General features: G+C 43.7%; 7 protein-coding genes and 1 long non-coding RNA gene across 16 annotated transcripts in view; 1 reads left to right on the forward strand and 7 right to left on the reverse strand.

Annotated features, from left to right (window-relative positions):
* ppp1r35 (protein phosphatase 1, regulatory subunit 35) overlaps window positions 1–108 on the reverse strand; it is a 10295-nt gene extending 10187 nt beyond the window's left edge. Inside the window, exon 1 of the mRNA XM_085269866.1 lies at window positions 17–108. The gene's annotated coding sequence lies outside the window, so the exon portion shown is untranslated. The remainder of the gene's footprint in view (window positions 1–16) is intronic.
* A 4528-nt stretch (window positions 109–4636) lies between these two features.
* Window positions 4637–8546, forward strand: LOC146575242 (uncharacterized). The gene is made up of 8 exons (XM_085269868.1): window positions 4637–4724; window positions 5014–5092; window positions 5834–6009; window positions 6108–6629; window positions 7110–7235; window positions 7480–7587; window positions 7693–7808; window positions 7951–8546. Exons 1-3 carry the CDS (start codon window positions 4637–4639, stop codon window positions 5967–5969), a joined length of 303 nt encoding a protein of 100 aa, XP_085125994.1. The 3' UTR covers window positions 5970–6009; window positions 6108–6629; window positions 7110–7235; window positions 7480–7587; window positions 7693–7808; window positions 7951–8546.
* Window positions 8547–20524: 11978 nt separating this feature from the next.
* LOC146575243 (uncharacterized) lies at window positions 20525–25900 on the reverse strand. 6 transcript variants are annotated; one of them, XR_014892099.1, is made up of 7 exons: window positions 25783–25900; window positions 25469–25678; window positions 25097–25175; window positions 23931–24022; window positions 22402–22883; window positions 21926–21983; window positions 20525–20993 (listed from the first exon to the last, which is right to left on the reverse strand). It is a non-coding gene; the product is annotated as an uncharacterized LOC146575243 (long non-coding RNA). The 6 variants fall into 6 exon arrangements; XR_014892097.1 differs by lacking the exons at window positions 25469–25678; window positions 25783–25900 and having other exon boundaries at window positions 22402–22559; window positions 22784–22883; window positions 25097–25457; XR_014892098.1 differs by lacking the exons at window positions 25469–25678; window positions 25783–25900 and having other exon boundaries at window positions 22402–22559; window positions 23938–24022; window positions 25097–25457.
* Window positions 25901–28480: 2580 nt separating this feature from the next.
* On the reverse strand, window positions 28481–52305 carry lin7b (lin-7 homolog B (C. elegans)). Of its 2 annotated transcripts, none has more exons than XM_085269872.1 (6): window positions 51999–52305; window positions 44951–45069; window positions 44147–44218; window positions 39690–39899; window positions 37566–37752; window positions 28481–29039 (listed from the first exon to the last, which is right to left on the reverse strand). In XM_085269872.1, exons 1-6 carry the CDS (start codon window positions 52072–52074, stop codon window positions 29032–29034), a joined length of 672 nt encoding a protein of 223 aa, XP_085125998.1. In that variant the 5' UTR covers window positions 52075–52305; the 3' UTR covers window positions 28481–29031. The 2 variants fall into 2 exon arrangements, with proteins under 2 accessions (XP_085125998.1, XP_085125999.1); XM_085269873.1 differs by having other exon boundaries at window positions 37589–37752; window positions 51999–52298.
* A 218-nt stretch (window positions 52306–52523) lies between these two features.
* snrnp70 (small nuclear ribonucleoprotein 70 (U1)) lies at window positions 52524–61784 on the reverse strand. The gene is made up of 10 exons (XM_085269871.1): window positions 61569–61784; window positions 61089–61242; window positions 60938–61000; window positions 58970–59024; window positions 58817–58881; window positions 58652–58714; window positions 56819–56900; window positions 54041–54142; window positions 53780–53879; window positions 52524–53698 (listed from the first exon to the last, which is right to left on the reverse strand). The coding sequence occupies exons 2-10, from the start codon at window positions 61233–61235 to the stop codon at window positions 52975–52977; spliced, it is 1401 nt and encodes a 466-aa protein (XP_085125997.1). The 5' UTR covers window positions 61236–61242; window positions 61569–61784; the 3' UTR covers window positions 52524–52974.
* A 1969-nt stretch (window positions 61785–63753) lies between these two features.
* On the reverse strand, window positions 63754–71572 carry scaf1 (SR-related CTD-associated factor 1). Its single transcript, XM_085269870.1, has 6 exons — window positions 71417–71572; window positions 66965–70470; window positions 66180–66262; window positions 65685–65999; window positions 65375–65503; window positions 63754–64556 (listed from the first exon to the last, which is right to left on the reverse strand). Exons 2-6 carry the CDS (start codon window positions 70371–70373, stop codon window positions 64398–64400), a joined length of 4095 nt encoding a protein of 1364 aa, XP_085125996.1. The 5' UTR covers window positions 70374–70470; window positions 71417–71572; the 3' UTR covers window positions 63754–64397.
* Window positions 71573–72476: 904 nt separating this feature from the next.
* Window positions 72477–103451, reverse strand: abcc1 (ATP binding cassette subfamily C member 1 (ABCC1 blood group)). Of its 3 annotated transcripts, none has more exons than XM_085269875.1 (31): window positions 103300–103451; window positions 100537–100713; window positions 99563–99688; window positions 99259–99396; window positions 99005–99130; window positions 98345–98406; window positions 97958–98089; window positions 97645–97872; window positions 96131–96308; window positions 95828–95989; window positions 95421–95513; window positions 94177–94380; window positions 93882–94028; window positions 91729–91816; window positions 91551–91620; window positions 90341–90467; window positions 88568–88744; window positions 87784–87951; window positions 86084–86258; window positions 85872–85932; window positions 85675–85795; window positions 85366–85573; window positions 83740–84050; window positions 82760–82959; window positions 78328–78454; window positions 77067–77168; window positions 76784–76930; window positions 76539–76697; window positions 75575–75741; window positions 75135–75329; window positions 72477–73516 (listed from the first exon to the last, which is right to left on the reverse strand). In XM_085269875.1, exons 1-31 carry the CDS (start codon window positions 103345–103347, stop codon window positions 73408–73410), a joined length of 4533 nt encoding a protein of 1510 aa, XP_085126001.1. In that variant the 5' UTR covers window positions 103348–103451; the 3' UTR covers window positions 72477–73407. The 3 variants fall into 3 exon arrangements, 2 of the variants coding, with proteins under 2 accessions (XP_085126001.1, XP_085126000.1); XM_085269874.1 differs by having other exon boundaries at window positions 85675–85798; XR_014892100.1 differs by lacking the exon at window positions 75575–75741 and having other exon boundaries at window positions 85675–85798.
* Window positions 103452–114764: 11313 nt separating this feature from the next.
* Window positions 114765–127500, reverse strand: part of LOC146575248 (uncharacterized) — a 16804-nt gene continuing 4068 nt past the window's right edge. The window contains exons 2-6 of the mRNA XM_085269876.1: window positions 121994–122061; window positions 121710–121778; window positions 119793–119844; window positions 115117–115153; window positions 114765–115033 (exon numbers count right to left, since the gene is read on the reverse strand). Of these exons, the coding sequence (XP_085126002.1) occupies window positions 114988–115033; window positions 115117–115153; window positions 119793–119844; window positions 121710–121778; window positions 121994–122061 (272 nt within the window). The 3' untranslated portion in view covers window positions 114765–114987. The remainder of the gene's footprint in view (window positions 115034–115116; window positions 115154–119792; window positions 119845–121709; window positions 121779–121993; window positions 122062–127500) is intronic.

A 127500-nucleotide genomic window follows, 5' to 3' on the forward strand; every position in this document is an offset into this window, starting at 1 on the left:
AACGGACAGAACTCACCTTCTCTTTTGAATTCCGCTCCCTGGCTTCCGCTCTTCTTCTTCTTCTTCGACGGTTGACAAAACATCTGACAAAAGACAAGCGTCTCTATCGCCCCCTTATGTCCGGCTGCAGTATAGGACATAAGCCCCGCCCTCTCCATGAGACTGGAATCAAACCAGCACACAAACATTTTCATATCAGGCTAATTTGTGTTCAAGGATCTCCTTTGTCATAAGTGTGATTTAAATTACTGTGTTGATGCTGTAAGAACGATGTCATCACCAATGTTCGCTCTAATTTTTCACGTGTGTGAGCGAACACACTAACTCCCTGAGCGTCCCTTGGACCACTGTGACCGACAGCAGACATGTGCACTGTGGTCACCTGTGTAGTATGTTAACACTATTAGAAGTAAAAATAACCTGAACTCCCATTTTGAAAACACAACTTTATGTATATAAAGTATATATATATATATATATATATATATATATATATATTAGGGGTGCAACGATACAGGTTCGGTTCGATACTTTGGTGTCACCGTTCGATATTTTTTCGATACAAAAAAAATGTTCATGCCTTTTTAATTTGTCATTTATTAAATTTTCACGGCACATTCTGCACCACATCTCTGTGCGTTCATCATTTGTTTGAAGCCAGCTCACCTCCTGCAACCACTTTTCCGAGTATACGCGCTTCTTTTGTGGTTCGGACTCCTGACATTTCTTTGGAGGTGGAGGAACATCACAGTAATTGCTTAAAGGAGCTTCTTCGACATCTTTAAGAGTTCTAAACAAATGTCTGTCCTCTTCCTGAAAATCTTATGTACGCAAACACGCGTTGCAACTTCTTATCTTGTGCACGTTTTTTATTTTGACAGCGAATGCGCACCTGCGGACCACTTATGTGCAGCCCTGGTTATTTAGCTCGTCATATTGCAGCCACAGAAATTCTTTTGTCCATGAAACCATAAAGCTGCACTTTCTTTTTGCCTTATAGTCTGATTTGTCATAACTTCTCCGTTTTGTGGTAAGCTTTTCTTTGGCTGTCACTTCTTCACCCTGACCTGTCTTATTTGGCTCAGCAGAACTGAAATATATATCCTGCTGCTTTTACACACGGACTCACATAAGCTCAGCGATTCTCTGCGATCAACCTCTCACATGTTTAAGCTGCGGGAGATTTCACTTGTCATGTTTGCATAGTAAGCTAACGATTGATAAGACAATGTCAGAGGAATTGGTGCACAAATTATCATCACTCACCAATCAGTGCTGTCGCTCTCTATACACAGTTCGCGCGATTGCAAAGTGAAAGCAAAAAACAAGCGCAAATTCAAACGCGACTTCAATATGTCACATATTGACAGTGGCTCACCGATGCCAATGACATAATTACCCAGCTACATTTCCGAAAGAATGCAAAAGCATTGACATATATTTTTCCTTCCTACGATAGGCCGACAGGCAGGGAAGAGATAGATTTTGGTAGCCCGACTGGAAAAATCGCTAGCCCTGGGACGTCGAGGAACTGACCTGAAAGATAGGATCATGGCCAAGCTTGAAACCTGGACCCCCCGTAGCCGGTTACCAAGATTACGTGAAGTACCCTCAGAAGGTCTGCTAGATGATGTTAATGCAGCACTACGGACGATACCTACAACCACGATTACCGACACTAACAAGCTGATCTACAATATGGCAGCAGTGATCATTGAGATGCTTGGCTACAAGTTGAACAGCCACAAGGGGCAGTACCCTCCATGGAGAAGGAGGCTAGAGGCTAAGATCAAGGTAGCACGAAGCCAACTATCGGAGTTGCAGAAAGGCGCGATGAGGAAGGTGCCTAAGAAGTACAGGAAGCTGTCCAAGCAACGACTCACAGCCTTGGCCAGCCGCTTGAAGAGGTACACCAGAGAGATAGAAGGCAAGAACCAGCCAAGGTGTACTCTCAGTGGCAGGGGAACAATATGAGAACACCAAGGCTGCGGGCAGAACAATACTGGAAGAGCATATGGGAGAAGGACGCAACCCATAAAGGCAATGCTCAGTGGCTAGTGGATCTGAGGGCAGACCACAGCGACCTCCCCGAACAGGGTCCAGTAACCATCACAGTGGCAGATATCTCCAGTATGAAGAGTTGGACAGCACCAGGCCCTGACATGGTTCACGCCTACTGGCTGAAGAAGCTGACTGCACTCCACGAGCACCTGGCAGCACAAATGAACCAGCTGCTAGTTGACAAACAAAACCCTTGCTGCACTGAAGCTGGCACGTTCCCTGAGTTTTTGCACAATCTTGCTGGAAACATTATGGGTACCAGGTCCGAGCATTCCTAGATGAACAGTTTCCCTGAAAGTGGATTGGTCGTCGTGGGCCAGTTGAATGGCCCCCAAGGTCTCCCGCTCTGACCCCCTTAGACTTTTATCTTTGGGGTCATCTGAAGGCAATTGTCTATGGTGTGAAGATACAAGATGTGCAGCACCTGAAACTACGGATACTGGATGCCTGTGCTGGCATTTCTCCTGCGGTGTTGCTATCAGTGTGTGAAGAGTGGGAGAAGAGGGTTGCATTGACAATCCAACACAATGGGCAGCACATTGCACACATTTTATAAGTGGTCAGAAACTTGTAAATAACTCATGAAAGAATAAAGTTACGTTGAAACCAAGCACACCATTGTTGTTCTTGTGACATTACCAATAAGTTTGATGTGTCACATGGCCCTCTTCCTATTGAAAAAACAAAAGTTGTATCCAAGATGGCCGACTTCTAAATGGCCACCATGGTCGCCACCCATCTTGAGGAGTTTGCCCCTTCACATATACTAATGTGCCACAAACAGGACTTTAATATCACCAACCATTCCCATGTTATTACGGTGTATCCATATAAATGGTCCACCCTGTAGAAGGAAAGTGGAAGACAATAGATGGATGAAGTACTGAGAGCACTCTTCTCACCCACAGACTGTTTGTTATAGCAGTCACAGTCTATAAATGATATTCAGGTTTTTGATAACACAGCTGATGTACACAAAAAGAAAATAGCAAAGTCAAATATTTATGTGTTGAAACCAAAACGATGGTATTTAATGTGCTCATTTCAAATGTGTTTAATGTTTCCACTGTAGACATTTTCAGCAGTGACTATCTATTTCTGAGTTTGGTTTAGATATTCAGGTTGAAAAGCAATCTGAATGATTCTTAATGAAGTGTTGTTCACATGTGTGCAGTACTCTGAGCGTCTTACACCTTTTGAGAATAATATGAAGAATGGTCAAAGGAGCTTGCAAAGAAAAGCGTCTGGACTTCTTTAAGTTACTTGAAGACGTTTCACCTCTCATCCGAGAAGCTTCTTCAGTTCTAAGGTCAAATGGTGGAGAGTCCCAGATATAAACCTAGTGGGAGTGACCCCCCACAGAGGGACAAAAGGACCCCCTGATGATCCTCTAATCGCCTGAGCCAAGGTGTGAAACTGGGTGTGGGTCCCAATCAGCCAGAGTTTCGGGTGTGTTCATTGTGAAACCTGGCCCCACCTTATCATGCGAATTCCTGAGGTCAGATGGCCCAGGATGTGAGTGGGCGTTAAGGCGTCTGGGAAGGGATCTCAAAACTGGATTATAGATGGCAGAGAGTTGGTGTCGTAAACCCCGCCTCTGTTCAAAGATGGTCGCTCACAGTGGACATAGATGCTTCTTTCACTCCTCTTTCAAACCATCTGTCCTCTCTGTCCAAAATGTGAACATTGGCATCCTCAAAGAGTGACCTTTATCCTTAAGATGCAGATGGACTGCTGAGTCTTGTCCTGTGGAGGTGGCTCTTCTGTGTTGTGCCATGCGCTTGTGAAGTGGCTGTTTGGTCTCTCCAATGTAGAGGTCTGGGCATTCCTCGCTGCACTGTACAGCATACACCACATTGTTAAGTTTGTGTTTTGGAGTTTTGTCTTTCGGGTGAACCAGTTTGTGTCTGAGCGTGTTGCTGGGTCTGAAATGCACTGGGATGTCATGCTTGGAGAAAACTCTCCTGAGTTTCTCTGATACACCGGCTACATAGGGGATGACAATGTTGTTGCGTCTGTCCTTCTTATCCTCCCTCGCTGGTGTCTGGTCTTCTTTTCTGTGCCTCTTTGCTGACTTTAAGAACGCCCATTTAGGATAGCCGCACGTTTTGAGTGCTTCCTTTACATGTGTGTGTTCCTTCTTTTTCCTTCAGGCTTAGAGGGAACATGTTCTGCCCGGTGGTGTAGGGTCCTGATTACTCCAAGTTTGTGTTCCAGAGGGTGATGGGAGTCAAAGAGGAGGTACTGGTCCGTGTGTGTGGGCTTCCGGTAAACTTCGATGTTGAGGTTGCCGTTCTCTTCAATGTGCACAATGCAGTCCAGGAAAGGCAAACAGTCGTCCTTTGTGTCTTCCCTGGTGAACTTGATGTTTTTATCCACAGAGTTAATGTTGGACAGAGAGGACAGATGGTTTGAAAGAGGAGTGAAAGAAGCATCTATGTCCACTGTGAGCGACCATCTTTGAACAGAGGCGGTGGTTTATGACACCAACTGTCTGCCATCTATAATCCCAACACGTTCTCATTCCCAACTCGTCAAACGTGTGACGCATGGTCAGGCTCCCTCTGCTGCACTTATGGACGCGCAGGGTACCCCCCTCGCGTCGGGAATTGACATGAAGGGTCCTCCGATTGAAGAGATTGCTGCGGAAGTGCCTGTTGTCGGTATATTTAGACATTTTCCAAATCACATTGTAGTGACGTATACAGAACACAATAAATTATATAATGTAAACAACTACCTGAAAAACAGGTAGAACGATGCTTTTGTATCGTTTATTGCATTTACGGAGGGAGTGATGTATGCTGGGTAATGGCACAGCTAGCTACTGGGTTTATTCACCCGCTTCGGCTGTTATCAGTCCAAACAATGGGCGTTATTAGCACAAATCAGTCCCATAGATATGGGCCATCTCCTGCTAGATTGTTCAGAAGGTTGTTCTCATCCATCCAGATGGAGGATCACTAACAGGAGCGTGGAAGACTCCAGAATCCACTCTGGCTGGAATCCAGTGGATATGCAGTGTGTACAGGTAAGACCATTTAAACGGACAGCATTTATAGAATGACTATTAAAAGTCAGCGAGTGTCAGTAATGTTAATGTGGTTATGTTAGTAATACACCGAGTGCTAATATAACAGCTTTAAGATGCATTTGTAGATATTATTACGTGTTTTACCATTGATCCATTAGGTTTCATAGCGAGACACGTGAAGTGTGGTAGGATCAGTTTGTAACTTCCTCCCTCTTCCTTGGAATGCATAAAGGAGGAGGAGCACCACTTCTGTGGCAGCGCTGACATGACTGAACTGTGATGTTTGATGTGTGTTGGCGCAGTAATAAATAGCTTGATCACAGCTCTTTCTGTGTTGCAGACTTTATTTTAAAGATTCCATGACACCCCCCCCCCTCCCACTGTGAACGTGAATTGAATATTCAGAAGACATTTGTTTAAATAGTTCTACAAATCTGAGCTGTTGGTGTGTCCTTGGATTGTGTGGTAATAATATTAGAGCCTGCAATCTTTCTTACTGAATCTCTACTATGAGTCATGTTACCTGAGATTAATTCTATGTTTACCTGTCAGCCTGGACGAATGTGCTGTGTGAAGGAAATTAAATGAAAACAGATCTGAACTGCGTACATTTAAGGAACCTGTTCATATTTAATATGAACCAGTGATTTTTTTTGATTGCTGATTCCAAGAGAGTCTTTGTGGAAATCCTGTTTGGTTTTTTGTTATTTTAATTCTCTTCTCTGTTTTCCAGAACAGTTCTCCACAGTCGCTGTCCACATGGGTCAGTGGGACCAAGAAGCACTCTGCTAATGTGTGGACTCTGACCAGCAACATCCAGCAAGACCCAGACAGCGTTTTCTATCTCCCAGCTGGAGTTTTTGTTTGTCAGTGACTGGAGAGGCAGATTTTTGTTGAGCTTCACACTTGCAGAGGTAAGTCAGTTTGCAGAGATCCCTCCCACCCTGGCTTTTATGTGCTAGATTTCTTATCTGAAAGAGTAATATTTCAGTGACTGCTGCTTATACCACAGGTTAATACACTCTACTGATCCCTGATGGGAGAATCATCAATTTTGGCAACAAAGAAGCCTGGTGGATGTTTGTTTACAGTCTGATGATGGGACATCATGCTCTGCATCTTCAAAGTTTGTCTCTTGATTATTATTCATACCCAGTAATGTGAAGTATGCTTATATCTACTATAACTGAACCAACCTGGTGCTCCTTCATTTATGGAGGCTGTTGAGTCTGAATGTTGGATGTTGTGTATCTCGTGTTCTCTGGGCTTTGTTGTCCTCAGTCTTTTTGCAGGATCAGAAAACAAAACCAGGAGGCGCGTAAATGTTTCTTCTCCATGATGTTTCTTCAAATGTTTCTTCTGCATGATGTTTCTTCAAATGTTTCTTCTGGATGATGATAAGAGTGTGACACGGGATGCCACCTTTGGTCTTGTAATGAAGCAAAGCTCAGGAAGAAGTGGGATTAAATGGTACCCACATGTGTGCTGCTGAGAAGGATGTACAGGGGCACCTGCAGCCAAATCCAAGCCTCAGGTTAGTTGTAGTTGCAGAACGCTACAGGACTGAGACAGCTGAGGCATCACATGTTTGATTAAACGGATGAAAAAGAGAAGTTTCTTCCCTATAATTATCACTTCTTAAAATCTGTAGCAACTTCAAGTCTGTCAGCGTGCTGAGCATGCTCAGAATGTGACAATATATTTTTGTTCAATATTGAATTTCTTTCAGTTGCAATTGTTCAATGAAAAAAAATATATATATATTCTTATAATTTAGCAAACTAATTTATCAAAAAACATATACATATATCTGTATTAGTTTTAATAAATTAATTTGACAGCTGTATTGAAAATACCATATTGTATTCATACAGAATCAGTTTGGTATCATTGTTTGTCTGATTGCTGAAACTAAGAGCTACTTTGATCTGTTTAGATCTAAAGTATCCAAAGTTCAGCTCTGATGTTTCTTCACCCCTGTGTGTGTGATATGTGATGTCCTACATGCTGGCAGAGCAGCAGTTTGTGCTCACAGATGGTGACGGTGTGGAGAGACGGTGGTGTTTCCTCAGAAGAACCAGCAGAGTCACTTGCTGACTGATGTTCGTCTGCACTGCACAGAGGAAATCAACTGACCGAGGTTTGTCCAGTGACGTGTTATGAATGTATATTTGTTTTATGCTTACAGATGTTTTTCTTGACAGGGGCTCTGCAGAGGTTAGACAAAGAAAATATGTGCTTTACATTTTACTGTGATTTATTGAGATATTTGTTGCCTGATGTTCAGCAGGAATGGAGAAATAGAATCAAAGGGAGATGTTTTTGATGTTTTTGTAATGATGTAAGTAAATCTTCAATATTATTTATTTGCTTGGTTATATTAGGAGTGTTTCTGAGTGAGGGGGGAGGAGTCATCATCCAGGTAAAGTGATGTGGATCCGTGGACACACTTGTCTCCCCTTTAAAGGAGACGATCCAAGTCATCCTTAAATGTTAGTGCTTTCAAATACACAAACATTTTTAAAGGACAAAAATGAACATCCAACTTTGACTGTAACACAAAATAAATCTTTGCATGTGTGTTTTCAAACTCTCAGATGGGCAGCATATCAGTCTTGGACTGTCTAACCTGCAGCACTGAATGACCACCACACATGAGCATGTTCCTGCAACATTCAGCATCTGATCCTTCATCTGTGTGCTTCTGCTTTTGGTAAGTAGAGTTACCCAACTCCAGTAACTCTAAACACATGCCATACATTTCTAACGGCCTGGTTACTTCCTGTCAGTTACTTTAGAAACCATGTGGTCACCTGACCTAACACTGTTTCTTTTTCTTCCCCTTAATGTTCAAGTGTCACATGTCAAACAGCTGGAGAGGAAACTACACCAGCGTACTGGGATGTTTCAGCAACACGTGCCAGATGCTGTTCCTTCATGGTGACATCACCAGAGACAGCCCCGCCCACCTCAGGACCTCGCCATTGATCATGATGATTATAATGATGACAGCGAGCGGAACTAAGACTGTAAAAATCCACGACCAGAATGTTTCTTTCTAATTATGAACGAATAGTGAGAGCCTCGTTCTGTGTTTTGTCTGTTTTGGGGTTGTTGTTTTTTTACCTCATTTGTTTCTAACAAAGTTCACAAACTCACACAGTTTACATTCTGTATGTTTCCATCTTTACCAGCCACACTCTAACTGCATTTAAGAAAATAATCCTTAGAAATCGTCGTTTTTCTCTTTTGTAATTGATGATAATTCAGTGAATATACTGCGCTGCTTCCTTTTATTGCGTCTCACATTGCTTTAAGTTTTTCAGTTCCAGTTATTTTTTACTGCTGTTTGAATTCTCTGTATGTTTGACCCTGTAGACTGTTTGATGGACTGCTTGTCTTCCTGTTTGTAACCGCCGCCTGTTTTTTAATAAAGATTTGGATTTCTGACTTCAACACAGCCTCTGCGTGTCCTCCCTTTGTGTCGTCTTCCTCTGTGAATGTGTTGCATGTGTCACAGATTCATTAACAGCTCTCCCACAGTGAGTTGCATCAGCATTCATTCACAGCACATTTCAGAAGGATTCAGATTAATACAGTGATCTTACAGTCAGAATGATCCTGACAGAGTGCCACTGTAAATGATCTTTCATCAGGTACATTTTAAAGTTCAGTATTTCAAAGCAGGAGTTATGAAGAATCATGCTGGCATTAGGACTAATAATATGTACTTACAAAGTCAACGTTTTTTAATTATGCTAGAATATTGGAAGACAATCAACTTTTAGTGTTTTCCACATATTAATTATTCTGAAATAGAGACGGTGACCCTAACTGTACAGAAGCACTAAACAACTGACAATCTAACAGACATCATTGGCCTGAGCTGTCATGCACAGTGAGTCTGATCCTTTGCTGTGAGAGTCTGACAAGCATGTTTCTGGTCAGTTTGGAACAAATAATATCACAATGTTGATCTTTCTTTCCAATATTCCTTCTCTTTTACAACATAAGCTGTGATCAAAGCTACTTATGTTCACAGCATGTAATAATACTGACAGTCCAGGGCATTGTGGTCTGTTGAGCTAGGGTTAGGGTTAGCAATTCAGACATATGTAATCAATATTAAACGTCTCTGACGTGGGCCACTGTCCGCAGTGTTGGGAAATCCATACCAGGCTGGAACGAGTCAAGGTAGGTGAGCATCCACGAGAAGACACAGCAGATGCATCCTACTAATACTGACAGGACCAGGAGACTCCAGAAACCGAGCATCTTCTCTTCAGTGCCATCCTCTCCTGTCACCCTCTCTGCCCGCAGCTCTTTGAGTATGGGGTAGATAAGGGCGCAGAGAAACCCTTATTACTAATTTGTATTATAATTCAATTTTCATGAAATATTCATATTCAGTATCGGTCCTTTTATATTAATAACCACGTATCCACCCAGGCTCATGGTGGGGCAGGGCTCTGTCCTGGGATCCTTGAGTACAAGGTAACGTACACCCTGACCAGGTATCCAGTCTGTCAGAATTGTTTTCAATATTTGGTTCAAAAACATGAGTGACAACAAAAATCCAACTAGGATTCTTGCATATGATGAATGAAGTCTGTCTTTGACTGTATTGTCCAGCTGATCCATCAAACCCCCAGCAGGTGAACCTTATTCATGACATAACACAGCAACAATGTAAAAAAAGAAACAGCAACAGTCTAAATGTAAAGTGCATTCTAAACTCCTCTTCAATAAATTATATGCAAAGACTGACATGACTGAACTGTGATGTTTGATGTGTGTTGGCGCAGTAATAAATAGCTTGATCACAGCTCTTTCTGTGTTGCAGACTTTATTTTAAAGATTCCATGACACCCCCCCCCCCCCCCTCCCACTGTGAACATGAATTGAATATTCAGAAGACATTTGTTTAAATAGTTCTACAAATCTGAGCTGTTGGTGTGTCCTTGGATTGTGTGGTAATAATATTAGAGCCTGCAATCTTTCTTACTGAATCTCTACTATGAGTCATGTTACCTGAGATTAATTCTATGTTTACCTGTCAGCCTGGACGAATGTGCTGTGTGAAGGAAATTAAATTAAAACAGATCTGAACTGTGTACATTTAAGGAACCTGTTCATATTTAATATGAACCAGTGATTTTTTTTGATTGCTGATTCCAAGAGAGTCTTTGTGGAAATCCTGTTTGGTTTTTTGTTATTTTAATTCTCTTCTCTGTTTTCCAGAACAGTTCTCCACAGTCGCTGTCCACATGGGTCAGTGGGACCAAGAAGCACTCTGCTAATGTGTGGACTCTGACCAGCAACATCCAGCAAGACCCAGACAGCGTTTTCTATCTCCCAGCTGGAGTTTTTGTTTGTCAGTGACTGGAGAGGCAGATTTTTGTTGAGCTTCACACTTGCAGAGGTAAGTCAGTTTGCAGAGATCCCTCCCACCCTGGCTTTTATGTGCTAGATTTCTTATCTGAAAGAGTAATATTTCAGTGACTGCTGCTTATACCACAGGTTAATACACTCTACTGATCCCTGATGGGAGAATCATCAATTTTGGCAACAAAGAAGCCTGGTGGATGTTTGTTTACAGTCTGATGATGGGACATCATGCTCTGCATCTTCAAAGTTTGTCTCTTGATTATTATTCATACCCAGTAATGTGAAGTATGCTTATATCTACTATAACTGAACCAAAGAGTCATTCAGGACTGTAAAACGTGAACTACAGAACCCAGAGTCTTCATCATTAAATCTCTGGTTGCTTCATTTTTCTATCCTATATCAGACACTTTAAGGTTAGGTTAGGTAAAGTTGCATTCTCATGGTGAGGCAAAGTGCTTTATGTGTGTGTGTGCGTGTCATGAACGGCTATAAAAGGCCTATAATTAAAGAACAAAGCGGGGTTTGAGTTCGAGTTGCGGCAGACGGTCACTACTTGTAAATGGAACGCAGCCTTCCTGCGGCGGACAGCTAATAACAGGAATCGGACGCGGTCCACCCGAGTCCACAGCAACCACCATAGCAACCGCCTAGCATGACCTTAGAAACATATTCTGTCTTCATAACTATCAAACACGTGAAATGATTTGCAAAGTGTGAAAGTGTTACAGCTGCAGAGAGCTATGGCGGTATCTTTGGAAGCTGTTTACATAGCTAATAATATATTGAGAGCATCCTGAGCAGCTATATCACTGTCTGGTTCGGGAACAGCACCATGCCGGACAGACAAGCACTACAGAGGGTTGTGCAATCAGCTGAGCGCACCATCCGCTCCGAGCACCCTGACCTGCACTCAATCTACAGCAGGCGGTGCTGGACCAAGACCAGGAAGATCGTGAAAGACCTCAGCCATCCCAACAACAGACTGTTCTCTCTGTTGCTGTGTACGTGACAAAGAAACATCTGGATTTGGAAAACGAGGCACTCGCAAAGCCACCAGCATTGTGCCTGATTGGACACACCCCTCTCACACACTCTTTACATTCTTGCCATATGGAAAAAGACAGTTTCAGCTGACAGAGCTGTGACGAGACGCCCATCAAGCCCAGATGAAAACTGAGGCCGAGCAAAACCATGCTGACCTTAACCACTCTGCATTAAAACTGTGCAGGACAGTGACGGACCAACAATGACCATCGGGCAGCAAAAAGGGCGTGCCAGGGACAGGAGGAGTAACTGAGGTCACCTCAGAATGGACAAAACACCAGGAGAAAATAAGCTGAAGGCACAGGTGTCGGGGCTCGGCCAGGAGCTGACCTCTGAGAAGAGCCGAACAGCAGAGCCGCAAAAGGCCGTGGAGCAAAGCAAGGAAAACATCAATGGACTTAAATCTGATTTCTACGGAAAAGACTCTGAGGTTTCTGCCCTCAATAAGACCTCGAGGCATCAGAGCAGAAACTGAGCATGGCACAGGAGGAGCTAGCTGAAAATCGAACCCATCAGGCTTGGAGTCCAAGACACCGGACTTGAAATCAGGCCGGAGCATCCTGGAGCTAGATGAGCAGTGTGATTTGTCCGGTCTGCTATGGAGCGAACGTTAGGGGGATGGCTTCCTGTCGCCTCTGCCGTCCTCCGATCGCTCAGCGTCCTGGGCTGCCCAGCTCTGGACTGAACGCTCGGGCCGAGACACCCAAACAACCATGGACTCCATTCCCCTGGAATGGGACCACGACTACGACCTCAGCCGTGGGCTTGAGAGTGCAAGAAGGGATCCCAGAGAGCCTTGAGGCCTGTGTAAAACTAACAGAACAAAGATTGAGGTCTTCCACTGGGGAGGTGGAAGCTGCAGACTCTCCTATACACCTTCTGGATGTCAGCCGTTCCACCTGCAAACAAACGGACAGCAGTCGCACTTCTGCAAGCAACAAACGAACATCCAGACAATTGAGCTGCGTATCAAAACCCTGAAGGAAGACCGAAGCAAAAGGGTCAAGTTAAGGAGGAGCGAAATAAGGAGAAGATGCTGGACACTGGAGAAAAGGACTGCCTCAATTGGGGCCAGAACCAGTATGGACAGAACTCTGAGCAGCAGCACCAATGGATGCAAACAGACTGAAAAGGAGGAGGGCAGGACCCAGGGCACGCTTCAGGCCGTGGTTTACCCAGAACACTACAACAGGAAAGTGATGAACACAAACACCCACACAAACACACACATCTACATGCACCGACTCAGAGTGAAAAGAAACATACATATGAACATATGCACTCGTTGATTGAGGGAGAAATGACACACACACACACACACACAAATTAAAATGTTGATTCAATGAACTGAGAAGTGATCCACACACACACGCTGATGCAATGAAGAATGCTTTACTAACAAATGCTGCACACAAACATCCAAATACGGAGTTGGTTACAACAGCAAGAACTGATTGATTATTTATTGCTTAAATGTATTTCATGCCACGCAGAGGGCATTTGTGTAGATTTAGAGGACATGGTCTGAAGCACTTTGATAATGAAAACAATGTCTGTGCGTGATGTCTGTTTATGGCTCAAAGCCTCCACTGAATTGTTTACTGTGCTTCACACAGTCTAACAAGGAGCAGTGGTACAGAGCGAAAATGATGAATGAATGGTGTGAGTTTTATTTCGAAGAGATTATGAAAAGGTTGTGTTGATTCAACTTAGTTGTTTACGTTTTTGCCAAGGTAAAGAGTTGGTGTGTAACTAGTGTCCACTATTGAGTCAAGTAAATCCAACATGTTTTGTTGGTGCAAAAAGGAGTTTTGGTTGATCTTTGGGTTTTGTTTGACACTAGGTTGATTCTATCAGTGAGGTTTGGATTGTTCTCTTTCTCTAAAAGAGAGAAAGATGGTTTGAACTTTGGGCATGTTTGCAATGGGCCCCAGTATCTGTTATTATATGAGTGTTTTATTGTTTACGTTTGTTTTTGCTTTTGTTACAGTGCACTGAGATAAGAACATCTGAGAGGTGTGATCCACCGGTGGTGATATTTTGGTATTTTGTGAGTTCCTGATTTAACAAATCAGCTCTTTAATCCAGGCCTGAGAGATTGAACTTTAAAGCGCTATAAAATATTCTTATTGAAAACAGTCGCAAAGTATTTTTTCTCCATGATTATAATGGGCTTGGGAGAAAATTGACTTATATGGGACACTGATCCTGAAGCCTAAAAGGATTGCAGCGAGTCAATCCAGTCCAAAGAAGGAAAAACAAACAAGGAGCTGTTTCCTTTAAAATGATGACGTCATCTTGCTGGTGATGGAGCCTCGAATAGGCTGCGCGTGAGACTCCATTATCAGCAACTTTTGGTATGAATGTGTGTGGATGTATGCATATGACTGACGACTAAAAGTCATGGACTGACGACTAAAAGTTTAACTGACTTGATACTGAGACAAAAACGGTGCTGACTTTAGGATTAGTGAATGTCCACAACAATTCACCCAGCCTGTAGAAGAAGGGTGGATGTTTTGTTTTGCTTTGTTTTATCTGCAAGGACAGAAGAATGACAGAGACTAAAAAGCTGTAGCTTCACAGCAGTGTGAACTGCAGACTGAACCCTTTGGTTGCTAATTTTGAGCTACTGATGTTTGCATTAAGGAAATTGTGTTTTAGTAGCTGTGTTTTAATTAAGGTATTACATTATATTGTTGGGAATATTAAATGCTAAAGTGAAGAAAAGGTTTGATCCCACTCATGACTGAGCATGTTATTATTAACCATAGTGGGTCACTATAGAGAGTCAATTAATTAAAAAAAAAAACAAACAAACAAAAAAAAAACCTCCACCGAGGTTTATGAATAAGAGGGGAATGATAGACAGCCACACTCAAAATGGAGATATGTAATGATAAACACTGGTCCCCGTCTTTTGGGCGCTCTCTTGAAGTAGTCAACGATTTAAAAGTAAGATAAAATAACAGGGGCATGTGCTGAGGGGTGGTGCTGCACAAGAACAAGAGTAAAATAAAGAAAATATTGTTTTTAGAAGTGCAAATTAAAATGTACCATTACACTCAGAGGATCAATATGAAGCTTGATATTTGTTAATTTTGAATGAAGTACATGACTGGTGACTGTTCTGTCCTGAGCTTTTGTTTTTACAGCACCCGCTTGATCACACCAACAGTTTCTCGCCACCGAAGAGGGGTACTTGCAAAAATAAAGAACGGGGAGGAATATCATCAAAACTGGAAACAGGTAATCCCCAAAGGGGGTGATAACGCCATAATTTTCACTATGGTCAAATTCTCGAAATTTGACCCTCAAAAATTCTTCAAACATTTAGACACAAAGTGGAGATTTAGATAAATATAATGTTGTAAACCACATAAGGATGAAGTATTTGATTCAATAAGATGGTGAAATAACAAGCAGCAAAAGGTTGATCATGTTAATGGTGTTTATTCAAGGGTGCAGAGGAGATTATTATTATTAAAGACAACAAATGAAATAACGAAAAGTAGAAGTGGAAAAATTTGCGTTAACGGTAATAAAAAAAAAAAAAAAAAAAAAGAAATACTAACTAAAACTGTACTGAATGTTCACAAAACTAACTAAAATTAACTGGATTTATAGCAAAATGTGTTTGGTTGCATTGATGTGTGCGTGCCCTGCTATAGTGAAATTAAGGTAGTACGTTAGTCGAGTCGTCTGTGTTGCTGCTCCGTTCACGCGCAGAATCAGGTCAGGAAAAGTCGGGAGACAGCGCCAGAATAGAATTGAGGATGATTTTAATATGACTGTTTTGTAGACATAACAAGAGTCTTGTAGTGGAGAGGGACGTAATGTCCTCCTGAGACCCAGAGAATAAGAAAAAACAGGGAGAAAATATTTTCGTTTTTTTTCTTTTTTCTTTTTTCTTTTAAATGAATCAAGTGTTATTAAAATAACAATCTCATAAGATGAAGATCAGGGACCAACCCAGAAGTCACTGACACTTCACTAGCTGTAAACTATTGGTTTAGGAACAAGTGATGGCACTGAACTGTCTATTTCACAAAAGTCAATTTATTTAGGATATCTGAGGAAGTACTGATTTTATTTGAAGACACAAAGGAACATTTGGCACTTCCCTCATCGCACATCTGTTTCATTGTTGTACCCAATCATTCTACAACTGAAATGCCTTGGACTGCTAACCATTTCAGGCAAGTGGAGTGAACCATATTTTGCTAGACTCTCATCAGATTGGGGCTTCCTTTTATTGATCTTTGGAGAGAAGTCTTCATTACTGGTATTATTCAGGTCTTGTTCACATGTTTGTCCCAGGTTTCTCAGCCAAGAGGAGCTTAAACCCCAGATACTGTGAGTTCTTTTCACACATTGAGATCACTGATAACTCTCAGCAACGACGTGATCTCGTAGAAACAATTAGGTGTTATGGATTCAACTATAATTGCGACTCTTATTTTTTACTTTACTGGAAAAGATTTCTGCATTTTACCCATATTTTATTTTTAACTCAAAATCAAAATTCCAGATTCTACTACATGTTGGTTTTGCACCAGATAGGACGACAGATTTCAGGTGGCCCTGTGTCTTTCTCTATTACATCTGCCACTGCATCTCGATAATCTTCTCTGTGGCTTTTAGTGGGTCCTGACCCTCTCATATTTTGAAAAATCTATGTTTGAATCTCCCTTAATAATTGTGTTAAGAATTCTCTCCGCCTTTGTCAAAAGTTGGGTATTAGGAAAAAGTGAAATAAACATAAGTATAAAGTCCTAATGTGTAGAGCACACATTAATAAATTAGTCATGTTCCCTGTGAAAGTAAATGAGCCTAATTCTTAAAGACCCCTGAAATTATTTACCAGAGGTTTATTTTTTGAATAAAATAAAAATCTGAGTTTAACAAAACATTTTAAATGTAAATATCAAGCTTACCTTTCTCTCTTCCATAAAATGTGCTTGTGGGTACGCCAGCCATTTTGAAAAGGTGGGAAAAACAATTGGCAAGGCCACACCCCCACACATGTGACATAATTTTAAAGGTACTGTTGTCCTCTCTAAGAAACATCAGGACTTAGAGGAGTGGCAAGTAGAGTATGAGAGCTACAAGCAAAAAACTAAATGTGTACTACAGTGCGCAAAAATGAATTACTGGGTCATCAGGGGGTCTTGAGGGACATTTATAAAACAAAAAAATCCCACAAACCTTAAAAGTGCACTTGAAAAGCTCACACAAGAAGGTTAACCTAGCTTACCTAGAAGACCTCATCAGGGGGAGCACGCTCCCCCTTGTTGAAGAGCTCACTCACTTAACTCGCATCCCAAGAAAACAGCTAACCCCAGATAAGGCAGCGTGATGTATCCCGAGATAACAGGACTGGGACATCTAAATAAAGGTGTGAAACAATCGCATGGAAAAGGTTATCAATTCACTTCAACCAAAATTAGGAACACTCGGTGCGGCAAGAGTTAATAGTTATTAGTCTCAACACCCAAGGATAATTAGAAGAGCATGACTGATATGATGGAACTGAGAGTTTGTTACACTTAACTTTTGCAAAACACAAATAAAACTAAATTGAAACTAAGGATTTTCAGAAAATAAAAACTAGACTAAACTAGCAAAGAAGTGGTAAAAACTAATTACAACTGGCAAAAAATTGAAAATCTGGAGTCGAAACTAAATAAAAGATAAAACCTAATGAAAATGGCGAAACGTTTAAAACTCTGGTGCAGAGATTGGCAAATCTGACCAGGAAACGTTATAAAATGGATTGTCAGAACAGTCAGCGTTAAAGCCACTTTTGACAGTCCATACTAGGATGGCATTGGACATCTTGGGGGTGGAAAGGGGTTGGTGTGACCAAGGTGTGGTTTGGCTTGTCGTATGTATATTTGAGATCATATGGCTCTGGATGGACCAGTTACCAGGGCATGGAAGGAGGACAGACTCATTAAAGGAGGAGAAGGCATTTCCTGGGATTGGAGATCCTCTGGGTGAGTGGTTGATTAAAAGCATGCATAAAATAGAAGTTATCTGTTGTTATTGATTGGTAATAGATTGATAATTGGCCACATTTACAGCTGTATTGACTTGCTGTGGACGTAGTCGACTTCAGGTTTAAACACTCTCATTAACAGGTTGAAAATAGTGACATTAAAGGAAGAGTATGCAGCGCCACCCTGTCAGACGCCAGTGATGGTGGAGCTCACTGATGAATCAGGTGAGCTGGATTCATGGCTGATTCAAAACTAAGATCCCCCTGCTGTGGTCAGTAAGGGGAGAAAAGGGGGAAATAAAATCAAGAATTAAAGAGGCATTTATAAACGTTTAGGTGTCAAGTGAAACGGGACAAAAGGGGGTGTTATACTGTTATTTTAATGTCAGCATTATTATTGTATGAGAATCATGCAACAAGCATTGCATCGATGATCATTTATTGAAGCTTTTGACCTTATACTAACGTCTGTGTTCCTGTGATTGTTATAACCTCTGATGAATCTTCCATTTACAGGTGTTAGGATAATGATATAATTTTTCATTGCAAGTGTAACCATGATCATTTTTATACATATTGCAACTTGTTGCTCATTGTAGAGTTGTGCTCAAGTTAATAAGGGTTAAAAGCTACAGTCAGCGCGAATGTCTGACTGATCTATTGAGGGGAAAGGCTTCGAGCATAGAAGGCCGCACGCGCTTACAAAACACTGATATCATGTTATTCTTTGTGATCTTTTCTTAAATTATGTCTTTAAGGTTAGTTTAAATAGTGGCAGTTAATTAAACGAGATTTATTAAAATATTAAATACCTGAGTCAGAACGTTACACGCGGATCACCTTAAGAGTCTGGGAAACTTTGTAGCTGCCTAACTTTTTTTTTTTGAATGTTCTAGCTCCGTTGATTTGACACATTGGAATGTGTCAAAAAAGGGGGGAAGGTTGAGCTTTAACATCAAACCAGGATTATTTGAACATTTTATAACTTCATTTGTGTCTTTAATAATTTAGGAATGGTAAAGCTTAAGCTAATAGCGGTCCGAGAAGACGGACCTTTTAGAGAATCAGTGAAAAAGCATAAACTATCACTTTCATGTTTAATCATTACTCATTGAAATGAACTGAATAGCGTTTAGAAGATTTGTTAATTTTTTGTCTTTTGTTAAAAAGAGGGGTTTCAATAATCTTCAGACACACCTTGCAAATGTGCTTATAACGAGTTGGCACTCGGCCTTTTGAAGGTCAGAAGCTTCGTTCGGCGTGACTGTCCGGACTGATAAAGTGTAAGAAATGCCTTGAGTGCGGAGGGCTAAATGCAAACATGCTTACACACACATAAGATATGATTAGAATAAGTCCCTGGGACATTCTGAATGTTTAGACCAATTCTGAATCACTAGAAGGTCAGTAGATAACAACATTAGATTATTAGGGTTAGGAAGAGAGGTGTTTTGGTTTTCTGTCTCTTACAGAGAAAGGAACAGACACCAGACGAGGTCACAGAGATGCGAGGACCCTCCGTAGCAGAGTCAGACACAGTGACTGCCGAGACACCAACTGGGTCCAAGGGTCATGGCGTTTGGGCTCCAGCTAGTCACCACAAAAGGATGGATCCCATAAACACAGCAATAACCATGAAGGGGTTGGCGGAAATCCGGGAACACCAGACCAACGGAGTTCGAGAGGCTTTTGGGCAAAAAGGGGACACCTTCCTATTCCTTTTTCTGGAGAATACACAGATCGTTGTTTGAAATCGGAGCAGAATAATCCCCTGATCTGTGTTACGACTGAAGGGTTGTCTAACCCCTAAGGTTGGAGAATTAAGAGCAGAGGATCACCCAACTGGACGACACTGGTAGCTGCAGCAATAAAATAAAGGTTAAGAGCTCTTCGGACAGAGGTTCTAGTCTACGTCTGAATGGTATAAGGGAACACCAAATAAAGCTGTGGGAGAACAGGGGAGTGTCATCTGGACCTGCTATCCTTGTAGTAATAGTTTGTCTTGCACCTGACTTGCGCAAACACAGAGGTCATCTTACATATGGTTTGCCCCTCAGGGGGACAAAGGACCTCAGGAGTGAGAAGAGATGAACCCGGCCACACTGGGCTACAGGGTGTTTGTGAGGTCATTATTCTAATGACCTCATCAGGGGGAATTGTAAAATTATGATATTATTTTATGCCATGTTATACCCCTAATTAAAGATTGTGAATTATTATGTAGTTTTAGTTTGCATTATTCTCCTGAGTTAGAAGAAGCTGATAACTATTGCATTAGTTAAACTGATTTGCATTACCTTAAATTGCTGACTTGTTGTGAATGAATGATATTGTTTTATGATGCATTATATTGCTGAGTTATAAGAAATACTGTTCGCAGAAGGTTATTGTCTAATTTGTCTGAGTAGAAGAGAATAGAGTGTGCTGGAGTTTTCTGCCCCATTTCAGCAGGAGCAGATAAACAGGGAGCCAAGGTCGTAGCTTAGGCGCTGTGTGAGAGAGAGCATGTGAATGTTTAGGCTTTTTATGATAAGGTGGAGGCACCAGAGGTTATAAAAGTTTGAGCAATGCTCCACCATTTTGAGATTTTGAGGCTGTCTGCATCAGTGTCCATCTCCCACGTGTGTGATCATTAAATCATCGTTTGACTCAACCCGGCCGGACCAGTGTTGTTATTGTGGTTTTTTCTCTTGTCTCCATCCCCAATATTTTGAACCTTAACAGCTGTAACCATGGAGACAGTCAGTCACGTGAGCTAGCGGTGCACGTTTACTACAGTGAATAAGGTGATTGCGTGCACAGCGTCCACACGCTGCAGAGGGTAAAGACATTACTTCAATATTGTTTTATATTGATATATATTTGCCTTCTGTTGACCATCACCTCAGGTTCACCATCACAGTTTCAGCAGACAGATGCACACTGTCTAAATATCAACACATTCAAAAACTCATGTCTCAGAAATAAGCACAGCTGTTCATGTTTGTCATCAGAGTTTTATTTGTAAGAAAATTATGAACTTCACATTGTGCATCAAATAAAAGAACATTTTACAACTCTGAGTCAACAGAAACAGGTAACAGAAATGTCTCTAATGTAGACATGTACAGTGTAGTGTAAGCATTAAAAGATCATAAAGGAAACACTAACATTCATGTGAAATAATTGTAATAAAAAATGAGCAGGTGCTTTATAGATGTAAAAGAAAGAATCTGAAAACAACACTTTTTTGGTCTAAGTGATCAAAGTAGAAAACAGAAGTGATGTTCAAGAACAAACCGTAGCTGCACTAATATTACACATCTCCATTGTTGTACTGAACAGACATGTTGCTTTTAAAACCACATGCAGTGTGTGACCGTGACTGTTCACTGAGACCATGAACGCCACTTCGCTGAAGCCTTCGCCTTCTTCTTCTTCTTCTAAATTGGAAGCAGAAGGAGCACGAGCTGCTTTGATCTACTGAAAGGAAAAAGCAGAACATCTGAGCTGAAATCATTAAGACAGGAACAAATTCAATGCAGTGTCTCAGGTGGCTAAGCCTGTTACAACTGTTGATACAAGCTAAATACGGTTAACACACAGTGTCAGGGAGCTCCAGTGTGGGAACTAGTGGCTTTAGGTTTGTAGTCATTTAACTTTCATCCATTCATTCATTTAATTCAGGAGGAAGAAATGTCAGGTTGGTGCAGGCTGGTTACATGCATTTGGTCCCATGCTGTCTTTAACTAAATGACTTGGTTCACTTTATGGCTGGGCTGTATGTGGGGTTATATCATGTTATTTGGGCAGGAGTACCTGTCCCCTGTTAGACTTATAAAGTTTCTCCATAAGTAGAGTTTCTAACTCTTCTAGCACATCTGTGGCTGACAGCTTTTTGGTGGCTCTTTTTACCCCACACTGGTTGTGAGTGTGTAAATAGCCCCACTAGTTCTTTTGGGTTGCAGTTAACTTGGGAGGAAGAGGTGGGTCTGCCATGACTAGATGAATAACAATTATCTGGGATACATAAATTTCATAATGCATGCATATATCTCTATAAACCTGCCTGAGGGCTGCCATTTTTTACATTCAGTTATTTCTCTGTTGAATCTAAATAATGAATGTGTTACAGTTAAACTGACACTGGTCAGTGTAAATGGCTCATTGGGAAACAGAAACCTTTAAATTAAACACTATCACCTGATATCGAGTGTCAAACAATATCAGAGCTGTAAACGCTGTTTACAGTCAGAATTTATAAAACTAGGATTGTAAATAAATTCAAACAAGTGAGCTTTTCTCTTTGTGCTGAATATCAACACTGTGGTTTCTTAGACTGTAAGCTTTACTTTAGCACAACCAGTTGCAGAAGCTGCCACTCCAAATGTCTTTTGATAACAAGAAAAAAATACCTTTTCAGTCCACGGCCTGAAGTTCTTCTCTGACATCTTCTGCCATCAGCTTTGTCTGCTGGTTTGAAGACAATAAACCACAAAAAGATGATTTAGTCACTTTGTCTGCATCATGCAGCTCGAATGTGTCGTGTAACGATGTTGAATAGCCGTCGTTATCCCTCTGCTGTGTCAGTAGGATTGTACTGTACAGCATCTCATTGATATGTGAGGAATGCTAATGTAAACAGACTTACATCATTAAAACATAAAGGGCAGGAGATATTTAGATATTTTTATATTTATATTACATTTTATAGCTGACGGATATTACTAAATAGATAGAATTTACTAAATAGCTGGATGAACATGAAAAATATGTCTATAATAACAAATGACCATGAGAGCCAGTAGAATTAATTCAACTGGACACTCGAAAGACGTCCTTAAATGCTCTTTAAGTGGCAGAACAGATGAACAAACAGTTAATTGCTTACTTGAGATGAAATCTGCTCAGCTACTTTGAAAACAGCTTCTAACTGGTTCCTTCTTTAACAGGATGACGGCTCAGGGGTAAGGCCATCATGCAGTCCAGCAACCTTTATGGTTCTGCTTTGATTCACCAGGAACTATTAGGGAAACCTTCCAGCGCCTCCTGTGAAAGACACAGGCATAAACACACAAACATTTATTAACATGTTCCACTGTCTTCCACTTTGATTTTCTCATCCTGTGGACAACAACGTACATGGATGCAGGTTTATTGTTAACTTTTGTAAGGTTTATTTAGTGAACATATCCAGCTGCAGCTCCACTGTGATCCTGAGCTGGATAAGCACTTAAGAAAATGTGTCAATAAATGGACAAACATCAACTTACTATATTTATCCAAACAGACGGGACCAATAATGCTTCACTGAGTTAGAGACTTCAACAGACTCTTCTATGTAAGAATGTCTCGTGCTGATAGACCTGCAAACTTGACAACAAAGGTTTTTCAGACTACATGTAGCTGTCCTCTATGTCAGCTAACACATTTACATTCATGTCACACTTATTTCTGCTTTTTGATTGATTGAATCTTTATTTTGAACATGTTGAAAAAGTATAAAAAAAAAAAAAATAGAATTAAAAGAGACAAATGAACAAAGCAAACAAAAGGAAAACGAGCAACCACAACTCCAAATAACGTCCATGTTCAAAAAGGAGCAGGAAGAAGCATAAGCTTATTTAATCCCACCCCTTTTCCACTATCTAGTATCAATAGACTACAGAAATACCTCCTTGTAATTACATTATATGTTATGTGTAATTTTTTATTTTTTATTTTTTTTTAATATATACACATATATGTTTCTATCTATCCATACCTACGTATATACACACATACGCACATATACACATTTTCAATAACCCTATTAACACCTGAAGGATACACAACCTACAATTTTATATATATATATATATATATATATATATATATATATATATATACATACATACATACATACATACATACATATACACATACATATATACCCATACCAACAAACCCGTGCATGCGCACACACATGAAAATATTAGACAAGAACACCCTATCAAATCTCTACCTTTTCCCTGTACCCTGTAAAAACCATATCCTTAAACCGCTTTTTAAACTGCGCCATGCTTGGACATTGCTTCATATCTTTACTTAGTCTGTTCCACAGCTTCACTCCACACACAGAGATGCAAAAACTTTTTAATGTTGTACTTACATTTTGATTAGATACCTTGAGTTTGTAAATGATCAGATTACATAATTGGAATACAATGTATCCAATTCAGGGTTGCGGGAGGATGAAGCCTATCCCAGCTGATACAGGACAAAGACAGGCTGCCAGTTTATCGCAGGGCTAACACTTAAATGTTTGATATTTCTTATAATAATCATAATTATGACTATTATTTAAAGGTTTCTTTATAAATACATTTTGATTTTTTTATAACCTCTAAAATATAAACCTGAGCTGTTTCAGATTCTGACCTCTGACCTCACTGCAGCTCCCTCTTGGAAGTACGTCTGCTTCTTGTCTACCCCCAGTGTTGACCGCCTGCCCTTGATATCACGTACTGTACCTGAGGAACAAAAAAGGACAAACACTTGCCTTCATTTAAGAAGTACATTCATACAGAGATAATCTATGGAAACACACTAGTTCACCCTTTGGGAGAAATCAGTTCCTGTGAAACATTTCTGTAAATGAACATCATGTGGAGAATGAATGAAACGAGTTCTTCAGGTGACTCAGCAGTCCCACACTGACAAATGAAATCTAGTTAAACTATTAAGCATATTTGCTCTTCTGAAATCTGTGTTAAACAACAACAAACATAAGTTAGTAACAAAAATACAGCTGAGTAGAGGCTTTACAAACCACCAGCAGCCATAATGCTAAATTTTAATCTTCAAATGTTTCTGAGCCATCTTCAATCTGCTTTTAACACATTAAAGTCCCACAGTCAATGCAGCCTGACTCAATCCTAGATGTTCAGCACACAGAGACACAGAGGTGCCGTTTAAAGTTTAGTGATAACCTGAGTCACTGATCATTTGCAGTATTACAGAGTCTGGCAGTCTTTGCATGATGTCCACGTCACTGTAAGTTTCTAGCTGACTCTCAGGTGTGACAGGTGTGCCAGCAGGAAAGAGTAATAATAACCAGCATCCTGAGGTTTGTCATGCAGGATTAAAGGAGCCAGGCTTTGTTCACACAGCTAGGATTGTATTTTACACTGACCCTGGGTCAGTATAAGTATCATACAGTTTAAACGAAGCACTGAAACTTGCACATATTTATTACAGATGCACTGAAGCTAATCGAGATATTTGCTGTCAGTCTGTGGCTGCGATTAAACACTTTACTGAAAACTTTATTAACTAGTAACTTCATCAGTCATGACAGAAGCTAATATTTCTGTGCTAACATCGTTTAACCAGTAACAGCTTTACTCCAATATAGGCTAACGTTTACACCGTAACTTTAAGCTAGCACCATAAAGACGGTAAAACACGTAATAACATCTACAAATGCATCTTAAAGCTGTTATATTAGCACTCGGTGTATTACTAACATAACCACATTAACATTACTGACACTCGCTGACTTTTAATAGTCATTCTATAAATGCTGTCCGTTTAAATGGTCTTACCTGTAAACACTGCATATCCACCGGATTCCAGCCAGAGTGGATTCTGGAGTCTTCCACGCTCCTGTTAGTGATCCTCCATCTGGATGGATGAGAACAACCTTCTGAACAATCTAGCAGGAGATGGCCCATATCTATGGGACTGATTTGTGCTAATAACGCCCATTGTATGGACTGATAACAGCCGAAGCGGGTGAATAAAGTCACCCAGTAGCTAGCTGTGCCATTACCCAGCATACACCACTCCCTCCGTAAATGCAATAAACGATACAAAAGCATCGTTCTACCTGTTTTTCAGGTAGTTGTTTACATTATATAATTTATTGTGTTCTGTATACGTCACTACAATGTGATTTGGAAAATGTCTAAATATACCGACAACAGGCACTTCCGCAGCAATCTCTTCAATCGGAGGACCCTTCACGTCAATTCCCGACGCGAGGGGGGTACCCTGCGCGTCCATAAGTGCAGCAGAGGGAGCCTGACCATGCGTCACACGTTTGACGAGTTGGGAATGAGAACGTGTTGATAATCCAGTTTTGAGATCTTTGATCTTTGAGATCTTCGTGCTTCGGCCACCAGATGCTGTAAAAGAGGACTGTGTTGAAAAGCTTCGAGTAATGAATCCTGTTTCAAATTATACGCGCCGATGCTTCAGAGAGCTTCATTTGGCCATTGCTTATATTTACCGTCATTTTTCGAGCCGCCAGTCGCAGTGAAACCATCAGCAGAGAAATGAGCAAGCCAGGTAATAGAAAGCGTGAGTTATAAGCAGCGACCCCAATCACTACTGCAAAGACACTGGCTCAAAAATGGCCCCGTGAGTGTGAATATGTGAGGTCAACACACACACACACCCATGAGCCGCTGGATGTTTATCTCACATACACATGGGTATCTGCTGAGCTCTAAAAGAGCGAGAGCATGAAATTTGAACTTGCTGTCATTCACACATACAATCTTCTCCACTGGAACACGGACTGCACCTGCATCACGTGCATTAATATATGTAACATTAAAGTACTAGATTAATGGACAGGTTACATAAATGAACTATTTCTCCCACTTCAGTTCACACCTCTATTGTTACATACTATTTACAAATTAATTTCTCACTTCCATTTCCCGGGATGTAGGGTGGCCACGGATCAGGTATCAGAGCAATTCATCTACCAATCAGATGGTCAGTGGAACAATCTCCAGCTCCTTCTGTGGAAGTATCAACTATCCTTAGACAAGATACTCAAAGCACTGTTGCTCTCAGTGCATCCATCAGAGATAAAAGTACTTAGGTATAGATTTAAAAAACTGTGTGAATGTGTGCGATTGGGTGAATAAGCCTCACAGCAGAATGTGCTTCGAGTGCTCAAACTGAGTAGAAAACACTTCTTAAATACCAGTCCAGTTACCCGCCTATACTGTTTCATTCTGAATAAATGTCCCATGTCCTGTCCAAAATATAAACTGGCTTCAGCATGGCTTTCCCATCCTTGAGTTGAATTACTGTACCATCCCACCCCTGGCGCCGTTGCCCACCTCTCAATGTTAAATACACGTAGACATTGAGGGCTAGCAGGAGGGACCATGCGCTTACCTGCTGCTCTCTGGCAGGTAGCTCCATGCCCTCCTGGGTTTTAAATGCACCTTAGAACACACATGCATCAACGCTACAATGAGCGGGTGGAGGGAGGTTTGGAGTCTTCTCTCACCCCCGTTCTCTGCGACCTGCTGGAGCAGGGGGGGGGCTAGGACTAGGAGGAGGAGTTGGCCGTCCGACTGCAGTCTGGGGTGTGGGGCCTCCCTGCTGCTGCGGAGTCGGGGCGGTCTGCCTCTCCCCACCGCAGGGAAAAGGGTAACACCACCTGGGTCTGGGTGCAGTTCCCCCCTCCAGGGGCAAGGGTACCTAGACCCGGTTTGTAGAGTACGCTTGGGGAGTGTGATCGTGTGTACAACGTCTCTTTATGTCTGTCTCCACGTTGGTTGAGTGTGGAGTAAGTGCATATGAGAGCATGAGGGTGGGAATGGATGTTTGTATCTGTGTGTGCCTGTATGTCTGTGTCTATATGTCAGGTTGGGTGTCAGGCGCCACCTCTCTGGGGACATCTCAGGCCCTCCAAGGTTTGGAGGCCTATCTCCCCCCACCACCACTTCCCCTGCCAGTGGCGGACCCCCTCAGACATCGGTGCGTTGGTGGTTCTTTGTGTCCGGGGATGGGCGTCCGGGTACACACCGGCTCACTCCCTGGTGACCGCTTATCGGGGCCTGGAGCCTGGGGCTCGCTCGGGCCACTTCGGAGGTGGGGTGCCCCCGGCCTCTCGGCCTGGGGCTCGGTCACTCAGGCGCGGCTGGCTGCCGGCGGAGCTCACGGGCGCGTCACTGCAACTCCCCCTGGCTTCTGCTCCGCGGCTGCTGAGTGAGCCCTCATCTGGGACTCTCCTCAGCTCTTTCTGGGACAGTGGCGCGGCTGCCCCTCTGTTGGTCTTCCTTGGTCTCTTGTGTTCTGGGGGCCTCTGGATGTCTGGAGTTTTGATCTCCTCCATACCTGCTTCATGCCCTGGAGGACGGGGCTGTGGCCTCCCCACACCCTCTAGCAGATCATTACATGAAGGAACCTTTTAAAAAAACAAGCGCGTCCATGCTCACAGGTGTACACACGGGTGATCACACCCACAAACTACACCCTTTTTGGCTCCTACCTCAAAGCACACTGTGTTCTGTTGATCTTATGTGCTGCACAATAATGTTTAATATTTAGTATTTACTGTCATATTCCCATATATCATTGTGATGTTGTTTATTCTATTACTCTTGTTCTCTTCTGCTTGTTTTCTTTTTTCTTTCTCAGCAGGTGATCCAGGTGATTGATATATGCATTTTTTTTTCTCTGCCCGTTCTGTTGGTTTTTGTCTTTTGCCCTTCTCCCCCGTCCCTCTTCTCAGCTGTTTCTCTTTCCCTCTTTCTTTCTCCCCTTCTTTCCCCCAGTCAAGTCTGTCCCGTATTCAGTAAGTGAAAATAAAATAAACAATAAAAGGTGAATCAAATGGACCATTACGGCAAGGCTGGGATGGTCAGTTTGGTAAAGTAAATCCGTTGGGCATCTTTCTTTGCCTTTAGACAACAATTCTGATGCAAAAGAGCCAAACGGGACAGGCAAAAAAAAAAAAAAAGAATTACTGTACCATGAAATCATTAAGGGTAGTAAAGGCAGCCCTGAAGAAATGAGGTTAGCAGGGATGGAAACAAGCGCTGGGAAGAAATGATCAGGTCTGTCGGCATTCCAAGAAACTGGCTCTAGATTGTGTAATTATGTGAGACTGCAAACTTGTGTTATGGGAGGATTGTGCGTGTGAGCACTACGCAGTATAAAAGAATACTAATGCAAGAATATTCATTTTACACTGACTTTAATTCATGGGAAATTTGCCAATAAATATAGAGACAAAAAATAAAATACAAAAAAATGTCAACAATTTCACAAAATGGAACAAGCCATTCACAAATGCCAACACTTAGCCTTCTATCTGGGTCTATCCTGGGAAATGTTTTTTCTGCTACCGAGGTCTACTGCAGAATGTGGACTCTAATCAGAAATGCAGTGTACTATAAAACACTTGAGAATGTGCAGTTTAGATTCTGATTAAGCTACACACCAGAGAGAATATTTGGCCGTATGTAACAGGATGCTCAGGAAGACATCACTCTGGGAAAAGAAATTTACAGGCACGTTCTGACTACAAGCTAGCTCAGATTTTTCATTTGTCTAAGAAAGTGGCACGAGGATCCTAAACTGCAGGTTTCAATGCTTCAGCTCAGGTAACAGCTGTTGGTTGACTACTTCTTTGCTTCCATCCATGGTCTTTCTTCCTGCTGGAGCAGAAGAATCGGGAGGTCTGGATGATAAATCAGATGAAGGCGTTGGGCTGGTTAGCCTCTGGATTCTAGAGATCTGTGGAAGGTGAAAGAATGCATTAACCTACATGGTGATATATGACCACAGCTACACAGTCTATCAGCCAGACCCTATTTGTTATTCAGGTTTATCTAAGCAGCTATGTTGTTGTCACAGGGTAGATCCAGGACATGTTGGAGATATTCCGGTGTGTGGGGATCAGGGATTCTGGGCATTTCTGCTTAGACTGCTGCCCCTGAAATGGAGGGATGGATCAATTTGTGCCACCTATAGTATCTTCGTCATACACCAACTGCTTACTTGATACATATGTAATTCTTTGACATGTTGCATGAGAAAAATAAGGAAAAAAGCATCCAGTAACCGATCCTTTAAGCTCCATTTGTACTTGGTATCTGGACATTCGTGTTTCAGATGGACATCGTATTTGACTATGAGCAAGCGCTGGTGACAGTAGGAACAGGAACATTTCCATTCCAACAACAAACATCCGCAGAAATGGGCTCAAGGAGGGGTAGCCATCTACTGCCACCAGTTCTCTATCACAGACTATCTCACCACTCCGTTTCCCATATGTACGGGGAATGATCCCCCTTTGTCAGGGCGTGTTGATATGACCTTAAGACTCTCCACAGCTATGGTAAATGGCCTGTATTTGTATAGCACTTTTACTAGTCCCCCCTAGGGATCCCAAAGCGCTTTACACACCCAGTCATCCACCCATTCACACACTGGTGGAGGCAGCTACAGTTGTAGCCACAGCTGCCCTGGGGCAGACTGACAGAAGCGAGGCTGCCACATTGCACCATCGGCCCTTCTGGCCATCACCAGTAGGCGGTAGGTGAAGTGTCTTGCCCAAGGACACAATGACCGAGACTAGAAGAGAGATCTGTGTGTGGCATGAAGAACGAGGAGGGCAGCTGGACCGCTGCCACAACAACAGTCTGGAAATAAAGACAATTTACAGTGCTGTGCGTGGGTTCTTTATTCTGTCACAACAGCTTTGAAGTTATTTTATTCCTCCCAGATTGTGTTATCTTTGGTAGTTTTCTAGGACATTTCCTGTCAGGATCCTGGAGCTCCTGACCCAGTGTTGTGAGTTTCTTGTGTCTCAGGGTTTTTGTGTTATGTTGCATGTTCTAAGTTGTCTTTGTTGCCTCAGTTTGTTCTATAGTCTAGTATCTTAGTTTGGGTTTCTTGTATTCTGGTTAGTTTTCTGAGTGTTTAGTAGCCGCCCTCTGTGCCTCTTTTATGTTGGTCTCTGTGTTTCTTAGTTGCTCTGTCTCCCCTAGTCAGTCTGCGTCTGTGTTACATTTCCTGTTTTACTTTGAAGGTCTGTGTCCTACGTGAATGTATTGAGTTTCGCTTCCCTTTCGTCTGGTTATGTCTGATTTCTCCCAGCTGTGCTCCCCTCCTGTGTCTCATTCCCCTCGTTATTTCCCAGTGTATTTAAGTCCTGTGTTTCTCTGAGTCAGTGTCGCGTCGTCCCTCATTGCTGTGTTACTCGCTCCCTGTGTTTTCTTGAACTTAGAGTTCCCAGTGTGGCTTTGTTTTGTATGCATCTTCCTTGCCAGCCAATAAAGCTGTGATTTTGAGTTCATCCCTCGAGTCTGAGAGCCTGCATTTTGGGTCCAACTCCTGCCTGCCACACAGCGCTTGTTGACATTTCCACTACATAAATGGGAGGAAATTATTTGGTTTTGTTGAAAGGGAGGATGTTGGAAAGGCCTGACTTGCCCAAACATATAGTGTGGGTGTGCTGGAAATGTCTCAGTCTGCAAGATCTTTGGCAGAAGTTCAACAGAGGGGTAGTGGGGAGGAGGTTGGGGGCATTGGCTGGACCATTCTGCACTAGAGCCCTGTGCAGGACGATTTTTTCCAATCTGGCTGCCAGTGGCGGCTCATTTAAACCTATTATTATTAACTCGTGCTTTTTCCATCCAGATCACAAATGCATGCAGCAGTCTGTACTTTGAAAGCTTTCATCCTGCCAGTGTAAAACACACAGGTACATGTCACTGAACAGCAGCGATGTGAAACTATGAAATACAAGAACTTTGCCACACTTCTCACAAGTCCAGCTCTTTACCTTCTTGGTTCTTAACGATGTTAAAACTTTTCCACTGGTTCACTCCAGCCTTAATTTTGTTACTAACATCAGTTGTACCCTCCATCCTGCTAGCATTCTTGGGACCCCCTGTCAATTTTTAGCCACCTGCCTCTGCCCACAGCATCAGCAACCAACCTGCTCCTGCAAGATTTGTAGCCCTTTTTCATTAGTACCTACTCAGGTCGGCTTGATGTTTTTAGGGTTTTCCACTAGGTCACAGCACATGTTACCAGGTACTTTTTTAGTACCTACTCTGCTGGGTTCCAAGCAATCCAAGGCAATCCGAAAATGTGACATCAAAAGACTGCATGGTTCCCAAGTCTGACAAAAAGCTGAGTCCAGTCCAAGTCCACATGAAGGAAACGGCTTGCCTTTCCGAGTGTTAGGTAGCTTAATCATTTCTAAAAGAAAATAAAGTGTTTGTGTTATTTTAGCCAACATGTAATTGGTGCAGATGGGTTGTATGTGCGCTAAGTCACTGCTGACCTGCTCCCAGGCAGACACATGAAACCTCTGACAGGCTTAGTTGACCCACTCCCATCTCCCCATGCCCACATTCTTCCACTTCTAGCCAAACATTACTGGTATGTCTCCTGCCTGCCCAGTTCCACAAGCTGCACAGATGTAAACAACCCTCAGAGAAGTGGGATCAATGAGTTGGGAGAAGTCATGGGGTTGTTGCCATGTCTCAGTTAAGCTGGGAAAGTCTAACTTACGGTTGGTGAGGAGATGCTGGATTAGATGGTTGTTGCTCATAAGTGTCTGAATGTTTAATAGATTAACAAAGACAGTGGTGTTATCACATGTGGCAGACCGATTGGATAACACACTGAGGTCATTACCCTGACTGGTATTGCATTTTGCAAAACAATGTGGGACTCTGTAGTTTTCTCTGGTCCCCTCCCCAATCAGACCAGGAGTGACATGTTTAGCCGCATGTTCTCCTTAAATTGCTGGCTGTCTGAGTGGTGTCCCAGAAACGATGTGGGCTTCATAGATAATTGGCAAACCTTCTGGAGGAAACCTGGTCTTGTTAGGAGAGACGGCATCCATCCCACTTTGGATGGAGCAGCTCTCATTTCTAGAAATATGGACAAATTTATTAAACCCCCCAAAATATGACTATCCAGAGTTGGGACCAGGAAGCAGAGTTGCAGTCTTACACGCCTCTCTGCAGCTTCTCTCCTCCTGCTACCCCCCCAAAAACCCATCTCCATAGAGACTGTGTCAGCTCCCAAACAGACAAAAACAAACTAAAAACCAGCAACAAACAACTTAAACATAAACAATTTGCAAAGCCAGAACATCTTACTATTCATCACTGATTGAAGAAAATAAGAACAACCCCAGGTTTCTCTTCAGCTCTGTAGCCAGGCTGACAAACGGTCAGAGCTCTGTTGAGCCAACCATCCCTTTAACGTTAACTAGTAATGACTTCATGAACTTCTTCACAAATAACATTTTTATCATTAGAGAAAAAATTACCAGTAATCATCCCACAGATGTAATATTATCTACAGTTACTCTTAGTACCATTGATGTTAAGTTAGACTCTTTTTCTCCAATTGATCTTTCTGAGTTAACTTCAATAATTACTTCCTCCAAACCATCAACGTGTCTTTTAGACCCCATTCCTACAAAACTGCTCAAAGAAGTCCTGCCATTAATTAATTCTTCGATCTTAAATATGATCAACCTATCTCTAATGATCAGCTATGTACCACAGGCCTTCAAGCTGGCTGTAGTTAAACCTTTACTCAAAAAGCATCTCTAGACCCAGCAGTCTTAGCTAATTATAGGCCAATCTCCAACCTTCCTTTCATATCAAACATCCTTGAAAGTGTAGTTGTCAAACAGCTAACAGATCATCTGCAGAGGAATGGCTTATTTGAAGAGTTTCAGTCAGGTTTCAGAGCTCATCATAGGGCTGCTCGATTATGGCAAAAATGATAATCACGATTATTTTCACTGAAATTGAGATCTCGATTATTTGACGATAGAGCAGGGCGATATGGCCAAAAATATTTATCACGATATATATTTGAAAATTTGCGATAACGATATAACTGACGATATAATTGATGCGAGACAAAATACAACTCCACAACATTACTAGCGCAAAAAGACAACCTTCCATTTATTTTCACTTAAACAAGAAGCTGGTTTTTATGTACACTAAAGCTTTATAAAAAATTTATCAGTGCAAATGCAAATTCCTTGCTGAAAGTTTAACCCAAAGGCATGTCCAGTAGAAATGGGCTGACATATCCTGAGCATAACCATGTATAATATCCACTGAAGTTAAAAAGAGGTGCTTTGCAACATTAAACTGCAGTGTGCAGTACGTATTTTTTGGACCATAAGGTGCACGGGATTATAAGGCACATTAAGCGAAACAAAGCAGTCAGATAAATCAAACTTTATTAAACTCATTCTTCTTGCTTCCTCCACTTCTGTACCATTGATTCATTAATGTTGAATTCTCTGGCAGCTGCTCTATTCCCATGTTGCTGCAGTATATTAATGACTAACCTCGTATTGTGGATGGATTATCTCAGTTGTTCTCCTGACTGAAGTTTGGTCCGTTTACAGCATCCTGCCATGCGATTGCATTTGTCTCTAACCATGAGGAACCTTCACGTTAACTTTTATAAGTGGAAAAGTGTTAGTGTTCATCCTCCAGCTTCACTGTTTATGTTATGCTAACATAGCTGTGTCGCTAGCGATCACGTAGCACATCATTATATACCAGCTAGCCCAACTTCAGTAACCCTACAAACGTCACTGCTGTTTAGTTTCCTGTCTTCATTTATGTTGGAAGTGATAGCAGAGCTGTACGTTTGATTTTTTTCAGAAATCTCTCAGTCAGAACATGCTATATCATGCTTAGGTAACTAGCGAAACTAGCGAGCTAACTTCCGCTAGCTTCCTGCTAACTTCTAACTCCGTTAAATGTAATAACTTTTGTTTTCATGGATGCCTGGAAGTTAAACTTTATAGTTACACCTGGTAAAGCAGCAATGCTGATCGTTTTATTAAAGATGAAATCATTTAGACAGTTTTCAACTCTCAGTGATGCTGCAGTGTTGTTTGACCTGAAGTCAAATATACAGAGTTAGGGACCCAGATTACTCCCAGATTTAAGAGCATCTTAGTCCGACAAATACGACAATAACAACGGCCGCTTGCATGTTCTGCAAAAAAATGTGCTTTGTTGTGTATCTGACGGACAAACACCAAACCAGTTCCACATCATGGAAGTTGCACCATTTTTACAAACCAATTCTGGTTCATCTGTTTCACTCAACAATCGGCCATGTGCGTATGAAAACAAAGGCACTGCGCATGCGCGTTTTACTCCCATTCTATCGCGATATTTCATTTTCCTATCGTTGCCTAACATTATACCGGTATTACCGTGAACGGTATAATATGGCCCAGCCCTATTTGACGATATTTATTTAACCCTTTAAGACCTACCATAGAACCAAGTCCGCCAGAGCTTATATTATTTTTTTACATGTTGTAGTGCCATTTGTGGGAGCATTTCAAGTTGCTATACAACTGTTATAGCCCATATTTTAATAATATGTATGCATTAAGTCCATAGTAATTACATTAATTGCAAAAAAGTGCAATAAACTACAAAAAAAATTGAAAATCGTTTTTGTTTTTTGTTTTTTTACATATATTTCTACTTGGAGAAATTTATGAGGCTTATCCCTCAAAACTTTAAATACAAAAAAGTTGCAAAAAGTAGTTTACAACAACAGGAAATTTATTTTGAGTGTCTTCATAGTTTTATTTTGGAGATACAGCAATTTTTATACACTGCAGGAAAAACAAAAAAACAATCCTATGATGCAAATTTGCAAAGAAAACAGCATCAAAATAAACTATTTCCAGCAGTGCAATTCGAGTTCTAAGCATCCCAGCAACTATTCAGAAAAGTATAGAGTCAAACATGACTTATAAAAACACCAGTATAGGCTTTTAAGGCCTACAAGTAAAAAAACTACATTTTCCGCGAAAATGACGTCACTTCCGGTTTCGGGCAGGAAATGCGATAGTTCGCGTTGACGTCTTTTTCAATGTGGGAAGTGTTAAGAACAGCTGATGGATCGGCAAAGCGTGTTTCTGGAGTATTATGTTTTTGTTCCTGCAAGCGCTTTTTATGCGATTTTTGCAAAGCTTCATGTGGAAGGAAACTGTGACCGAGGACAAGCTGATGGCATAAGATGTAAGTACAATTCCTCCGGTTTCATATGCAAAACAAATATTGCGCTAGCTTACGCGGTTCCGGTTCTACAGGGATTTAAAAATAGTTACACAAAACGGAGCGTGCTGCTCTGACCGGCTTTAAAGGGTTAACAATAACAATGTATTGAATAATGACTTTAAAAAATAATATAAAATAGTGCAAATACTGATAACAGTGCAAATGTTTGCAATATAAGAAATAAATGAGAAATGTAAACATCTATGTTTAGTGAACTTTGCAGTGTTGCTCTGTGGTGCAGCTACGACACCGTAGCAAAGTTTACACACTGTGTCTACTTGATCCACGTCTGACTGAACCCATAATGTTTCCACACCACTGAAGTTTTTTTACCTCTTTTCAACCAACGGCAGTCACTCTCCTCTCCAAATAACTTCTGCTTAGCTTTCCGAGCTTACCTCGGGTCCTCTTAATTGTTGTGACGCGTGTTGGAAATGGAGAGCGGAACGCTTGATTTACCACACGGAGCAGCGCGAGAGTAAAGCATGAGGGAGGGGCTAATAATCAGCTCAGTCATTTTTAATGATCGTTGAAAGCCCAGATCGTAATCGTGATTAAAATTCGATTAATTGAGCAGCCCTAGCTCATCACAGCACAGAAACAGCTTTAGTGAAGGTTACAAATGATCTTCTTATGGCCTCTGACAGTGGACTCATCTCTGTGCTTGTCCTGCTAGACCTCAGTGCAGCGTTCGATACTGTCGACCATAATATCCTATTAGAGCAATTAGAACATGCTGTAGGTATTACAGGTACTGTGCTGCAGTGGTTTGTATCATATCTATCTAATAGACTCCAGTTTGTTCATGGAAATGGAGAGTCCTCTTCACACACTGAGATTAATTATGGAGTTCCACAGGGTTCAGTGCTAGGACCAATTCTGTTTACATTATACATGCTTCCCTTAGGCAGCATCATTAGAAGACATAGCATACATTTACACTGCTATGCAGATGACACCCAGCTCTATCTGTCCATGAAGCCAGATAACACACACCAATGAGTTAAACTGCAGGAATGTCTTAAAGACATAAAGACCTGGATGGCCGCTAACTTTCTGCTTCTTAATTCAGATAAAACTGAGGTTATTGTACTCGGCCCTGAAAATCTTAGAAATATGGTATCTAAGCAGATTCTTACTCTGGATGGCATTACCTTGGCCTCCAGTAACACTGTGAGGAACCTTGGAGTCATTTTTGACCAGGACGTGTCCTTCAACGCACATATTAAACAAATATGTAAGACTGCTTTCTTCCATTTGTGCAACATCTCTAAAGTTAGAAATATCCTGTCTCAGAGTGACGCTGAAAAACTAGTTCATGCATTTATTACTTCCAGGCTGGACGACTGTAATTCATTATTATCAGGAAGTCCTAAAAACTCGCTGAAAAGCCTTCAGCTAATCCAAAATGCTGCAGCAAGAGTCCTGACAGGGACTAGAAAGAGAGAGCAGATTTCTCCTGTTTTGGCTTCCTGTTAAATCCAGGATTCAAAATCCTGCTCCTCACATACAAGGTCTTAAATAATCAGGCCCATCTTATCTTAATGACCTTGTAGTACCATATCACCCTATTAGAGCACTTCGCTCTCGCTCTGCAGGGCTACTTGGATTCCCATGATGCACTGGGTGTTTCTTCTTCACTCACTATGTGTTAACAGACCTCTCTGCATTGAATCATATCTGTTATTAACCTCTGTCTCTCTTCCACAGCATGTCTTTATCCTGTCTTCCTTCTCTCACCCCAACCAATCACAGCAGATGGCCCCGCCCCTCCCTGAGCCTGGTTTCTTCCTGTTAAAAGGGAGTTTTTCCTTCCCACTGTCGCCAAAGTGCTGCTCATAGGGGGTCATATGATTGTTGGGTTTTTTGCTGTATTATTGTCTTCATGTTATTGTGATTTGTCGCTGTTTAAATAAAAGTCCACTGAATTAAATTCAATCTCATATGCATCTAATTTTAAACATTTGAGATGTATTTTGTGTTCTGTGAATAAAATCTAAGAGTTTATTAGATGCGCAAATTATCTCTTTTATTTACACTGGTGGTGTATTGTGTAAACACAGAAAAACTGCCCACTGTCCTTGACAATGGTCAGCTGACTAGTTGCCACACTCAGGATAACAGCAGTGTGTATCCAAACATATGATTATATGTATGGGTGCACACCACATACAAACATGCTGACTGCAGACTAACGAGTAGCTGGTGTGCTGCTGTCGTCTCCGGGCGCTCCTTATCTTCTCAAAGCGAGCCTCCATTTCCTCCAGCACCTTCGGGGTGTAGCGGACCACCAACTTGACTGATCCCTGTGCAGCCTTCAGCAGCTCAACAGCCTTTTCATGGTGCTCACCTTCAACACTCTGCATGAAGACCAACACAAAGCAAAAGTCTGACATGCTACAAGAAGTCGTTTCTTCCGACTACGTTTACTCTTTACCCATAAAGTGAACGTCTGATGACCTCCCCTCTACCCTTAAGTGGTTTGACAGCGACTGGAATAGGTTGTGGGTTTTTCCGAGGGTTGCCCTGGTAAGCTGTACACACAGAGATCACCCTCATTAACTTCTGATGCACACCCACTCATTTTGTTCTGGAAGGGGACAGAAGCTGCTCCGTTCAGAAGAGAGAAACAAGAATGACTTCTTATCAACACTTTCCAGGAGTGAAAGGACAGTGCTAACCTGTTTCAGCTATGACGATGCACTGACATGCACTTCTACAGTATTCCTTCATTTTAGAGAGATGGATACACTCTCATGTTTTCACATCTCTTGTCACGTATGGCTAGAGTACCTCTCCAACCTCCCAGTGATGTGGGCAGGCAGCCAGTTCTACCTCTCAGGGTGCCAGTAACCTGTTCTTATGGTTACATCTGAGTCATATTAAAGTGACTGATGGAGGATCTTTAACACCTTCACTATCAATGTTGGATAAGGTGAGTGAACGAGATAGAGATTATAGGTTAAGAGCAGTCTTTTAAGTTGCTCCACTGCATTTAGGAATAATTTAAAGCTGTTGCACAGATCCTCTACATCAGGGGTGCTCAATACGTCGATCGCGATCGACCAGTCGATCGCAAAGGTAATATTGGTAGATCGCATGGCATTAAAAAAAATAGATGCCAGCCTATCATCCATCCCGTCACTTGATTGATACAGGGAAGCCAGTCAGATGACAGCAGATTTTTTCTGACGCTTAGGTCGCTGCGCATGCGCAAACAGCGGCGCGAAGCGTAGTAAAACTGACAAGCTAGTCAGCGAGTTAACTCCAATTTTTAGCTCTCGGTTTTTTCTCTTAAACCTGGCCGTCAGCAGCTACTGTCCGGGCTATGCATCCCTGGCTGATTCAATTCAGTGCAAGTCATCAGAGTAAACTCAGGTAATGACAAAAAATTTACATAGTTAATTGTGTTGTGAAATATTGGATATTGCGGTTATGCATGTATATACATTGTAGATATAAAGAATCCTCAATATATTTATAAATAAGTATATGTTTTGGATTTTTGTAGTGGGTAGATCATTTTGACTTGGTCATTTTATAAGTAGCTCACATGCGGAAAAAGTGTGAGCACCCCTGCTCTACATCTTTCTCAGCATGTCAGCATAACAAACACTGCACCATCCACACCTTTAGGAACTCAGGGTGAACCTCATCCACCCCAGAGGCCCAGCCACCACGGAGGTGTTTAACCACCTCAGTGATGGACGAGTCGTCTCTCCTGTCCCCAGCCTTTGCTTCTACAGGAGATGCATCAGTGGGCTTAAGGAGGTCCTCAGAGTATTGAGTCTGTCGTCCCATTGTCCCAGTGGGAACAACAGTGAGATCTGGAGGGACCTGACAGGAGGAATGGCCCCCGAACCCCACCCAACACACTTTGCACCTGACCCCTGCAACACCTTATCCAGGCCAACAGGTAGGCTAAACGAATCAATTAGTATCAAACAGTATCAATTATTTATATCAATTATAATATACTGATGCTGTATATTTATGTAGATGTTCTACTGAACATACATAAAGTACAAAATGAACTAGAAATGATAATAAATGTGACTGTTGATGCGCCTGACCTAAAAACAAAGTGTAAATGTGCCGTATATGAAGAAATGTTCTTGTGTTATTTTTGGATTTACAAATTCTACAGACAATGGTTTTAAATGGGGTCTTGAAACTGGATAAATACTTGTAGTTAACACTTTTAAAATAATTCCAGGATTCAGTGACTGCTTCTGGTCTTCACGCTGTGTGCACCTCTCCTCAGCAGGTTGTAAGTGGGCTTCTGTGATCCTCTTACCACACCATTGACAGAAAGTAGCTGGTCTCCTCTCTTCAGCCCACCTTGGCGGTCAGCCACTCCTCCAGGGATGACTCTTGAGATATAGATGGGAGAGTTTTGCTCTTTTCCACCCATGATGTTAAAGCCCAGTCCCTCTTCTGTCTTGGGCAGTTCTACCACCCTTGGGTGGGCGTGCCCCTCACTGGCTGCAAAGGCTGCCACTGTGGCCTAATCAGAGAGGAAACCACATGATGAGCAAAACAACAAGTTCTATTTCACATCACATCTCCAGTTACCTCTATTTGTTACACAAAACAGAGGATCTGACAGTACACAGGTGGGAGGACAAACATATGCTGCATTCAAAGGATGCAATACAAAACAAGCTATTTTCCCACAGTGGTAGTGTTAAATGTGGGCCTGTTTATAGACAATCTGAGTAACTCATAAAGTCCACAGCATGTCTTTATCCTGTCTTCCTTCTCTCACCCCAACCAATCACAGCAGATGGCCCCGCCCCTCCCTGAGCCTGGTTCTGCTGGAGGTTTCGTCCTGTTAAAAGGGAGTTTTTCCTTCCCACTGTCACCAAAGTGCTTGCTCATAGGGGGTCATATGATTGTTGGGTTTTTCTCTGTATCTATAGGGTCGACCTTACAGTATAAAGCACCTTGAGGCAACTATTTTTGTGATTTGGCTCTATAGACATAAAACCGAATAGAACTGAATTATATACATAATTTTAATAAAAATGCATAAATAGTAGGGCTGCACGATTAATCGTTAGAAAATCGCGATCTCAATTCATACTTATGTGCGATCTCATTTCCAAATGACAACGATTTACAAAAAAAAAAGAAGACGACGACGATTGTACCGCATTTTGATCCGGGACGTAATCTGCACGGAAACAAGCGCTCACTCTTCCTGCTCAACAAATGACAAGGACGGAGCCTTATACCACGTGATACAGAAGCTGGCTGCTAAAATTGACTGTGTGCACGTTAGCATGTGCTACTTCCGGTGCAGAAACTCCTGTGGGGAGCTTTGTTTCCGGTGTCCTATTCACGCCTTGTTTACGGTCCAAAACAAGTTAAGCAAATGAATGAATCAAGCAGCGATTTACATTTCTATAGATGTCTCGGGCATTTACCCAATATATCTGTAAATGATGTTTGTGTAAAGTTGGTCAGAAGGTTCCTTCCTACACTTCAGAGTCACACTGCCAGCGATCGATGCAGCGATTCTGTACTGTACAGGAGAGACGTCACGGAGATCGTCTGCAGCGATCAGGACACAATGTGACGTAAAAAAACGTGCAAACTTGCACTAAAAAAATCTGTGAAACAGCGAGGTGAAAGGTGAACGTTATAGCGAGGGACCGCTGTAATTTTGAAGGTAAGTCACAACATACCCTTCATAAATAATAATGTATAGAAACCGTTACCAGCAATCATTCGTTTTTTGTGTGGCTTTTTTCACGGTTTGTTAACATGCTGTGCAGGTGTGTACTTGACTAGCTGATATCAACATAACAGGGAAACATCTGGTTTGACTATTGTTCACCTGTAGTTTGAATGCTGAACATTTGCCTGTTTAAATCATAAGACCCGTCACTATACAAAGATGTGATTCTGAATGTGGACGATGTGTCGTCTGCTGCAGTGATGCAGTTCTGCTTGTGTTGAGCGATGTAAACAACTGATCGATCTAAACGCTTTAAACGTCAAAATTGATCATTAGATTTTTTATGACACAACAGCGGTGAGTGTTCCCACCTTCTGCTCTTTGTAACTTAACGCCATCTTTCCGTTTTCGAGTTTTGGACATGATTTTGGAGGATATCTTCACAGTAGCGATTGACCGCAAAGTAAAGCTACCGGAAATGTACAACCCCACATCCGGTCTCAAACCAGGAAGTTAGCATTTTCTCATGCACAGGGTCAATTAGCAGGGAAAAAACAACGGAGAGCACGTCAGGGATGACGAGAAAGTGACTGGAGAAAATCCGTCCCGGTCAACGACCCAAACATCAATAACGGAACCTTATACAGCGCTTCTCTATACCCGTCGAACTCCCGCAGGCACAAAGAAATTACGGAGGCTATCACTTATCACCTGACCAAAGATATGGCTCCATCAACACTGTGCAAAACGAGGGATTTAGGAAAATGATCAACACCCTAGACAAACGCTACACAGTGCCAACTATTTTTCTATTGTTGCACTACCTGCTCTATACACGCATCGTCGAGCAACGGTGGAGACGGAATTTCAAGCAGTACATTTTCGGCAACGACAAAATGTGAGACATTTGTTGTTTTTATGTTTATTTATTGTTTTTATGTTCAGTCTCAACTGTTACGAAGTTGATGTGCAGTTAATAAGTGCAATAAATATTTATATTGGAAAAGAAAATCGTGAGAAAATCGTGATCTCAATTCTAAGCCAAAAAATTGTGATTCTCATTTTATGCTAAATCGTGCAGCCCTAATAAATAGATCAAATATACTAAAATAAATAATGAAAAACAAACAGCACAAAAAGGAGCCTATCCGGTTGTTCAGTCTGACGTCACTAGCCGTGTCTGGGTCTAAACTCCGCTGCAGGTCCATATATCAAACGATCACTATGGCATTACTGAGAGTTGAAAAACTGTCTAAAGTCTTTCATCTTTAATAAAATGATCAGCGTTCTGCTCTACCAGGTGTAACAATTGAGTTTAACATCCAGGCATCCATGAAAACGGAATTTATGACATTTAACAGAGTTAGAAGTTAGCAGGGAGTTAGCTCGCTAGCTTCTATCTAAATACAATATAGCATGTCCTGACTGCAGGGTTTTGGAAACAAATTAAAACGTACAGCTCTGTTATCACTTCCAGCATAAATGAAGACAGAAAACTAAACAGCAGTGACGTTTGTAGGGTTACTGAAGTTGGGCTAGCTGGTATATAATGATGTGCTACGTGACTGCTAGCGACACAGCTATGTTAGCATAATATAAACAAGCTAACTTTTTTTCCACTCGATAAAAGTTAACGTGAGTGTTCTCGGTGGTCAGGAACAAATGTAATCGCATGGCAGGATGCTGTAAAAGGACCAAACTTCAGCCAGGAGAACAACTGAGATAATCCATCCACAATACGAGGTTAGTCATTCATATACTGCTGCATGGGCTGGGCTGTAGTTACATCCTAAGGTTTTAAAAACTGAGCTTAAATAAATGATTAGCGGTAATAAAAGCCGAGGGAGGTCAACAGTGATCACTGACTGTTTTAGGAGCTTTTTGAGATCAAATAGAAGAAAATACAAAACATTAAACATGTTAACAACACAAAAGCCATATTAAACGCAGACTACTTTAGACCCGGAAGTAGGATTCGTCACGTCATCACTTAACAATCGGATAGAGAGCATGTGTGGTAGAAATGCAAATATGTTTCTAACAATAGTAAATTCTGATTGCAAAAGCTGCCAGAAAAGAGGAAAGGAAAGGGAAACAAAGGAAGAAAAAACCCAGACAGAGAGAGTAAGGACACAAAACATGAAGTTGCTCAGCATTTCAAACTGCTGAAAGTAGACGTCAGGAAGAGCACACTGTGGAGCCGGCTAACCAGCCGAGCATTCGTCCTCACATGGCACCGTGACAGGCTTTTAGAGGTCAAAGGCTTAAGGAGACAAAGATATCCGTCAGAGGCAAACTCTGGAAGGATGTCAGGTGGTATTCTTCAGTGCAAATTCATGTATTAAACGCTGCATTCATCTGTAGCATTTCAAGATTCCCTTCAACTATGCATCCTACTGTTTCAGTGGGAGATGCACGATCACTACATCTTCACTTGTTTTGAGCAAAAACAAATTCCACACTCTGCCACTCTGGTGCAAACCTTTCATTTATGGGGTGGCTGTGGCTCAGGCGGTGGAGCAGATCAGCCACTGACTGGAAGGTTGCTGGTTCGATCCCTGGCTTCCCCTAGTCTACATGCCAAATATCCTTGGGCAAGATACTAACCCCAAGTTGCTCACCAATGCATCCATCGGAGTGTGGATGTAGATTAGTTTGCACTTAAGTATAGAAGGAAGTGCTTGTGTGACTGGGTGAATGAGGCCTGTTGTATAGCTGTGAGTAGAAAAGCGCTGTATAAGAATCAGTCCATTTATGACAGAGGTCACCATATTCCAGCACTGCAGGAGTGCTGCACTGTTAATCCCATTTAACTGTACTACTTTTGTTAAAACATATTTATCAGTTTAACAAATGCATACTGCACTGTTCTCAGTATCTCAGTGTCTGCTCAGTACAGTTAAATATTCCAATGTGTAGTCAGATTTTTCCCACTTTGACTAAAGATGCCACTACAGTGTGTGTAGTGGCATTAGCAGAGCGTCGTAGTCTAAGAACTACAACACTGCTGTGGTTTGCAATCACAAACAGCCCAAATCTCTAACATAAAGCTGCTTTGTCATTTGTAATACCTTGGCTGTTGCCTGTGCTCGCACCTCTGGTCCTCCAACAATGTCTAGAGTGTCATAGAGCTGCTCATAAACCTAAGGACAACAAAGCAGAACAAAGGTGGCTCAGACTGGAGTGTAATGGGGATGTAGCATCACACAGTGCAGTAGATACACAGACAATGGATAACACTGCAAACATCCATGATAAATTCTATTATTAGCTAAATATAAGAAACTGCACCATGTGCTTTCAGTCAGTCTTTGATAACAGCTTCAAGGCTCACACTTATTTACTTTCTGTTATCTTCTTTACTATTTAGTTATTCATTAAGTCATTAGTTGTTACAGTCATTAGTTATCTAACTTAACTTTTTAAATGCAAGTGTTGCCAAGAACGCCAGCGTGGTGGCTGGTTGCTCGTTCAGCATCAGATTTTAGTAAATGGCCTCAAACTTAAAGTGTAGTTTTCACTGATTGGAGGCTAAATATGTGGCTGCAGCTCAGGAGGCAGAGCAGCTCATGTACTAATCTCTACTGAAGGCTGTACAGCCAGTGTGCTGAGGCCCAGGTCAGAGTCCAATCCACGGTCTTTACTGCGTATCGTCCATCTCCACTGCGCCACCATTCAATAAAGACAAAAATGTCCAAAAAGAAAGGAAGAAAGTGCACATGTTCTCACATGGGTCATTTAAAAAAGTCTGAGATGATTAAATGAAAAGAGTTGCTTTTAAACAGACTGTGAGGATGTGACAATGCTCACTTTATGCACCGGACATTAGGAAAACGATTATTAAACATTCTTTTAAAAGGGCCGTGGCACTTTACCTCTCTGATGGCAGCGCAGAATTTGCTCTGTAGGACTCTCTGCAGGGCCTGCAGTTTGGGAGGAGGCAGCTCACCAGTCCGCTGCAGCCGGTCCAGCAGCTCGATCACCCTGCATACATCTAACCCACAACACACACAAGCCAGGATTAACAACACAGCAACACAACACTGTCTGTGGACACTACAGACCCTCCCACAGTCACAGGATGCATTTCCATGAGGTGAGTGGGAACATTTCTCCAAGTGGTGAAGACGGCCGCATGAAGGCATCTACTGCCTTTCTATCCATCCCCAAAGGTTCTCAGTTGGATTTGGATCAGGGGAACACACAGGATGGTCCAACAGGGTGATGTTATTGTCCTAGAAGAAGTCTCTTGTCCTGCAGCATTGTGTACTGTAGCATTGTCCTGTTGATAAACCCAGTGGTTACCACACAGACGAGGGCCCTCAGTCATGAGGGACGCTCTCTGCAACATCTGGACACAGCCAGCAGCTGTTTGACGCCCCTGCACCTCCTGAAGCTCCACTGAAGGAAAAAGCACCCCAGGCCATGATGGCGGGAGACTACCTGACAGAAAAGGACAATGAATCCACATTCGGCCTTTTAAAGGCCATGATCCCACCAAGAGGAAGGATCATGGCTAAACTGGAAACGTGGACCCTCCTGGGGTGATTACCAACACGATGTTAAACCCTCTGAAGCTCTACTGGAAAATGTGAATATGGAGCATTTTGGACGAGGCCTGAAGCATGAAGAGTTGGTACATGGCACCAGGCCCTGGCATGATTCACACCTACTGTAACACAGGTGGCAAAGGCACACACATTCTCTACTTAAGTACACAAACTAGTGTACGGGGAAAAGAATTACAAATCACTACACTTTCTTTTGAGCGCTCCAGTAGCTACATGCTGCTGCTGCTCTGAGTTTTACTGCTCTTTGTGGACTTACACGACCGAACTGAACAAGACGTACGCAGATGTTTGACAGTACACTGCTCATGCTGTTTTTATACTAGATGATATAAAGTTAGCATGAAGGTGGAATGAATCTCACCATCATCAGCTTAACTAATCCCTGCTACACTTGATGTAACCTAACTCTGACCATAAGCACCACAGGTACTGTGCACCCGTCACACGCTGTTCTTTAGTGTAGAGCCATCACAGTACAGCAAGCTAACCTGTTCATCCTGCAAGCAACACTTAAATAACAGCCTATTTTGCTTCTCAGCAGATTTCTCCATATGAACAGACACATCACATGTATAAACCTAATTTAAAAACACAAGGACTCACATGTAAGCTTTACATTTCCCATTTATCAAATACCAATTCAATTTTATTTATGCAGTACCAAATCACAACAGCAGGGGACGGGGCCTGATTATTTAAGACCTTGTATGTGAGGAGCAGGATTTTGAATTCTGGATTTAACAGGAAGCCAAAACAGGAGAAATCTGCTCTCTCTTTCTAGTCCCTGTCAGGACTCTTGCTGCAGCATTTTGGATTAGCTGAAGGCTTGTCAGGGAGTTTTTAGGACTTCCTGATAATAATGAATTACAGTCGTCCAGCCTGGAAGTAATAAATGCATGAACTAGTTTTTCAGCGTCACTCTGAGATTACTTATTTACTTATTACTTTTTAAAAACATGATACCTAATCTGAATACGTAATAAAGCGACAGACCTTTCAGCCCAACTCTATTTTTCTGCATAATCATCATATCAAATTGAATCAAATGGAAAAGTCTCTTTTTAAAAATTGTTTTATTAGTTTTAATCTTTTAACTTCATGCACATTGCATCAAGCAAAAATTTAATTATATGTTACAGTCTTTCACATGAAGAAATTTACCATTTAAACTAGAGCTGGGCGATATGAGATTTTTTCATATCACGATATGTTTTTTTCATTTCAGGCAATAACGATATCTATCACGATATCAGCCAAATAACTATATTTGTAAGATTTAAATGTGCCGTTGCTCACAAGTGAAATGTGAAATAATCAGCAGCTTGTTTTGATTTAAATATTTATTTCCCATAATAAGTTCAACAGGGTAGATGTACTTAAGGAACATGAGACTTTTTCAGATAAATAAAGGCAAATATTGCAAACTACACAAAAGGCAGCCGCTAAAGCGTTTAAGTTTCAAAATAGAACAAATGAAACAGACTAAACTGTCAATTCCACTTAGAAACAAAATATTAATTCTAAAAATAAATCTTAGTTTGTTTTACAGAAGAACAGACAAAACTGACTAACTTTTGTCAATATCAAATAAACTGAGAACTAAAAGGAAATTCTCAATCTCTCCTTGTTGTATAGCTTAGCTTTTCAAACAGTTTTAACAGTTACTTTAGTCTGACAAAAGCCGAATGACGAATCAGCGCTTCCAGTCAGAGACTGAGGCTACGTCCACACGTACACGGGTATTTTTGAAAACGGAGATTTTCCGTTTTCGTTTTAAAAAATAATCCCGTCCACACATAAAGGCAGAAATGAAGGAAAACGCTGCTATGAACATGCCAAAGCAGCAGGTGGCGCTAGATTCCTAACCGTGCAGAAATGTTGGCCAATCAGAAGTCTAGAAGCCTCGGTGGGAAAAAGTAAACAAAGCTGGGGCATAGAAGCAGAACCGAGTCGTATGTGTGGACGGACAGTAACTGTGTGTATATGTAAGCATTTAAACACTGCAGAGAGTAGAATTAACAGTATTGTAGAAATTCATTTCACTGAAACAATAACGTGGCGCACAGTGTGACGCATGCACCAGTTTATTGTATTTCCAGACTTGCTTTCGGCACAATTACAGTGCAGCTACTCTGTTTTTTGTCAGACTTGAAATAGCCGAAATACCTTCACACTACGGAACTTCTATGGCTCTTCCGTTCGACAATCTCTCCGGCGTTGGAACCATCATCTGTTTTCTCTTCGGTCACGCTCGGTTGATTTTTCTAGTCGGCACACTCATTTCCTCCATTACCCGCTGGCTGCTTCCCAAACAAACACACGTGCGGCTTGGCACTTGTGCTGTACGTAACAAGTCACGCGACGTGACGCTGCGGCTGTGATTGGTTCGGCTCTGCGCTACTTAATTTGGATTGGCTGACCTTTTTTTTTTTTTTTTTTTTTTAAGAGGACAAGAGCGGCGAGGTCTATCGCGATAGTTTAATTTCTCTATCGAGTAAAAGTTATATCGCGATACATATTGTTATCGTTCTATCGCCCAGCTCTAATTTAAACCTATGTTCTGCATATTCCAGCATATGAAATAAAATAATGTTTTGTGTTTACACTCTTTCAAATAGATGCAAGTAAAACTCAGCAAATAAATGAATAAAATCAAAGATTCAGCAGCTCTTAAATCTATTGTCACCTGTTTAGCAGGAGTGGGGCGGATCCCTTAGTAATCTTTTACTTTACTCGTCACTTGAAAAAAGTAATCGGATTACAGTAACGTGTCACTGCCCATCTCTGCTCAGCATAACATGGAAGCGCCTGTCAGGCAACATAGTGGCTAAGATGAACAGACAGAAGGCTCAATACATGAGCAGGCCACAGAGAGGAATCGGCAGGAATACCAGAGGCGCAACGCATCAACCAATGGTAGACGGAGCAGTTTCCAGAGCCCTGGGAGCTTGAGGGTCCTGCACAGCATCTCTGTTGTTCCTAGGACTGCGCTCTTCTGGACAGAGATCCAGAACCTCTCTGCACTGAATCACACTTGTTATTAATCTCTGTCTCTCTTCCACAGCATGTCTTTATCCCGTCTTCCTTCTCTCACCCCAACCGGTCACGGCAGATGGCGCCTCTCCCTGAGTCTGGTTCTGCCAGAGGTTTCTTCCTGTTTCCTTCCTGTTGAAAGGGAGTTTAAAGGGGTGAGATTTCATCACCCCCACCCGAGATTGGGTACTTCGCCCCAAGTGTGATGGAAGAAGGATTGTTGAGTGCACTGATCCTGAAAAATAGGATCATGGTAAAGCTTGAAACCTGGATCTTCTGTAGATGGTTAATCAAGACTACATGAAGTACCCTCAGAAGATCTACTAGACGATGTGAACAGGGTCCAGTAACCATCACAGTGACATATATCAAAGACAGGGTCTCCAGTATAAAGTATTGGACAGCACCAGAACCTGACATGGATCACGCCTGCTGTCTGAAGAAGCTGACTGCACTCCATGAGCGTCTGGCAGCACAGATGAACCAGAGAGAAATCCGGAATGGCTAACCAAAGGCCAGACAGTCCTGATCCTCAAGGACCCCCAGGAGGGACCGGTCCCCTCCAACTACCGACCAATAACCTGCCTCAGCACCACGTGGAAGCTCCTGTCAGGCGTCATAGTGGCTAAGATGAACAGCAGCTACTGGTAGATCGAGCAGTTAGCTGAGACTACAAGACCAGTCTGACCAACCTGTGCACTGCCTGGATTGATTACAAAGAGACCTATGACTCGATGCCCCACACCTGGATCCTGGAATGCCTAGAAGAGCCTTCATCAGGAACTCAATGGGGATGTGACAGACAGCACAGAGGCACTAATCATGGCAGCACAAGAACAAGCTCTGAGCACAAGATCCATAGAGGCTGGGGTCTATCACACCAGGCAAGACCCCAGGTGCAGACTGTGTAAAGATGCCCCAGAGACAATCCAGCACATAACAGCAGGGTGCAAGATGCTAGCAGGCAAGGCATACATGGAACGCCATAACCAAGTGGCCGGCATAGTGTACAGGAACATCTGTGCCGAGTATAACCTGGAAGTCCCGAGGTCAAAATGGGAGACGCCCCCAAGGGTGGTGGAGAATGACCGAGCTAAGATCCTGTGGGACTTCCAGATACAGACGGACAAAATGGTGGTGGCTAACCAACCGGACATAGTGGTGGTAGACAAACAGAAGAAGACGGCCGTAGTGATCGATGTAGCGGTGCCGAATGACAGCAATATCAGGAAGAAGGAACACGAGAAGCTGGAGAAATACCAAGGGCTCAGAGAAGAGCTCGAGAGGATGTGCAGGGTGAAGGTAACGGTGGTCCCCGTGGTAATCGGAGCACTAGGTGCGGTGACTCCCAAGCTAGGCGAGTGGCTCCAGCAGATCCCGGGAATAACATCGGAGATCTCTGTCCAGAAGAGCGCAGTCCTGGGAACAGCTAAGATACTGCGCAGGACCCTCAAGCTCCCAGGCCTCTGGTAGAGGACCCGAGCTTGAAGGATAAACCGCCCACAGGGGCGAGAGGGGGATTAAAGAAAAAAAAATTGCTGGAGCCACTCACCTAGTGCTCCGATGAGGGGTTTATGTATATGTACGTGTGTATATATATATATATATATATATATATATATATATATATATATATATATATATATATATATATATATATATATATATATATATATGGTTTTAATAGTAGGGTGATCATTGGCAGTCTTCACAGAAGAAGTAGTTCTGAAAGAAATCATAAATTCTTTGACCATTCTTATAAATAAGGGGGAAAGAGGTCTGCAAAATGTGTTTATGTTACCTCCTGTCTCTTTCACTAACGAGGCCCTCACCCCGTCAGCTCCAGAATAATAACCACTCAGATAATATTGTAAATATAAAATAAAAAGACTAACATGAGGAGCCTATAGTCTATAGCGCTCCTCTCGGCAAAGCAAATATTTTTGACACAACCAAGTAGTCAGACGATGATTCTACTTCTTAAAACTATTGGACAGGTCAGGTATAAAAACCAAAACAAAACGTTTAGCAGCTTCACTGCACTGTGTTTGCACACGGGACTGAAGAAGATAACAGAGGAATTATACCTTTAATTAAATATTAATTAAGGATCCAAGCACCCATTTCACACCTTGACTCATGTAATGAAGCACATGATAGTGGGTCACCCACTGGGATAGATACCTGGGGCTGTCCACCCAGTCTTAGAACTGACAAAGCTTCTCAGATGAGACGTCTTCAAGAAACTTAAAGAAGTCCAGTTACATTTTTCCCCAAGCTCCTTAGACTACCGTGACCTGGATGACTGAGAACCTACACAGATATGATGTTAAGCTGCTTTAATGATTCCAAAACCAATTTTGATGAGTATTTGGAATATCTGTCCTGCTGGAACATCCAGTTTTCTTCACTTGAGGTTAAGTTGAAGACGTTACTCCATCCTCTTTGTGTGGATATACCAGTAGCACTTGCAGCAAAACATCCCCAGAGCACGATGTCACCACCATGATCCACAGCATATGTGTATACAGGTATATGTAGCACAGACTGTACAGTATCCCACACACTTTTGATGCTTCATCCATGGCTGTTTGATCAGTTTTACCAGTGTGAACCTGTGTATTATATTGAAAACATGGGCTAATTTATTTATCTTTGACACTACAACAGGTCATCCCACTAAGGAGGGTTGCTTTTGAAGGTGGTGTTGTAATTAAAGAGTTTAAAAAACTGAACGTGTCTGCGAGCAGCGTTCACAGTAACTGAGAGGTAGGCGTGGCACTGGGGACCGAGCCCCCCTAAAGGTTACGTCCTAGTCACCCCTGCTGCGCACATCATCTAAACTGTGTCGTGGTTAAATTATTAACTTGTGTCGTTAGGGTCTGTGTGCATTAACAGACGTCGAACACGATCCTCCTCACCGACTGGATCATGCGCTGATGGATACTCAGCATTTTAGGCCCAACCAAGCTCCATACCGCTAAAGACGCAGGAGATGGGGCCGTAAAACCCAAAGAAGCCGACCACAGCAAACAAACGTGTCAGTGTAGGAGCGGAGGCGGGGCCCAGGGACGTGTACATCGGTACCTTTGTATGCATCAGACAAGCCAACGATCATCGTTTCGCCTTTGTTGTGGAATCAGACTGCGAGCACGTCTCCCACACACACTGCATCTGCTAGCTACGTTACCTCTCTCCAGGGTTAGGGTTAGCTACCCTGCTAGCTACGTTACCTCTCTCCAGGGTTAGGGTTAGCTACCCTGCTAGCTACGTTACCTCTCTCCAGGGTTAGGGTTAGCTACCCTGCTAGCTACGTTACCTCTCTCCAGGCACAGCGGTTCTGTCATGGCCGCCATGTCTGCTTCTTTAGCCGGGTGGTAGTACGAGGACATCATCGCGGACTCGGTGCACACTGATCCAACGAACACCTCGTATGGCCGATTAATGTTGTTCACAGCAGTGCGTGGCCCATCGTTGCCCACGGCCTGCTTAGCATCGTGAGTGGAGCTTCGAGACTACAACCTGACGCAGCAGCTCTCCTCCAGCTGCGGCTTCAGTGCGCGAAGCAGCGATGTCATCTACGCAGGACTCATGTGCTCCACGCACTGACACAACAAAGGACATCCCTCACACACTTGCAGTATCTGCTGTTGTCTGATGGGCGTTTTTAATATTTATCACCCAGCTGAAAGGCTGATAGAGCACTGCTACATGTGCTCTGGATATCCTGTAACTGGCCTTGTTGGTCTGGGGTGACAGGTTTGTAAGAACTGATCGGAGACTACGAAATAAAACATTTGGCACAGACTCATGGACAAAGGATGCAAAGTGAATGGCGTGAAACTTTCTGGCTTTAAGTCACATCTTTATTAAAATGTCCTTGCAAATATTACCAACAGCAGGAGATTAATAAAAAGGAATAAACAGAAGAGCTCATAACTGCCACAACACTACATCTTCAACCTGACAGGATGCTCATCGGGACACATTTACCAAACTCACGTGGCTGCTAGATCTGGAAATTAAAACGGCTACACCATCGACCCATTTCAAAACAAAGTTTATTTGTGTCTGTTTGTTTGTTTGTTTTTTTTTGGGGGGGGGGGGGGGAGGAGACTACAACCAAAACCATCGCTACAGTAAAATGAGAGTGTGATGTAGTGGCACACATTAGTGGGGTCATGTTGAGCGTACCATGACACCAGGTTACAGAAACAGACTGACAGGAAGGCTCTGACATCACAAAGGTCAACGAACACAGACGGTGTACGAGACGCTCCGACGGGCGCTTCGTTTCAGTACTCGTCTCCTGCAGCCTCCATCTTGTAGCCATTTTCACTGGAAACGTAGCCATCAGCTGACGGCGCAGACTGCTGGCCCGCCATCATCCCATCCTGGCTGTATTCCTCCATCTGTGGCGGCACTCCTCCATCATCCTCGTTTACCATGTCGTCTTGAGGGCCCATGTCATCTCGCAGGGAGCTGTGCCGTTCCTCTCGCCGATCGCCCCTGTCTCTCTCGCCACGCTCCCGTTTGTGCTCCCTGTCTCTGTCCCGATCTCCCCTGCGTCTGTCCCTGTCCCTGTGGCTACGCCTTCTGTCCCTGTCCCTGTCTCTACGCTCCTCTAAGCCCTCACTCGCTTCTCCCTCGTGCTCCTCCAGCATGCGCTCTCCGACCTCGGGGGCAGCTTCTCCTTGGCCGATCTCCTCCCCTCCTTCTGGCCCCTTCGCCCTGTCCCTGTCTCTTTTACGATCTCTGCTCCTGCTCCTTCTCTTCCGGTCTCGACTCCTCTCCCTGCTCCTGCTGTCTCCTCCCGATGCCGCCCCACGCTCCCTTTCGCGATCTCGACGCCGGTTACTACCACTGTTGTCCTCTGCTGCTACGATCTGTCGGTCCCTTTCTCGCTCCTGGGAACGGGTGTGGCGACGGCGTTCGCGAGATCGGGACCGGCGACGCTCTCTGTCCTTGTCCCTGTCCCGTTCACGGCTGCGTTCCCTCCGGTCTCCACGGTCACGGTCACTGTGGGCAGCACAGTTGCAATAAGTATTTACAGCAGTTTGTATTTTTACGTCAAATTACAAATGTAGAACTAAGACCCACCCCCCAAGAGGACGGTCGTCATAGCGTGACGCGTCATCTCGACCAGAGTGCTTGATGTTGACATCAGCGCCGCCTCGCCTGGTGCCACCCAGTCCACCACCTAGACAGAGAAACCACAAACATTTCTAACATGTTCATGAGAAGTCCGCTTTCTTCAGGCGAATGTTTACAGCGCCACCTTGTAAAAACAGAGGCGCTGCACATTACAGTCCCACAGTGGAGGGACGCCTAACGGCGAACAACTTAGAAAGCAGTGCTCACCTAGCCTGCGAGGACGCCACCCTTTGACAGTACGTCCTCTTTCCACGTCCACCAGGACCCTTCTGCCATCAATCTTCTTCCCGTCAGCATGCTTATAGGCGGCTGGAGAAGAGTAACGGGAAGAGGGAAGATAAAAGGTGAGGAAAGGGAGCGAGGGAATATGGCTAAGGAAACAAACAGTGCATTATTATACTGACCAGGAGCAGGCGAAGCCGACATGGCTGCTCTCTGGGCAAAAGTCGAAGGATAATGGGAGTAGACTTCCTTCCACCCGAAGAGTGATTGTTACATTACACCGTTTCTTTTACTTACTCGGGGTCCTACACCAGCTACACCAAAGAGCTGCTGTTTGATAGACTAAGGTGCTGTTTCATAAAGCTGTGGCATGTTTGGATTCACTGCTGCTAAACCTTTGTGCCACCCGCTGACACGTCTACAATAAGACTTTGTTTTCTAGAAGATTTAAATGCATCGAGCTGTTGGTAAAAAGCTGCAGCAGCTTCTGTTATTACACAAAGCTGCTTTCATTTACAGGTTTACTGAGAGCAACATACAGTAGGAACATCAGCACCTGGCAAACTGTCCACTCGTGTACCACACAATGTTATGACCCATGTTGACTGATGGAAGAACGTGCCACGGTCCAGACTAAGCTACTTGATGTGTGGAGCCAAGGCTAAAACGTTACCATCCATGAAAGGGGCCTTACCAAAACCCTCCAGACACAACATCATTTCACTGATAAGAGTTCAGAAAGGCTCAGGCCGAGCTTTAAGGCCTCACTAAAGTACCTCCACACCACGACAGTGTCACAGCACATCTACTTACCATACCCCGAACCCTTTCCCTCTTCAAGAAGGATTTTACCACCAGTCCTACTGACATGGACCACGTGGGGAAAAGGAAACGTGGAAAAATATAAAACAAAAACCCAAAACAAACAAAACTGGGCTTCTTTGCAGGACTGGCTTTATCACAACTCCAACCTACTGAGAAAGAAATGTTCCTAACACTGGCATGCCATGGATGTGTAGGCTGAGATGCATTCAGTGCGCAGATGTTATAAACTGGAATTGTAAAAACTAGCACCTGGAAACTTTGGCCCCGGGCGGTCATTTCCTGTTGCATTTACTGTCTGCTGGATACGCAGTGACAATCATTAAAGCTAAGTGAGAGCAAGACTGAGAACCACAACGGTTTGTTTGTGGCTGCGCAAAGGGGCTGATCACATGACCCCGACAAGCCTGGTTGAGGGAAGAAAACCCAAACTGGGGGGCTCATACACGACACTCGGAAACTTCAAGTGAATCATGTTAAAGATAGTCAAAGATGTTTTGCAGCCCCTGCACTAACTTATCCATTTTGTTGGGGACCCATCCTGGAACACTTATTCTTTGAGCTGACAGCACAGGAACCTCTTGATTAGCGTGTGGAGCTTCACTCTTCACTGTGATGAACAACAAGATTATCAGTAAATAAATGATGAGATTAAAGCTTTTTGGTGACAGTCTGCAGTTTGTAAGGCTGCCAAGTTAAGCATTGCAGCAATTTAGTGCTGTGCAATGAGAAAGACTGCAAACTCCACGTCACAACAAACTCCAGCTAATGCGAATGGCAGCCATTTAATCATGCGTGTGGCTCTCTCAGGCTCAGCTACCACTGCCTTCATTAACCTGAGGTGACATTTAGGACAGGCGGTCGGGTGCGTTCAATGGTAAAAGTCTGAATAAAAGCTCTTTAGGGTCTGCAAGAAGACGCTTTACCCATTGAACCCTATCCCTATGTAGGAGATGGAGGGTGGAAAAAAATCTTACCCATCATACAAACCCATTATACCAACCATATACTGAGCTGTGGTAGTAGGGTGTAGATGTATCATAACCATCATCATCTGCCAGCCAGCTCTGGCCAATAGCCATCACAGATTGGCGGCTGCAGTGGCAATGAGAACAACATACAGTTAATACACTGTTTACCCCACATTCCCCATCAGTTCATCCCCTGCTCCAACTACACAACTGTGATTCAGCAACTCTGGTCTTGAAGAGCTGATTGCACCAACATCCCAGAATGGCGTCATTGTGTTCGATGACACCATTCGACTAAAGAGACAGTATTTACTGTGGCATCGCCACCAGCTTAACGTATCTCGCTAGTGTGGAAAGGCTGAATTAATCTCACCATGACCAGGGTTGAAGACCACCGATAAAAGTTTGTAAAACGTGGGCTTTGACACATGTCTGGTAAAAAACCCATTCAATGCTTGGTGACCAGTCTGACTATGTGCTTACCATTATAGTCCAACCGGGAGAGCTGCTCTTCCACAAAGCTACAAGGCCTAACAGTTAAAAAGACAATGTGCCTTTGACAGGCAAAGATGTTCAGGCTCACAAATGAAACAGTTGACCCCGCCCCCACACACAAGATGCAAAAAAGAAAACAAGTCTTTATTGCTGAGAACGCCGTTCTTAGACCAGACTGATGACACGCAACACGCACGTTCTCTCACACGCACACACACACACGCGCACACACACGCGCACACACACACACACACACACACACACACACACACACACACACACACACACACACACACACACACACACACACACTGCAGAGCTCCAGCACTAACCAGCAGCTGGGCTCTCACTCAGCAGCAGTCACTACAGAGAAAGCTGCTGCTGTTACAAACAGAGCTGCAGAGGAGAAACGCCCTGCACACAGTATTTGGTCTTTAAGTAACATAACTATGTTTGGGTTCATATTGGTACTCACAGTGCATGTCTCTCTCATGCTCATATTCAATGAATGCAAAGCCCCGCGGCTTCCCCGTCCTCTTGTTGTAGACTATGTAAATCTGGAACAACAGTAGAAGAAAAGAATATATCACAATATAAATCATTACCGCACATGCTTCAAATTATACGGTGATATGGATTTTAGGCCATATCGTGCAGGCCTGGGCAACAGTAACTCACATCACAAGTTGTTACAACCAAAGTAAGCAGAAGAGCATCCTGAATGTGCATGCACTGACAGCAACACGCCCACCTAGGACCAGGACACGCCCCTCTGCTGATGGCTGCTTCCAGCAGGATAACACACCGTGTGATAAAGTCGATCAGTTTCTTGAACATGACAATCAGTTCATTGTGGATAAATGAGCTCTGGGTCACAGATGTGAATCCATCAGAGTGCTACTGAAACATGGAGGAGCTGGAGTTCAGCATCATGGATGTGCATGAAGGCGATACGGACTACAGTTTGAGGAATCCATGAGTTTTTCTCTTCAGGTGAACATGGAGTCCAACCTGTTACTATCAGGGTGGACCTTATTAAGTGGCTGGTGAGTTTACGCCTGAGCGACCTGCCCAGCACGTGCACATGCGTTAGCTTGTCTTCATAATAGAAGTACTGAACACATCGTCGATCTTTGATGTTCTAAAGGTGCTACTGACATCAAAGTCAGTAACAAGGCATGCTACACACACGCAACACATCCAACCACAGCTGTCCATAAAGGATGTGTAATAACGAGGAATGGGAGAAAGCTGACAGCTGCTGTATGCACAAACCAGTCCGGTCCTCAGGTGTGGTTCTGGACCAACAAACACGGACTGGTATTACGGCATCCAAACAGCCCTTTCCCACTACTACCAGCTTGGCTCAACTGGACTTTGATCATTTTCCATGACAATCGAGTACCAGCTAATGTGCGTGGGGTTGTTATAGCAACACTCGTGGTTTCACGACACAGGAGCACGTCGAGGGAACAGCATGCCCCTGCTCCGTGTAGCTCGCTGTCAGACTCGGGGACCACGGTGTGTCGTTGTCAAGACAACAGAGGTTTGGGTTTGAATGAGCTGCTCTCCTGATTCAACGACGATGAGTTCAGTTTGGCTCTCCTGTGACCAGTTTATGGTGAAATGATCACTTCTCCACTACGGCCCAGCACTGCTGCAGAGTTTAGAGATGTTTCTGTAACCAGTGCCACCAGTTTGCAAAGGTCATGAGAGAGCTCACTGGTTCTCCTCATAATGAGACGTTCCTTGTGTGACACCTCGGTAACGACACAGCTTTGTGCAGGTTGGGATTGAACGAGCTGCCGTGACTCGGCCTTCAACACTTCATTTATGCACAGCCATGATTTCAACAGATGAGCTGTTAGTGACATCTGGAGAAAAGCTCATGTCAGAGCACCTTTAGAAAGACACTGGACTTCAACTGGACACGTGTCCAGCACACGAGCCCGACAGTCAATGCAATTATTACAGCATGTGGAAAGTACTCCAATAATCAAGAGTAACATTTGTCTTCCTGTAGAAAGTGACCTGCAACCGTTTTAAAGGCTAACCTTGATATCTTTGTTGCATGACACTGATACTGTGAGACTGCAGAACAGGCTTAGCTGGATCTGGACGGCTGGAAGCGCGGCTCAAACATCCTGTTCGATTCACCATTGCTGCACAGCTACATTTGATAGTTAAGGGGCAACACACAAGTGTGCCGATGCCAGGTGTGTACTGTACGCGACAATTGAAAATAATAGTAACTGAATAAATAAGACATTAAGCACAACATTACTCAGACGGGACCGTGTAAACGTACCCGTTTGATGGGGCCGTACACTTCAAATTCTCGGCGAAGCTTGGACTCAGTGGTGTCATAATTCTGTAGAAAGAAGATATTTAGAGTTCACACAGACAGGTAACACCAAACCCAACAAACCCAAGCCCAACACACTTGGGCAGGCAGCTATTTGAATATACTAACCACTCGTGCCACAAACAGAGTCTTGAAGGCATCGCCCTGTGCGTTGGGGTCATTATGAGGGTCCCCTGATAGCATGTGAACAGAAAAGCAACATTAGGCCAAGTCACCACATCATGCAGCGTTTGCAGAGCGTGTGCCGTGTCAGGAACTTACAAAGCTTCAGCTCTGTCTCTACTACTGCTTGCCTCCTTTCAATCTTCTCTCGTCTCTACAAAAACAAAAGATTCACAGAAACGGTTAGTGCTCAGCTTTCTTAACGATCGTTGCTTTGTTCTCAGAAAACCGGACACATACAGACTTCACAGAGCTTCATCTGTTCTAGTCTCTTTCAGCATTGGATTAAATTCATTCCCACCTCTAAATTCTTCACAAAACACCCCATAAAGTTACAAGATGCCCGTTTCCACTGATCACCTGTCAGATGGTATGTCTACAGCCTGACTGGAGCCCCAGCTGTGGTAAATAAAGCGAACTGGACATTATTTGGAAAGAAACACTTTCTCTATAAAAAGGTCCCACAGCTGACAGTCCAAGTCAGAGAACACCCAAGCTGTGAAGTCCAAGGAGTTGTCCTCAGAGGCTGGATTGTAGGTGAAGGAGGCTGCAGAAAAACGTGTGCAGTATTTAAGGTCCCAAAGAGCACCGCGGCCTCCATCGTCTACACATGGACGACGTCTGGAACCACCAGCACTTCCAGAGCCGGCTGCCTGGCTGATCTGTGCAGCTGTAGTTGAGGGTCTTGATCAGGGAGAACCTGACTCTGAAAGAGCTCCAGTGTGGAAAGAAGAAGAAGAAGAACCAGATCCCACGGTGCTCAAACCCTGTGCTGTCCAGCAGTGTGGAGAGAAACTGGCCTCAAAACGGTTACAAATGATCCACAAGCATGAAGGAACAACACGAATGTGTGCAGGGATTTGTGTGTAACCTGACGACTCACAGGCGCATGCTTCAATCCATACAAATGCAGAGCATTTATCATTCCCCCTTAATAATAAAAGCTTCATATAGAAACGTGCATTCTTTTTGTCTGATGATCTGAAACATCTCAGTGTTACACCGGGACACAGCTTACATCTGTGGATCTGTGCAAAGCTAGCAGCGTGAACCTCGTGCATGCAACGTGACGTGTGCGTATGGGGCGACTCGTGCACACATATTCAAAGTTTTGTACGTGAGCAGGAGGGACGTTAGGCGTAGTTTCAGACATCGGCATGAACAGAAAGCTTATTCAGAGAAAACGATCCAGCTACTGAAGCTAAACTTCTTCTGTGGTGTGTAAATGATTGGTTTCAGGTTCGGGTAAAAGCTTTTATAAAGTAGTTTTACGTGTGCTCACACTGCTTTGCATTTGTGTGTGTGGACTGAAGCGTGTGCTTGTGAGTCCTCAAACCCCACACACATTTGTAACCTTTTGAGCCAACTTTCTCAGCTTCTCTTCAGCTTGATTCTGCTGCAGGAAAAGGTGCCGGTGCTGTGGAGGACGCCACGGTTACTCAAAGGTCCTGGAGAGGCTGCTTCTTGATCCTTCCTCGCTCTTCAGTTTGCTCACCAGCCTCTTGTCAGGCGGATGCTGCTGCTACTGCTACATTTTTCGTTTAAAAAAAAAAACAAACAAAAAACTATCCAACCACATCTGCTTCTAAGTGAGAAACTGCTCAGGCCTCGGTGCGTACTCTGGGAGCACTCTCTCTGATTTTGTGGTTAACAAGACTGGAGCAGCACAGGGTCAGTCAGTCACCTCAGATCTGAAATATGCCGCCTGCAGATGTTCTCTGGCAGCAGCTGGCTGGAAGCGTCATTGGTCAGAATCGGGAGGCGTCTGAGTCGATGAGGGACAGGAAGTGACTGAACAAACTGCTCTCCAGCACAGCTCCTCCCTCACACTGACTCCTCCTGTTCTCTATAAAGCTGTATAATGTACAGATCATTCAGTGACAGCTAAATGCTCCGGTCCTCTCTCTGTGTGGCTGTTTTCTTGGACTTACAGTGTACTGAATATTTCTGAATGTAATCTGAACTACTTTCTTACACGGTGCCAGTATTACTGTGTCTGCAAAGCTGTCAGTTCTTCGCGGTGTCATTATGGGCTGTTGTGTGCAGGAGAACAGGTTGAATACTCACCTTTCTCTCCAGCCGCTCTTCACGGGTCTCTGCTCTTGTCGGAGGCGGGGCATCTCTCGGGTCCTGGTCAGAGAAAGGAGATATTTAACAGGACTAATGCGGGACGGAAGAAGAAGGGCTAACCAAAGCGCACAGAAGACTTTACATTCACCTCGAAATGTCTGATGAACGGGGCGATCCCACTGTAGGGCTGATTGTGGTGCTTTTCGTGGGGTAACTTCACCAGCTGAGGTAGGAAAGGTATTGGGTCCCGTGGAGCAAAGAGGGCCAGGAGGTTGGGTGGTAGGAACTGCGTCATTTTTCACCTATTGCAACAACAGGGGGATCACTTCATTGACGCTTATATGCTGGTCAATCCGGGCATTAAAGCAAGCACGCGACAGCCCCAAGAGCGGAAGTTCTCGGTACATGCTAACTGTTGTCCTGATTACGACGACACTCCTACAACCATAAGGCTAGCACGCGTTTCATTTTCACCCAACATCTTCCTTAACTTACAAACAGCACGGCAACGATATCTGAAATGTACGCGCTAACAGCTTTTACTTTAAGTCCTATCGACTTGTTTAGCGCTTAATTGAGCCTTTCGAATTAGCCACCAAGCTCACTATGCTAACATGCGGAGTCTTACCTTCTCTCCTCCAGCGTTTAGCAAATTTCAGATCATGTAGCAGAAGAAGAAGCGCGAGATCAGGTAGACCAGGTCCTTTGTGACAAACTTACTTCGACTGAAGGAGATAATATACTTGGATCTATTAGTAACAAGAATCTGATCTTCAGGGTACCCACAGCGTGCAGCGGCGACAAATAGCTAACTGTGTCGAGTTCGCAAATAAAATGGCGGGATGCCGCAAAATAACGACAATTGTCGTAAAACGAATCGTTCAGGAAATGCGTTGAGTCGACATTATGATATTGTTCGGAGTGTTTATGAAGGAAAACAAAGTCAAATAGGGTGTTAATGTTTTATTAAACTTGTGTAAGCAATATATACATAAATTTCGTTTTTTAAGACCAAACCAACCCTACACTGGAAAAACGATTTAAACTTGTTGGTTAAATCTTTGACTTTAGTTAAAAAAAACTGCATTTTTGTTTACTTTTTGGAAGACTTTGATTTAGTGAGTTAATACTCTGTTAACCTTTATGATTCCGTCTTTATATCTTTATTTTCTTTGTACAAAGTTTGCTAATTGGTACGAAGTTTATATTTTCTGAATGAATAATATATGGTGCATAACTTGATTTTGCTAATAAAAAAAGTTTTGAGTCGACATTAATTTATGAAAAGAAAGACACACCCTCTGACTCTTCACAGCCTTTTGTAGCGTATGAGACAAAGCGATTGTTGTTCCAGAAAAAGTCCAAAATAACTGGATCGTTTTGGTTCCTTTGAAGATATAACCAACAAAGTCATGGATAGAGCCTGAAACGAAGCTACGACGGAATATTAGAGCTACTTTAAAAATCAAGTCAAAATATGCAGATTACAGTTGTTTCAAAACAAACCGCCAATAATTCATTTGTATTGTGCATTAATAAAATAATAACTTCACTCCCCGTCGGATTGTACAGCCCGATCCGACGGGGAGGTGTGGGAAGCGGTCGGGCGCGCCACTTCCGGCTCTGCTCTCTCCTCTCTGTCACCTTTTCTATCCCTTTGAAGAACTGAGGCTCCATAAATGCTAAAGAGGTATTATTTGTCAGTTGCAGTGAATAGAAAATAAACTGTAGGAAACTAAGCAGAAGAAAGAAGAAGAAAAATAACATTTTAACATAAACCAGTGACACTCTGGGGCCTGATCAACCCTGGCTCGGCCTCCTTGGATGAGGGTGTCTAGTAGTGATGGGATTTCCGGCTCTTTTTAGAGAATCGGCTCTTTCTTTTCGTTCTGTTGGGGACACCTAGCCTGGCACGGCACGTGCCTTCCAGATGAGCTGGAGCCGGTCAAACAGATGTGTGGTAAACGCTTCCGCCAAACCAGGAAGTAAACACTGGATATTCTGTTTGTGTGGCCACATTTAAACAGTTCGTCATTCTTGTTGCTCTTGACCAATAAAATATTAAAGTTTCCAGCCAACTACTGCCCCCTTGTGGCCAAGCGCCAAGCCTACAGGCAGCTTGACTTCATTAGGTCGGGCGCGTTTAGCTCCCATTTCATTCACGTTACATTTGTAACTTTCAGGGTTTCACATTCTTGTGTCTTTCAAATAAACTAGTAAACTAAATGAAATGGTTGTATTTCTTTTTAGCTTACGCTGGTAAGAAATGTCCAATTACACACATGAAGTTCTAGAAAATGCCACTCTTATTGGTTAAGATGATTTTAGAATTCATTTTATTCCATAACAAAGAAATGTGTTTTGGACAAATATTACACACTAATATTTGACTATTGTTGTAACATCACATCCTGTTAGTGTAGTCTGCCTGTGTCTGTTCTCTGCACAGGAATTCAACTTGGAAAATGACGTGTTAGTGGATTGTGTGTGCATTTATGTAACGAAGGTCACGTGGGACCATCGTGTAGTGTTTATTAAGAACAGCTGGGGCCAAAATAGATAAGCGATCGACACAGCTGGCCAGAGTTTGTAGTTATATACTGTCTGTTATATTATTATAGTTTAGTCTACAGGCTGTGTCCAAGTTCAGGGGCTGCAGCCTTTGAAGGACCCTGCCCAGTCTGAGGGTGGTTAAACTGGACGGTCTAGCCTGCGACGTGAGGCTCCAGCAGCAGCTACAGCTGTGGTAGACGGTCAAGAAAGTCCTGAACAGTCTCTCTATGAACAGAAACACTGACAGAGAGCAGACAAAATAAATAATACAATGTTTACCAGTGTTAAGCAACATTTATAGTGTGTTGGTCATTTTATAAAGAGACTGAGTATAACTGTCAGTCTCAGTAACATGCACAGAATACACAATAAAAGAAGTGAGAAATCAGCAGTGACCAACAGCCTACAAGCTGCCTGTAAAGACACAGGGACGCAGTACTTCTGTTTAGTATTGTTTAACTCCTTTGGGTGTGCAGCTGGGTATCACGTCTCCTCTCAGTCTGGATGTTGATATAAAGGAGAGGAGAAACATTTAATTCAATACTATTAAAAAAGGTCCTGTAATTAGTCCCACCATTGAGACACTTCTAACAAATCCAACCAACAAAAACTAAGAACTAGCCCCTTGACAAAGGTAGGATTTATTGCAGGGTTCAATCTGGGACTGAATTAGCTCACGAGTGTCTAGACAGGATCTACTTACTGAACCTTGAGTTCATGATACATTTGGAAAGGAATATTTACAACATGATTACAGCGATGAGGATACATACTTCTACATGAAAGTATAGACAAGGGAAGGTACGGAAACAATAAAATTAGGCAATGACAATCAGCGAACTGCTCACGTATTGAGTAGATTGTGGCAAAGGTGGAACATCCCCCCCCACCCAAAAGTCTTGTATTAGGCAGAGGGATGCAGGGCTCCTGGCTCCCTGTCATCCCTTTCTTCCTCGTCCATTTTGCGCCCGTGTTTACGGAAGTATTTGTAGCGCTGAACATACAGCTTCACAAGGTTGCTGACTTTGACTGGGTTGATTTCTCCAGTGCGGCTGTGGCAGATCTAAGACAAAGACACAGTGTGATTAAACAGTAACAACTCAGAACACAAGTACAGAGCTTCATTTATGGACGCACAGATCAGACATTTTGACTAGATGCTGGTCCAATCCCATCATAAAAGCTCCAATGAAAGAGCAGGACGATCCACTCAGGTGCACTGAGTGGCAGCTGATAGCTAGCATAGCAAAGAGAAAGCTAACAGTAGAGGGTCAGCAGTTACCAAGTACTCCATGCCCGTGACACCAACAGCGTTCCTTTGTGTGTCTGCAGAGTGTGACTGTGTTCATGTGAGGCTGCATGAATGAAATGCACACATGGTGAGTCTTTGTTCTTACGTTCTCTGGACGAGCTGCCATCGTGCTTTTACTGCTCGTGATTAAAAAACCTGATGCAACCTTATTTCACCTCACCTTTCTCTGGCCACTGAGGACATGTGTGCAGGTGTGTGCTTATAGGAAAATCAGAAGAATAGACTCGTGCCAGTGTGGATGAATACAAGCTGATCTGAGACTAATGCAAATAAACTATGCTAATAATGTCAATATTCATATATTAGTCTTAATTATTCTTAATTCATATTATTTTACTGATAAATACCAATTCACTAAATGTACATTATTGCATTTATTTGTTAATGTAGTACACAAAGGTACCAGGCTCTCAGTGGAAACATCCATAGTTTTATTGTAGAAATGCTGCATGTTGCAGCCACACTGTCAACTTGACGCTGCTGTAGCGACAAAGTGCAAAGTCATCATGAGCCATGTGATATATAAGACAGTGCTACGTGTGTGGTTGGATTTGTGTGTGAAGGCTCACCTTATGCACTGCTTTCCTGAGGATGTCTTTGTATTCTTCCTTGTTGATGTCTTTGCGTTGGTAGTAAGGCTTGATCGCCAGCTTGACCTCCTCTACTGCCCGCTCCTGTGTATGCAGCTTCTTTAGGTACTGTGCAATTCAGGTAAGAATCATGTTAAATAAAGGAACCCACACAAACAACACAGCAAATACAAAAAGGCCACAGCTAAACCCAGGGGGTGAAGCAGGACCACTGCTAAGCCCCGTCCCACCAGCACAGGCTTGTTCAGCCTGGAGGGCACACTGCTCTCATCAGGAAGTTCAAGTTTACCTTATCCGGGTCTTTGCTCTCATTGTCCCATCCAGTGTCACTAGAACTCCCAGACACACCTGTCATCCCCACAGGTACGATGGAGGGTGGAGTCTGAGCGCATCCACCAGCTAATGACGGGTGCAGATGTGAAGGTGGGGTTTTAGTGCAGCTAACCAATGGGAGGGAGCCGTGCAGAATGAACTGGGCTGGGCTCAGTCCAGGAGGTGGGGGGAGAGAGGGAGGGGGAGGAATTTGTAAGGATGAAGAGGAAGAGGACGCCGAGGGAGTGAGAACATGCTGCTGGGACTGGTTCTGATTGGCCTGTGAGAGCATCTGCACGTGAGAAAGGAGACAAACGAGTCGACGGTCATTCAAACAACAACAGGATCATCATTTCAAAAAGGCTGCACACAGCAAGGTCCCACTCTAGCACAGTGTGTGTGAGTGGCCTCCTAAGAACGTGCGCTAAAATGTTCCTCCCCACTGCAGATGAATGAAGCTCCACTGAGTCACCTGGCTGGTTGCTTGAATGAACTCTTGTGCTTTGGCTCTGCTGGCAATATTGGCCTCTTCCATTTTGAAGAGCAGAGCAGTCACTGTGAGAAACAACAGACTGTTTAGGGAAACAGACTGACAAACACACACAATCATGTTTTATAACAGGGCAGCATGATCTTTAAAACTATAGATGCATTCATATGATTGTCTAAAAGATTAAAACAGTGCTGCACAGCCCGTGCTGCCCTCGGACACAAACTGTACTGTCAGTCTACACTTTACCAGAAGCCTGGAAAATACTCCGACAGCGACCAGCAACATGTGGAAAATTTGAACCTGTCCTAAGTTTACCCCCCGTCCCTTCTGATAGGTTGTCCCATGAAGGAAAGAAGTGCTGCTGCTGTCAAAGCTCTTCTGGTCGCCTCTTTGCTGCCACTGTGTCACACATGCTCCCTCATGCACACATCTACTTTGATTAATCTGTAAGTTACTGTCAAATGTCCAACAGCATTAAAAAAGTGTTCTGATGATGTTTAAGTGCAAAGGTGAGTGAAATGCTGGCGCAGTAACTCTTCATTTTCTCCACAACACTAAGAACTACTTCAGTAATCTCATACACTTAGGTCGATGTGAAGAAATGCTAGTAACAGCAAAACCCTGTCAGTGACAACCTGGTTCAAATAGGAGAGACCATGTGACCCAACTCTGCACCCACTAAATGCCCAGCTGTGCACACTACTAACAGTTTAGTCTCTGCATTTGAATAATGTGCCTTCTCTGCATAGGGAGAGTCAACTTACATGCTAAGACACCTCCGGTTGTGCAGTCCACCCCAGTCTGGAGACTCCAAGGAAGAGTGGGTGCAGGAGCTGGAGGGGGAGGAGGCGGCGGCTTACCAGCAGATGAAGAGGACACAGATGAGGATGGGTCAGAAGAAGACAGAGGTAGAGCCAGGGAAGGGAGACCACAGACGGTTGAGGACAAGGAAGAAGGCGAGCCCAGAGATTTTGACAGATCATCCTGACTTGGCAGCTTGGCCGTGGGCGGGGCGCTGCTGAGACCAGCTCCTTGTGAGGGGGCCAGGTTGGAAGGACTGGATGCTGGTTGTGTAGGACTCGGCTGTTTTGGACAGTCCTCAGTTAAGAAAGAAGGATCTGGAGTCTTACAGCTGCTGTCTACAGTTTGAGAGTCTGGTGAAGACTCCCTGGTGTCCCGCAACGATGGTGCAACAGGTGGCGGAGGGGTCTGAGGAGGTGACGAGGATGGTGGGAGCACACTAGTGGAGGAGGATGTGGAGGAGGAGGAAGAGCAGGGTGCGGGGCCAGCTTGGCCAATATGTGGACTGACCGACTTGCTCGCTTCTCCAACGCCTGACTGAACATCTAAGGAGACACCCCCACCCCAGGCTTCGGACATGACTTTAGTTTGGCTGCTGCCTCCGGCGGCCAACCCCGCTGCTTCGGCCTTTTCTCTCGTCTTCTTGGCCAGGCGGCGGCGCCGCTTTGTTACCAGAGAGGATGAAGGGGAGGAAGCTGAGGAGGAAGTGGATGTAATGGAGCTGGGTTTTGCTTTCTTGGATTTCAGTCCTGCAGGACCGGTCAGCGATGATGGCGGTGCGGATAGACCGCTGCGTTTTCCCATACTGACCAGGTCTTTACTCCGCCCACCCAGTGACAGTGGTTCTGAACAAGGTTTCAGAAAAGGTGACCTGCTTTCATTGTCCCTGCAGAACACAACTGCAATTGAGCCACCCACCACAGACCCCCCAGTACTGCCTGCTGCACCACCTGGGCCGAGAAGGTCCATGTTCAGTTTTCCAGAGCCAACCGAAGACCCCGTGGTACTGCTTACGCCTTCGCGCACCAGAACCGACACTTTAGACTGAAGCTTACCTTTCTGACTAGCACCACCTTCTTTCTTGGACTTCCCAGAGCGACTCGTGTCTTTTCTGCTCTCCTTGTCCCGATCTTTGTCTTTTTTGATCTTCCTGGTTCGCTTTGCTGATGGGAAGCCAGGGGAAACAGAGGCAGATCCGGAAGAGACCATCAGTGAAGAGAGGCATTTGCTTTTGGTTGTACTGGCAGGAGCCGAAGCTTCAGAGCGGGCAATTTTCTTTAATGTGCGAGATTTCTTTTTGGGTTCATGTCCAGTCTTGGGCGTAGCTGCAGCTTTAGGGCTGGGGACGGGAGCCTCTGGAGGCAGAGCAGCAGGGGGCGTGTCCTCCAAAGATGGGTAGTCTGAGTCTAAAGCTTCACCATCCAAAGACAACACATCAATCTCCAGTTTGTCTGAATAGCGGTCTGACTCATAGCTGTGATACCTGGGAGGCGAGAGCGACTGCGATCGGCTCTGACAACTGCCTTGTTTCCCTGCCTCTCCAGCTGAATGCCATTTTCTCTTCTTTTTACAGGGCTTGTCGGAGTCCTTTGTGGCTCTTCCAGGAGAGGATGGGGTAAGTCTCGGAGACCCGGGAACGGTGGTGGTCGTAGTGGTGGTTGTGACCGTAATGGTTCGCTTAATAGCGAAGAGGTCAGACCCACTGAGGTCTTGGATGGACGGAGGTATGACGGGACGACCGTCTCGTCTCCTATCCCTGTCACGTTCCCTTTCTCTGTTGCCTTCTCTCTTTTCTCTGCTTCTTTTGGACCGCTCTGAAATGCCTCGCTCTCTGCTCCTTGAATGATGTTTTCCCTTCCTTTCCTTCTCCCTCTTTCTGGAGCTAAAATCTTCATCCCGTCCATCTCGCCTGTGGCTACTGATGCGATTGTGTTCCCTCCCTCTGTCGGTGTCTCTGTCCCGATCTCCAGTCCGGCTCCGGTGTTTATCCCTTTCCCTCTCTTTGTGCCTTTCTTCAGACAGGCTGGAAAGCGACCATCTGGTGTGGCCATCTCTTCTTGAAGAATTGCAGGACCGTGAAGTCTCTGGGCTGCTGTGCCATCTTTTCTTCCTCTTCCGACTGCTGCTCCTGCTGCTCCTTCTGCCTTTATCCTCTTTGCCCATCTTTTGCGCCTTTTTCTTGTTCGACTCCTGAGCCCACTCTTTGCCTTTCCTTCTCTTTTTTCTTCTAATCTCCTTTTCTCCGTCTTTTCTATCTTTGCTTTTTTGCTGGCTGTGGCCCTTGGAGCTTTTGGAGGACTTGCAGCACTTGCCACCCTGATCTTCAGGAGGCGTTAAAGGGGACGAGGATGTAGAGGTTGGAGGATGAGAAGGAGGCGGTGGTGGTGGTGGTGGCGGCGGCTGGGGAGAGCAGGGTGAAGAAGCAGGAAAGGAGAGATATCGTTCCTTCCTTCTGCTGACCAGCTTCCTTCTCAGATCCTCTACTCCTACCACAGGCTCATCCTTGAGCTCGCTGTCTACTTCCCAGCTGCCCTCTGTGCAAACGGACACAAAGCCATCCCCATCTAGCACTCGGAAGATTCGCTCTGGCTTTGACCCAAAGAAGGAGATGCTGGGAGAACTCAGGGGGAGGGTTTCCTCTACAGGTCTCTTACTGCTCCCATCTCTTTCAATGGCTCCAACTATCTCGCCCTCCTCTATCTCAGAGTGATCTGAATCAGCTTTCATGGTGCTACAGTCCACCCTCCTCCTCAGAGGGAGCTGAGTGCTCAGACAGGCGCTTGGAAGGTCAGTGAAGGTGTCCGTGGAATCTGGAGGTTCCTCCACCTTCTCCTTTTCTTCTCTTATAGTGTTTCTCTTCAGTACCCTTGCTTTGCCACTCTCATCATCAACATCTGACGCTGGGGAACCCGTGGGGTCAAAAGGATCGTATTTCTCCCCTTCCCCCACCTCCTTCATCTCAGTTCCTTCTTTTGCTCCATTATTTGGATTGAAAGGATTGTACATCACCCTTTTCCTCTCCTGTTTTTCACAGTCAGCACTTTGTTGCATTAAAGTGTGAGGCAAACAGTCTGAGGAAGCAGTACTGCATGTAGGTTTGGAGAGAGACTGCGTAGCTATAGAGGCAGAGCTGGAGGAAACCCTGGCTCTCTCTGTTCCATTGAATTGGCTTTTTACATGGCTGGGATAAACTGATGTGTTGGCACATATAGAGGAGGATGTAGACAATGGAGAAGATGGACCGGTTGAAGGAGATGATGCAGAAAACGAAGTTGAGTAGGAAGGAGGGCTCTTTGAGGTCTCTTCAACTCCACCTGGGGAAGAGAAGGCCCTAGGCCTCCTTCTGAAGCCTGATGCCAAAGTCAAGTCCATGAGCCAGAAATACTGGTGGGTCAGAAAGTGAGGGAAGTAATACTGAGACACCTAGGGCGTGGCAGGTCACACCAGAAAACAGGGCTCAGGAACCAACCTTGCAGGAAGAAAAGAACATGTGTCACTTTACGTTACAATATAATCCACGTGGAAAGGCTCCCTGGAGAGCCTACGATCCTGACACATGATGAATATCATGGAGGATCCTCAGACTGTTTCTACAGTTGTGTTGTCAGAGTGAGGGCATGTCTTCAGTACAGAGAAACTAAGAAAAGACTGACTGAACAAATTTGAATGATATTATTGTTACAAAGAGCTAAATATGCATCTGCAGTCGGGACTCGGTTTGGAGTCCAGTCATATGAAACAGAAGACCCGAGCCAGTCTGAGGGGTCCGCCGAGCCCCACTGCGCTCTCACCAGGGTGAGCTGAGAGACGGCTGAAGGCAGCCGGAGGAGGAGTGGACCCCACACCGGATCAACAGACACATTTTTCAGTCCACGCTCACTGAACACAATCATTAAAAACTGCGCAGCACATGACTGCGTCTCTGTTGTTTACACGGTGGATTACACGTTACCGTCGTTCTCCTTCTGTTGGGATGCTTACGTGATTTCTGAGTTGTAAAAGAAGAGAACAATATATTTAGCTTCCATATCAGGGACTCACTTCTCAGTGCTTGTCACAGATAGCATTATCATTAGCTTTCCGTGGCGCGTTGGTTGCTTTACAAAACATCTGTCCGCCTTGCGTTTTGACCATTAGCTTCATTATGTGTAATGCGGATTTGTCAGCGGTCGCACACTCGATTGATTATCAGACGCTAAAAATGTCTGGCGGCAGATTTTCAGTTACCCATGCAGCTAATTAGCTTAGCGCAGCTAGCAAGGAGAGCAGTATGTTGATGGGTTCCCTTCATGCCGGTCGCCTTCTGTCTCAGGCCAAAGCCACCGCTTCACATCTACTGGCTGTTACTTTGTCAGACATTCAGTCAAACCACGAAATTAGACATATGCTGCTTTTTGTGGTGTTTAAATACGTACCAGGGTTTAAAACGGGTCTGTTCCACCAGTCACCGCCATCTTCCCTCCCGTGAAACCGGACGACAAAGAATGATGGGAAACGGAGTGAATATCAGGTGGTGCGAAAGAGCCGCACACGTCATTAAAGTTGCCTTTGAGGTGCCGTGCTCGCGACACTGTTACACATTTTAACAGAACTACAAAGTGGCTTTTTAAAAAGTGTCTCTTTGTAACAACTAATTCATTTCTGCTGTGACTGGTTTACAGACAGCTGTCTGAAGTCTGCTGCCTAAACCCGGACTTATACTTCACTTCACTTCTACTTACTGCTCCCCAGGTAAAAACACCTGTTACTAAAGAAAGGAGACCGTAGCTGTTCAGCACATCCAGGCTCAGCTGGCTTTGAACATCACCCGTCCACCCAGTGTCTGTCCCAGCTGCCATAGAGCCCGGACAGGCCATCTACCTGCTGCAGGGCTAACACTCATATGTACACTTGTGATGATGACCATGCATGTTTTTGGACTGCAATAGCACAGTGGCGTGAACAGAAAGAACCCACACAGACATAAGAACTTGCTGTCCAGTATGGCCACAGCAGTGCGGGGAGGTTTTTTCCTCATATCTTTAGAATATAATTTCACATGAAAAAACTTTTTTAAATACTAACCTTGCTGCCTTTTCTTAGGATTGTTTCTCCTTTTAGCTCTTCAGTAAAACACGCATTGCTGTGACATGACAAACAAACATGTTCGTATTAAACGCACAGGTCAGTTGTTGGGTTGGTGCAGGAACAAATGAGAGAAGTGTTGGGTTACCCACATCTCTTAATTTGTCAGCAGCGTGTATGCAGACCAGTGGTAAAACACCACGCGTGTGCATAACAAACACAACAGACTGCACTGTGGCTGAGACGGAGCCCAGTGTTTCTGTGCAGAGTGTCTGAAGTGGACCAGCACACTCCTAACACCTGTGCAAAGCTACTACAGAAACAGACTTCACACATCAAACAACCACACAAAGCCATTTAACACAAGCAACATGAACACTGCTGTCACAGATACACTATTTAACACATTAGTTGCCATTGTCTAACTTTATTTGTGTAAGGCAGGTATATACATTTCCAAAGATACACAGCATGTAGATTCAAACAGTTTGTCCACATCCCATAGTTGACCTGTTTCTGAGTCCATCAGAGGCGCCGTACCGCTGAAAACAGAGTGCAAGCAAAGCGCAGGACAGATTTGGCTGCATACCAAAGACAGAGCAACAGTCTTTGTTTTAATAATCAAAATAAAATAAGCTCTAGAACCATTTCTTACATGAATAAAGCCTCCAACACATTCAGCAAAAGCACGACGGAAAGCTGTAACTGAAAGACAATAAATAGTCAGTGCTGAATGAGAAGTAACAGTCCAGTGACATCAACAGCAGCTGTGCGTCTGTATTTTCTCTGTGATTGATGTATGATTCTGACCAATCAGCTTGGTCGCAGCATGTCCCACATCCTTCCCTGTTCCAAAGGTTAAACTGGAACATTCCTGATTCCTTACATTTAAACTCTTTTCCTCTTGTAGTGTGCATGCAGGCACAGGTACAATCAAGCTGTGCCTCAGCTCCAGAATCACTGCTTGTATGAATGACTCGTGTTTACTACTGTGATAATGATGATGAAAGCATGTTGTCGAGGAGTTTAACAGTGGACAGTGTGGATATAAGAGGCAGACCCACAGATCGAGCTTCTTTATCCCATCATAAAAATGTGGGGGCTTTGATATTCACGTGGTAATCTTGATATGTGGTATGAACTTTGTCAGGGCAACACAAACAGACCCCAAACTGCTGGTGGTGATATTCTCTTTATGTAAGTAGGCCCAGCCTCCTTGTGCAATGAAAACTGCTGCTGGTTTCAAAGCAAAGAAGGTCATTGGCACGTAGGACTGTGTCCCTCTCATTGGAAACATCAGCTCTCTGCAGCAGGAGGCCCGACATAGTGACACTCCCCGGCTTCAGACGAGTCCAGAATCCTTGGCCATCTTGTGAAAGGCGCCTCTCTGACTGATGAGATTGGAGGGCGAGTCAAATTCTGCCATCTTTCCATTCTCCAACACCAAAACCCTGGAAGCACAGAGAACACTCAGGAAACTGTTTGCAGGCAGAAATGCTACAGCTGATGTTAGCCTTGAAGTGCAACACCACATTAGTTTATGCCTAAAGGCATCGTTCGTCACAGAATAACGACAGACTAATATGTTGCATCTCCAAATGTTCGATGTGACGCCGTGTTGTTGCACCTGGAGCAAATGCTCCTCACTACAATGACTGATTGGGAAGTGGTTACTTTGTCGCACACGTCTAGTAAGGCGACACTGGGTTTGGAGCTGTGCAGTCTTAGGATGACATGAAACGATAGCGCCAAGTATGAAGCGAGGAGCAGTGACGAGAGTAGCTGAAGATGATGATCGTTTACAGCGAGGTGGTAGTGGTGTGGGTGGGGTTATGGAGAACCCCGAGTCAGGAAGAGGATCTTGTCTGCACCACAGTTAAAGAATATTTACTTTTTCCTCTTCATACTCAACAATAGACTATTTATGTTTAGCAAAGACGATGTGGCTTCCTGCTGGACATTTGAATGAACCAACGAGACGTCCGCTGAACACTGATACTCTCTGGTACAGAGCGGTGAAGCGTCAGTGAGGCGCTGTAGCACAGTGCTAAGATCACAATGACACTGCATGAGAAACAAAGGAAAGAGAAATGAAATGCCTCAAACAGAAGGAAAGAATCTGGAAAACAAAGCACAGAGCTAAAAACCGTCTCATCTTAGAGCTCAGTAGATGCAATGACAAACATGAGGATGGATTCCATTACAGGCAACACACACCTGAGTGAATCCCACCCCTGCACATAAACATCTGTTAGTCAGAGAGAACCAAACCAAGGAAGCCTATAGGCTGATACAGAGGGTCACATGACCCTGAATTCATTCCACATAAACTAGAATGGGTTTGGTGCCAACAGAAATGACAGCAAAAATATTTGACTTTAAGCACAGGGCAGTCATTTCAGCTTCAATCGCAGGATTGAGCCTCGTTTTTAAATCCTTCCAGCCAATAGAATCACAGTGACATCACTGCATTTACGTCAATCCCACCAATCACAAACTGCAGGGCGAGACATACACATGATGCAGGAGGAATGAGCCTCGCTGCCGTCCAATCAAATCTCTGTAGCCGGGCATAAAGTGGCTATTTTTGGATGGGAACCAGCTCTAATGCATTGTGGGAGATGGAGTTTTTCAGTGTAATCACAGTGGATGTAAGTTTACAAAGAAAGGCAGAAACGTGGTTTGAATCCATCACTGAGACTGGCTCTCTGCTTTGTTTCTGTCGGACACCATTGCATCATGGGATGTTTCTGCAGGTGTTAGCATATTTCAATGCTTTTTGTTTGTTGCATGGAGGTTATTAAAATTAACCTTATCAAACACAATCATAAATATAACAAAGTCAAAACCCTGTTACTAACCATTCTGACTGTTACTTGTAGTAACCATGGAAACCAGAAACTGTCTATCCTTAAAGAGCTTTCAGTATGGCCTAACAACTGTAAGAGACTGAAATGGTCGCGCCAACAGAGAACAAACAGAACTGGGAGACACACAAATACAGGCATTAATACAGATATTCCACGTTTGGGGTGGGGGCCGTACCAGTGTCTCTTTGGTGTACAGTACCTGGTGTAGTCCATGATGGTGTTGAGGCGATGCGCTATGGTGAGGACAGTGCAGTCCTCAAACTGAGAGCGGATGGTGGACTGGATCAGGTTGTCCGTCTCCATGTCTACAGCTGCCGTGGCCTCATCCAGAACAAGGATCCTGGTCTTCCTCAGCAAAGCTCTGGCTAGGCACAGCAGCTGCCGCTGACCCACGCTGAAGGAAAAGCAGACCGTTTCAAAGGCAGGAAGCACTACTCCAGCGCTTTATCCAACGACTGGTATATGCACTGTTGCCCCATAACTAGTGTACTGCACAACTGCAAGAAATGCAGGTGTTGCTAATCGTGCTTGACGAGTGTGCACACTAACGTGTTTTTCAAAGACGCTGTGAAACTGGGATACTTTGTATCTAATTCAGTTTCTAATTTGTGGTTGCTTGGACGTATAAAGCAGTTACACCTCAGGTTCTCTCCTCCTTCACTGCAGTCGTGGTTAAGCTTGTTGGGCAGGCTGGACACGAAGGTCTTAAGATGGGAGAATTCCAAAGCCCACCATACTTCCTCGTCAGTGTAGGAGTCAAAAGGATCCAAGTTCATCCTCAAGGAGCCTGAAAACAGCACCGGGTCCTGTGGGAGAGAAGAGTGTCTTATGCTGGGATTTTTCCCCATTTTGAGACTATTTTTCAGTCGTGCGACCGTTCTGGGGAACGGCCCGAGTTTCGCCTTCATCGTGTGTCGTGCATCGTGTAGCATACGTGGGGTAACGAGGAGCGATTAACACCTCACGACCAGCCCGGTCATCCATCGTTTGGTCGTAAGAAAATCAAACCTGTTTGAAATCCTGTCGCCCTTCGTGAGGGCGTCACCGCAGCCTCTCACACGGCGCACGCGCAAACACAGACATGAAAGTGAAAAGGCGGGGCAGCACAGCAGTGCGGCGTGTGACACAAGCGATGGAGGCACAACTTTGGAGAGGCTCTGATGAGCTTGCCAATGTGGCCTCACAAAATTATCACGACTACAACAACCGTGAAAAGAGTTGGATGGACGTTGCTGTTCGATGGCAGCTGCCTGGCCAATGTTTTCATTAGCAATTTAGCAAAGCTGGTGTGTGTGTGTGTGTGTGTGTGTGTGTGTGTGTGTGTGTAAGACAGACAGGGACAGATTTTGTGTTATAACCTTCATGTTATGGACGCACAGTGTGAGCACTCAGGTCTCATCAGAGCATCGTGACCTACAAACTTCTAGCTCCTGCGATTCAATCGTGCAGTTTGAGCAGAAGCTGAATAACGTTTGCTTAACATTACTGGGGCAGCGACTCTGAGGATGGGTTAGCTGTACAACTCTCCTGTAGCTCCCCGGCTGCTGTAATGCACAGGCTGCGGACTAATCAGTGTAACAGTTTTGATCCTCTCAGAACGTACCTGTGGTATGATGGTGATTCTGGAACGAAGCTCATGGAGGCCAAGCTTGGCAATGTCCACTCCATCAATGAATATTTGGCCCTCGGCTGCCTCGATGATGCGGAAGAGCCCCAGCGTTAGGGAAGACTTCCCTGCACCCGTGCGTCCCACGATCCCCACCTGATGGAACAGACAGCTCAGAACAGCTACAAGCACACGCACTGTCACTGGGCTGATGCCTTCACTGGAGTCATGTGAAATCCCACCTTCTCTCCTCCGTTAATGGAGATGGTAATGTTGCGGATGGCCAGATCCAAATCTTGGCGGTAGCGCAGGCCAAAGTTTCTCATCTCTATGCAGCCATTAGTAGGCCAGCCTGGGGAAAGGGTGGAGGGCTCGTGTTTCCACTCTGCCTGGGGGTCCAAACACACATGTTTAAAGAAGGCGATTTAGACACGCATGAGGCGAAAGCTTTCTCCAAACACCCCACATATGGCTGCCAGTAGATCTACACTGTCTTACTGCCTTTAAAGGCTTGTTTCTGTGTACCTCTTTCTCTGTGTCGCTGTATTCTTTCACTTTCTCCACAGCCACGATGTTGGTTTCCACATCAGAAGACATCCTAACCAGCCAGGTAAGTGAGGTAGTTAGCTGCACACGGGGCAAGACAAAACCAGATTAATGCACACTCAGTCCTCTAGACAGGGGATCCCAAAAGGTTGGTTCTCTTCATCTGGACGTTTTCAGTGGGAGAAACCCATCATCATCATCATCATGGTCAGAGGGCCCGGTGGCGCCAGTGTCCGGCAGCCTCGCCTCTGTCAGTGCGCCCCAGGGAGGCTGTGGCTACAATGTAGCTGCCATCACCAGGGTGTGGATGTGTGTGTGGATGGGTGGATGACTGGATGTGTAAAGCGCTTTGGGGTCCTTAGGGACGAGTAAAGCGCTTTACAAATACAGGCCATTTACCATCATCATCAGGTGACTCCTTCAGTCTGACTGCAGGTTTCCAACGATTTTCTGAATCGAGGAGGGGGCCCAAGGGTACATCTATCACCGTCTCACACTGCTGTGACTGCAAACTCTGAATGTTACTCATTACCCAATATGACAGTCTGCACATTAATGACCTCACAGCCCATTGTTCGGTGGGCTGATGTTGGAAACCTGCAGTCAGCTGAGACTGAAGGAGTCACCTGATGATGAACAGGATCAGAGTTTTGGCAGATTAAGAACAAACATGAAGCACAAAAACTTTTCCTTCTTCTAGGCAGAGGGCTGTTTGAATTTCCCCTCATAAATAACATAACTGACATGAAAGGACATCAAATGGAACAAATTACATAACAAAGTTCTCCTTTAAATAAAAAAAGTCGTTTTAAACTGAACTTAAAAGTGGGGTGCATTCCATTACTGACATAAGACTGTTTCAGAATATTTACCATAGATTAAAACAAAGTATGGTAACCATTAACAGAGCTCGTAAAAAGCATTCCTGTATAAACCATAATGGGCTCATAAATGTACCCACTCAGTCACTTACTGTGAAATTAACATCAGGACTGTGGGACACCGTTTCCATGAAACAGTGATGAATCTATTCTTAAAAACCTCAGAACAATACAATAGAATAAATGTTTTTCAGTGAACTTGTGTACTAAATCTGACTGCTAAACATCAATAAAATGGCTTAAACTAGGGAATAAACAGTTAAATTAGTAGGAAGGCTAAGCTCCTTGTAGCTACTTGGCACTCTTTTTCTTTAATGTATGAAATAAGTGCACAGGTTAAGGAGATTGTCCATGTTTACCTGGAGGGCGTAGGAGATGGACAGTCCCATGATGCCTGGGCTGAGGCTCTGTCTGGCAACGACAGCAAACAAAGCAGCAAATGACACAATGCAGTTTCCCACAAACTCCAGGCGAATCGCCAGCCACCTGCACAAACACAGATTCAGGAAAGTAGATTATTGTACAATATAAGGCGCACTTAAAATCCTTTCATTTTCTCAAAAATTGACAGCGCGCCTTATGTATGAATTCTGGTTGTGCTCAAGGAGCCTCGCGGAGTAATCTGGGTCCTAAACTCCGTCCAGTTCAGGTCCCAAAGTCAAACGAACACTGCAGCATCACTGAGAGTTAAAAACTGACTAAATTCTTTCATCTTTAATAAAACGATCAGCATTGCTGCTTTACCAGGTGTAACTATGAAGTTTAACTTCCAGGCATCCATGAAAACAAAAGTTATTACATTTAACAGAGTTAGAGGTTAGCAGGAAGTTAGCTCGCTAGCTTCTATCTAAGCATGATATAGCATGTTCTGACTGAGAGATTTCAGAAACATTCAAACGTACAGCTCTGCTATCACTTCCAACATAAATGAAGACACGAAACTAAACAGCAGTGATGTTTGTAGGGTTACTGAAGTTGGGCTAGCTGGTATATAATCATGTGCTACGTGATCGTTAGCAACACAGCTATATTAGCATAAACACAGTGAGGCTGGAGGACGAACGCTAACACTTTTCCCCTCGATAAAAGTTAACGTGAGGGTTCCTGATGGTTAGAGACAAATGCAATCGCATGGCAGGATGCTGTAAACGGACAAAACTTCAGTCAGGAGAACAACTGAGATAATCCATCCACAATACGAGGTTAGTCATTAATATACTGCAACAACATGGGAATAGAGCCGCTGTGATAGAATACAGCATTAATGAATCGATGGGACAGAAGTGGAGGAAGCAAGAAGAATGAGTTAAGTTTGACTTATCTGACTGCTTTGTTTGCTTAATGTGCCTTATAATCCGGTCCACCTTTTGTATGAAAAATACAGTAGTTCCCTTGTGGAGCTTAATGACTTTTAACCAGTGTTGGGGAGTAACAGAATACATGTACCACCGTTACGTATTTAAAATACAAAATATGAGTAACTGTATTCAGTTAATCACACAGCAATAGTACATTCATGTAGTAAAAAGCATGATAATATATTAAGTAATCCAAAGTATTCAGAATATGTTACTCTCATTGAGTAACGTAACGGAATATGTTAAAAAAAATCCATTTTGGGGCATGTAATCTGTAATCTGTGATGGAATACATATGTTCTCTGGTTTCTTGCTTCCGGTGTGATGGCGCCTGTGTTTGGCCTTGCCGCTGCTGGCTGCAGTTTCCCTCGCTCTGTTATGCTGCTGTTTCTGACTGTCCTGCTCTCCTTCTTTGTCTCTGATGTATTGCCTGCCCTAGTCTATGATCGTCTGACACTACTGTCTAATCTATGGTGGGCCTGGATATCACTCCTTCATACAATGGCTTCTTCCCTCCTCTGTTGCCGGTGTCTAGATTTTTGACAGATGTCGCCAACAGCACCCTTTTGGGTCCCTTATTTGCCCTATTAAAACTAGACTAGCCCCTGTTACAAAACCCTTGCCCTGGATAAACGACAGCATTCGCTGTTTAAAGCGTGTCTGTCGTAAAGCTGAGCGTTTGTGGAGAAAGACTCGTTTACAGGTTCATCTCGTTCATTTAAAAGACCTTTTAGTTTCTTTTAACGCTTCAGTTCATGATGCAAGGGCTGCTTATTTTTCAAACCTAGTCTCTAGGAGCAGAGGTAACCCTGAGGTTTTATTTGGTGTTCATCTGAACAATAGACTGGACTCATAACTCAGACGCCCTCTACAGGAAAGGGCAGAGCAGGCTGTACCTGCGGCTAAGCTGTCATCCCTGATGGACAACATCTCCCACCCCATGCAGCAGACTGTGACAGCACTGAGCAGCTCCTTCAGTGGGAGACTGCGGCACCCACGGTGTGGGACGGAGAGATTTCGCAGGTCTTTCCTCCCCACTGCTGTCAGACTCCATAATAAAGACTTTAACTGAACAAACACACACATCCACACATGTGCAATAACACTAAGTGCAATAATCCTTTCTGTCATCGTTGTATTTTTACTCAGTTGTATATAGTATTTGTATTCTATTTTTATCTTATTGTATATTTATTTTATTCTACTGTATATAGTATTTTATTTTATTCTATTCTGTACAGTTGTGTACTGTATTTATTCTTATTGTATTCTAATTTTTGCCTCATAACTTTTGCACTGTCCACTTCCTGCTGTGACAAAACAAATTTCCCACGTGTGGGACTAATAAAGGTTATCTTATCTTATCTTATTTGACACTATCAGGGATATTGTTGCTCCGGCTTCTGCTGCTGTCCCTATTTCTTCGAATGAAGACTGAAAATTTTCTTTCCTTCTTTGTTGAAAAGGTTAGCAATGTAAGGAGCAACATCTCTCCCTCCATGTACCATTTGTCTGTTCCGATTTTACTTAAGCCTGTCAGATTTGATTTTCACCAGTGTCTTTACCTGAGTTGTTGAAGCTGGTCACTTCAGTGAGATCCTTGATATTTTATCTGGGTCTTTGTTTAAAAATGTTTTTGAGTCTATTGGTCCTAGTGTTCTTAAAATTATTAATGCATCTCTGCTCTCTGGTCAGGGCCCTGGTTACTGTAAAAGTGCTGTCATTCACCCACTTTTAAAAAAAACCTGAACTTGATCCTTCTGTGCTTTCCAGTTACAGACCCATCTCAAAATTGCCTTTTATTGCCAAGATTTTAGAAAAGGTTGTGGCCAAGCAGCTCACGGTTGTTCTAGATGAACACAACATTCTTGATAAATTTCAATCTGGCTTTCGTAAGACTCACTCTACCGAAACTGCACTTCTTAGAGTGTCTAATGATGTTTTATAATAATGATGAATTATGATGCTGAGAGTGCACTGTTTTGATGTTGCTGGATCTGACCTCTGCTTTTGACACTGTTGATCATCTTACTTTGTTAGATAGATTAAACCACTGGGTGGGTGTATCGGGTACCGCATTGGAATGGTTTAAATCCTATTTGTCAAATCGATCTTTCTTTGTGGCTACCTCTGCCAGCTCTCTTGCCTATGGGGTGCCTCAGGGCTCCGTCTTGGGACCGTTATTGTTTTTGTTGTATTTACTCCCTCTTCTGCAACTTCTTAGCTCTTACTCTGATATTTCATGTCATTGTTATGCAGATGATATTCAGCTATATATCTCTGATGTTTCTAAGCTCCAAATCCTGCAGTCCTGCTTAGATTCTGTTAGAGATCGGCTGGCTGGTAATTACCTTCAACTAAATGCTGATAAAACGGAAGTCATTGTCTTTGCTCCTGAGAAATTTGTTCCCCTTGTGGTTAAAAATCTAGGCCCTCTTGCTTCTTATATTAAATCATCCATTAGGAACCTTGGTGTTACACTTGATCCAGCTCTGACGCTGGGCACACGTTACATCTTTGGTTCGCTCTTGTTTTTACCATTTAAGAAATATCGCTGAGTCCCATTGTGTCACGTTCCGAATTGGAAATGATTATTCGTGCTTTTGTTTCATCTCGCTTAGACTATTGTAATTCCTTGTTTACTTGCTTGAGTAATGCCTCCCTGGAACGACTGCAGGGTGTTCAGACTGCTGCTGCCAGGCTTCTGATAAAGCATCACAAACACTCCCATGCCACGCCCCTGCTGATTCAGCTGCATTGGCTCCCTGTCAAGTTCAGGGTCGATTTTAAGATCATAATCATGACTTACAGGGCCCTGCACGGTGTAGCTCCAACTTACATCTGTGATCTTCTTCTTTCTTATCACCCAGCAGGTCCCTGAGGTCTTGTGACCAGAGGTTGCTGGTTGTCCAGCATACAAGGTGAAAAACAAAAGGTGAGAGAGCATTTGTATCAGCGGCTCCCCGACTCTGGAGCTCGCTCCCTTTGAGTTTGAGATCTGTGGACTCGGTCGTGTCTTTTAAAAAGCAGTTAAAAACGTATCTGTTTAAACTGCTTTTGGTTGATGTCGTTTTGTTTTAGATTTTAATGTCTGTTTCCTGCCTCTGTGAAGCACTTTGTGATTTTATCTTGAAAGGTGCTATATAAATAACATTTTACTTTACATTTTAAAATAAACCTTCCCAACACTGCTTTTAACCTTTCAGCCAGAGATTGTAAAGAAACATGAAAATGAAAGCATGAAAATGAAAGCATGTAAACGTAAATGGAGCTTTTCTACGTCCAAAGTGAATATAATGTACTCGTGTTGCTGCAGTAATACTCCAATGAACAGTCTCAGAGAGATCCTAATTTAGGGACATTCATCCTAAAAGGCGGTGTAAACTGTTGCAGCAGGTGGTGCAGTGAGAGCGTGTGGCGGCAGCCTCCTGACCTGTTAGCCACTATGCTGGGATAGTAAGCCTTCTGGTTATGGTCCACGCGCTGGTCGCTCTCATGGATGAAACGCTCCTGCTCACTGAAGGCTCGGATAACCGACGTGCCCAGCAGGGTTTCATTGAAGTGGGTGTAAATTGGGGAACGGCTGACCGACTCCAGACGCTTCAGCTGGCGAGATGATGCCACATAAAACCTCTGGACAGAGCAAGGATAGACACATGTGACTTATATAGTGTGAGTACAAGAAAACAATTATTGGAATGTGATGTGTTAAATTTGTTTAGATCACAGGAATAAGGAAGGATTTGTTTGTGTTTCAGTGTGGCTTAGCTGTAGCCTGAGAGTGTACTTGTTTAGAGGGAAAGGAAGTTATGGACACTGGGGGTCTGCTGTCATAAAAGGAGACAGGGAGCTACAGTGGGGGGTTGCTGATGCTTGTACCTTTAATAAAAACTCATAATTGTTATAAACCTAGAAGTAGGTTTGCAGGAGACTCTCCACCTTAAATGTAAATGTAAGACAACAAGAGGCCACTGGCCCGGTGGGTGCAGAGTGGGCGTCTCAGTGTTTGTAATGTGTTAACTCTGTTTTCTATGTTGTCTGGAGGAATCTGGTGTAGCTTGGGTGAGGAGATTCCTTTTATGACCCCCAGGAAGTCACGTACACAGAGACACACACAGTGCTTTGACTGTTACACTCACACAGCTACATGCACACTCACGTGCTCGTGCAGACACACACAGACACAGAGTTTGCAGCACACCATGGGGGTTTTATGATGGGGTCGCTGGCACCTCTCCCCTTCTAGAAGATGCTTAAATGAAGATGAATAAAGGTTTTGTGAAAATGGCTACTGAGTCCGGTGCCGTCTCTGGATGCCTCGAGGCAGAATCACAGTGTAGGGAGGCGTAGTACTGTGGGGATAACACTGGAATATACTGACACTTCAGAATCAGTTTCCCTTTTCAAACTCACCTGCACAAAAAAATAGAGCAGACCCAGGAAAGGAATGATGATACTGACTAGAGGTGTGGCAATCAGGATGATAACACAAGAGCCCAGCACGTTGAACATGGAGCCCAGGAACATCTTAATAATGCTGGGGATCAGCGTGTCAATGGTGTCCATCTCTTTGGCAAAGCGGTTGACCAGGTTACCACTGGGGGTTCGCTCAAAAAAGGACATAGGTGAGCGCAGGACATCGTACAGCATGGACTGGTGGAGGTAACGGGACGCCAGAACACCCCCAATAGACATGGACAGGGAGTATCCAAAGACAGCCACACCTGAAGGACAGCAGAGGAGTTTGCACAATATCATGACTTATTTCTGTGTGAAGAGCACACCTGCATCCAGCAAGACACATAAGAGTCTATAACTGAGGGGAACGAGCTGGAGAAGGGGGGCCTGGACCCCAGGGCTGAGCTATATGACCAAGCTCTCATATATAAGACATTTATCGCCCTGACAACGATATCACAGAAATGTTACACGTTCTGTAAATTCTGGGAATCTCGGGCAGCTCGACACTGTGAAGTGTTTCCAGCTGGGCGTCGTGTACCTGGAGTCGAGTGTTTTGACCGATGCATGAAGCTATACACTTTTTAGACATAAGTTGTAACGGCCGCCGTTCTCTTTGTATTTATTAGACGGCGTGCTGCGGGGAAAAGCCTGTTTTTAAACGTTTGAGTCTAAGATGTATCTGGAGCACCTGACGGCTCTTTTTGCTTCTCTGCATTCTGTCAGGTGACTCTTGTGTTGGTGGTTAACGAGGTTTGCTGTGTTTGAGTCTGAGGTGTTGGACCGGTTTGCTGCATAATGTGCATCGTACAGTTTTCTGGTCCGTGTCAGACTTTTCATAACCAAACCATGTCCGTGCTCGAGGTGGCCCCTCGATTAGGAATAAGGTCATCCTTTCAGTTTATTTTGAAAAGTCTCAACAGGCTCTTCAGCTTTATTGTGAAAGGTTTATGTGGAAAATAAACAAGAGGAAGGCATAGCCACACGCTGGGTTTACCGTCGTTGTTGCTAACGACAACACGTCTGTAGTGTGGTTATTTTAAATATAAAGAGAGAATACAGCCACTACAGTGACCGTCAGGACCATGAAAGCATATTGCTGTAAACAGTTTATTTTGCGACACCACGAAACAAACGATAGCGTAATATTTTCATACTGTCATCAGATATATAGCGTTATATCGAACAGCCCTACTGGACCCCATCTCAGCTGTGACAGTAGGACCAAGGGCGCGCTGCAGGGTTAACTAAGCATATTATTAGTGGTGGTGGACACGGTCACCCTGCTCTGTGAGCTGACACCACATCACAGTCTCCCTCCATCTCTGTCCGGTGGCACCTACATGTGCGAGTGTCCTCTGGTGCTCTAGCTTCCAACAGACATGTGATTAAGTGAGCACACATGTCAGGCCTGTGTTGGACTGGCCACCTAACATTTGCGTGCTGTTTGTTTGAAAAACGATGAGCAGGAAAAAGCAAAGGTGCCGTTTCCTGCTCGTCGTGATGTGTACAATGGCTACCCTTGGTGTTGCCTCACTTTCTGAACCAGACAAAAACAAGAGTTTTTCCTGTCATGCTCACCCTGAGACAGGCCAAAGGCACCATACACCCCCAGTCTCATTAGTCTGTTAGGCTGCGTGCCATTAACCACAGGGTCATCGGTCCACAGACTCAGCCAGTAGTTGGAGAACAGGGAAAGCAGGTGATGGGCAAGAAACAGCAGAAGACTGATGCAGGACAGAAGCACTCCAATGGACTTAAAATAGGCCCAGAAGACAGACAGCTTAACCTGCGGAGGACAGGAGAGCTGCTGTGATCCCAGACTGAACACAGACACATTATACAGAAACGTGTGCATTTATACATGCGACCACGTGCAGATCCACACACCTGCCCAGTGCTGGCCTTGTCAGCCTCCGTCAGCTTCCCCACCTCGGGATTCTTGGGCTTCTTGCTCAGCTTCTCGTCTGCTGTGGTTGACTGTTTGGATGCAGTGCAGACACCTGGACTGCTGCTTAAACAGAAGGACACTTATGTGCTTAGTGAGACACCCCAGCCCCCCAGGACCCTTACCCTAAATCACTCACCCAGCAAAAGTGGGCACGCTGCCGTTCTCCAGTCGTTGGATGCTGCTGTTTGGCACGGGCTCTAAATGGAGGAAGGAAATTTAAAACGTGAAGTCGATCTGAGAAGACCAGCTGCAGTATGATAAAATAATGATCAGACTTCATCTTAACAGAACTACTACTCCAAACACTGCACGGTGCTACGCTACACGGCAGCACGACACACTCCTCACCACTGTTATCAGCTTTGTCGACTGCAGCGTAAGTTCGCAGGAACTCTGCAAAGGCTCCCTCTGTGGCCATGAGGTGCTGGTACGAGCCCACCTCTGAGATCTCGCCCTTCATCATGACCAGGATCAAGTCAGCTTGGGGCAGGTAGCTCAAGCCGTGGGTGACCAGCACACGAGTCTGTACATGGCTACACAGAGTTAGTAAACTTGCTCTAAAAGCATCTATGCTGCTGAGAGACAATTTCAACAACTAAAACAACTTTACATTTGGATTTGGATCATCTTATGTTGTTTGGATAATTTCATACAATCTACAGTACTGTGCACAAGCCTGAAACCACCACAGTCTCTTAGGTTTTACCTGTAAGAAGCCAGAGGAGTTGTTTTTTTTAACACAATCTTTTTGGGGCCTTTTTGATAGCAGAGTGAAACAGGGGGAGAGAGAGTGAAAGGCCCCACATGGTCGCCTTTGGGTCAGCTTTTACAACAAGGTCAGTGTTATTCACAGACAGCTGTAGACGTTCCCAAACATTTTCTGGAGACATTTTTTAAACACTGATCTACGAATCATTCAAGACTAAAATGCACATAAACTCAAGGGATGAACACAGAGGCTGCTCAGTGAGCAGAAAAACACTGATGTCCCAGTTTGACTGGCAGAAAAACAGTTTGGGACCAAGAAGGTTGACTTCAGCCCAGAACTTATCTCTGGATGCTGTGCAGTGTCTTTAACAAAGAATTACGGCTGACACAGCAAAAGAACAGTAAGGATAAGAAATGTGAGAACAGGCTGATTTACTGCTCACTGAAGCCAACATCCAAAGAGCTTTGGACTGGCAACTTTTAGTCCTGGGAACTAAAAGAGTTTACGCTGTGTAGAAGAACAAGACTCGTCCTACACACTTTCACATTCAGTTTCAATAAAGTGCTGCAAACATTTCCAAGTTCCTAGAAAATATAAAGGAAAGACGGGTGGCTCAAGAATTTTGCACAGTCCCGTACGAGCAAAGTACCAATGCTGTGAGGGACACACAGGATCCCAGTCATGATCCTGGGTATATGTATATTAGAGGTAGGAATCACCATACAACGCACGATACGATATTATTGCAATTTTTTAAAAATATTTTGCGATATTCAGATTCTGTCCATAAAGTTAAACTTTATCAATATTCATTTTATCTAATATCAAAGTCTCACACTCAGTCTTTCTCTCATCTCAGTTTTATTGTTGACAAACTGAACGGTTTGTATTACAGTCTAGTCCAACTTAACTGAAACCATCTGGTACAATTACAGCTATTCTGAACTATGCAATATGAAAACTATGCAGCCCCTTCAGCAACTGAAGAATTTGAAAGTAAATTAAAACAAAATATAATTTTACATTAAATAAAAAAGTTTTAAACGTAATTAAAATAAAACATGTCTTAAATGAAAATAAGTAAACTGTCATGTTTATTGCTGCCAAAAACAAGTTAAACACATTTGGACAGTGAAGGAATGTCAGGATTCTTGCTCAGAAAAAGGATCAACATGCTCTGAAGTCAGAGTTCCAGTGCACGAAAAAATTGTTTGTAACAAAATATCGATTTCTGCTGTCCCTGTGTCGATACATTATTAGCAAACAAAATATCACGATACTACACAGTATCGATTTTTCCCCCACCCCTAATGTATATGACTCCATCACACACACACACCTTGTCCTTCAGCAGTCCCTGTGGGCCGATGACTTGATCAAAGATGTGTTTCCCTACGTGAGCATCGACAGCAGACAGCGGGTCATCCAGCAGGTAGACGGTACGATCACAGTAGACGGCCCTGGCCAGGCTCACCCGCTGCTTCTGACCTCCTGACAGGTTCACTCCCTGCAGACAGACGGTCAGAGGCAGACAGTATAGCAGGCTAGCTCATCATTGTAGAAATGCTGCCGGTGTCATCAAACAGCAACAAAAGACTCAGTGACACACCAACAAGTCTGTCCAAACTACTGTCTGTGGTCTCGCTCAGTAACCAGACACCGGTTCCCTGTGAATTCCTGGGGGTCACATCCTCATCAAAGCTTTATCGGGCATCTCCTCGAAATACCTGTTGAGTCTTTGCTAATCGTACGGTCATGATCTCACTAACATGTAACACACTGACTGAGGCCTGCAGTCTGACATGTAGCTCTTGGGTTTTCCTTTTGCCATTGCACCGTCTGACCACGATAACAAGTTCCTGGGATGTGCACTCCTGGGGAGACTGATGGCCTCGGGTGTTCAGGTGTGGTTTAATACAATACTACAAACCGACACAACACATGCTCAGTTAACTGCAGAAAACTGCATTTAAATAGCAACACTCTGCTTTTACTCACCTCTTAATAAGTAAGACGATGTTTTCATAGGACTGCAGAGCGAAAACTGTTTTACGTTCTCCGAGGCCAACTTGTTTTGTGTCGACATTAATTTACACACAAAGACGTGTACTATGGGCTCATACCTTCTCTCCTATCTCAGTGTCATCTCCTGCAGGAAGTATGTCAAGGTCAGGCTGAAGGGCACATGCCTCCACCACATGCTGATACCAGGACTGTCTCCTCTCTTGACCAAAGATTATGTTGTCTTTTAAAGAGGAATTCTGGATCCAGGCCTGCTGGGGAACGTATGCCACAGAACCCTGCAGGGACACAGGCACACCTTACACTCATTGGACATTTAATTAAACATTAAGACTGCCTGTTATTTATTATCTATTTAGTCATAATCGCACTCAAAGAATGCAGGCGCTACTAAAGTGGCCACTGCCATGTCCTTTATTTTATTTATTCAATACGCTGCTGTGAAAAAGACTTTCATTGTAATTGTGCATCCTTCCATCACTTATCAAAAGGTGCTTTTGTGCACGATCAAATATTCTGTGCTGGCTGTCTGTGTGGGCCCTCAGGCAGCGGGGGCCCTCAGGCAGCGGGGGCCCTCAGGCAGCGGGGGCCCTCAGGCAGCGGGTTCATGGCAGTCTGAGGAGCTCAGAAATGAAGCGACTCGACTTCTTTGAGTTTCATAAGGATGTTTCACCTCTCATCCAAGAGGCTTCTTCAGCCTCTCAGAAAATTCAGGAGAAATTTCTCAAAGCACAACATCCAGTGCTCTTCAGACCCAGTCCCGTCCCCAGACCCAACCACGCCCCCCTGACAAGCCACGCCCCCTGGGGAATCCTAAGGGGGAAAAAAACAAACAAACTTCCAAACACGAGCTTAACATCATAGTTAATGCTGTACAGTGCAGCAGGTAGTCCTCGGGCCTCTGTACTGGAGAAACCAAACAGCCACTCAATACACACACGGTGCAAAACTGAAGAGCCACCTGGACAGCTCTACATCTGCAAGGTCAAAGGTCACTCTTTCAAGAATGCCAATGTTCACATTTTAGACAGATGGTTTAAAAGGAGAGTAAAAGAGGATATCCATGTCCACTGTAAATGACCATTGTTGAACAGAGGGCGGGGCTTATGACTAGGGATGGGTATCGTTTAGGTTTTACCCGATACCGGTGCCAAACCGATACTTAAAGAATGAAGAACACAAACTTTGTCCAAAAACCTCTCATGTTTAACTGTTTCCCACTTTTTCTTTGGTCATTTTAGCCCTTTTGGCCAGGGTGAAGGGAGCATCTGCCATCAAACAAGAAGACAGCCGCATGTAGCTATGATGATGTTTGCTAGTTCACCTTACATGCATCATCGGATTCTTGGTGTTACCTCCTTTGACAGTATCACAGTATCAGCTTAAAGCACTTGTTGCTGCTGAGTTTGCATCTTTTGCTGTGAAGTACAGCCAGACTTTTTGCCTTGGGCATTTTTAATCTGTAGCTCTGCTCTAAAAGAACGTACGTACCTGGCCCCGCCTACTATCCTCGGAAACATAAAATGATTGGCTAGAATCCAAAGTGTATCACAGCTCAGTAAAAAAAAGCAGCGAAATGTGCGCTGCTTTTCGGTCTGGTTACTACCGTTTATGTCAGAACTGGTGCCATCATGGCACCGGATACTGGTACCCATCCCTAGTTATGACACCAGCTGTCTGCCATCTACACAGCAGTTTCCAGGCATATACCACACTAGATTCCCATCTAACAAATGCTGACATCAGCATAAAACCTACTGGATGACTGAAGTATAAAGAAACAGGTATTGGAGCAGCACTGCCATGTAAATCTAATGGGAAAAGCAGCAGACAGTGAGGTGTGTGTGTGTGTGTGTGTGTGTGTGTGTGTTCACCTTAACAGTGACAGATCCTTCAAGTTTGTCCATCTCTCCAAGAAGTGCCGAGAGCAGCGAGGACTTTCCCGAGCCCACGTGTCCCACCACAGCCACCAGAGAGCCTTCTGGGATATTTATATTCAGCCTGAACAGAGAGAGTCGTACAGTTCAACTGTATGTAAGCAGCATGTTCAGTATTAATGAGTCTTTACAGAACTGATTAAGGACAGTCTGTTTTTCCAAGCTTATAAATATTTAAATTGAGGTAAACCAGTGGCTGCTGGGAGGTCCAGCTGGGTGACTCACACATTACTTCACTTTGTCATACAGGGATGTGCTAGTGTACAAGCAAAACGTAACCACAGAGCCAGCAGACACAGACACACACACACACACAGACAAAGACACACACACACACACACACACAGAGACAGACACACACAGAGACACAGACACACACAGAGACACACACACACACACACACACACACAGAGACAGACACACACAGAGACACACAGAGACACAGACACACACAGAGACACACACACACACACACACACACACACACAGACAGACACACACAGAGACACAGACACACACAGAGACACAGACACACACAGAGACACACACACACACACACACACACACACACACAGAGACACACACACACACACACACACAGACACACACACACAGAGACACACACAGACACACACACACAGACACACACACACACACACACACACACACACAGAGACACACACACAGAGAGACAGACACACACACACACAGACACACACACACAGACACACAGACACACACACACAGACACACACACACAGACACACACACACAGACACACACACACACACACAGACACACACAGACACACACACACACACACACACACACACACAGAGACACACACACACAGAGACACACACACACACACACACACACACAGAGACACACACACACACACAGACACACACACACAGACACACACACACACACACACAGACACACACAGACACACACAGACACACACACACACACACAGACACACACAGACACACACAGACACACACACACACACAGAGACACACACACACACACACACACACACACACACACAGAGACACACACACACACAGACACACACACACACACACAGAGACAGACACACACAGAGACAGACACACACAGAGACACACACACACACACACACCTCTTGAGTGTTGGTGATTCGGTTCTGGACCAGGTGAAAGCCCCGTCGGTCACAGAGATGCTGTGCTGGGCTGAACAGAGAGGAGAACAATGACTAGTTTGACCTGCTGTGTGTATGAAAGCGCACACGGCTGTGTCTCTGGATTCGAGCATATGGTACTACAGGAAAGGGGACTCACAGCCTTCTGCTGCTTTGTGCTCCACGCTGTCCAACTGCAGCTCCTCGTGTGACAGAAACACCCGGAGTCGCTTCAGGGACACGCTGGCCTGAGGACGGACAGGGTGGGAAGCTGTCAGAGTGCAAAGGTGCTGCAGACTGCTGCTTAGTACAACTAACACAGAGGGAAAAAGGCCCCAAACCACAATTTATATTCATGTGAATATAATATTCATGATTGGATTTTGTGGGAGAGTGAGGAGAGGGAAAGTCCACAGCTCCCTAAATATAAAAGCCAGGTTCCAGTGTAACAGCCCGTAACACTTAAGGTATAATGTGTCATGTGTAAACTGGGAGCCAGTGCAAAGTCTATCTCATCATTTGGATCAAATCATGGAGTCGTATTTAAATCATGTGCAGGAACAGCGAGATGTGACGCTAACACGTCATCATATCATGGACACTGTGCTCTGCCCCTGGGCTTTGGTTTGTGCACATGGTGCTGGGCGGAGCAGCCTCCTCACACTGGGCAGGCTCACGGACAGGTGTTACAGGGGAGGGGTTTGTACTGTACAATATAAAGCGCCTTGAGGCGACTGCTGTTGAGATTTGGAGCCATATAAATAAAATTGAATGGACCTGTGAGCTGGATGTTGATGTGCAGAGTCTACATTAATGATCTCAGCATTCACCTCAGTTCTCCTCAACACGTCCCCCACGAGCTGATAGGCCCTGGATGAACTGTACATCATTGTCATTGGCTTAGAGAACTCTAAACCCAGAGGTATGAAAATGCTACCAGCGTGTCACAAACCCTCCCCACCCTGCCTTTGGGGAGGAAGACCACGCTTCCACACTGCTGCTGCCTGACTCAAGACTCAAACAGAAAGGAAAAAAAGCCGTTTTCAGGTTCAGGAACAGGAAACTGAAGCTGAGGAGGTCTTACAGGACAGGTCTTAGACATCTACTGGAAACCCTGGGTAAATGGTGGCAGGTGTGCTAACCTCTGCCTAAACTCCGACAACTCTGAAGTTTAAAAAGCAGCCAGGTATGACCTCTGGTTCCATGGGAAAGCCCAGGAGGAACTACGAGGATAAAGTGGAGTCCAGCTTCTATGACCCCAAGCAGCTCTGCTGCATCCCTGACTATGAAAGGAAAACAGTGTTCAGATGAGCTATGCTAAGGAAGACGTTTCATGCCTGGAGAGGGCAGTCAGGCTGCTGATGGGACATTATCCTTTGAAAAGGTCAACCCACACAAAGCTCCCGGACCAGTCGGCATTCCAGGTGGTGTTCTCAGAGCATGTGCTCCACCATCTTCAACCTCTGAAGCAGCCACAGGAAATCAACAGTTTCATGTTGCACCAACGCCTGACCCCTCCTCTCATTGGCCTATAGAAGGAAGAGAGCCACACACGCTGCCCTCACCCACCTGGAACAGGGGAGCACATATTGTGACCTCCACCATCAGTCCTTTGAAACTCTGACCTTTGGACGTCCATCAGCACTTCCTGACAAACAGGAACCAGTTAGAGAGCTGGAAAACACACTTCCTCCACTGTCATGACAAACACGGGACCATGCAGAGCTGAGAGCTCAGTCGCCCTCTGTGCTGCTTAGCTAGTCGTGACTGTGTCAAAGCTTTAATATCCATGTTATATTCTTACATACACTAAACAGCATTACTGACTACAACAGCATCATGTTTGTTTTAGTGTAGCAAGCTACAACGTAGCATTACAACCAAACCACACCTGGAAACCCAGTCAAGCGTTCGTGTTAGCAGGCTGCAGACTGGGCGGAATGGTTGTAAACCAGTTGTTTATGTCACTGCAAACCTGATATGGTTGCCCCGTAAACCGCTTCACTTTTCTACAGTAGGAGGAAGCAGAGCCACATGGTCACCTTCCTGGGTCTCCTTACCTGGATTACATCCATCAAAACATCCTTGTGATGGTTGGTACTACACGCCCCACACTCAACAGCTTTTAATGCAACAACAAAAACATCCAAGCTTTTACTTAAGGTCCTTAAGCTCATGTATACCAGTCCTACCATCCCAGTTTGAGCACTGGCACAGACTGGTATCCATCTAACGTTTTGGTAAACCTGAAGCTTTCTTTGTGGGTTTCTTTGTGACGGGATGAGTGTGCGAAGAAGACGGAGGGACACGCACCTGCACCATGCTACTGATGACCATCGGCAGCATGTTGAGAGGAAAACGCAGGATGTTGAAGAGCGCCAGCGACACAAAGGCCTTCTGGGCGTCCAGCACGTTTCGTTCATCAATCAGCACGTACACAGCGAAGGTTGACAGGGCCACCTGTGCAGTGACGCAAAAGACATGGCAAAGAGAATTTCATTAATGACAGCAAAGTGCTGTGTTTGGTTTAACTGATCTGCAGCTGCTCTTTGGATGTGTGTAATGTTTGTCCACTGTGGTGTGTCGCTCTCTTCCCCGTCAGACTTACAAGGAATGGTGCACAGACCCAGGTGAAGGTGGACACCGCCCCCAGGTAGGCAGCCTTTTTCAGGACACGCAGCTCACTTTCACGAATGTCTGACACCTTTCCTTTGAAGGCCAGCTCCCAGGCGTACAGCTTCAGCACTTTGATGCCATTCAGCATCTCATTCATCAGCTTAATGCGATTGTCTTTACTCTTCATCTGAGCCACCTGCAACAAACACACAACACTGTGCTACAAACAGCTACCAGCTAACAACGTGTGTGTGTGTATAAATGAAAATAATCACTGTACTTGCTGTCACTCGACACGTTATCACACACTCTTTAACAGAAATGAACTGGCATTGACATGGTGACCACCCAGAGCAAACTGTGCATCGACACAGTGCTTCACAGATTTGAGGCCCGTCATCTACCGCAGTGTTTCCCAACCACTGGGCCGTGGCATGTAGGTGTGCCGTGGAGGTTATCTGGTTCCACCTGATTGGTGCTCTAAGCGACGGCGTGAGTAACGGGCAGAACAATGACGTTCTCTTCCACTAGAGGGCAGTACAACCACCTGCTCTAATAAATGTGTTGCCAACCGGCAGTAAAAACAGAAGAAGACGAAGAAGAACTTAAATAACAGTCATACTGTGAGACGATGTTTAAAAAGAAAGTGTTCAGTCTGACCTGGTCCTGGAGAAAACTCGACCCAGATGAAGGCCCTAGCATGAGTAGTGGTCAGAAGGAAGCAACAAAGGTATACTGGGACAAACCGAGCCAGTTCTGCTATACCTGGTGGAAGAATGATCCGTATGGTTTTTGACATTTTTGTTTGGTGGTGTGCTGCGGGATTTTTCTAATGTGAAATATGAACCGTGCCTCTAAAGCCTGGGAAACACTGAAATGTATAATTCTATCAAATGTATGTATTGGGAACTTATTTACTGGAAAATGTGGTAATTCCAGTAAAGCCTGACATGGATGTGTACATGGGTACATGTGGCGCCTAGAGCCTATCCTAGCGTTCCCAGGCGAGATGCCCCCTGGAGCCGCTCCCAGTCTGTCATGGGGCTAACACAAAGACTTTCACACATACGTCCAATGATGCATGAAGCAGGAGCACCGTGTAAGCTGCACACAGAAAGGCCGCCACATGGCTGAAGGATTGAAAGCCAGCCATAGTTATAATAACAGTAGAACACGAAAATGTAAGGAAGGTGTATACGGGTGTAGGATGTGGGGATAATAATACTAAAGTCCCACCTGGTAAGCTTTGGTTTTCATTGCAATTACAGCATTAACAGGAACCATGAGGACCATCACAGCCACTCCAGCCAGCACAGACGGACCCAGGTTCTGCACACACGACAACAAACTGCTTCAGTGCAAGCCTGTGGGGCATTATTCACACTAGTGGAACCATCCTTCCACAAGCAGAGCGGCACTTTAAAAACAGATTTGTTGCACTTTAGAAAAGGAGAAACCAGCTGTAACTGACAAGCATTACATTAAACATCATCTGGAACAATCAGGCTTCCGCAGCTGCCCGAGCCTCATGAGCTGAGCCGACACACAATAGTACGTTTATTTTCTTTATATTGAAAGTATGTAAGCAGCATTAAACATTTGATTTTAAAAATATATTTAACGTTTAGTTTACTTAACCTGACCTGCCAAAGAAAGTAGAGGGCCAGGACCACCTGCAGAGGAGCAGACCATATCATGTTGATGTATGTGATGAGATCCATGAAGCGCTGCGCGTCCACTGACATCAGGTTGACGATTTCTCCCACTGTAGAGGTTCGCCGTGCCGCGCTGCTGATGACCAAGGCCTGAGGAGCAGATGAAGCGATGAGATACAGGCTTTTCAGCAACCAGTGATGGACAGAATAACAGTCAGATGGTTACATTTATCAACCTTCATCACGAAGAATCTAAATCGCTCTGAAGAAGCACTTGTGTTTGTCCGTTACCTTCCTATAGACGGCTCCAATGACTGCAGTGCGTAAGCGCATGCCTGACACAAAGCATACATGAAAGTACTTCTGCAGGATGAGTGACTGCACGGAGGTGCAGACGAAGAGCAGAGCAGCGTAGAAGTAGCCCTGCCAGGAGGGGGCGCTGGAGTCATTGACAAACTGGATAAGCAGTCTACAGAGAAACAGGAAACAAAGGAACATTAAGCACCCTGCCCCTCGGTCCTTATTGAAACTGCATCGTGTACTCGTGTAGCAGAAAAACACGGAGCAGCCCAAAGCAACACGTCGCACTGTCACCACAACCTTCACACCTAGAGTCATCATGTAATCAAATCCATTTATTTATACAGCACTTTTCACAGGATAAAACCACAAAGTGCTTCACAGTAATATAAAACAGAAATACATAAAATAATCAAACACACAGCACAAATCTAATTAAAAGCTAATCTAAATAAATGAGTCTTAAGCTGCTTTTTAAAAGAATAAATACAGTCAAGTCAAAGTAAAGATGGAGGGAGAGCACTCCACAGCCTGGGGGCCACCGCTCTAAACATCTGTCTCCTCTGGTCTTAAAACGAGTTCGTGGGACTACCAACAGCCTTTGATGAGAAGATCTCAGGCTGCGAGAGGGAGCGTGGGGCTCTAAAAGATCAGAAATGTAAGCAGGGGCATCACAAGTCAAAGCTTTAAAAGTCAGTACCAAGATTTTAAAATGAATTCTGAAGTGTACTGGAAGCCAGTGTAATGAGCGTAACACTGGTGTAACGTGCTCTCTTTTTGGTGTCTTAGTTAAAAGCCTTGCAGCAGCATTCTGGACTAACTGGAGACGCTCAAGATTCCTTTTGCTCAAACACAGAAAAAGGCTGTTACAATAATCTAAGCGAGAAGAAATTAAAGCATGAATAACCTTTTCTAACTCAGACAGCAAAGTTTGCAGTTTGGAGATGTTTCTTAGCTGAAAAAGGCAGCTCCTAATTAACTGTGAGCGTGTTGTTGTAGGGACATGGCAGAACCAAAGATCACACCGAGGTACCTGAGGCTCAGCTGAACAGATGAGCCGAGAGAACCAAGATGCTGTTTGATTAGAGATATCTGGTTGTCGGGGGCAATAATTTAATGAAATGTTGGTCTTTCACCAGCTGGTTCACATTTGCAGCTCTTAGATTTTGTGTTCAGTTCAGAGCACCCAGCCTTCTTAGGGTAACTGAGTGGGTGCTCCACAGGGGGACCTGACGGTGAGACCTGGAGGTGGAGTCCTATCAGCTTTGGGTAGCCCATTGATGGGTACGGAGCGCCAAGCGGAGCTCGACTTGGCGCTGAGCAAAAACTTGTGTGGGAGGAGTTTGTTGAGGCACAGCAGTCCTGGCAGAGATATATTTAGTGCAACAGATGGGCTCTGATGTGTTTGAACAATTAAAGTTCTAGAGCATGATAAATGCACGATGCAACTTCAGACAGATCAACGACTCAATGTCATCTTATCAAAGGGTCTACAGTTTCCTCACCGCAGGATCTCAGGGCCAACAAACATTAGGATGTCCTGGATTAATTTATAGATGCAGGAGATGAAGAAGTAGGGCCCAAACGTGAGGCACAAGGCCCACAGCAGTGAGGGCTCTTTATTTTTCTTTCGAGGTCTCAGAATCAAGATCTCAGACTCTTCCACAGCTTGGCGCTGAGGGTTTTCACTGTGGGGCACTCGCTTGGACGAGTACAGCATTTTCTCCTCTGACCTGTGAAGAGAAAGCAGAGTTAACCTGGCTGGATGTTTCCCGAACAATCTGCATTTGTATAAAGAAGTTTGATCCCTTTCCTGACCTTTTAAATTTTTGGCACTGTGTGTTCCAGCGTTTGACCAACTGTGGGACGACTCTGTGGGAGCAGTCCTCAGCGTTCAAAGACCACAGGTCCTTCTCCTCCAGTGGGCGCCTGTAGCCTGTCATCATCATTCTGGTGGAGAGGTTAGGACAGGTAGGAGGATAAAACAAAACATGTAGAAGCTCAATGCGCAGTAACGTTTCCAGAAAGCCCCAAAGGACCATGTAGAAACCAGAAGTTTCAACACAGAAGACGTCAGCCTTGTCTTAAATATCAATAACAAGCTCCTTCTTTAGAGAGGATACCGACCAATGTGAGATTTTGTTCATCAGCTTTATTACACAGAAATAAGAGCACGTTCACCGGAGTGGAACGGCGTGTTCCTACCTGGTGATCCACCAGAAGGTTATTCTGGAGAGGAAAGACGCTCCAGGCTCAGGGCACGGATTCTGCAGACAAACATCGAGCAGTTAGACACAATGATTTCCACGGCTCAGAAGACGCAGCAATGCTTTCACTGTACTACCAAAAGTATTCGTCTTTCTCCCTCCACACATCACATTCCCGATCCGTAGGTTTAATGTGATGTCGGCCCACCGTTAGCAGCTCTAACAGCTTCAACCCTTCTGGGCAGACTCAAGTGTTAGGAGTGTTTATGGGAATCTTTGACCGTCGTTCCTGAAGGTCAGACACTGACGATGGATGAGAAGGTCCGGCTCACAGTCTCTGCTAACTCATCCCAGAGGGCTTCTGCTGGGTTGAGGTGGGACTCTGAGTTTGGTGTGGAAGAACCTGACAGGCCTGCACACTGGTCTTTATGGACCGGTGCACAGTCACGCTGGAACAGGAAGGGGCCATCCCCGAACTGTTCCCACAAAGTTGGGAGCATCAAAATGTGCAAACTGTCGTGGCTTCCTGAAGCATTAAGAGTTCCAGGAACAAAGGCCGAGCTGATTTGGAGGGGTAAGCGAATACTTATGGCAATACAGTAATCTGAGTATAAATGAGTGACAAGGGAAGAAAGAGAGATTCGTCAGGCAGCCTCACAGAGTCTTTAACTTCCCGGGAAAAGAGGGGTGGCTGGTCGGTCAGGCTGGACAGGAACAGAGCAATCAGCAGCAGAGCATAGTAGATGTAGAAGGTGGTGTACCTCCACACACACACTGTCTGAGGCTGCACAACAAGAGCATGTTTTTAATCAAACAACCTTATTTTGTTTATTTACTGCAACATCAGTTCGATTAGTAACCAGTTATTTCTCATCATGTAAGTAAAGTGAGTCCTGCTCAGTGAGCACTAACCTGCTCCAAGGCCTGGAAGACCTTTGACCTGAAGGTGACAGTGGCACACAGCAGTGCCAGCAGCCAGTAGATCAGCATCACCCCCGATGACTGAGCCCCCTTCATCCGCTCATAGTGGATTAACATGACAGCCAACAGCTGCGGCACAAGCACATATTTTATATACTAAAAGAAATGGTCCATTTAGTTTTTACAGCATATATTAAAGAGTCAAGTGACAAAAGAAAGACTACCCTAAATAACAAAATACATGTAAGCTTTTCTCAGCTCCGTAAAGAGACGGTAGAGACAGCTGGACGCTCACCATGGTGAGGCCCAGTAAGGTCGGACTGACGAGGCGGACAGGTGCTGGGCTGCTCACATGACTCCTTTCCCAGAAAGAATAAAAGACATCTGACCAGCAGATAATCCAAAGTAAAAAGCCAACAGCCTGTGGAAACAGATGAAATCGCTCCTGGATTCGTTGGTAAATACATTTGGTATTTAGTTTATAGACATATGACTGACATCTCCCACAGTTACTGTAGTGACAAGTGGAACCAACCAATGAAACTACAAACACACTGTTCAGTCACTGTAATTAAAACAGCTAGATTAGATTAAACTGTGATCCTTGATAATGTCATCTTTGGGTAGCAGAACATCAAATGTTTAAACTGTGAAAACACGCAATTAAAAAATAGATAATGTCATTATGACTGTGATAGCAGCAATATAACGTGGTACTAATATCATAGAGCTGTAGGAACATTTGGTACCAGTCAGGTTAACTGGTAACAGGCCAGTAACACGACTGTCCCCAGCCTTCCTCCTGGTTAGGACAGGCCCAGAACCCTGGACTATGAGCGGCCCACGAGGCATTCAGATACCAGGACCCCCTCACCTGCATCTGCTCTGAGTCCCTCCTGAATGACTGAATTCAAAAGTCCAGCAACAGGCCTCAGCTCCCAGACGACTGCGGACTATTTTTAAAAGAGGGAATCCCACACAGCGGGAAACATGGACGTTTTTAAGAGATGCGTTACTTCCAAAAAAATTCAAAATGACCTTGTTGTTTTTTAATTGGACCTTTTCCTCAGTTTAAACATTTGTTTTTCTGAATAAATGAATAAAATGATTTCATTCAGTTTTCCACAACATCCCATTTTCTTGAAGTTGGAATTGCATCATGACTCGAATCTTCAAACATTTGTGTTTGAACGAGTTTCTGCTTTGCTCCACTGACAGAACAGATGAGTGCAGTGATGAAAACTACTACAGCGGGCTCCCATAACTCACAGTTTTGGCTTTGTTGAGGTGAGTCATACATATATATCCATGGTCATGGGTATGGAGGTAGACGAGGTAAAAGGGTGCACATATCCAAAGGTAGAAGCATGGCAGCCACACCAAGACAGTGTTCTGGAAACACTGGGTGAAGTCGGGATTATCGGTGTACCATGTACGGTTCCAATCCTGGAAAAGGAACAGTAAGGCTGAAGACATCTAACAACAGCAGGAAAAGACACTCCTGACACACATTACTTATGTGTGGCCTGGAGTTATTCATATAGCTTTCTTGTCTTATTTAGATCAACAATGTTGCATTTTACTGCTACATGCAGCTGCAAAAATGAAAATGAAAAGAAGACCTCATCACAGTATAGGACAGGTGTCCAACTCCAGGCCTCGAGGGCCGGTGTCCTGCAGGTTTTAGATGTGTCCTTGATCCAACACAGCTGATTTAAATGGATAAATGACCTCCTCAACATGTCCTGAAGTTCTCCAGAGGCCTGCTAATGAACTCATCATGTGATTCAGGTGTGTTGACCTAAAATCTGATCTAAAACCTGCAGGACAGCAGCCCTCGAGGCCTGGAGTTGCCCACCCCTGCTATAAGACAAACTCAGTTAAACAGACAATAACAAGGCAACTCCCAAAAAGGTTTTGTAGGTGGTGGACACAGACCACGGCCCTCTTCTCAGCAGACGGGACTGATTTTCCTCCATTTTTATTACCAGATGACACCTACAGCCCAATGACATGTATTCCAGCTCATCCAGGATGGCATCTGTATGCGCCACTGCAAGAACGTTTGCTGCATCTCAAAACTGTAGAGATGCTAGGATAAGGTCTAATGAACTCGAAGAGCTGGAGAGAGATGCAGAGGAGCAGGAAGTATAAAAAGCACGTCTGTGGCCACCACCAGTGACCCTTCCCTTTTGAGGCTAACTTGTCATTACTCTCTAGTGGACTTATGACTCTGGTTTGGACCAAAGCAAATCAAAGTGAGAATATGTTGTGAAATGGATTCACAACAGTAGATAAGAGTTTATATTATACTTTAATGATGGAGTGCTATTTTCAGTGTCCCTACCTGGAGGCAGTAATGCTAAATGGACTGCTTCTGATATCGACCCAGAGCTTTTCCACTCTGAGCACTCAAAGCTTTACACTTTCACCCAATCACACCAGCACTAGTTTTTAGTGCTATCTAACTAACATTCATACACACTCACACTCCGACGGATGCATCGGAGAGCAACCTGCAACATGCAGAATGAAGCAGACTGGGATCAAACCACTAACCTTCCAGTTGGTAGATGACCTGCTCTACTACCTGCTACAGCCGATATCAATCCCTCCCTGTTATGTGACAGGAGCCTGACGTAAAAGGTTCGGCAAACAGTGAGAGATGGCAACCAGTGTTGTGATACCCATTACCTGACTGCAGTTTCAAAGTATGGTGACTTCATGTCCCGAGCAAACAAAAGAAACCATGACCTACGTACCAGCTGCTGCCAAGTCCCATGGCAAAAATATAGCCTACCAAAGTCATCAGCTGTGAAATATTAATAAACAGCAACTTTTTATTTTTGTTATTTCAACTAAACATAATCCTCAGTTTGATCACACCAGTCACAAACACATACCTGAAACTAATAAAGGATGGAGACAGATCGAATGTGCTCAAGTTACTAATTACAGCCAATCATTATCTGATAATACACCAATTCACTGTAAAATCATAACGGTTGTTATATGCACAGCTATTCCCCCTCAGAAACCTTCCTGTTCTGTAGGATGTGTTTGGTAGACGCACCATGGTTGCTGTTGTCGGTGCCTGAGCTACCAGTCAAGCTACGTGATGGATGCTTGTTTTGGTTGAGTTTAAGTTTCTCAGTTAATGTCATCTCAGAGTAGCGGTGCATGAGATGAGCCCTCCTGGCCGTAGTATTCCCACAGCATTTTATTTTATTGAACAAAATACTGATACTTGGTGTTTCTGTATCTGCTGTATCAGCCCCCACCCCCGGGGTACACTCCATCCTGTGGTGTTACTGTGAGCAGCGCTCAGGACGAGCTTCCATGTTGTGGAGGGAATCAGTTTGATGATGTCACACTTGTACTTGAATTCTTCATGATCCGAGTTGCTCGCCCTGTGAGTGTGTGCTGTTAGCACCTACTACATGCCTGCTGGTGTGTGAGGTCCTACCCAGCTCCATGTGCCTGGGGCTCATCCCTGGACCTGTGCTGACTGCTTTGCTACATCGATCCTGGGCCACCTCTTATATTGCCTTGCACACTCTTTGGGCACTGGCTGCTTTTTCACTGCAGTCCTGGTTCCAGAACCAGCTTCAGGTCAGACCCTTAGGTCCTTCATTACCGGCAGGCTCTGACATGTCCTCAATAATGGTTTTAAGCACACTACCACAGTGCCACGCGTGGGAGAGAGACCACAGGACACTTCATAACATTCGCACTGTGACTGATGACAACGAGTTCCTACAGACCAGGAAACGAGAGGGAACAACACAAACACGAGCTCGGTGAACACTTGTTCCACTGCGAACCTTCCAGAGAACATGTGAAACGGCCAACGGAGGCTCAACGATCAGCTGTAACGATGACTTCTAATAAGAGAAGCGCGTCCGACGTGACTAAATAACACGCAACCTGCCGTGGCTTACTATTAGCACGTACCGGGCACCGGCAGCCAACGCCAGCTACGAGAGTTTAAAGCTAGAGGAAAAGACACGGAGTCTGTGACAGGTAACTCACCCACAGGGGATCGGACCTGTCCACGCTACAGAACTGATCAAACCCCATTCGCTGCGAAGCATTAGAAAAGCCGGGGCTGCGAGCTCAGCTTGTTTTGTAACGCCTGTTAAGACGAAGCGGAAGGTTGTTCTTCTTCTTCTTCGGTAATTCAGACACTCGGCCCAAACGTCTACACTGCCACCTACAGCTTCTGTAACGTTATGGCTAACTACACTACGCCATTTGTGCGGTGGGATTGCTGCTGCGATAGTTACAGGAAAAGAACAGGCCGTGTGACTCGTGTCATTACATAGAGCAGACAGTTTGGTACTGTGGAGTGCAAGCAGGTGTGCCTAATAAAGACTTTACGACCCAGATGTGTGTTTGTGCTCCCAAAACTGTATATTCACAGCAAGAAAGACAGAAAAGGTCATCATTAAAACGATCCCATGTTACACCAGCTGTGTCTGTGAATGTGTCTTAGAAATCACTTTGAGTACTCATCTGACGAATATCACTTCATTCACATTTCTAATGTAGCCGGGTGGAAAATGGGAGAGAAATGTTTATCTTTTCCTTTCCACTAGTGGGTGATGTTTTAAGCATTTTCTCTGGTTGTAGTAGAGAGTGGCTGGTTTTCTAATGTTAAGACAGTACCTGCTCCAGCACCATATCTAAATGCAAGGGTTCATTCTAACCTAACCAACTGCCCAAAAAACTACAAATACCTGGACAGGAAACAGGAAGTTCTTTTGTGTGTAGATGCAGAGGAGGCATGTGATATGTTATGGAGAGAAGGATTTTTGATTAAAATAACAGATGAGTGTCAACAGTAAAATGTATAAATGTATAGGTGGATAAGAAATTTCTTAGTGTTAGAATTAAGTTCAAATTATCAAGTAGAAAACAGTACTCTTCAAGGCAGTATAGATATTTACTATTATGCTCAATTATATTTTTAGCAGTACAGGTGAGTCTGTGGGTATCACAGTATTTGCACATGATGGGTTTATTTGGAGGAGGGGAAGAAGCAAGATTAGAGGAGGCATTAGATTATCATCATACTTCAAATCCTCATAATAATCTGAAATTATATCAGAATCAGAATCAGAAAGGGTTTTATTGCCAAATGTTGAGCAGGTTTACAACATTAGGAAATTGCTGCGGTGCTTCAGTGCAAACATACTGTTATAAATACTGTTATAAATTAAGCTTAAATAGACATGAAAATAAAAATGAGAATAAGAATTAAAAGTGCTAAGTAGATAGATATATACATGATATATACATGAGTGCAGGTGGTGATCAGTGCTAAACATGGAATGATGCAGTGAACACAGCGTAGGGTCATGTGTTAGTGGTGGGAACAGTCATACGGTTATTGTTCATGTGTCCAACAGCAGAGGGGAAGAAACTGTTCTTATGGCGAGAGGTTCTGGTGCGAATGGACCGGAGCCTCCTGCCTGAGGGGAGCAGGTCAAACAGACTGTGTCCAGGGTGAGAAGGGTCAGCTGTGATCCGAGCTGCACGCCCCAGTGTCCTGGAGGTGTACAGGTCCTGCAGAGATGGGAGTCTGCAGCCAATCACCTTCTCAGCAGAGCGCACAACACGCTGCAGTCTCTGTTTGTCCCTGATAGTGGCTCCAGCGTACCACACGGTGATGGAGGAGGTGAGGATGGACTCGATGATTGCGGTGTAGAATTGCATCATCGTCCGTGTTGGCAGGTTGAATTTCTTCAGCTGCCTCAGGAAGTACATCCTCTGCTGGGCTTTCTTGATGACGGAGGTGATGGTGGGCTCCCACTTCAGGTCCTGGGTGATGGTGGTACCCAGGAAGCGGAATGAGTCCACAGAGGTGATGGGGGTGTCAGTCAGGATGATGGGGGGGAGTGGAGCTGTGTGCTTCCTGAAGTCCACAATAATCTCTACTGTCTTCTGGGCATTCAGCACCAGGTTGTTGTGGCTGCACCAGGATATATGAGGATGCTATAGAAAGAATAGATTATTTTAAATATCTAGGAATATGGTTTGTTAAAAAACTGACATTGAAAATGTTTTTAAAGTAAAAAGTAACAAAACTCCTGTTTCTGTGTTACAGGTCAGGATATGTGACACGTTGACATCAACGGGTCTTTTAGACCCCATTCCTACAAAACAGCTTTAGTGAAGGTTACAAATGATCTTCTTATGGCCTCTGACAGTGGACTCATCTCTGTGCTTGTCCTGCTAGACTTTAGTGCAGCGTTCGATACTGTCGACCATAATATCCTATTAGAGCGATTAGAACACGCTGTAGGTATTACAGGTACTGCACTGCAGTGGTTTATATCATATCTATCTAATAGACTTCAGTTTGTGCATGTAAATGGAGAGTCCTCTTCACACACTGAGGTTAATTATGGAGTTCCACAGGGTTCAGTGCTAGGACCAATTCTGTTTACATTATACATGCTTCCCTTAGGCAGCATCATTAGAAGACATAGCATACATTTACACTGCTATGCAGATGACACCCAGCTCTATCTGTCCATGAAGCCAGATAACACACACCAATGAGTTAAACTGCAGGAATGTCTTAAAGACATAAAGACCTGGATGGCCACTAACTTTCTGCTTCTTAATTCAGATAAAACTGAGGTTATTGGACTCGGCCCTGAAAAGCTTAGAAATATGGTATCTAGCCAGATTCTTACTCTGGATGGCATTACCTTGGCCTCCAGTAACGCTGTGAGGAACTTTGGAGTCATTTTTGACCAGGACATGTCCTTCAATGCACATATTAAACAAATACAGTGGGATGCAAAAGTTTGGGCAGCCTTGTGAAAAGTCATTATTTTCTTGTATAAATCGATGGTTGTTACAATAAAAAATGTCAGTTAAATATATCATATAGGAGACACACACAGTGATATTTGAGAAGTGAAATGAAGTTTGTTGGATTTACAGAAAGTGTGCAACAATTGTTTAAACAAAATCAGGCAGGTCTCAACTTCATTTCACTTCTCAAATATCACTGTGTGTGTCTCCTATATGATATATTTAACTGACATTTTTTATTGTAACAACCAACGATTTATACAAGAAAATAATGACTTTTCACAAGGCTGCCCAAACTTTTGCATCCCACTGTATGTAAGACTGCGTTCTTCCATTTGTGCAACATCTCTAAAGTTAGAAATATCCTGTCTCAGAGTGACGCTGAAAAACTAGTTCATGCATTTATTACTTCCAGGCTGGACGACTGTAATTCATTATTATCAGGATGTCCAATTTCACAGCAGCTCATTTCCGACCTTTGGAGGACCTGACCCACGTAGATCTCGAAGGCCGGATCCTCAGGAGGACACAGCCTATACATTTGGACACCTCTAGTGAAAACTATCCTCCCCGTCCAGGTGAATCTAACCCCTCCCGATGAGCGGGAGAAGAAATGGGCCACTGCCCCTGGCCTATGGACCACCTTGAATTTGAAGGGCTACAAAGCCAGATACCACTGGGTGATCCAGGTGTTGGCATACTTCATGCAGTGGAGCCACTGCAGCAGGGCTTGGTCTGAACAGAGGGTGAACAAGCGTGCCAGGAGGTAATACGAAGGGAGTCGACAGCCCACCTGATAGCCAGACAGTCCTTCTCCACTGTGCTGTACCTGTGCTCATGCTTTGTCAGCTTCCGGCTGATGTGTATGTCACGAGGGTCTATGAGAAGGTGAACCCCTCTATAATGGGAAGAGCAGTGAATGATCACAGGGAGTAGAGAATATAAAAACTACATTTCTAAAATATAGTTTATTGAACATAAAAAACAACAAGAAAATACCATGGCCAGGGACAATAATTAGTTAAATATATAAAAACAAGATAACTAAAAGTTCTAGTGAGCTCAGCCGAACAATTAAAATCACTAAAAGTCCAATAAAAAAAATCCCAAGTTGGCAGCGCCCAAAAATTCACCTCCAGTTGCAGAAGCTTGCACTTGTTCAGCTGCAACTTCAACCCATAATGGCATAGCCTCTGAAACACTTTATCTAGGTTCTGTAAGTGAGAAGTCAGGTATGTAAATAATATCTTATCCAAAGTCAAAGGAGCTTGCAAAGAAAAGCGTCTGGACTTCTGTAAGTTGCTTGAAGACGTTTCACCTCTCATCCGAGAAGCTTCTTCAGTTCTAAGGTCAAATGGTGGAGAGTCCCAGATATAAACCTAGTGGGAGTGACCCCCCACAGAGGGACAAAAGGACCCCCTGATGATCCTCTAATCGCCTGAGCCAAGGTGTGAGCCAAGGTCCACCGACTTCACTGTCAAGGTCCAGAAACTTCCCCTGGATCCAGATGAAACCATGGTGTCCTTTGATGTAGTCTCTCTCTTCACTTGCATACCCACCACGGAGGCCGTGGAGACTGTCAGAAAACGACTACAAGAAGACAGCTCCTTGGAGGACAGGACCAACTTCACACCCGATCAGACCTGCACACTGTTAGACCTCTGCCTCACCACTACATACTTCAAATACAACGAAGGCTTTTACAGACAAAAACATGGCTGTGCCATGGGCTCCCCCGTGTCACCTATTGTAGCCAACCTTTACATGGAGGAAGTGGAAAGGAAGGCTCTCGGCTCTTTCAAAGGAAGAGTACCCAGCCACTGGTACAGATATGTGGACGACACCTGGGTCAAAATCAAGACACAAGAAGTGGAATCCTTCACTGCGCACATTAACGCTGTGGATAAAAACATCAAGTTCACCAGGGAAGACACAAAGGACGACTGTTTGCCTTTCCTGGACTGCGCTGTACACATTGAAGAGAACGGCAACCTCAACATCGAAGTTTACCGGAAGCCCACACACACGGACCAGTACCTCCTGTTTGACTCCCATCACCCTCTGGAACACAAACTTGGAGTAATCAGGACCCTACACCACCGGGCAGAACATGTTCCCTCTAAGCCTGAAGGGAAAAAGAAGGAACACACACATGTAAAGGAAGCACTCAAAACCTGCGGCTATCCTAAATGGGCGTTCTTAAAGTCAGCAAAGAGGCACAGAAAAGAAGACCAGACACCAGCGAGGGAGGATAAGAAGGACAGACGCAACAACATTGTCATCCCCTATGTAGCCGGTGTATCAGAGAAACTCAGGAGAGTTTTCTCCAAGCACGACATCCCGGTGCATTTCAGACCGAGCAACACGCTCAGACAAAAACTGGTTCACCCGAAAGACAAAACGCCAAAACACAAACTTAACAACGTGGTGTATGCTGTACAGTGCAGCGAGGAATGCTCAGACCTCTACATTGGAGAGACCAAACAGCCACTTCACAAGCGCATGGCACAACACAGAAGAGCCACCTCCACAGGACAAGACTCAGCAGTCCATCTGCATCTAAAGGTCAAAGGTCACTCTTTGAGGATGCCAATGTTCACATTTTGGACAGAGAGGACAGATGGTTTGAAAGAGGAGTGAAAGAAGCATCTATGTCCACTGTGAGCGACCATCTTTGAACAGAGGCGGGGTTTACGACGCCAACTCTCTGCCATCTATAATCCAGTTTTGAGATCCTTCCCAGACGCCTTAACGCCCACTCACATCCTGGGCCATCTGACCTCAGGAATTCGCATGATAAGGTGGGGCCAGGTTTCACAATGAACTCACCCGAAACTCTGGCTGATTGGGACCCACACCCAGTTTCACACCTTGGCTCAGGCGATTAGAGGATCATCAGGGGTCCTTTTGTCCCTCTGTGGGGGGAAACTCCCACTAGGTTTATATCTGGGACTCTCCACCATTTGACCTTAGAACTGAAGAAGCTTCTCGGATGAGAGGTGAAACGTCTTCAAGCAACTTAAAGAAGTCCAGACGCTTTTCTTTGCAAGCTCCTTTGACTACGATGACCTGGATGACTGAGAACCTTCACAGACATATCTTATCCAAATACACCAATAATGACTCAGCAATCTGTCCTCTCAGACAATGCTGCATCAGTTGTTGAAATGTAGCGGGTGTGTTGCAAAAACCAAACAGCATCCTCTGGAACTCAAATAACCCCATCGGGGTAGTAAAAGCAGTCTTCTCCCTGTCTCTCGGGTCCATCTGGACCTGTCAGTAGCCACTGGCTAGGTCAAGAGTGGAAAACCACAGGGCTCGGGTTAGGCTTGTCAATGTCTCTTATGTTCGCGGCAAAGGGGAAATCGACCTTTTGACAGCTGGTGTCGGAATTGGAATCAGGTAAGGGGGTATACAGGAGCAAGCTGGAAGCCGTCTAAACAAGGGTGGGGAGATCTAGCACTTCAGAGGGATTTTAGCCCAACACAGAACCCGCTGACCCTGTCCATTGGGGGTTGGTAACGTGAGACACCTCTATATCTGGTTCTAGGTGTCGAAGTTTCAGGGACAGATCCAAAGGGGTTAATAAAGGTCAATTTCATTAATAAAACTAAACCAACACCACAGCCACCAAACAATGTCAGTACATCTCTGATAAAAGGGAAAGTAGTGGTGGTTGACTACACGCAAATGAAACCGCAAGATTTAATTGAACGCGCCACCGGATTCAGTGACAGTAACCTCTGGCTGGATTGGGTGGCCCAAAATGCTAGGGAACAGCACGTGTCTGATTGTGTCGCCTGTGCCACGGCTAGACCTTGTCTGTTCACCGAACCCGCGCCACTGTATCCAGAGGACGAGTGGGGTTTCAACTGCATGATGAGGCTAACTAGAGAAGCAGTGAGCACCGGCAATTGCACCATACTTTCGAGCTTATTTCCACCAATAGATAAGCGTACACAAGTAGGACCATTTATATCCAAACCAAATAATTACACGTGCTTTAAGTTTTCAAAAAACACAGTTAAGTTTACTCTGGGAGAGATAGATTCAAGTTGGTGTAATATCACACTCAAAGGAAGGACCACAAACAATGTAAGTGACCCAAATACTATCATTGGCACATGGGCTCGAAGCGGGTTGTATTATTATTGTGGACACCGTACTTTATTGGTCAGTAAGTAAAGTCTACGTGTCCTGTTTTAGGAGATTTCTTAGAATATTAATGCTTACAAGATAAAAAATGTTTTAAAAGTGTTTGATGCCAACAGAAAAAAATTAAGGACTAAAGTTGCAGCTAAAAAAACAACATTATTGTGTGGATGCTGTAGGCATCTACACTGTTGAGTTCCTGTTTCTCTTTATTCTTTATCCTTACTTTCTTTATTCTTGTCGCTTCCGTATGTTCTTTGGCCTTTAACTACTTCCACAATTTTTGTCTGATTTTTACCGTTCAAATTTTAAACTATTCTGCTATTTCTGCTAATGCCGGCTATGACTTTTGGTATTTTGTACTATTATACTTTTTAACATATTAAGCTTTTTATGCATTTTTTGTCCCATTGAAATGAATGGGAAACTTCCAAAGTTCTACAAAAACTTGCTTGTTTTTGAAACTTAACTACTTCCTCATACTGTCACGTAGAGCAACAATTCAAACTTTAAAATGTTCTCAAATTATTGGGCTATTCATGTATGATTCAGCTTTTTCATATCGTTTACCATTTTAATCCTATCCCTCTTTAAGTTTTCAGTTTCATCTTTATGATTTTTCAGAAAATACATGTGTTGTTATGGTTGCTATGCTCTTGGCTTAGAGTGGATACTGGCCCTTTCTGAATCTTCTCTTCATGTCCAAACAACTTCTTGCTACTCGCTCAATTTTCACTCAAGCCCCACATCAAAACACAGGTATTTTTGCTGGCTTTCAGAAAATGTCACCATCATTGTTGTGTCTGTGTGTGTGTGAGAAAGAGAGAGAGAGAGAGAGACCCTTTTTTGGCAGCATCTCATTCTAGCATAAAAATTGAATACGTTCAGACTGGTTGACTGGCATAGATCCTGTGTGTGTCTCTCTGTGGCTTTGTGTTTCCATGTGTGTCCATGTTTGTAATTGTGTGTATCCGCTGGCTGTTATTTCCTGTTTTTTTTTTGTATTTCTGCCAATTTTTCACAGGTGAACAAGTAGTTTTGAGGGAACCTTACCATGTTCAGCTTTTTTCAGCTGGTCATTTTGCTTTTCCAATATTTCTATTTAAGTTATTACTATTCTGCTAAATCACAGAATCATATTATTTCAGCTATATCATAGTATTTCTACTAAATTATGGTATCTCTGCTATGTTATAATATTAATATATAATATGCTGAATCACAGCATTTGTGCCAAATCATAGTTTTTCTGCTAAATTACAGTATTTGTGGTACATCACAGTATTTGTGGTACATCACAGTATCTCTGCTAAATCACAGTATTTCTGCTATGTTGTAGTATTTTTCATAAATCACAGTATTTCTGTAATGTTTAAGTGTTTTTGGCTAAATATAGCATTTCTGTTTTCTTATAGTATCTCTCCTAAATTGTTGTATTTCTGAGAAGTTATGTTTCTGCTGAGTTCTTCTATGTTATTGTATTTTTCTGCTAAGTATTATGTTTCCTCTAAGTTATTGCAGTTCTGCTAAGTAATTACATTTTTCCAAAGTTCTTATAGTTCGGCAAAGTTTTTAGAATATTTGCAACTTTTCAGCTTTTTCGGCTAGTTTCAGCAGACAGCTTCAGCTTTACATCATCCACACAGCATTTCTACAGGAAATGCAAATTTTTCTAGTCTATTATTGATGCTCATTGAGAACACAAAGACATTAGCCAGTATTAAAAACCTTCAGACCCTCCTACTGTTCAGGCACAGAAGTGATCTTCCAGACCTGCGAGAAAAAAACATAATCCCAAGCAAATCTTTTCATTTCACAGGTGCAATTAAATTCCTAACGTGTAAATTCAACAACCCGCACGCATAACAGCCATGCGCACACACAGAAGCCATCAGGCATACTCAGTGTTGGGACTAACGCGTTATTAAGTAACGGGTTACAGTAACTACGTTATTATTGTGGTAACGAGCACGGTAACTAGTTATTATGCCAAAACCAGGAACGCGTTAGTCGTTACTGGGATTTAGATAGGCTCGTTACTCGTTACTTCGTGTGGTGGCTATCGCGGAGCTTCCACAGATTCAGTAACATTAGCAAGTGGTGGAGGCCAGCAGGTGGATGAAGGAAAAGGGAGGCAGGAGGAGAGACCCGAAGCGGGCGCTGGTCCGAGTGTCAGGTGAACTGAACTTCAGGTAAGAAGTTATGACCTGCAGTCTCTCTGGGTCAGATATAAACCAAGTTTAGGTGGAGTTTATTTTTGTTGTGCTGACTTTTTCGTACTGCGTGCTAGCTAGCATGACGGAGTTTCTATACAGCTGGGTGGTGCTATGTTACTGATAGTGAACTTTATTTTGTTCATACGGTTAATTATTAGAGTTGCCAACCGTCCTGTAAAAAACAAAATCGTCTCGTATTCAGAGAAAATATTACGCGTTTTGTGTTGACGTGAAAAGGAACAGTTTGTCCCGGACTTCAGCTACAATGAAAAAGACACAAAGCTGGAGTTATTCTGTCTTTGCTGCACAGCTGCCTCTTCTTCTCTCATTCTCCCCCCTCCCTCTCCTGTTGCTACTTTAATCATGAAACTGATCAATGATCAGCTGATCGGCTTTTCCCTCTTGTTTATTTATCGTCCGCTTTGCGCCAGAAAGATGAAACCAGCAGATGTCACGTTAAACAACAGCAGCACGTTTGATCAGCTGTTGTTAGAATTTATTTAATATTACTTTCTAGTATCAGCTGATGTCTGCTGGAGCCACAGCTGTAAAGCTGGATATGTGGTGGTTTTGTCCCAGTCCAGCCCTGTATGCAGCTCATCTGCAGTCTGGTGTTACCTACATCTTCCTATTCAGAAGGCAGAATTTCTGAGTTCTGAGTGCAATCAAAGCACCACGACTGCAGTTTTTGTGTTGGATGTAAAAGGCGCACATGACGCTGTGACGTAGGCTAGAATCATGGCAGCAGTCAATGACGGTCCAGGCGTGGGATTTCTCTCGTGGAAATATGCACATTATTTTTTCCTTTGGTAGGTGGCACAGTGCACTGTGGCAAGTAAGCAAGCTAGAAGGCTGGCAAAGTTATGGAAGCAACACATTAACAAGAGAATTCTGAGTAAAACCAAAGTTACTTTCCCTAGTAACTAGTTACTTTGAAAGTAACGAGTAACTTGAAGTAACTGAGTTACTTTTGATGGAAGTAACTAGTAATGTAATTAAGTTACTAATTTAAAGTAACTTACCCAACACTGGGCATACTAGATCTGCTTTGCACCTTGCTGCAGTTTCAGGCTCCAGCAGGTAACTCACTGTGCTTGGAGGTGAACCCTGCTGGCTCGAACCAGCTGTTGGTGTGTCACCCAGTAGCAAAATCTGCTGGATTTAAACGTTCACTACAGCCAAATGCAGAATTTACAAAAAACTTTTTTCCAACAAAGTACAAGTGAAAAAAAGTGAAATAAAAGTTAATGTTGGCAGTAAGGTGGCGTGGTGATTATCATGAAGGTCCTAGTCAATAAGGAGGAGCAAATATGAGTGTGAATCGTTGTCCGGATCACTGTGTCAGCCTTGTTTTGTCTTTCTGTGCTGGTGGCCTGTCCAAGTATACCCTGTGTCCTTCCCTATGGTAGCTGGCGTAGGCAAAGATGAAAAAAAGCACAATCATCCTCAGTAGTTACTGACTACTTGTATTGTCAATACTTTTATTGTTAATACCAATAAATCATACCATGTTGCCTGTTAAAATGCTATAAATTTCTAACCATATAAAATGGCATTTTTTGAGTCACTTTGTACCTATATCTCTTCTGAGTGTTCCCACAGAGACCACTGTTGCCCTTAATTTCCACACCTTCTCTAGCTCTACTCTCAATCTCTGGTGTTTTGTGAGGTTCTCATCATGCTTGCTGATGTTCCTTCATCCCATTTCAGCACAGTGAACATCTTGTCCTGATATCTTCTTTGGTCTTTCACTTGAGGTTGAAGAATAGTTGTAGAATTAAAAAAAAGCTTGTGAAAGCTAGAATCAAATTAATCCTTAAGTTGTTGCCAATGAAAGTTTTGTCAGGTAATATAGTTGACAAAAATCTGCTGTTTGTGGTCTCTCTGTGCTCATCTTCTTCTCTTCTTCCCCTGGTCTGCCTCTAACTAAGCCTGGTGCTGCCAGAGGTCTCTTCCTGTTAAAAAGTTCCAACTGTTGCCAAGTGCTCACTTATAATAATAATAATAATGGATTGGATTGATATAGCGCTTTTCGAGGCCCTCAAAGCGCTTTACAATGCCACTATTCATTCACTCTCACATTCACACACTAGTGGAGGCTACAGTTGTAGCCACAGCTGCCCTGGGGCAGACTGACAGAAGCCAGGCTGCCATATTGCACCATCGGCCCCTCTGGCCAACACCAGTAGGCGGTAGGTGAAGTGTCTTGCCCAAGGACACAACAACCAGGACAGAGAGCCCGGGGATCGAACCTTCCAGTTACAGATGCGCTTCCCAAAACAGTCTGCATTTAAAAATCAGTCAATCAATAAAAATGTCCCGTCTGTTTTATTTAAATAATGATTTCAGTATTCAGACTTGTCAGGTAGCAACAATACATAAACATGTGAAATTATTATTTTAAAAATTTCTCTGACGTTATTGGGGAGCAAATGTGTTATTGAAGAAAAAAACCCCAAATAACCATAACCAATGAAAGTATGGTATATTAGTTTGTCCACATGGTGGCAACATATGGTTAAATTTAGTTGACATCATCATCATCTTCATCAAAGACGTCAGCTACAGTCCTATGGAAAAAGAAATAGAGATGTGAATGACTGAATTTCAGAATAACTTGAGCAGGCTTAAAGTCAGTGTGAACAGCACTCACTTGTAGATCGATCCAGTCACTTCATCCAGAAATCCTCCTGAATAAAAACGACGAACCATTAGTGAGCTGGAGACAACCAATGACAAAGTCAACATATATGATCAGATGGAAAACTGTTACCTATTGTAACTTTCTACTGCAGTTTGAGTTAACCAAAAACATGTTCCTCTCAGGATTACAAATGCTGGAACACATTGGATCATAATCGGAAAACCTAATTTGATCTAATCTGCTGAGGGATGGCAATTCTTCATTTTTCTTGCAGGATTACCTCTTTCCTCTTTAGCAACCACCTGTAGCAATCTCTGTGGACTGGCAGATGTTATGTCCACCAAAAAGGCCATTTTAAGGAAATGCCATTTCACATGAGCATCTTTGAGCAGCTCAAAGGGACAATGCTGAAGTGCACCAAGGATCACATCCATGTCCCATGGAGGAACTGGAGGTCCAGTCCTGCGAAATGTAAGTTGCTGGGCACTCCTAAGAAACCAGGAAATTAGGGAGAGGTCAGTCCCACTGAGTGCTGAGCAACCAGTGTGAACCACCTTGATTGCTGTTACCATACCTCGCTGGGTAATTGCAGATCAGTTGGGAAAGCAGGAACTACAGGATGGTCTTAAATGTAGCCTCGTAGTGGTCCAACTATTGGACCGCACATCAGGAAGCAAAAAGTCACCAGCGGTAGGGATAGGCAGACCTTGTGGATGGTGCACAGATTCCTGCAAATTTCATATCACAGGTTCAGGCAACCCTAAGGAAAGGTGCCTTTCCAGGTTCTCACCCTGAGCCCTGCCAGGAAGGGCTGGAAAAGCATACTGCTTATTTGAGACAGGAGGTCCCTTTGGAAGGGAAGCTCTCATGGGTCCCATTCAGTAGCAGAGGGATTGCTGAAAACCAAGGCATGTGGGACCAAGAGGGGCCACCAGGATCAGCCTCATCTCCTCGGTCTGGACTCAGTGGAGGACCAACTGGAGGAGGGAGAATGGAAAGGAATGCATAGAGTCTGGGGGCAAGGATGTGCACGGGTGTCCCACCCCAGAGGCAGGTCATCATTCTGGAGAGAGAAGAAACAATGGCATTGCGTCAACTCCCTGGACGAAAAGATAGAAGTTTGCCCTTCCAAAGTGATGCCAGACCTGGTCAACCATCTGTGGATGGAGTCTCCACTCTCCTGGGCTCGGGCCCCCATCAACTTAATGTCCACGTTCAATGGCCCTGCTGCATGTACCCAAGCAAACTCAATGGAACAGGGGATGAGCACACTGCCACAACCTGTTAGCCATCCTGAAGAGGAGGGGAGAACCTAGGCCTGTTGATGTAGGCTGTTGCAACCATTGTGTCTGTCCTGATGATAACATGGTACAGCTCCAGTGAGGATAAGTTGCCTAGTGGCTGGTTCAATAGCCATTTACCGCACAGCCTTAGTGGACCCTACCCAAATTGACTTGGAAAGTGTCCGTGAAGACCAGCTGACGGTGAGTCACCAGACCTACTGCGTGACCCTGGTCTAAGTTGGTTGAGTCCCTCCACCAATGGAAAGCTCAGTGGAGACCACAACTTTTACCTAGTGAGACCGCTCCAGGCACAGGCTGGAAGGGGGCTGGCCGACCTTGCTCCAGGATAGGTCAAGGGAGAGGGGGGTCGCTGGAGGATATCAGAGCCTTGGCTGTTCATCCTCCTTCTTTCCATGTGGGTGCGCACCACGTCTACAAAAGCCAAGAGCCGAACTACTAGCTCATCAGGTCCTTAATGTCAGGCACCTGCATCTGGGAAGGCCGCAAATGTCCAGTGTCCTCAAAACTGGAAGCAGGCGCCACAGAGTCCTCAGGAAGGGCAGAGCTCTGGATGCTCTGCTAATCACATTCAATCGCTGGGGCCAGTGAGGAGCTCCTAAAGGGTGGCTCTTCGACAAGCCTAGCAGCAGGGGAAGGGAAAGACACCTGCCAAGGGTCTGGGCACTCCCCTTTGGCCTGTGAGGCATCCATTTTTCCAACTTTAGGCATATCGAGAAGGGGTGAGCCTGCACATTTTGTGCCAGAAAAGTGAGTACAGGTCAGTCCATACAGGACTAGGGGTTTTTCCCTCACCAGCAAGGCATGTTAGTACCCAATCACATCGCACCTGTTATGCCATCATCCAGAGGCATAGAAATGTCACATCCCACACAGTTATGGCACACAGGGCTTGCCATACTTGCTGGGAGAATGAGGCAGCCGTAACGATGAAACAGCGAGATAAATACTGCTTTTTCCTAAGCTAAGCTAAATAGCTCATCTTTCTTTGCTGATCTTCATGTTCCCCTGACTGTCTTTCATACAATTTTCTTTTAGTTTATATTGTGAAGGATGCTTGGTGAGAAGGGTTATGCTAAGCCACTCGGTGTGAAACTCACGATCGTGAAAAACAGACTGGGCTCACCTAGCAGACCAGAGAAACCCTCGCTCACGGGGCTAACAGCATCAGCCACAGCAAGGACCCAATGGACATGTAAACCAGCGAAACCACAGGCAATATGCCAGAAGTGATCACAGCCAACTAGAGCTACAGAGGAAATGACAGCAATCCTGGGAGGCTGCCAACAGACAGGCTCCCCACCATAAAGGTAACAGACACACACTGTACCACACACTCTTCCAATACACACACTGCACCTGACAGTAAAGTGAAGCTCAAATGATCGATGATTTCAAGTCTGAACAGCTGTTTTATAGATAAGGGGCATGGCCACGCAAATTGGAGTATCTTAAAGAAGAAGCTACACGCCCTGACAAAGGGGATCATTCCATGTTGAGTATGTAACAGAGTTTAGAGATAGAGACAGAGACAACTAGAAAAAGCATTTCACAGCAAATATGCAATATACAATACCATACCAACGGTACACCAAAGTGCTTCACAATAAAACAGCAGGTTAAAACATGAATAATATAAGACCATTAACAAAGCACTGAATATGCCAACAGGTCAATGGCACTAATTACGCAAGAATAAAAGTGAATATCAAACCAAACTTGCTAGAAACACATGGGTATTAAGTAGAAGATGTATACAAAGTTAAATTGTTAGTTAAGACCAGAGGTGACCATGCGTTTGCCCTGGTTGCGCCTCAGCTGTGGAATAACCTTCCCATTGCTATTCACGCGTCTGAATCCATCCAATCATTCAAATCACTATTAAAAACTCTCTTATTTAACCTTGCTTTTCTGGTTAGTTAATGCCTGTATTTTATACTTAAGCCGAGATCTAGACTGTACCAAAAGTCATTGGGCTGATGACCTGAGGGCTGTCCCAGGGGTATATGGTCTAAGGAGTTTCGTCGAGATAGCTAGGCGCTGTATTGTTTATAATTTTAAAGGTAAGCAGCAATATTTTAAATTCAATATAGTATTTGATTGCAAATCAGCAAGGACAGGGGTGACAGAGGCAAACCTTCTGGTTTCAGTCAAAAGGCGTGCCGGAGCATTTTGGACAAGCTGCAATCTATAATATGAATGCTGAAAATTTGGAAATTTTACCTGAAATGCTTGAAACTATTAGAAATACTTAAAGTTGAATTTGCTGAATGGCTTAACTGCATAAGATTACCAAAATATAGAGTACCAAAAACTGAAAAATGTGATAAATAAAGCCAAAAAATTACTTAGACTGAGCTTCATTTGCTAAAATTTCCTTTTCCAAAATAAAAAAAGCAAAAGTTGGTACTGAAGATCATCAAAATGAAGAAGTACTGAAAGTAATGCAGTACAACAAAAAATGACCTCAAGCAAGCTCAGCATGAGTCCACAAATTCTAAGCAGACAGTTTTTGATTGGTGGCAGGATGTAAACACCCCTCTGACACACACACACACACACACACACACACACACACACACACACACACACACACACACACACACATCTGTAGACCCTGTGGCAGGTTGATTTACACACAAGTTAATAACAACATACAGAGACACTATTTACAGATATAGAGACAAGGACAAAAACCAGTGATCACATCATATTAGAACAGAGACAACAAGAGTGGACAACAGGGGACAGTACAGAAAACAATAATGAAAACATCAATTATTTAATGTTTAATAAATCAAGATTTGGATCTTAACGTTCACATTAATAAATGCACGGGGGGGGGGGGGGGGGGGGGGATTAGGGAAGTGGAGACAGCTGGGAACACAGCAAGGACAAATCAGGATTAATAAGACCGCAAACTGAACATAACACAGACAAGACACGGGTTTATCAAAATGAAACCAGAAGTAATGTGAGACATACAAAGCTGACATGGACAGAAGAAAAAATATGGAGACATGACAGACTTCAAGGAAACAAAGAAGACATAAAGAAACACAGGGACCAGACTGAAGGAACTGAAAAGACTAAAATATGACTTGAGCATATCAAAAGGAAAATTTAATGATTCCCCAAAACTGTGGCTCAAAGATAGGACATGACTATATATAAAGTGCCAAACTCTAAGCTTCCTGTAATTTAGGAGTGATGACCAGATAAACTGAAACAAAGAAACTTTCCTTTTGAAATGTCGTTCCATATATATCGTTAGCTTCATAGCATAAGTGCCTAAGTCATTGACTTAGTCAAATGACTTAGGCAATTATGCTATGAAGCTAACGATATTCATATATTCACAGTGGTGACAGAGAATTTACTCACCAGGCTTACAAACGGTTTGGCAAACAGGACAAACATTGCAGAAACTGCACATCTATGAACAAAAAGAAACAAATTAATGAATTCAAAATTTGTCCTGGCATGAAATGGTACGGGGGTGGGGGGTTCTGAACAGTAGCAGAGTGGTGAGTGACATTATAAAGTGACAGTATAAAGTCAGGAAGATGGGACGACTATGGAAAAGCAGAACTGCTTCAATGCACTTTTGCACTGTATATATATATATATATATATATATATATATATATATATATATATATATATATATATATATATATATATATATATGTGTGTGTGTGTGTGTGTGTGTGTGTGTGTTTTATACTGAAAGGTAATTGATTGGAAAAGAGTTTATTCTGCTTAGATTTTTTTGTAGTCATGTTGTTTATATGTAGTATTTTTTTCCTTTTCATTCTTTCACTTTATATTTCTGCCTGTCTGATGATCTCATTTTTAAACATTAAATCAGATGTTATGATCAGTTACTCAGTACCCAAGTACCCTTTTTACTCAATACCTTTTAACTCTTGCTTGAATAATTTCTTGGACGGCTAGTTTTTACTGTTACTTGAGTAAAACTATGTTGAGGTAGTGCTACTGTTACTTGAGTACAATTTTTGGCTACTCTCTGGTAGTAACCCATCCCTCTAATGGTAAAGGTAGACCCAAACCATGGCAGCAAAATGCCTTAAATCAAAACACACCTATCCGGTTGTTCAGTCTGACGTCACTAGCCGTGTCTGGGTCTAAACTCCGCTGCAGGTCCATATATCAAACGATCACTGTGGCATTACTGAGAGTTGAAAAACTGTCTAAAGTCTTTCATCTTTAATAAAATGATCAGCGTTCTGCTCTACCAGGTGTAACAATTGAGTTTAACATCCAGGCATCCATGAAAACGGAATTTATGACATTTAACGGAGTTAGAAGTTAGCAGGGAGTTAGCTCGCTAGCTTCTATCTAAATACAATATAGCATGTCCTGACTGCGGGGTTTTGGAAACAAATTAAAACGTACAGCTCTGTTATCACTTCCAGCATAAATGAAGACAGAAAACTAAACAGCAGTGACGTTTGTAGGGTTACTGAAGTTGGGCTAGCTGGTATATAATGTTGTGCTACGTGACCGCTAGCGACACAGCTATGTTAGCATAATATAAACAAGCTAACTTTTTTTCCACTCGATAAAAGTTAATGTGAGTGTTCTCGGTGGTCAGGAACAAATGTAATCGCATGGCAGGATGCTGTAAAAGGACCAAACTTCAGCCAGGAGAACAACTGAGATAATCCATCCACAATACGAGGTTAGTCATTCATATACTGCTGCATGGGCTGGGCTGTAGTTACATCGTAAGGTTTTAAAAACTGAGCTTAAATAAATGATTAGCGGTAATAAAAGCCGAGGGAGGTCAACAGTGATCACTGACTGTTTTAGGAGCTTTTTGAGATCAAATAGAAGAAAATAAATAACATTAAACATGTTAACAACACAAAAGCCATATTAAACGCAGACTACTTTAGACCCGGAAGTAGGATTCGTCGCGTCATCACTGAACAACCGGATTGCTTTTTGTTGGACTCCTTTGGTGCGTTTCCTGTTTGCTAGCTTCCCCTGTATCAGTGTCAGCCCCACTTGTTGCTTGCTCCAAACGTCACCTCAAACTATACAGTCTTGGCTCCCCCCTTGCCTCAAAAATACAACAGACCAATATCACCATCCATTATATTACTAGAAAATGAACCACTGTTGTCAAAAACTCCCTACTTTTCTGTGCTCTGCAGTTCTTAGTTCCTGGATTTATTGTCATCGTGTTACATTACCATAGTTGTTATTTATTGTGCATCAAAGGCAGAATTGCTTTAAATTGAGAAGGAGGTCAGATGTTGTGTACTTTCTCACCTTGCAGTCGTCACAGTGCTCGGAGGTGTCTCCCTCCTCACAAGGACATTTATCACAGCTGTCACAGTGCTGGAAGAAAGCCCATTTTATTTTAAAAAGACTAGAAAGCAAATCATGAAATAGCAAGCAGTGCTCTCACGTCAGTAAGGAAGGAACAATCCACCAGTTTTAATGTTTAGATATTTGGGTCCATAACTGTACATCGTGATGTTTGTTTTAGTAAGGATTTGACTTTGATCCTGTAATGACAGAACATCATTTCTCAAAGTCAATCTCATACATACCTCACAGAATTCACAATATGCGCACACAGAGCCCTTGTGATAAGTACCGTCTTCATCGTCGTCGTCATCTGCACAGATTATTTATAAAAGATATATGACTAAATGAGAATAATTACAATAAAATGAACTAGTTGTTTCCCTGGTGTTTTTGTTTTATACAACAAAAGGAAAGAACGAAGTTCTAATTCCTAATATTGTGATCTGGACTACAATGCAGATTTTTGTTATAAGTTTGCTTCTTCACAGATGATAACAAAACCAAAGTGCAAAAAAATGCAAAATTGTCTTTTTACTGGTAAAAATGACTGACAACAAAGTAAAGAAGGCACAGAGTCAGTAGACTCAGTATACTTTGAAGACATTGACTGGTTTAGGTTACAGGAGCAAGCCTAGTTCTAGTTTTATTCTAGAATAATTTAGTACTTGTTTGCTAAGTGTATATAATGGCTACAGAGTAAAATAGAAAACTATCAAGATGTTTACAGCTCATTTCTTAAAGTTTTGGGGATTTTTGGTGCATTATGGTTGGCATTTATAGATAATTTCAGTATTGGAGCATTTATTGGAGGATATGACTAATGAAATAAGTCAATTGAAGTTCTGGCTTGATAAAAACAAGTTATCATTAAATTTGAATAAATCTAAACTTATGTTATTTGGAAATAGTCATTTAAATACAAATGCAAAGATTCAAATAAATGGTGTTGATATTGAAAGAGTCAGTGAAAATAAATTTCTGGGGGTAATAACAGATGAAAAACTTAACTGAGAGCTCACGTAAGATATATTCATTCCAAAGTATCACAAAGCATTGCAATACTAAACAAGGCAAAACAGCTATTAGACAAACATCACTTCATATTCTATACTGTTCACTGGTTTCACCATACTTAAGCTATTGTGCAGAGGTCTGGGGCAAAAACTATAAAACCACATTACATTCACTTTTTACTCTTCAAAAAAAAAAAGCAATTCGAATCATCCACAGTGCAGGTTACAGGAACATACAAACTCACTATTTTTGCAGTCTGAAATATTGAAAATTGACGATCTAGTGAAAAGCAAAAAATAAAGAACTGCCAGGTGATATTCAGAGTATGCTTTTTGTTTGAAAGAAGGAAGTTATAATATAAGGGGTTTTTATAACTTCAAAACAGGGAAGGTCTGTGTGTTTCTGTTCATGGAGTGAAACTGGAACAGTCTGAATATGGAACGAGAAAAAGTTGCATTTCCTGCGAAAATACAGTGTGAATGCCTCGTATTGGAATCTGCTGAAAACAACTGAAAACGCAGAATTATCTGCTTAAAAGAGGTGTAGAAGCAGAAGTGCTTGCTGAAGATGGCTGTATGTGAAAGGGTAAACTGAAGAGTGTCAAGAAAGCAGAGTGGAGGCAAGCTGGGAAGATGTGTGGAAACCGTCACACATAGGATTCAAACTTTTGCCACCGGGTCTCACGGCAGCTGCTCATCCCACTGAGCCAAACCAGTTCTGGTGCCAAACAAAGATATTATGAGAGAAAAATGTGCACTGTGGAGCAGAAGTTGAAATTTGCTGAAAAGAGGTGAAGAAGCAGAACTTTGTGCTGAAAGGAGGTGAAGAAACTGAAATTTGTGCAGAATAGAGTTGAAGAGGCTGAGCTTTGTGCTGAAAAGAGGTGGAAAAGTTGGAATTCTGCTGAAAAGAGGTGAATCAGCACAATTTATGCTGAAAAGAGGCTAAGAAGCAGAACTTTGCGCTGAAAACAGGTGAATCAGAAGAATTTCTGCTGAAAAGGGGTAAAGAAGCTGAAGTTTGTGCTGAAACAGCTGAAGAAGCTTGAATTAGTGCTGAAAAGCAGTGAAAAACTGAAAATTCTGCTAAAAAAAGGTGAAAAAGCTGAAATTTGTGCTGAAAAGAGTTTAGATAGTTGAACTGTTAACTGAATTTTTTTTTGTCCTAAGCGGATTTTAACCCAGGCCTCCTGGTCTGAGAACGGCTGCTCATCTCACTGAGCTAAAACATGGCTCAGCCCGGCAAGCAAAACTGGTGATCACACTGATAATGTGGTCCCATTCAGCAAAATGGGCCAAAAAATGCAATAAATGCTTAATATCTGAAAAAGTATAAAAGCTATGAGCACCAGGCATTAGCTGAAAGAGCAGAACAGTTTAAAATTTGAATGGTGAAAATCTGAGGGAGTAGTTAACCAGCAAAGGTCAGAGCAAATAGAATAAGGTAGAAGAATAAAGTTTAAAGAGAAACAGGAACTCAATAGTGTGAATGCCTTGAGGCATTCACACTATTAAAGCGACGTCCAAACATAAAACCGTTCAAAAAGAGTTATAAAAATATGATCTTCTCGAACTATAAAGAAAAGTAAAATATTGAAATTAAGTGAATGTCTCTATTTTAAAAAAAAATCATGATGTGATATTATAGTATATGGTATATCAGAAATCTGTTCACTATTTTTATTAGAAATTATATCAGTAAGGAAGCTGATTAAATATTATCTGATAATTTATGGCAAAGGGGTGGGATTAAATAAGTGTTTACTTCTTCCCACTCCCTTTCAACATGTAAATTAATCAGAACGGCAGCTATATTGAAATGCATTGATGTTTTTGTATAGTATTTTTTTCTCTCTTATTTTCTTTTCTAAATGTACCTGTATATTGCTTACATGTTTGAAATAAATTACCAATCAATCAACCAATCAAAGTGGCAACATAAAAGTGTTGTAAAAACAGACTTTTAGTTTCTGCTGTTTAGTATCATTTGTATTATGTTGTAATACCATCCACCCAGGCTGGAGCCTATTCCAGCTACCATAGGACGACAGGCAGGGTGCACCCTGGACAGGCTGCCAGTCCATCAGCAGGGCTAACACACACTACATGTTAAAGTGTGGACAGACCTTCTCATTTCATGGTTTTTCTTTATTTGCTTCTACTTTCTACATTGTAGATACAAACTGAAGACATCAAATATATGAAGCAAGTTTATGGAATTATGTATCAAAGAAAAGATGGATAAATAACTCTACAGTGGGGCAAAAAAGTATTTAGTCAGCCACCGATTGTGCAAGTTCCCCCACTTAAAATGATGACAGAGGTCAGTAATTTGCACCAGAGGTACACTTCAACTGTGAGAGACAGAATGTGAAAAAAAAATCCATGAATCCACATGGTAGGATTTGTAAAGAATTTATTCGTAAATCAGGGTGGAAAATAAGTATTTGGTCACCTCAAACAAGGAAAATCTCTGGCTCTCACAGACCTGTAACGTCTTCTGTAAGAAGCTTTTCTGTCCCCCACTCGTTACCTGTATGAATGGCACCTGTTTGAACTCATCATCTGTATAAAAGACACCTGTCCACAGCCTCAAACAGTCAGACTCCAAACTCCGCCATGGCCAAGACCAAAGAGCTTTCGAAGGACACCAGGAAAAGTATTGTAGACCTGCACCAGACTGGGAAGAGTGAATCTACAATAGGCAAGCAGCTTGGTGTGAAAAAATCAACTGTGGGAGCAATCATCAGAAAATGGAAGACATACAAGACCACTGATAATCTCCCTCGATCTGGGGCTCCACGCAAGATCTCATCCCGTGGGGTCAAAATGATCATGAGAACGGTGAGCAAAGATCCCAGAACCACACGGGGGGACCTGGTGAATGACCTGCAGAGAGCTGGGACCAAAGTAACAAAGGTCACCATCAGTAACACACTACAACGGCAGGGAATCAAATCCCGCAGTGCCAGACGTGTTCCGCTGCTGAAGCCAGTGCATGTCCAGGCCCGTCTGAAGTTTGCCAGAGAGCACATGGATGATACAGCAGAGGATTGGGAGAATGTCATGTGGTCAGATGAAACCAAAGTAGAACTTTTTGGTATAAACTCAACTCGTCGTGTTTGGAGGAAGAAGAATACTGAGTTGCATCCCAAGAACACCATACCTACTGTGAAGCATGGGGGTGGAAACATCATGCTATGGGGCTGTTTTTCTGCCAAGGGGACAGGACGACTGATCCGTGTTAAGGACAGAATGAATGGGGCCATGTACCGTGAGATTTTGAGCCAAAACCTCCTTCCATCAGTGAGAACTTTGAAGATGAAACGAGGCTGGGTCTTCCAACATGACAATGATCCAAAACACACCGCCCGGGCAACAAAGGAGTGGCTCCGTAAGAAGCATTTGAAAGTCCTGGAGTGGCCTAGCCAGTCTCCAGACCTCAACCCCATAGAAAATCTGTGGCGGGGGTTGAAAGTCCGTGTTGCTCGGCGACAGCCCCAAAACATCACTGCTCTCGAGAAGATCTGCATGGAGGAATGGGCCAAAATACCAGCTACTGTGTGTGCAAACCTGGTAAAGACCTATAGTAAACGTTTGACCTCTGTTATTGCCAACAAAGGTTATGTTACAAAGTATTGAGTTGTATTTTTGTTATTGACCAAATACTTATTTTCCACCCTGATTTACCAATAAATTCTTTACAAATCCTACCATGTGGATTCATGGATTTTTTTTTCACATTCTGTCTCTCACAGTTGAAGTGTACCTCTGGTGCAAATTACTGACCTCTGTCATCATTTTAGGTGGGGGAACTTGCACGATTGGTGGCTGACTAAATACTTTTTTGCCCCACTGTAAATATATTTTAGATTCCTCAAAGTAGCCACTGTTTGCTTTGTTGACAGAGCTGCAAACCCTGCTCTCAGTGAGCTTCATGATGTAGTCACCTGACATGGTTTCCCCTCACAGGTGTGCCTGTCAGGGTTCATTTGTGGCATTTCTTTCCTTCTTAACAACATCAGTTGTGTTGTGCAGAAGTCAGGTTGGTACACAGCTGACAGCCATAGTTGACAACTGTTATAATTCATATCATGTCACGAACCAATCAGCTAAGTAAAGAGAAACAACAGCCCATCATTAATTTACGAACTGAAGGTCAGACAGTCCAGAAAACTGCTAAAACTTTGAATGTGTCCCAACATATGACTGTACACCAACCCACCCAACCAATGTCATCGTCAAGTATGCTTTTGACACCAATGTGGTTGGGCCCATCTCTGATAGAGATGAGACAGTGTACAGAACCTGTCCTCCTGGTGCTCCGAAAACAACCTGAGGCAGAAGGTCCTTAAAATCAAAGAACTTATAATGAACTTTAGGAGCGACAAACAGCTCCATTCCCCTTCGATTATAAATGGAGGATGGGTGGAATCTGTCTCCACCTTCAGGTTTCTGGGCACCCACATCTTTGCTGATCCCACCTGTACCCACAACACCGACTGGTAAAGAAGACCCAGCAGTGGCTGCATTTCCCCCATGTCCTCTGGAAAAACAACCAGAACCAGAAGCTGCTGCTGGCCTTCTATGGCTCCTCAGTGGAGAACGTGCGCTCCTACTGCCCAGGTGTTTGGTGCGCAGGGGCCGAAACTGAGAACAGGAAGACTGCACAGAGAGTCATTAACACCGTCCAAAAAAACCATTGGCTGCCCTCTGCCACCCCTGCCCACCCATCT

Source organism: Mchenga conophoros, linkage group LG4 (genome assembly GCF_057382185.1).
Source record: "Mchenga conophoros isolate Kocher_MC1m ecotype Shallow Benthic linkage group LG4, M_conophoros_male_GT1.1, whole genome shotgun sequence".
In the NCBI taxonomy this organism is placed as follows: domain Eukaryota; kingdom Metazoa; phylum Chordata; class Actinopteri; order Cichliformes; family Cichlidae; genus Mchenga; species Mchenga conophoros.

Coding starts and splice junctions, on each gene's coding strand:
- LOC146575242 (XM_085269868.1), top strand. CDS start 4,637: ATGGACGCGCAGGGTACCCCCCTCGCGTCGGGAATTGACATGAAGGGT. Junction 4,725..5,013: donor TGCGGAAGTGCCTGTTGTCG/GTATATTTAGAC, acceptor TCATCCATCCAG/ATGGAGGATCACTAACAGGA. Junction 5,093..5,833: donor TGGATATGCAGTGTGTACAG/GTAAGACCATTT, acceptor TTTCCAGAACAG/TTCTCCACAGTCGCTGTCCA.
- lin7b (XM_085269872.1), bottom strand. CDS start 52,074: ATGATGTCCTCGTACTACCACCCGGCTAAAGAAGCAGACATGGCGGCC. Junction 44,219..44,950: donor TCTGCGCTGCCATCAGAGAG/GTAAAGTGCCAC, acceptor TGTTGTCCTTAG/GTTTATGAGCAGCTCTATGA. Junction 37,753..39,689: donor TACTTTCTGTCAATGGTGTG/GTAAGAGGATCA, acceptor GTCTTCATGCAG/AGTGTTGAAGGTGAGCACCA.
- snrnp70 (XM_085269871.1), bottom strand. CDS start 61,235: ATGACGCAGTTCCTACCACCCAACCTCCTGGCCCTCTTTGCTCCACGG. Junction 61,001..61,088: donor CGTTCATCAGACATTTCGAG/GTGAATGTAAAG, acceptor TTCTCTGACCAG/GACCCGAGAGATGCCCCGCC. Junction 56,901..58,651: donor TGTACGGCCCCATCAAACGG/GTACGTTTACAC, acceptor CTGTTGTTCCAG/ATTTACATAGTCTACAACAA.
- scaf1 (XM_085269870.1), bottom strand. CDS start 70,373: ATGGACTTGACTTTGGCATCAGGCTTCAGAAGGAGGCCTAGGGCCTTC. Junction 66,000..66,179: donor TCATTCAAGCAACCAGCCAG/GTGACTCAGTGG, acceptor TCTCACGTGCAG/ATGCTCTCACAGGCCAATCA. Junction 65,504..65,684: donor AGAGCAAAGACCCGGATAAG/GTAAACTTGAAC, acceptor TGAATTGCACAG/TACCTAAAGAAGCTGCATAC.
- abcc1 (XM_085269874.1), bottom strand. CDS start 103,347: ATGGGGTTTGATCAGTTCTGTAGCGTGGACAGGTCCGATCCCCTGTGG. Junction 99,131..99,258: donor TCTTCCAGGCCTTGGAGCAG/GTTAGTGCTCAC, acceptor CTTGTTGTGCAG/CCTCAGACAGTGTGTGTGTG. Junction 90,468..91,550: donor GAATCACCAACACTCAAGAG/GTGTGTGTGTGT, acceptor CTCTCTGTTCAG/GCTGAATATAAATATCCCAG.